Consider the following 144,179-nt stretch of genomic DNA (forward strand, 5'->3'; position numbering starts at 1 on the left):
GTGGAAGCGTTCGAAACGCCACACGCTAGTGACCCCTGCTGGTCAGAACAGTGGAAATACAACAAAAACTAAGGCCAAACATGCATAAAACAACCTTTTAGAAACCAATTGCCAACACTTTCTTGAAAGTACTTTTCAAGAAACTAACCTTAATTTTCTATGTCGCTTTATCAGCAGCTTCCACGGTAAAGCCAGAGCTCATGCAAGGTATTTGGCCGTGATAAAGGAAAAGCCTCCCCGTCGGGGAATCGAACCCCGGTCTTCCGCGTGACAGGCGGAGATACTGTCCACTATACTAACGAGGACTGGCTGTCCATATTCCTGAGTAGTACAGCACTGTATGCTCAACCATTGAGAAGTCACTTAATACTGGATATGCTTTCCATTATGGGACTTATTATTATTTAAGCCTTTTATTTTGGCCAAGGGGGGCAGGAAGAGGAGCTCACCCTGTCCTATGGAGGAATCCACCTGCAATCCAAGGAGATGAAGGGTTTGTTTATTTAGCTTCCAGGGAGTTCATAAAAATCTCGAGTTCCCTTAGAGTGGTAACTTCAACATTGCGTCAGCTATGACGCTGCGGGAACTCCTCCCTTCTCCACTTTTCTTGAAATCTTATAGGCTTACGCCAGCTTGGAACAGCTGGCAAATTAGCGAAGTATGCAGATACTGACAGGTTTGCGGGCAGTATAAAATGCATGGGTGCGACAATTGCGTCAGAATCACGACTGAACACTTGCACAGCTAAGCGGACAGCGAACACGACGGCTAAAGCAATGTATCGTTCCCGCCTCTCAGGGAACCGAGGTTACGATAGTAACCGGAGACGTTCCCTTTCAAGAGCGGTAACTTCAACATTGCATCAGCTATGGCACTGCGGGAACGGTATTAAATCCCGCCATGAGAGTAGTGAAGATAAGTCCAGAGAAAACGGGGCCAAGCTACACCAGCCACGGCAGAGAAAGACAGTCAACTAATAGCCGCGCCGCTAGGAGTGTTCACATCTGATAGGCAAAGCTAGACCAATGAAACATCAGCTCCAACCCATCAAACTTTGCATATTCAACACAATGAAAGCGAAGGCTGCACTGAAACCAGGGCAGACACAACACAATAGGCACTCAATGCATGAAAGTAAAACACAGTGTCATCAGCGGTATTGGTAACAACTGTTTTAACACTAGCAGCAGGTCCCTATGTAAGTGAAGAACAAAGTATACACAGAGCCAACAGCAAAGCGGTAACAACTGTGTCAAACACTAGAACAGTTCTAAATACATGAGTGAGGAAATCAACTCACCGAAGCACTTGAGACACCACAGATGGTACATTCAGCTTGTAAAATCTGGCGAAGGAGTTCAGAGAAGACCAACCAGCAGCAACGCATATATTCTGAAGTTTTCTTGACTTTAGAGGAACGTGTTTTAAAAGGTATAATGGGTATAACGTTCCTCAAACAGGGGTGTGATTGGAGCATTTAGGAGCGTCTCGTGGTCTGCATCCTTCAGGTCAGCTAGGGTCAACTACAGGTACCTGTTAAGGACGACCATGAAGCCCAATGGCCTGGGCGGAGTGCTTTGTAACCACGAGCGCAAAGTCTGTTGCCGTGCGCAGGTTTTTCACGAAATGCAGAGCGGATGCTGCTTCACCCACAGAAGCATAGGCTTTGTCAGCCAGATGAGCCGTGAACTTGCACAGCTTGGACTGCAGGCTGAAATCCGCGCCCAGAAGCGAAAGGATGGACACAGGTGCACGGCGACAGTCTCCTCGATGGGGGGCATGCGCACATAGCCGTGGGCTCCGCCTTGTCCACGTGGGAGATAAAGATAAAGATAAAAGATAAAATATACTTTAATGTCCCCCAGGGGGGAAATTTGTCTTGGGCTGCAGTCACTGCGACACACACTTACAACGTACCACATAAAATATACACCGAATATAAACAATATAAACATACGTCATTACACTGTCTCGTGAAAAAAAAATAAAAAATAAATAAATAAATAAATTAAATTAAATTAAATTAATAATAATAATTGCACAACACAGTGGGGATAGAAGATGGCCCTGGTGGCAGCGTGCACGCGTGTCAATTGGGGTGCAGACCGTTGTCGAAGAACGGAGTCCTCCTTCTCGAAGCAGCCAGGCGGCCCGACTGGAGATACCAGGAATCCAACTTACTCTTGGTAGGCTCGTCCGGAGCATTCCATGTCGAGTCCAGGACCGGTGGAACGTGGCGTCGGCAGAGGACGAGGGCCACCAGCGGTTTGCTGGCAGCAGTGGGCCTCGACCCCGTAATAGCATGAGCAAAAACCCTCCTGGTTCTAGAGTGCGCACCGGCAGGTCGGCGCAGTGCATGCACGTGGAGTCCAAGAAGGCCGCCTCAGTGTGGGCCAGGCCCAGGCAGGCCAAAAAAATCAAAAAAAAAAAAAAAAAAAAAGCATAGCCAATATTAAGTGAGAATTCAAAAATGCTCAGAGACACTGCAATAACAGTCAGTCCTCGTTAGTATAGTGGACAGTATCTCCGCCTGTCACGCGGAAGACCGGGGTTCGATTCCCCGACGGGGAGGCTTTTTTTTATTACGGCCAAATACCTTGCATAAGCTCAGGCTTTACAGTGGGAGCTGCTGATAAAGCGACCCAGAAAATTAAGGTTAGTTTCTTGAAAAGTACTTTCAAGAAAGTGTTGGCAATTGGTTTGTAAAAGGCTGTTTTAGGCATGTTTGGCCTTAGTTTTTGTTGCATTTCCACTGTTCTGACCAGCAGGGGTCACTAGTGTGTGGCGTTTCGAACGCTTCCACAGTGAATCATTTTGCAAAACAATCGGTTCAATTGATTCAAAGCTTTGAAAAGCTTTGTTTGCTTTGCAAAATGATTCACTGTTTCGAAGCGTTCTTAATGCCACACGCTAGTGACCCCTGCTGGTCAGAACAGTGGAAATGCAACAGAAACTTAAAAAAAAGAAGTTATAACAGTATTCTTGCCTTTTTTTTTTTTTTGAGGGATCTTCGTAAAACACACATAAAACGTGTTCTGAACACACAAAAAAAGAGTGGTCAGTGTTATCACTTAATAAATCTAATCAAATCTTTCCAAAAAAGTCCTTAGTTGAGAGCAATGCTTTTTTTTTTTTTTATACAAAATTATACATATAACCAAGGCAAATGTATTCATTCTACAGTACGTAAAAAAATCGAATGTTAGGCTCAACACAGTTTAACAAAAAAATTACTTAAAAAAGACAAAGAATATAAATAAATACATATTTGAAATCATATCTTACATCTCACTTAGGGTAAAATAAATAAAAATAAATAAATAAAAAATAAATTAAATTAAGGGGCAATATCATACCAAATCATATTAAATCAAAAGATGAAGTGAACAGGTTTAATGTCTTCATCTCTTCTGCAGGGTATTTCTGCTTTTTTTAATGACACTGAGAGCATTTTTTGGACGTCCTCCATCTGAATGTATGTGTAGAAACACTATGTTATTCTCTATATCTCTACCAAACAGAGACAGAACTTAGTGAAATATGTAAGGTCACCATGATGGAGATCAGCGGTTGCTTAAGTTGGGCTCTTGACCAGTGTCAGGGGTAATTCATTAGCCTACCAGTAACTTGAGGTATGTAATCAGATTACACTGGTGACCCCTGCTGGTCAGAACAGTGGAAATGCAACAAAAACTAAGGCCAAACATGCCTAAAACAACCTTTTACAAACCAATTGGCAAAAATTTCTTGAAAGTACTTTCCAAGAAACTAACCTTAATTTTCTGGGTCGCTTTATCAGCAGCTTCCACTGTAAAGCCTGAGCTTATGCAAGGTATTTGGCTGTGATAAAGAAAAAGCCTCCCCGTCGGGGAATCGAACCCCGGTCTTCCGCGTGACAGGCGGAGATACTGTCCACTATACTAACGAGGACTAGCTGTCTGAGCCTTTGAGCAGTACGGCACTGTATGCTCAACCGTTGAGAACTCACTTAATATTGGATATGCTTTCCATTATGGGAGTTAATATTATTTAAGCCTTTTATTTTGGCCAAGGGGGGCAGGAAGAGGAGCTCACCCTGTCCTATGGAGGAATCCACCTGCAATCCAAGGAGATGAAGGGTTTGTTCATTTAGCTTCCAGGGAGTTCATAAAAATCTCGAGTTCCCTTAGAGTGGTAACTTCAACATTGCGTCAGCTATGACGCTACAGGAACTCCTCCCTTCTCCACTTTTGTTGAAATCTTATAGGCTTACCTCAGCTTGAAACAGCTGGCCAATTGTTGCGAAGTATGCAAATACTAACAAGCTCGCGGGCAGTATAAAATGCATGGGCAAATGCAATTGCGTCAGAATCTCTTTATTCACGCTGTCATTGTTGAAGTTGCACCTGAGGACAAGTTACCTTTTCTTCCTCGCATCCGATGGCTACTCTATGCAGGATTTGTGCGGGCCCCATCGACCCACCCGACACCTATGAGTACTGCGCCGCCTGCCTGGGCCTGGCCCACACTGAGATGGCCTTCTTGGACTCCACGTGCATGCACTGCGCCGACCTGCCGGTGCGCACTCTAGAACCAGGAGGGTTATTCGCAGCAAGCCACAAAACATCCTCTGCTTTTTGTAACCCAGGTTGAAATCTGGTAATATATTATTAGTTCTGCTGCCCCTTTAAGAAGTGATCTCATGCCACCCCAGTCATGTGACTGTGCTTGGCCAATCGCGCAGTAGAGCACGAGTTTAATTAGGCTGCAGCTTCTTCCTCATTCAGAGGTGTGGGGAAGCTGATCGGCAGCTGTGGACAGGTTTGTGTTCAACAAGCAATTCACTCTTTTACTTGATTTATTCTTTTAAGTTAAACACATCATTGTAACTTTTAGAATAACTTAGTGGCTGCAGGGGATTGCCACCGTCACCAGATTGCCATATGTTTACTTAGAGGAACTGGTGAGTACTCTGAATGAATGAACTACATGCTGAAAGCTAACATATTAGCCAAATATTCACCAACTGGTTTTGATTAATTTTATGCTTTTGTGACATTTGCATTTGTGGGTTACAAATATATTTGTTTTCAGTAAGTGTGTTTATATGTAGTAAGGAAATCTGATTATAGTACTGTTGAATTTATTTGAACTTTGTGCAGCCAATACAACTTTAACATTGTACTGTTTATTGTGTTGTCATGCCCTTAATGTTTATTATTTGTAGTTTGTACATTTATTGATTCATTTTGTAATAATTTAGAATTGTGTGCACATGAAAATGATATCTGAGTGTGGAATGAGCTGATGCTTAGTTTCAACTTTGCCCTGTTATTTACTGGTCCTGTTGTTGTACTACAGGCCAGGTTTTTTCTCTCTGTCTGGAGATGAATGATGGCGAGCCGAATTTCTATTGCTGGGAGCCTACCATCCGTGTAGAATCCACTGAATAGCCATCCTACTGGTCTGGTAGGAAGGTTGTCCACAGCCTGTCCCCCACACACTTCTCCATAGACTAGTGCTTCAACCCCACATACACATCCTTCACATGATGAACAATAACTTACGGACTTATCACTACAAACTTCCATAAAACCCTTGTGGGTTGTCGCGCTGGTCTTGTATACCATCTATTGCTGGGACAGTTCTTTTTCTTTTTGGTTTTTGTGTGTGTGTATTTGCTGTAATTTATATTAGTATATACTTGAACAACAACTATCAAGTGCACTTAACTACAAACCGGTTCAACTGCAGTCTGTAAATATTTTGGGATTCTTTTCTTTTTCTTTTCTTTCATTATTTCTATTTGTAAATATTTTGTTTAATTATTTTGCAATATATGGTACCTGCACCAAATTTAAACTTATGTTTCTGTGTTGTTACTGACCACCAGCTCCTGTAGACGAATTTAGACTTCTGTTATTTTACTAGCCTAAGACATATTAATATCGGTTAACCGTCTCAAACACCCGTTACATCTTGGCGAGCCAGCCAGGAGCTGGTTTGTACAGTAATTAACATTTTTTTTAACAGAAACCGTTTATTCAGACTCACCAGTTCGTTTTTGCGATGGAAGTTTTCGAAACACTCGGGATAAAAATTCCTAATGCCGTCTTAGTGGATGGGCCGGTTGAAGAGAGTTCCTCTGAAGTTATAGATTTTCTTGATCAATATGGCGACATTAATCGCGATGACATTATTGATGATAGCGAATCCGAATTTCATCATATGCTCATTGTTGAATTTGTGTCAGGAGTGTCCGTAGCAAAACTGTCTTCACGACTGCCGTATACATTTATTTCTGATGAAAATAACGAATTCCATATTAGGAATTTATCCCAAATTTACACTTCAAAGTTGGGTGGTTCAAAGACTGACACTTATTTATCTGACTTGAAAGGAATTGCTAAAATGTCTGGAAAAGATTATTCGATGGTTCTTGGTGAAATGATGTCCCAGATACAACAAGCTATAGCACAACTTCCTCCCGCTGCTGTAAATGTCCCTAAAATTGAACAAAAGATAGCTGACCAACCAAAAAACCCTCCAGAGCCATTTGTACCTCCTTCTGTACCAAGTCGAACTTTTGGTCCAGTGTATGCTCCCTTACAAACCTCTCTCACTCCACCTGCTTCTGCTTTTAACAGTGCCGGTATGAACAGCGCCGGGGGACGACCGATTGCACCTGGTGACCTTAACCCTCCTGAGGTGCAGCGTTACGTCGTGGAGCATGTGGTTCGGAGCGGTGATACATCCATGCATGCCACCCACCGGCTGAGACCGTTCTCTGGTAAAGTGCCCAGGCCAAACCATGAAATGGACTACGACACCTGGCGGTCTGGCGTCGAATTAGTGCTGCGTGATCCAGCCATATCTGATCTCCAACGCGCCAGACTAATTCGTGACAGCCTGCTGCCCCCTGCCTGTGACATGGTGAAACATCTAAGCCATGATGCGCTGCCTGATGTGTATCTGCAGCAGCTGGAGTCAGCGTATGGCACTGTCCAGGATGGTGAAGAACTTTACGCCAAGTTCATGGACACTTACCAAAATCATGGAGAGAAGCCGTCTGAGTACCTGCAGAGACTCCAGGTGGCACTGCAACATGCTGTGAGGAGAGGAGGAGTATCTGAGAGAGATATGGATAAACGTTTATTGGCTCAATTCTGCAGAGGGTGTTGGGACAATGGACTGATTTCAGAACTCCAACTCAAACAAAGGAAATCCAGTCCACCATCTTTTGCTGAACTTTTACTACTCCTGCGAACAGAGGAGGACAGAGAAGCAGCAAAGGAGCGAAGAATGAAACAGCACCTTGGAGGAACCAAACAAAAGGTAACCACTCATGCTCAATTTGTAAACAGGCCGGATGAAGAATCAAATCTGTGCACTGCGATAACAAAGTTCACCAAGGAGCTTTCACACCAGATGACAGCCATTCAACAACAGCTTGCCGCTCTCAACGCCGGTCAAACCAACAGACATCAGCCAGCAGCTATGTATTCTGCCTCAAAGCAGTCTGAAACCGGGAAGACGGGGAGAAATGCCAAACTAGCTTCTTCCTATCCAAAACCTGGGTTTTGCTTTCGCTGTGGGGAGGATGGCCACATTAAGCCTCAGTGTGATTCTGATCCGAACCCAGCACTGGTTAGCGCCAAGCGAAAGCAGTTTCAAGACAGGCAGCAGAAGTGGCAGGGACAAAATCCATCTGCAAAGAAGCATTTAAACTAGCTTCAGTTCCTGGTGTGGGACACCCAGGGGCTGAGCAGGACCAAATTTGTCCCGCCAAGAGTAAGCTTCCTGTCAACTGTTCTGAGCTGCAGTCTACATCAAGGAGAGTACCAAAAGGACTTATAGGATCCAGATGTACTGCTGATGTCAAAGTCGCCGGTCACCAAGGTTCCTGTCTTTTGGATACCGGGTCCCAAGTTACGACCATTCCGGTTTCCTTTTACAATGAACGTCTCTCCAATCAACCAGTTCAACCCCTGCATGAGCTACTCCACGTTGAAGGAGCAGCAGGCCAAACTGTTCCATATCTTGGCTACGTTGAAACTACAGTGACTTTTCCTAAAGACTTTGTTGGAAGCATCATTACTGTTCCAACTCTTGCACTCATTGTTCCTGATGTCAGACCAGGATTTCCCACCTCAATCTTGATTGGCATGAACACTCTCGAGACGCTCTATGACAAGTTTCGGCAAAGCGACAATTCTTCCTTCCAACCAAATGCATTAGGTTACCGAGCTGTACTACAAACTCTCCAAGTGACCTACCAACAAAGCTGCAGCGACCATCTTGGAGTTGTAACTCTGCTCAGTAAATCCTCTGTGCTCGTTCCTGCTGGCCACACCGTATTGCTGAAAGGCTCCGCTAAAGTCTCTGCTCCAGCAAGTCAGTATGCTGTCGTCCAACATCCGGATTCAGGTCTACCGGGTGGTTTGTGCGTTAGCAGCTGTCTTGTCTCTATGCCAACGCGTTTTCCTCACCAAGTACCTGTCATGGTGAGAAACGAATCGGAGCAAGACATCTACATACCATCTTCGACCATCATAGCAGAGCTGGGAGTGTATGAGTGCATCGTCTCAGAGCAGCATGTGACCAGTTCCTCAGCACATGGGCCCAACGGCACTCCACTAGTTTTCAACTTTGGGGAATCGCCATTACCCCCGGAATGGAAGGAAAGAATAACCAGCAAGTTGAATGCAATGTCCAATGTCTTTTCCCAGCATGACATGGATGTTGGCTGCGCTAGTCATGTGAAACATCATATTAATCTCCATGACAACACTCCGTTCAAGCACCGAGCAAGACCAATTCATCCTCAGGATATAGAAGCTGTTCGCAAACATCTGAGAGAGCTTCTAGATGCTGGTGTTATCAGAGAATCCGAGTCACCATTCTCGTCGCCTATAGTTGTTGTCAAGAAGAAAAATGGAGATATTCGATTATGTATTGATTACCGCAAGCTCAATTTGCAGACTGTAAAGGATGCATATGCATTGCCAAACTTGGAGGAATCGTTTTCTGCACTCACTGGATCCAAGTGGTTTTCGGTGCTAGATCTCAAGTCAGGTTATTATCAAATCGAAATGAATGAAACAGATAAACCAAAAACAGCCTTTGTTACACCTCTTGGATTCTGGGAATTTAACCGTATGCCCCAGGGAGTAACCAATGCACCTTCAACCTTCCAAAGGTTAATGGAAAAGTGTATGGGAGATCTCCACTTGGAAGAGGTCCTGGTGTTTTTGGATGACCTGATCATTTTTTCCAACACGCTTGAGGAGCACGAGAGCCGTCTGCTTAGAGTGCTGAGCCGTCTACGAGAGTACGGATTGAAACTATCGCCTGAAAAGTGTAAATTCTGTCAGACATCAGTCAAATATCTAGGACACATTGTTTCTGAAAATGGTGTTGAGACCGACCCAGAGAAGGTATCTGCACTAAAATCCTGGCCAGTTCCCACTAATCTCAAGACCTTAAGATCCTTCCTGGGATTCGCAGGCTATTACCGCCGTTTTATTAAGGGGTATTCAGCCATTGCAAAGCCTCTCAACGACCTTACCCGCGGATATTCTTCCACAAGAAAGAACTTAAAACCCCTTGACTCAAAGGTCCACCAGTTCGATCCAAAGCAACCCTTCGGTTCTCGGTGGAGTCCCGACTGTCAACTTGCTTTCACTTCCTTGATTGAAAAACTTACCAGTGCACCAGTCCTGGGCTTTGCTGATCCAAAGCGCCCTTATATTCTGCATACAGATGCAAGCACCATTGGGCTGGGTGCAGCGCTCTATCAAGAGCAAGACTCCAACCTTCGACCTATTGCTTTCGCAAGCCGAGGACTCACATCAAGCGAAACTCGTTATCCGGCTCATAAACTTGAGTTTTTAGCACTAAAGTGGAGTGTGACAGAAAAATTTCAGGACTATCTGTATGGTGCCCATTTTACTGTGGTTACTGATAATAACCCTCTTACCTACATCCTGACATCAGCCAAGCTGGATGCAACGAGCCATCGGTGGTTGGCTGCACTTTCCACGTTTTCCTTTAAGTTGCAATATAGAGCTGGACGACAGAATCTGGATGCGGATGCACTTTCCCGCCGACCACAGGAGGACCCGTCCTGTTGCGAATCTGATCAAGAACTCCTCGATCAGTTCACCAGACAACATCTTTCTTATCCTGGTGACCCCTCAATTTCATCTGAGGTTGTCACTGCCATTTGTGAGAGTTGCCTCTTCCGAGCGGAAGCAGCCAGCCCTTTGATTGAGTCCCTGTCCATCAAGGCAGACGTTCTTCCTGAGAGTTATATAGAAGATCCTGGGCTGCCTGTGGTTCCGACTCTGTCCCATCTTGAGCTCCGGGACAAACAGCGGGCTGACCCAAATCTTCGGGAAGTCATTCACCAGATGGAGACAGGTGAGAAAGTTCCTCCTACTGCCAGGGAGGGGCTGCCTGAGATCTCCTTGTTGCTGAGGGAGCTCAACAAGCTCGAACTAGTCGAAGGCATTCTCTACAGAAAGCGACAAGACAATGAACAGACTTCATATCAACTTGTCCTGCCTGAAGAACTTCGTTCCCCTGTTTTGCAGAGTCTCCATAATGATATGGGTCATATGGGGATAGAGCGCACGTTAGACCTCGCTCGTACCCGCTTCTATTGGCCCAAAATGTCTGCTGACATAGAGCACAAGATAAAGACTTGTGGACGGTGCATTCGTCGCAAAGCTCTTCCTGAGAGAGCCGCTCCTCTCATCAGTATTCAAACTTTTAGACCACTTGAACTCATCTGCATGGATTTTCTCAGTCTTGAACCAGACACCAGCAACACCAAAGACATCCTTGTGTTAACAGACCACTTCACTAAATTCGCCTTAGCCTTTCCCACCCCAAATCAGAAGGCTAGGACAGTGGCCAAATGTCTGTGGGACAACTTTATAGTCTATTATGGGATACCAGAACGACTACATACAGACCAAGGGCGGGACTTTGAGTCCAAACTGATCAAGGAGTTATGTGAAGTGGCTGGAATCAAGAAGTGTCGGACGACACCATACCATCCTCGAGGGAATCCGGTAGAAAGGTTCAATCGCACTCTGCTCAACATGTTGGGGACTCTGGAAGCAAAACAGAAAATGAAATGGAAAGACTTCGTCAAACCCTTGGTACACGCTTACAATTGTACAAGGAATGAGACCACAGGATATACACCATACGAGCTGATGTTTGGACGTTCTCCCCGTCTTCCGGTCGACCTGGCTTTTGGGTTACCTCTGAGTGGGGAAAAACACCAACCTCATTCACAGTATGTCCAAAATCTGAAGTCCCGGTTGAAAGAAAGCTACGATATTGCCTCGAAGAATGCTGTTAAAGCATCTGAAAAGAACAAGGTCCGCTTTGATCAAAGAGTTATTCCTTCAAGGTTGGAGCCTGGAGATCGAGTGCTTGTCCGCAATGTTCGATTGAGAGGTAAACACAAGCTCAGTGATAAGTGGGAGCAGGACATCTACGTTGTGGTGGATCAAGCTGGAGACCTACCAGTCTATACAGTGAAGCCAGAGCGTTGTGATGGTCCTAAACGTACTCTTCACAGAGATCTTCTTTTACCATGTGGTTTCCTCCCTGCTGTTGAAGAGCCGTTCATTGAGGCCAGTTCAGTCTCAAGGCCAAGAACGCGGCAGCAGCGTGAGATCCCTCCTGACTCTGAGGTCTCTGAAGAGGAAGACTCTCCACCTGAACCAACAGTTCTTGGTCTGGACTCAAGTCCAATGAAGTTCACTGTGGAGAAGTTTTATAAAAAGGCTTCATCCCCAAGTGTTGCCAATGACTATCTTTCTCCACCAATGACACCTGCGAGTGAACCAGCTGTTGTTGATGAAGGATCAGAGAGTGAGCACTTACCTGAAGAAGAGACGTTACCTGTAACACCTGACCATTTATCTGAAGCTGAAGAATCGGTAGCACCTGTTGAAGCTGACTTACCTGAACACCTATTTGAGTCTGAAGCCGAGGAAGAAGAAGAGTCTGTCGAACTACCTGTGGAAAGAAACTCTGGAAGTGTCAGTCCCGAATTTGTTGAAATTCCACTCACTGAAGACTCTGAAGAATCTGTCGATCCTGAGACGTCAGTTTCTAGTGTCTTTGAGCCCCTAAACTTTGATTTAACTCATGATTCTGTAGAACCAGAACCCGGTCCAAGACGTTCTGTGCGTCAACGATTACCACCTAAAAGGTTGCAGTACAGTTCGCTTGGTAATCCCCTGATATCTGTGGTTCAAACCCTTTTACATAGTATATCTGAGGCATTAAATCCTGCTTCTACCACCAGTTCAGTTATTCACGTGGTTTAACATGCAACGGGACGTGCATGGGTTTAAAGGGGGAGGGTGTAACCCAGGTTGAAATCTGGTAATATATTATTAGTTCTGCTGCCCCTTTAAGAAGTGATCTCATGCCACCCCAGTCATGTGACTGTGCTTGGCCAATCGCGCAGTAGAGCACGAGTTTAATTAGGCTGCAGCTTCTTCCTCATTCAGAGGTGTGGGGAAGCTGATCGGCAGCTGTGGACAGGTTTGTGTTCAACAAACAATTCACTCTTTTACTTGATTTATTCTTTTAAGTTAAACACATCATTGTAACTTTTAGAATAACTTAGTGGCTGCAGGGGATTGCCACCGTCACCAGATTGCCATATGTTTACTTAGAGGAACTGGTGAGTACTCTGAATGAATGAACTACATGCTGAAAGCTAACATATTAGCCAAATATTCACCAACTGGTTTTGATTAATTTTATGCTTTTGTGACATTTGCATTTGTGGGTTACAAATATATTTGTTTTCAGTAAGTGTGTTTATATGTAGTAAGGAAATCTGATTATAGTACTGTTGAATTTATTTGAACTTTGTGCAGCCAATACAACTTTAACATTGTACTGTTTATTGTGTTGTCATGCCCTTAATGTTTATTATTTGTAGTTTGTACATTTATTGATTCATTTTGTAATAATTTAGAATTGTGTGCACATGAAAATGATATCTGAGTGTGGAATGAGCTGATGCTTAGTTTCAACTTTGCCCTGTTATTTACTGGTCCTGTTGTTGTACTACAGGCCAGGTTTTTTCTCTCTGTCTGGAGATGAATGATGGCGAGCCGAATTTCTATTGCTGGGAGCCTACCATCCGTGTAGAATCCACTGAATAGCCATCCTACTGGTCTGGTAGGAAGGTTGTCCACAGCCTGTCCCCCACACACTTCTCCATAGACTAGTGCTTCAACCCCACATACACATCCTTCACATGATGAACAATAACTTACGGACTTATCACTACAAACTTCCATAAAACCCTTGTGGGTTGTCGCGCTGGTCTTGTATACCATCTATTGCTGGGACAGTTCTTTTTCTTTTTGGTTTTTGTGTGTGTGTATTTGCTGTAATTTATATTAGTATATACTTGAACAACAACTATCAAGTGCACTTAACTACAAACCGGTTCAACTGCAGTCTGTAAATATTTTGGGATTCTTTTCTTTTTCTTTTCTTTCATTATTTCTATTTGTAAATATTTTGTTTAATTATTTTGCAATATATGGTACCTGCACCAAATTTAAACTTATGTTTCTGTGTTGTTACTGACCACCAGCTCCTGTAGACGAATTTAGACTTCTGTTATTTTACTAGCCTAAGACGTCTCAAACACCCGTTACATCTTGAACAAACGCATGTAGCTCTTCTGTGAGCAGAGCGTCCAAAATACCAGAAACTCACAAATGTTCCCCTCCACGGAAATCTTTAGTAAAAGGTGAAAGATTTATGCGTGGATGAAGAGAAACGTCTCCGGTTATTATCGTAACCTTGCTTTCCTGAGAGGCGGGAACGAGACATTGCATCCGCTATGAAGTCCTCCATTCTCCACTTTTGTTGAAATCTTATAGGCTAACGCCAGCTTGGAACAGCTGGCCAATTGTCGCGAAGTATGCAGATACTGACAGGTTTGCGGGCAGTATAAAATGCATGGGTGCGACAATTGCGTCAGAATCACGACTGAACACTTGCACAGCTAATCGAGAGCGGTAACTTCAACATTGCATCAGCTATGGCACTGCGGGAACGGTATTAAATCCCGCCGTGAGAGTTGTGAAGATAAGCCCTGTGGTAACAACTGTGTCAAACACTAGAACAGTTCTAAATACATGAGTGAGGAAATCAACTCACCGAAGCACTTGAGACACCACAGACGGTACATTCAGCTTGTAAAATCTGGCGAAGGTGTTCAGAGAAGACCAACCAGCAGCAACGCATATATTCTGAATAGACATACCTCTAGACCATCACGTGACTCATAGCCTTCGTGTGCTTCTGCGCCTCATAGGAACGCTCAGTAACTGACTCCACGGCATCACCATGAGGCCGGAGGGAGTGATTGGAGCATTTAGGAACGTCTCGCGGTCCACATCCTTCAGGTCAGCCAGGGTTAACTACAGGTACCTGTTAAGGATGACGATGAAGCCCATGAAGCCCAATGGCCTGGACGGAGTGCTTTGTAACCACGAGCGCAAAGTCCGTTGCCGTGCGCAGGTTTTTCACGAAATGCAGAGCGGATGCTGCTTCACCTACAGAAGCATAGGCTTTGTCAGCCAGGTGAGCCGTGAACTTGCACGGCTTGGACTTCAGGCTGAGATCCGCGCCCAGAAGCGAAAGGATGGACACAGGTGCACGGCGACAGTCTCCTCGATGGGGGGCATGCGCACATAGCCGTGGGCTCCGCCTCGTCCACGTGGGAGAAGATGGCCCTGGTGGCAGCGTGCACGCGTGTCAATTGGGGTGCAGACGAAGACTTCACCACGTGCTCGTGGACGTTGTCGAAGAACGGAGTCCTCCTTCTCGAAGCAGCCAGGCGGCCCGACTGGAGATACCAGGAATCCAACTTACTCTTGGTAGGCTCGTCCGGAGCATTCCACGTCGAGTCCAGGACCGGTGGAACGTGGCGTCGACAGAGGACGAGGGCCACCAGCGGTTTGCTGGCAGCAGTGGGCCTCGACCCCGTAATAGCATGAGCAAAAACCCTCCTGGTTCTAGAGTGCGCACCGGCAGGTCGGCGCAGTGCATGCACGTGGAGTCCAAGAAGGCCATCTCAGTGTGGGCCAGGCCCAGGCAGGCGGCGCAGTACTCATAGGTGTCGGGTGGGTCGATGGGGCCCGCACAAATCCTGCATAGAGTAGCCATCGGATGCGAGGAAGAAAAGGTAACTAGTCCTCCGATGCAACTTCAATGATGACAGCGTGAAGAAAGAGATTCTGACGCAATTGCATTTGCCCATGCATTTTATACTGCCCGCGAGCTTGTTAGTATTTGCATACTTCGCAACAATTGGCCAGCTGTTTCAAGCTGAGGTAAGCCTATAAGATTTCAACAAAAGTGGAGAAGGGAGGAGTTCCCGCAGCGTCATAGCTGACGCAATGTTGAAGTTACCACTCTAAGGGAACTCGAGATTTTTATGAACTCCCTGGAAGCTAAATAAACAAACCCTTCATCTCCTTGGATTGCAGGTGGATTCCTCCATAGGACAGGGTGAGCTCCTCTTCCTGCCCCCCTTGGCCAAAGTAAAAGGCTTAAATAATATTAAATCCCATAATGGAAAGCATCTAGTATTAAGTGACTTCTCAACGGTTGAAACATGACTTCTCAACAAAACATGCTCAGAGACACAGTACTAACAGCCAGTCCTCGTTAGTATAGTGGACAGTATCTCCGCCTGTCACGCGGAAGACCGGGGTTCGATTCCCCGACGGGGAGGCTTTTTCTTTATCACGGCCAAATACCTTGCATAAGCTCAGGCTTTACAGTGGAAGCTGCTGATAAAGCGACCCAGAAAATTAAGGTTAGTTTCTTGAAAAGTACTTTCAAGAAAGTGTTGGCAATTGGTTTCTAAAAGGTTGTTTTATGCATGTTTGGCCTTAGTTTTTGTTGCATTTCCACTGTTCTGACCAGCAGGGGTCACTAGCGTGTGGCGTTTCGAACGCTTCCACAGTGAATCATTTTGCGAAGCAATCAGTTCAATTGATTCAAAGCTTTGAAAAGCTTTGTTTGCTTTGCAAAATGATTCACTGTTTCAAAGTGTTAATTAACGTGACCCCTGCTGGTCAGAACAGTGGAAATGCAACAGAAACTCAGGCCGAACATGCATAAAACAACCTTTTACAAACCAATTCCAAACGCTTCCTTGAAAGTAAAATCTTTCAAATGCATTTAACAAATCATCTAATACCATTAAATATGAAGTGTCTGTATAAAATGTGTTGTAGCCTATTATTAAATCGTTGGGCTTGTTTAATGGAGATCTTGATAGGTCAGGTCAATAAGTGATTATTAACTAAAACTCTTCCTTTTTATTATACAAATTTGTCATTAAAAATATTTAAAAAAAATATTTTAAAACAATTACAAATAAACACCTTGGTATTAAACAAAGATCTTAAAAAGATAACATAAACTGGTAACACTTTACAATAAGGTTTAATCTGATAAAATTAATGTACTAACATTAACTAGCAATGAGCAATACATTTGTTACGGAATTTATTAATCTTTGTTAACATTACCTAGTTAATAAAAATAAAACGGTTCAACGTTTTTTCATGTTAGATCACAGTGCATTAACTAATGTTAACAAATACAACATTTGATTTGAATAATGTTAGCAAATGGTAATTAAGATTAATAAATGCTGTAGAAGTATTGTTCATTCTTAGTTCATATTAACTAATGCTAATGTTAACAAATTAAAGTGTTTCCCATAAACTAATGGTCTTTATAGCTTACCTATTTGTACTAAACTTAATAACAGATACAAATTTTAGATTTGTTGGAGAGCTGCAGAAAAAAATGGTAGCCTATTTGTTGGAAAGTTTGCGAAATTTAACTTATAGGTTGATATACAAATACTTAAATACACCTAATTTTTTAATGCTGTTATCATACTTTAAATAAACAATGAAAAAATCTGAAAGGGTTTTGTCAACTATAAATGTAGACACATCTTTCCACAGCCTTCAACCAGAAACACTGAAGAAGAGACTGTGCTATTCGTATCACATAGAAAGGAACTTATTCTTTTAGTCTTTTAAGACTTCATAGTTTTAAGACTTTACTTTAAGACTTCACAGTCTTCTTAGCTGTGTAAATCGTTTTTTTATAATAAATCTGGATCTGGAGATCAGTGCCACTGTGGTGAACAAGATTCTTCTAGATTGATGTATCCCTTTACAGTCAACAACCAATTATAGTTTTTGCTGTTAGGAATTGCTGCTATGATCATTTAATTTAGTAGTTACACTTACATATATGTAGGCCTATATGAATAGCAAAAATGTAAAAAAAAAAAAAAAAAAAAAAAGTTATAACAGTATTCTTGCTTTTTTTTTTTTTTGAGGGATCTTAGTAAAAAGAGGGGTCAGTGTTACTTAATAAATCTAATCAAATCTTTCCAAAAAAGTCCTTAGTTGAGAGCAATTCTTTTTTTTATCGAAATCAATAACTCAAAAACATTGATTCCAGGCAATGCCTCACAAGACAAATATTTACATACCTTTAAACAAATGAACAAGTCATAAAAAATAAAATAAATATTTCCTCCTTTTTCCTATTTAGACATTTAAGATTCGTAGAATTTAGTAAACATAGTGGGGACATTACAATATCAAGAATTTCTCCATGAAGTTTAACAAAATTTAATTATTTTTATTTTTAACTAACTTTAACGACTTCTTTAGCGATTCCATCTTGATTAAGATTAATGTAGGTATGCATTTTGCAAATTTTTGTTTAGGAATGTAATATTTACCATGTAAGATGTAGAAGTTCACCAGATATTTAAACATTCTGCTTCTGTGTGTGAAAGAACATATAACATCTTTTAGAGATAATTAATAATTCTAGTTGAGAGCAACTCTCCTGCCGCCTGTATCAAACATGTGACGTTATATCTGCGACTCTTCTCAGTGCGCATGCGCGGTGTCTGTCCGGCGCATGTCGATGATATTGAACCGACATGGCGGTGTTATTGGAAACAACGTTAGGAGATATCGTGATTGATTTATACACAGAAGAGAGACCGAAAGGTAATTAATAATAACATTAATTACAGGCGACGGGTGTAAACGTATTTGCACTGCAAGCAGGATTGCACTAAATGCTAGTTCTTTTAATACAATCAACAAAACGTCGTGATAAATATACGTTAAGACATCTCTATAGGAACTTTTTACTTGATAAACATGTTATTTCGTGATATTTGCTTGTATAACCAGAATTGTAGTTGTTATATTATTTAATGTTTCGCTAGAAGAGTAACTAAACCAACTAACGTTACATGATATGTAATATATCTGATAACCAGAATTGTGCTTCTAATGTTTCAGCCTCGCTGAACTTCCTGAAACTGTGCAAAATCAAATATTACAACTATTGTCTGATTCACAATGTTCAGGTAATGTATGTCTTACATTCTGTCTGCATTGAAGAGTGCATTTTGTGTGCGTTATATTGTTCAAAATGGTTTTTATCCTTAATGTCCATTTATATTTTTGTTTTATTTCCTTTGAAACCATTAACGTTATAAGAAATGGAGATTGGTTGACTGGAGATTCAAAAGGTTTTTAGTTCTGAAAGTTATGTTTTCATAGAATCACATTTATCTTATAAATTCAAGGCAAAAATTTGATTACTGTAGGATATGTAAATGAATAGTTCTACTGTACGTTAGTTATCACTGCAAATTTGAGGTGGAGTTTGACTGTTGCATGTGTTCTTGACCCGCTCCAGAGAGACTTCATCGTTCAGACGGGAGACCCCACCGGCACCGGCCGAGGAGGAGAGTCTGTGTTCTGGTAAGAATCAGGTTCATGTTATTGTGTTTTTGTGCTGACCGAATACACGTGCATTGTGTGATGGGGATGTCTGTGTGTTTGCAGTAAGCTGTATGGCGATCAGGCACGCTTTTTTGAATCCGAGAAGGTGCCCAGGATCAAGCACAGAAAGAAAGGGACGGTGTCTATGGTGAACAACGGCACCGACCAGCATGGCTCTCAGGTTAATTGTGCACATATATCTAATACACAGTGTTATGTCAACATGTGGATGTCATTGTCAGTGTTTGAGTGTGTGACTTTTTCTTTTGGCTCCCAGTTCCTGATCACCACAAATGAGAATCTGGATTATTTGGATGGTGTTCACACCGTGTTTGGAGAGGTCACAGAGGGCATGGACGTGCTCTCTAAAATCAACGAAACCTTTGTTGACACTGACTTCATCCCCTTTCAGGACATCAGGTAGGATAAAGTGTTTTTAGAGAGAGAGAGAGAGACCACATTACCAAATATTTTTGTAAGTGTATGATAACCGGTATGCAGAATCATCAATATTTAATAACTGATCCGAGTGCAGCGTACAGCTGATGAGAACAAGTAATGTTTTCCCCATGTAAAGTCAAGTGCGTTTACATGCGCCCTCATAATGCGATTATAATGGGATTTTGGCAATATTGCATTTAAACATTACCTCACGTAAACACAATACTTTGACAAATATTCAATGTGATTAAGCTCATAGTAACCATACTTGCATTAAACTATGTGGCGTACGCCAATTTTAATTTCAGTAAACGATGCTCAAAGTGCGCATGTGCTTAGATGTACACAGATGCCGTGTGTTGTTCACACAACTTCATGAACGAACTCCGTGACATTATTCTGAAGTTTTCCCTCCACTCTGAATCGCTTCTGTTGATATAACTCGCAGTCTCTGCTCCGTATCTTCATCCAGAGACTGTGAAGAAAGCAACGCAGCGTAGGCAAACCCAGTTACAGCGGCGTTGCAGTGTTCATCAAGTGTGTTTTGCTTTTGATGAAAGTGGATTAAAACAAGGACCAGTAACACACTGGGTTGTATGTGAGTTCACCATTTGTAGAAAGGCGGTAAAAATAACCACACTTCTTAGTGAATAATCAGAAAATAATGAAATAGGGATCGACCGATATGCATTTTTCAGGGCCGATGCCGATTATTACAGATCAAGTAGACCGATAATCGATATTTTGAACCGATATGTGTCTGGTGTAAAAATGAAAATTAATGTCAAAATTAAGAATAAAAAGGCCTCTGACAAAGACTCTCTTTAAATTATTTTAACATATCTTTAATTCTGAGAACTGTTCATAATATCAACATTAATATTAATAATAACAACAAACATAAAAAGTGCTGGGAGCATCCAAATAATAGTGGTGACTATTCAATTAATAGTCTAATGCACCTCAATGGATTAATTAAAAAAGCACACACATACATATACATACATACACACACACACACACACACACACATACATATATATATTATGTGTATGTACGTATGTATGTGTGTATATGTATATATGTATATGTGTGTGTGTGTATATGTATATATGTGTATGTATGTTATATTTAGCATTTTATTTGCATATGCTCGTGTCATGTTAATATCTTACTGCGATTTAGTCCTTATTAGTCCTTAAGTACCAGATTATTGGTGTACTTGTAAATGTAGTGGATGTTTTCCTGTTGGAAAATGCCAGGTTAGTGGCTTCAGATCTTTGGAAGATACTGAGTTTTGTCTGAGGCACTTAGCTGCAAGTAAACTAGTTATACTGAAAAATATCTGTGAAATAATTCAGATTCATTTGTTCCATTATTTTGGTATTATTTATTTTCTCCTCTAAATGACACAAAAAGTCAAAAACCAAAAAAATGCTGCTTGATCGCTTTTCATGCCGGTTAGCTGGTCTCTTCCAAGGTTGTTCTTGGCCAGAATACAATTAGAAAATGTGATTTTAGTCAATTTAAAGGTGGTATCATTGATTTCAGGCCCAAAAATATTTTCATCACATTCATCTAATCTTTCCTAACGATCCGCTAGCTGCCCGCCCCATAAGCATGCCGTCAAAAAAACGCGTCTCTGTAGGCAGCCTAGGCTCTGAGATCTGCACACAAGAACAAATGGTTTAGCCAAACACTCAAAACCAAAACAAATAGGGTTCCAACCAATCACCGACAGGGGGAGGGTGTTGTGAGGTTTTGAGCCAGCTTCTTCTTCAGCTCTGACTTCGCGTGCAGCCGTGCACGAGCACAAAACCTCACAACACCCTCCCCCTGTCGGTGATTGGTTGGAACCCTATTTGTTTTGGTTTTGAGTGTTTGGCTAAACCATTTGTTCTTGTGTGCAGATCTCAGAGCCTAGGCTGCCTACAGAGACGCGTTTTTTTGACGGCATGCTTATGGGGCGGGCAGCTAGCGGATCGTTAGGAAAGATTAGATGAATGTGATGAAAATATTTTTGGGCCTGAAATCAATGATACCACCTTTAATGCTGTCTAGAGGTGGGTGATATTATGTCATGATATGAGTAGTTTTACTTCAAGGGATAGTTCACCCAAAAATTCTGTCATTAATTACTCTCCCTCATGTAGTTCCAATCCCGCAAGACTTTTGTTCATCTTCACAACACAAATGAAGATCTTTTTGATGAAATCTGAGAGCTTTCTGTCCCTCCTTTGACAGTCTTCGCAACTACCACTTTGACGCTTCAAAAAGTTAATGCAATGAATCAAAGATAAAACTTACAAAACTACTACTTTTTGCTGGTACAGATCTATATAACAACATAATTTAAGTAAGAAATGCTACAGAAACTGAATAATCAAATGTAAAAAAAAACAGCATACAAAACTAGATTCTTATTGGATGTGATTCTTATTAAAACTGCAAAAAAAAAAAAAATTAGTGTCATTGAGATGCGAATTTTTGTATGAGCATATCAGTGAACACCCCTGACCACTCGGTGAGCTTCACGTCTTTGTAAACGAAAGTTTAATGCGTTTTATGAAGGATTGTTCCAGTGCACCTATACACCCATTCTAGAGGTTTTGGGGAAAGCGAAATAAACCTAAAATTCTTGGGACAGCAGCATGTCCAAATTTTAATCTTAACCGTTCTATTTAATCAGAAACGATCTGTAAACAGGGCTTTAAGTGTAAAATACCGAACTTGTCCTTTAAGTTTATTTTACACACTTTAAGGATTATCCTATCGCATATCGAATATTGCATTATTTACTGAGTTATCGCATATCAAATATTTCTTCAATATCGTGCAGCCCTACCCTCAAGCTATCCTAGCCTTTATATTGGGAGCTATACAGACATTACACAAGTTTTTATTTTTTTAACACCTCCAGATGGCACTTTTCTCACTTCAAAAAATGGAATTTAAAGGCCTCCACTCTATTTTAATGTGAAATATTGAATTTATTGGAAAATAATAATAAAATAAAACTATATATTAGTTCTAATGGAAAAAAAAGTTCATAAAATTGTATAAATATTGCATAGTATCATAAAATCCCTTCAAATTTCTAAATAATCAAAAAATATTATTGAACAAAAATATATTACATTGGTTTTCCTGGAAAAAAGGTTATATTTCAAGGCTTCGGTCACTTTTGACTGCGACGGAGCCAAGTGTGACCCCTAAATGAAGAGGACCAGAGGGGTTAGGTCCTTGAATTTGAGGGTATTGGTTCTGGAAAGTCCTTGAAAGGTCCTTGAATTTGAGGTTAAACACCAAGGTGTGGCTGCATGATGTCTCCAAACAACACGTTCCAGAATGAATCAGTGTTTTTGAACAGTTGAATGCTTCAATGACTCAAAAGGACTTGTTGCCACCAACTAAAAATCCCTTTGACTGAGCGTGTCTGGAAGGCACAAACATAGACAACTGGAGTGATGCCAACAATGAGAAGTCCCAATGTTATATCAGCTGTTATTTCAGCACTCAGTACTGTGAGCAGAGCTGGAGTCTTCATGAAGAAGAAACTCAATTATAAGACACTTTTCCCACACTTTAGATTGCCTCAGTGTGGTTCAGATTCATAGACATAAGGGCTGTAGACTAAACATCAGTGTTTGTGCCTGCTAAGTTTTGGGCTGCATTGTGGTTGCAGGATTAATCACACAGTGATTCTGGATGACCCGTTTGATGATCCCGCGGGCCTCCCGGTTCCAGACCGATCGCCTGAACCCACTAAAGAGCAGCTGGATGTGAGTGTCTTCATTCAAACTCACCACATTACAATACTGCGAGGTGGCAGATTCATGCCAACTTAGTTTGTAAAAATGTTAATGATAAACTTAGCATGAACAAATGTGTCAGCTGTAAGTAAACAATGATTTCCCAGTTCAGTTAAATTTCAATCACAAGGTTTTGATTTGATTCAGCGATGCTTGATTTCCACAGTGCGTGACGTGACTGTAACATATTCCGGGTTTAGTTTATTTTCATGTTTTTTACAATTCTAAATATTTTTGGTAATCATAGGTTAGTTGTTGGTCTACCTCCTTCCCATGAATAATGAATACAGTTTGGAAATAAATGTATGTTTTTTATTTTGGGTATGAGCCACACTAAAAGAAAAGGATAATGTGTTTCAAAATAGCTTGATGATTAATTTTTTTCCTCCCCAAAGTTTCAAAGATGAAAATGCTGATAAATAGTTATTGAACCGATTCTGAAGTGCATGAAATGAGTCAGTAATTGCAGTTTTACTTTTTCTGCTTGAACCTTCTACTTGGTAACAAATTTGCATAATGCCAGCCTGTGGTTTTCATTGGCTCCCCGTGAACAACACCATCTGACCAATCAGAGTGGAGGAGGCTCTCCGTTCTCTCTCTAAACCCCTCCTTTCTGTTTCAGACACTGGGAGAAGAAATGTGACTCTGCAGTCAGTGAACATGATGAAATTATGATGATTATGATGAAATTTTAAGTGTTTTTTGACCTTGAATGCATGTAAACATGTTGTAGGAGACAAAACAAAATTAGGAGCCTTTAAAATAACATAATAAAGACACTTTAAGTATTATAAAATAAGCAATTGGTTCAGTTCCTAGGAAATACATGAACTGATTATTTAATTATGTAATTTTACTACGTGTAAAACATTTAAAATACTAGGTTGATTATTAAACGTTGTGTTTGCATTATATATGTGTGTGTACTGTGTATAATTATTTTGTATATATTAATACATACATATGCATGTATATATTTAAGAATTTTTATTTATATATAAATTATTCATATTTATATATAATATAAATTATGTATAAATATATATACAGTATATACATGCAAATATTTCTTAAATAAATACATGCATGTGTGTGTATTTATATATAAAAAAATTATTATACACAGTACACACATATATTATGCAAACACAAACTTTTATTTTGGATGAGATTAATCGCGATTAATCTTTGCCCAGCACTAATGCTAATATAAAAATATTAATTATTATTATTGCAGCGTTAAGTGTGTGTGTGTGTGTGTGTGTGTGTGTGTGTGTGTGGGGGGGGGGGGGGTGCTATTCAAATCAGAAAGAGCAGCTGATGTGTTTTTGTTTTTTAAATGTGCTTTGTTATTGATATTAGATTGAATAATCCATGGTTGTACATGTTTTAGAGTGGTCGGATTGGAGCAGATGAGGCCATAAACGATGTTGACGGAGATGCTGAGCAGCTGGATGAACTGATAAAAGACAAGGAAGCAAAGACACAAGCCATTTTACTAGAGATGGTAAAGCTCATCGCTTCCACATGAACATGACTCACTCTAGACATCTTATACTCATCACCTCACATGAAGATGCTGTTAACTATGTGAACATGTAAATGTTTGCTTCTTGTTGAAAGGTGGGTGATCTGCCAGATGCAGAAGTTAAACCTCCAGAGAACGTGCTGTTTGTGTGTAAACTGAATCCTGTGACCACAGATGAAGATCTAGAGATCATCTTCTCACGTTTCGGCTCCATTAAATGGTGAGATAATAGAGTATTTTACTGCTGTATGAGTTCCAATGATAGTCTGACACTCGTCGTTGTGATTCAACATTGTGAGTGAAGTTTAGGGCTGGGAAACGAAAGATTAAATTTTTACCTTTACAGGACTTTTACCTTTTGTGCTCTTAAAGCACTTAACTGAGGTCTTAGCTAGTGGTGCTTTTCTTGTTTTACACATGAGTGATCTGTCATTAAAATTAAACTTTTTTCTATATATAATATAAATATTGTAAATATAAGATTGGTCACACTTTAGATTAGGGTTCAATACTCACTATTATCAACGACTTTTAACTCAATAAACTCCTAATTACTGCTTATTAATAGTAAGTAAGGTAGTTAAGTTTAGGTATTGGGTAGGATTAAGGGATGTACAGGGTGGGCCATTTATATGGATACACCGTAATAACATGGGAATGGTTGGTGATATTAAAGTCCTGTTTGTGGCACATTAGTATATGTGAGGGGGCAAACTCCTCAAGATGGGTGGTGACCATGACATATACTAATGTGTATATATCACCAACCATTCCCATGTTATTACGGTGTATCCATATAAATGGCCCACCCTGTAGAATATGGTCATGCAGAATAAGACATTAAAGGTATAGTTCACCCCAAAAATGAAAATTCTGTAAGACTTTTGTTCATCTTAGAAACACAAATGAAGATTTTTTTTTTTTTTTATGAAATCTGAGAGCTTTCTGTCACTCCTATGACAGCTACGCAACTACCACTTTGACGCTTCAAAAAGATAATTAAGAGATCATAAAACTAATCCATATGAATTAAGTGGTTTAGTCCAAATTTTCTGAAGAGACTCGATCGCTTTATATGTTGAACAGATTGAATTTAGGCTTTTATTCACATATAAACATTCATCAACTCACACAGCAGTTGTGGTAAACGGAAGCTCATGCAAGAACCAATGAGGTTCATTCTCGTGTTACGCAGCAATTTAGCTTGAAGGTGTTTCTCACAGGCTGAACATGCTCCATCCAGATTGTCCATAAGACTGTCTCTTTCCCCTCTCAAGTCAATGCCCTGAAAAGTTGTCGTTAGCACCAGTTTGCTTTTCCAGACGCTGTTTGATGAAAATATCCAGCTTGCCATCTGGGAGAGGGTTGGTTTTCATGTAGTCAAGACTGGTAAAACAGCTCTCAACTGCAGCAACAGCACTGAGGTCTGCTTTCTGTATAGTCTGGCTTAATGTGGCTATCTCCTGCAGCACATCAGCCAGGAAATGACTAAATGCAACACATGGGTTTTGAAAACCCTTTCCCCTCTGCCAGCAATGTCAGCATTGTGACTGGCAACAGCTGCATACTGCCCATCTTGGCTTAGATCATCTTTTTCTCTCAGGAAGACCTTCAGTGCGCTGTCTAAATGAGGCACCCAACATGTTCCTTTCACTGGCTTTGGTTTGTAAGACGTAGATTCTTCACAAACTATCTTAAGTTCTCTGTTGCTCTTTGGGCTGAAATGGTAGGTTTTCCAAATCAAGTGCAAGGTGTCATTTACACGATTCACTTTGCCCACCTCTTTCATAACCCCGAGTAGTGCCAGCTCCAGCCTGTGAGAACAGTGAATGTCTATCAGTTTCGGATTGTCCACTCTCAGTTTTGCAACAACATCAGCTGTTTGGCTCATGTTCACATTTGCACCATCAACACAAAATCCAACAAGCCTTTGCCCTCAGTCATCTAATCCACATTTTGACTTTGAGGATTGAATGCAGTCAGTTACACCATCAGCATGAGCATGTGGCAGTTAGACATAAGCTAAATGATTTACTGGTAACCCATCATGTGAATACCTGAAATAGATAGTCACAGAAGAATCGGTTGCATCCATCAATCATGATTGATACGTAGTCGGACTCTTTCACTGTCTCTATGTCTCTGTAAATCTGCGGCAATGTTTGAAATGAGTTCAGCGCAACGGACATCATTATCATACGTTGGGGAAATGTCCAGGCCATTTTGTTTCTGCAGCAGAATTAGTGGCTTCATCTGAATGAAACCCAATTCCTCCTTTGCGATATAATATGCTGTATTCGTTTTAACAGAAAGCTTTCATCTCTCTGCGTTGTCATTCTTTTTTATTTTCAGTTTGAAACCCTTTTGCGATCGCGGATTCCTCAGGGTCTTTGCTTAAAGCCGTCACACTATCACGACAAGCTGCATGCGCTGTAAGCTTTTGACGTTTGAAACTGCGAGACCCTGATACAACGTCCGTTTGACCTGCTAAGCTAGGTTTCCTACTGACATATCGCATCTTCCTCCTCTTCATACAAAAGCCAATCAAAGTCCGACAGCCTCTGAGTATCGAACTTTCGCTTTTCCATGACACCTTTTGATTCTTTGAGTCTTTTCCGCCATATTTGACGTGCTTGGCTGGGGTTCTCCGTCCTCTGTCTGCACATAACTGGTCTCTTTAATTAATGTTTATATGTGGATTAAATTGTTATTGTATAAAGCGATTGTGTCTCTTAAGAAAATTTGGACTAAACCGCTCAATTCATATGGATTTAGTTTTAATGAATTTTTTGAAGCATCAAAGTGGTAGTTGTTCAGGTAATGGAGGGACAGAAAGCTCTCTGATTTCATCAAAAAGATCTTCATTTGTGTTCTGAAGATGAACGAAAGTCTTATGGGTTTGGAACGACATGACGGTGACTAATTAATGACTGAATTTTAATTTTTGGGTGAACTATCCCTTTAATTTGTGCTTTATAAGTACTAATAAACAGGCAATATCCTAGTAATATCCATTATAATAAGCAGCTAGTTAATAGTGAGTATTAACTATGTGTTAGCATAACTTTGCTATTACAGATTTGAAGTGAATAAACAGTAAAAGTCTTTGTTTTATTTTGACTATGCCATGTGTTTATGTATTTCTATTGTTATAATTATTATTATTATTTTATATATTATTATATTTTTTCTTTTATTATGTATATCATTTTTCTCTTGATTGAGAGGGGGTTGAATGTTAAGCCAGCAATACATTCATCTAGGGCTATTTTAGCAGCAGGCAGTATGTATAGCACACATAGTATTTTCTGTATGCAGGGAATGCACAAATGTGCGTTATGCAACCAAGCACACTGTGTGGAATACTGTATCCCACAATGCAATGTGCTTTGTGACCTTCCATTTCAAATGTGACAGATGAACTGGATAATAATATCTGGTGTGATTTAAAATAAAATTAAATAAAAATAGGCCAACTTCTTGACAACATACTGGGTTCGTACAGTCATGAACATTTTTAAAATAGCAATTTCCAGGCCTGGAAATTGTTTGAAAATAAGAATAAACCCAGAAAGATTTAGAAGAGTCTTTGTATAATAGAATATATTGTTTAATTGATTATATTAGTTAAACAAATTACAATACTTAGCATTCAGGCATTGTCAAGTGTCATTTTGTTCTCTGCTTAGAGTAACATCTTGCAAATTGTACTAAAATTATTATTAAAAACAAATGGCATTAATAGACATTCATTTTAGTTAATACATGCTATGATAAATTTTAACATGGATTTTTATTGTTTTATTTTAGGTCATGATTATTTGCCTTAAAGTCATGGAAATTTTGTGGTAAAGATGGTTATGAACCATTACCCTGTACATAACATACTGCATAAAACAAAAGGCAGGATGCTATGCTAATTAAACATGCGATTGTGAAAACAAAATCACTAATGTAACACTCTGCTGTTTGAAGTGCTTATCTTTGCGTATTGGTTCACATAATTGTTTTATAGTCGGATGTCCTGTGTGAAATGAACAGTATGCTAGTATTCAGTTCCGACCATAGCCTGGGCCTGAATCTTAATGTAATGCTGTTCAGGGGCTTCAGTGTGTGAAAATCATAAGGGCAAATCAAAGCTCTAGTCTCGTGTGTGTAGATGCATGTACTGTATGTTATCTGATTTGATCTAACATGGTAATGTTTATTTGCAGTTGTGAGATCATCAGAGACTGGAAAACAGGAGAATCTCTGTGCTATGCATTCATCGAGTTTGACAAGGTTTGTAAAGTTTCTAATGAAATCAAGTTAGATTAAATCATGTGTACGCGATGTCTACCCTGAACATGTCAAGATCCAAACGACTTTGCTGTCTCTCTCATCGCCCCCTGTCCAGTGTAGACAGTCCCACTGATTATAATGAGTTCTCTTTGATTTTGTGTTGTCACACCGCTCACATCCGCTGTAGATTCGATATAAACATCTCAGAATTTGTGTGGTTGTTTTGACTTGAGGTTGCTTCATCAATGAATAGTCCTCCACAGCTACTGTACACTTTTAAGCAAACTTTAAAGGTCTATGTTCTGTATATCTGCCATAGCTTTGCTTTTTGAGAAGTTGAGTCTTGAATCACTCTTAAAAGGGTTTATTGTGTGTCGAATGGCCTTTTAAAATGAATTAAGTGAGTTTCTCAGGGGGGTCATCAAAATGTTCATTCAGGGCATTTACAATGCGAGCCATTTTGGAATAATCAATGCATTTGTGTGTTATTTGATAAGGAGGAGGACTGTGAAAAAGCGTACTTCAAAATGGACAACGTCCTGATAGATGACCGTCGTATTCATGTGGACTTCAGCCAGTCTGTGTCTAAGATCAAATGGAAAGGCAAAGGTAAGTCTGTCCCCGCTTATTAAACGCATACCCTGTAAAGTAATAGAAATATAATTATTAGCTATGTTTCCATTTTAAGTTGCGCAAAATTGGAATATTGCATAAAACATTTGCGAAAAAAGCAATTTCCTGGGAAATTGACACCAAAAAGTTGCTGCAATTGGGGAACAAACTTCATCATAAATGAGTTGCGTCTCAGAGCGGCAGATGAAACACAGTAAACGCTGTCATGTTCTCTTGCGTTCGGATGCTGGCGTTTGGGAACACAATCATGTGAGACGCTTCTGAGGAATTAAACCATATTCTCATGACAGACTTTGACTCAGGCATTTCAGAGCCACCAAACCAACATTTGAGATGCGATTGGTCTGCTAGATAGTCCAGTTATCCAATCACAGCCTCTGTTGAGGCAAAGTCACTTGAGTTTGTTGTTTTGAGTGATTTATTTTGTAAATCTGTTTCCATCATAGTTTAAGTCTTATCAGATAAAAAAAAAAAAAAAATTAACATGTACTGCGTTAGATTAAACTGGGAAGTAGAGCTGGGCGGTATATCGAGTTTGTACGATATATTGATATATTTTTTTGAAACGATATGGAATGAGGCAATACCGTTTATATCGATACAGTAGTTTGATACGAGCACATCTGAAAAACAGCGGAAGACGCAGTGTGAGCTGCCGCAGTGAAAGTACATAGTACAATTTGTCCTAAACATGACACAAGCTTATATTAAGGGCTTCAAAATAACTGGTAAGATATAGTTAACAAGTTTAAAGCAGCTTGCCCTGTCAGATGCTTACTGACAGATACTGTTGCTGACTGACAGATAAATACTTGCGCTGTTTGAGATGTGTTGCTTTCCTCAGTGCTTAACTTACATTTCACAGGTATATTCTCCATCTGTAAATGTTAGAAAGTCAAACAAATTTCACTGTTTCACTGTCAGGAGAGGACGAGCTTCTGCAATTGAATCTCCGCTAATATTCAAGCTTCTGTGAATGAGCGACGCCGCGCGCATGCGGGCCAAACAGACGGAGCATAATAGAATAGTAGCGCAATAATTCTGACTAAAATATACATATTGCTAAAATATTTGTTGTTGGAAACAATAAATATGCCATATGGGGAATTTTAAACCTACAAGTATATTTTTATGAAAGTGACCATTATAACGGGGTAATCAAACGCAGGCTAATAGTTTAAGTTCTTTTGTTTTTATTTTCATTTTTAGTTTAGCCTTTAGTCAATTTAAAAACAAAAGCATTATTTTTGTTAGAATGTAATGTGATTTTAACCACCTTTTTGCACATAATATATTGCATAGCCTACATTACATTCACTATATTTTTTTCCATATCCTCCAATATCAACATTGTTTGTAGGATATCATTGGGCAGGATGAAAATGGCATGTTTTTTAAATAAATACAGATTTTCTTTATCCAAATGGAAAAATGTAGAAAGTACCGAGATATATATCGTATATCGCCATTTAACCCAAAAATACCGAGATATGATTTTTTGACCATATCGCCCAGCCCTACTGAGAAGGGTCATAGCACTTGCATATTGTTGTCCTGTTAGTTTCACTGCTTCTATAGTTCTCATTTGTAAGTCGCTTTGGATAAAAGCGTCTGCTAAATTAATAAATGTAAATGTAATTTAATAAAAAATATATCCACCTCAATTGAGTGCGCATGTTTTTTTGATATGCACTTTTTTTTTTTTTTTTTTTGTGCTGCTGCTCAGTTATTGTTGTTTATCTGCAATGTTAAACTAAATTGAAGTAATATACACAGTATATCATATATTTATTGTCAGCATGTTTCATTTCTAGGTGGGAAGTACACCAAAGATGACTTTAAGGCCTATGAGAAAGACCTGGACAACAAATCCAAACTGGCTTTGAAAGACAAAGTCAAAAGCAAGCAGGAGTATCCTTCTGATAATCTCTGGACATTTAAATCATGCTTGGACAATTGTATTTGCTCTTTGGATTTTAAGTAAACTCTCCTAAACAGGTTTACAGTAGATACAGTGCAGAGATGGTTTGGCTTGAATCACGGGTTTAGTCATCAGAACATCACACTCTCTCTGACAAGTGTGAGCTCATGTTATTGATTTAACCGTTACACATTAATGACTATACAGGGCGGCTTTAATATTTTGGTTTTAACCTCTTAACCTGCTTTTCTTATAGCAGTAGCTTAAAACTGTGCTATTTTAATAAAAAATGCAACATGTAAATGCATTACAAAGACCTTTTCACTGGACTAACATGCACTTGGTTTTAAGTTATTGAAAAATAGATAGGAAATCTTCCCACAAGTAAGTAGTTCTTAACTGTTTTTTAAAGCTCCCGTTATGAGCTTCTCTTAGATGAGGAGGAGGACGACAGACGGAAGGACGACAGAGAGAAGCGAGACCGGAAACGACACTCAGACAACGAAAGGACCAAGGATAAAAAATCAAAGGTACGATGCTGTGGGTTTGAATAGTTGAGTGGTTCTCAGTTGTTTTTTCTTCAGACTCTGCCTCTATAATCTTTACTTTTTTTATACAACAAAGTCAGTACTTCTATCAGCCCAAGAGCAGACAGAGGCAGGACAAGAGAAGGAGGCAGGAGATAAAGTGATGGTAAAAATGAGCAGATTTTATTGAATAATCTTTGTTGTGTCTTCATCTGCCCTGCACAAAATCAACAACACAAAGACGAGTTCAAGACCTTGAGATGGAGACAGGCTCGTATCTGCAGCACACAACACCAGATTAAACGGCAATAGGAAAAATTATATAAAATTAAACATTTTTAAATGTGTACTATATAAACGTTAATTAGATTGCATGTGTGAAGCAGCTGATTGATGCAGGTCTGCAGTATCTTAATTGATATTACTTTGCAAAAGTAAAAAATAAAGGCACAGTTGCAAGATTTAAAAGAATATTTTCACACTGTTTAAATGTATTATGTTTTTATTATTGCACTGTTCATTTGCAGTGCTTTATTGGTGTCTGGATTCCTTTGCCTGGCCCATATTCCTTATTTATAAATATAAGTCATATATCATTGCTCTTTTTGTGGCTTGTTGCTGTTGGCAGTAATCTGTTGCACTGAACTCGTGGTCAGCACAAACCATGTTTAACCTGTATTTGTTGTAGTGGCTCTTTAGAGAATGAGGGCATGACATGCAATTTGGCAATATGCAAAAATACTGTAGACGTTGTTTGATCACTTTGTCTCAACAACAAAAGATACAGTGTTCTCTCCTATATCAAACTTGATAAGCTTATTTTAATTTGCTATTGCAATTATACATGATTATGAAGTTAGTTATGTGTGATTATTATGGGATTTTCCCTGCTGCACACCATCAGAACAAACATGTGAACCACTGTTGCTTTAACAAATTAAGGACAGGAATGTTAGTGTTCATCTCTATATTTTTTATGGACTTGAGCTGCGTCTGAAATGGCGTACTGTATTGTAGGCACTGCACACATGTGGTGTAGTACTTTGTGACCGTTAAAAAAAGTATGTTCTGTACATTATGAATGTGTGTAGTATGAATGAATATCAGAGATGCTACATCTGCCATGTTGTCATTATCATGTGACCTACCAACTTCAGTTGTGTCGCTCGCTTCACCTACATTCACAATCCTGTCCATCGGATAAGCACTTCAGAAAGTTTTATTACTGCTGTGAATTCAGACATGCTACTCGGCTAACATACTTTTTTTCCCGCCTACTATATAATAAGGAATAGGGCTGGGTATCGATTCAGATGTACAATTCGATTCAATTTCGATTCTCGATTCGATTTTCGATTCGACTCAATGAATATATATTTAATACAAATCCTATATTTATATAAAAAAAAACTGAACATAAGTTTATAAGTGGTTAATTAATAAAAAGAAATTAAGAGCTACAAACCTGTATATTAAACTCTTTTTATTTTAGATACACTTGGGTACATTAAAACAGAATCATATTTACCTGTGCCCTTCCTGTCTAACAGCTAGGCCATATGCAGAAATTGAATAAAGTTATCAAACAGTCTGCGCTGCATTAATTATAAATTATATATAGACTAATCCTTATTAAAGTTACAAAAGTTCTTTAGTCAAGAGCAGTGAGTGTTTTTCTCTGTTCACTTTGTTCTTTGATTAAGTTTAACGACAGAGATAATTAGTGGCTACTGTCCCTTTAAGAGCAGCCGCTGCTGTCAGAGACGCGGATCTCACACGCGCCTCATTCTCTCACGAGTCACAACTCTTCACGTTCATCATAAGACTACTCTTATGTTATGAAGATACTCGACAAATACATTTTGGCATAATTGTGTTATTGTTCGTTCAAGCGCGAAAGAGAGCTGTATTCTTGGGAGTCTTTCTGTGTGTCACACTCAGGACACTCGCGTCATATAATTGCGTAGGCTTGACATCGCGATTGCGATATGATTAATCGTGCAGCACTAGTTGAGGTTATTTTATGATTAAGATAAAACAAACATAAAATCTCATAGCATTAGCTATAAAATGGAGTTTGCAAGCCTATGTACAGTGGAGGAAAACTAATACTGGCTTTTGGGTAATAAATAAATAAATATGGAAAAAAAATCGATTCGTGGCGTTAGAGAATCGAATTTGAATCGACCACATTTTAAAAAACGATTAATCGAAAAATCTATTTTTTTTGCCAACCCTAATAAGGAATTAGACATATTTGGACACAACGCGTTAATCTCGGGGGGAATTGACAGTTTTTTGACTAGCTGTCGAATCAGTACTGAATGAAATCTCTCTTTGTCACTTTTTTCTCAGTATTCTCTTCCGTGCCTCATTATTTGTTTTTGTTTTTCCTCCTGTTTTCTAGGATCGCGATGAGAGTCGTAGAGAAAAAGATAAAGGCAGACAGCGGTCGCGTTCAAGAGACAGAGAGAGACCAAAGGACAAGGAAAGAGAGAAGGAAAAGCAGAGAGACCGAGGCAGAGAGCGAGACGGCGATCACAAACGCCACAGACGAGACCGCAGTCGCAGCCCTAAGAGATCCAAGTATCACAGCTGACCACCAGAACTGATACCGTTTCCGTACAACTTCCTGATCCCAGCGGAGCAAGGAGACAACTAACCACATTTTAGGATTTATTTCTCACTTGACAAGAAAAAACAGTCAACATGTTTGTACTTTTTGAAGATTGCAAATTCATGGAATGTTAGTAAAGTCAAAGTTCTAAAAATCTAAAATGTTTATGCGAATGTATGGATTTATAGGGCTGACAGATGAGCTTTCCCTTCTCAACAAAAACTTCTGATCATTTCTGGCTTTGGAGCTTTAAGGTCCTTGCACACTGAATCTGAAATTTTCGCATCCGTTTTTTCGTATCCGTCATTCTGTGGCTCTAAATTGTAAAAACACCATTCAAATGTTTGTTACGGATGCGAAAAACGCGGAAAATCGATTTTTTTTTTGACGGACGAAAGTTTCGGAGGCAGTGTGCAAGTGTGATTGACATAACGTGAGGTCGTATTTATTTTTTAACGTGCGAAAATTTCAGACTCAGTGTGCAAGGATCTTTACTCTGGCACTGTGTTTAGCAGTCAAAGCCAAAGGTCAAAAGGAAAAAATATAAAAATACACTTTGGAAATTTCTCATCAAACCCATTATTAAGCCTCATTTCCTTGTTGGAATCGTTGGTATTTGAAATCAACCCAAACAAACACACACTCCCTTGATTGCTCTGCTCCCAAAATGCAAGAGTGGATGTCTGTATCATAGCATAAGCGAAGCTAAATAAAGTGAAGATAGCGAACGAATGACAAGGAAGAACAAAAAATGACACCGTACACGAGTATATACAAGCAAAGAGTTGGTGGTTAGTCGCCAGCAGCACACACTCAAAATCAACATTACTCGTGTGTGGGGGAGAAACCGATCCACTTTCAACAGCGTTTTTCAGAAATCGCTCACCGCACCTTTAAAGAGGCGCGAGATGGTGTCAGAGTAGTTTGTGGTTTGCTTGGGCTGTCATGCAATCAAGTCATAACAAATTGACTAATTTCTGTCTTGTTGGTCAGGATGTTTCAACAGAAATATTTCAGCGGTTATTACTGAACTTCAGTGATAAGATGCTGCCACTTTACAAATCCTAGCTCATGCATATTAACTATGTAGAGCAGGGGCTCGCGTGCCAACGTCTGCCCGGGGAGGATCACCACTGGCACATGACACGAGCTAAAGAGCCGCATGTATTTACTTTAAATAGTCCCTCTAACTTGCATATGGACGTACATTTTGAGGCAATCATTCCTCATAGTTACTCAGAGCGATAACCAGAGTGGTTTTTTCAAACCTAAAACAAGGAACACACTAACTTTTGGTCTGTTTGGGGAAGTGTAGGTAATCAATACCCCATTGAAAATTTTCAATTGTGCCATAATACAGCAAATAAAAATACTCCACTTATTATTGGCTACTCAATTCTAATCATAATTTGGTTATAAAAAGCTGTTAAATGGCTTCTATGAGCAAAAATGAATTGATAATTCATTTTATATATAGTTTTATTAATTCATAGTTCACATAGAATCTATTTCTATCTGTGGATTGTTCATAAATTTTATCGTGGTTGATAAATAGGACTTGTTTTTAGCTAGTTTGAACCCATTATTTGACACCACACTCTTACTTATTGATATACGCCAATATCTGGTCAAAATAAAACTAAGAAACCATTTTTATAATTTCTAAATTATAAATTCTTTGAAAGGTAAAAAAAAAAATAACTGGAGAAATGTATAATTTTTAAAGCTATTTTTTTTAAATACCTATAAATTTCATAATGTACAGCAGTGCACTCTGGGTGATGAAACACTAAATAAAAGGATTCTTTTGCTAAAATTCGATAAAGAAACTCACAAGTACACAGTTAATAGTTATTACCTTTATTGAAAGCATCAAGCTCTTAGTACAGATATATTTAGCACATCTTGACCAACCAAGGAAATAGCAAGAGAATTGGAACAGCAAAGTTTCCCCTTCCCAACTTCCCGTGACATTCCCGCAACTGAACCCTTTCTACAGAGTTCCCTTATCAACCTACACAGGCTGGGAAGAACTGGTAAGAAAGATGAAAAAGGTCCAGAACATTTGAAAAGTTCACTCCCCACCTCAGAATAGGGCCAGAAAAAAAAGAAAAGGTAAAGTATATAAATATAAATATATACTTGGTCCGCAACATCAATGTATAATGTGTATATGTAGAAATCCCACGTATAAAGGCCAGAAAAATATTTGAAACTACCAACCGTTCACACAAAAAGTGCTAGGTGTGATATGTGATCATGCTCATGTGGGTTCTCCAAGCAGTGACACCTGTTGCGTCTGAACTACTACTGTAAACATCCAGAGACATTCATTACTAGACTGGCATTATGTAGGGAGATTTCTCTAGCTAAAGATGTTTCACAAACCGATCTGCCAGACATAACAGAAACACACACCAGCTGCACACTTCAGGTTCTCCGTCAAATTAAATACCGTACCCACTGCGCATCACACTCAGGGACCAGTAAACCAAGCTGGTTACATTGTGCGAACAGAAATTAAACTGGTTAACGTTACAAAGGGCTGAAGCAGAGACACTGCACAGTAAAGCTAGTCGCATGCACTGGCAAATAGACACACACACACACACACACACACACAAAAAAAATCTTTCCCTCGATGCACAGAGAGGGCATGAACTGGAGAGGTGGACAAACTACTGCAAAAAAAGAAGAAAATTAATAAAACTGCAGTTTCTGCAGCCGTGGGGTGTGGAATGATCCGGGTCGACCCTGACATGCTCAGATCAGTGCGCGCCTATTGTGTGCTAACCAGCTTCTGTAGAGAAAAAGAGAGAACTCATTTTGTTTGGAAAAAGGAAAATGCTTTGCTGTGCGATCGGCACACGAAAGCAAAGTGTCTGTCCAACTGTTTCAATTCACCAGCGGGCCGGACAGCCCTAGGGTCCTTCACAATGACGGACCGCTCTTTCTCCCATGGTTCCTGCTACATGATTCAGAAACATCAGTTCACATCGTCACCTTTCAGCTAACTAATGTTCTTTCTTTTACACTCAATACATTCACGAGAAAGGCCTTTTGAGGAAAGGAAGACGGCAGTTGAATTTCACCATAATGGTTATATATTGCAGATTATATGATGTTGTTATTATTATATAAGGCAACTGTTGAGTAACTCATCTTTTGAAACATTCACTTCCCCAGCACTTTGAATAACGACAAAAACCTGGAAAGCTAAGAAAATAAGCTAAGAAAATCAGATGAACTTGTGTATTTTTTTTTTTTCTTTGTATCTTCAAACAGAAATAGAAATATTAGCTACCTGTGCAAAGTTCAGCTAACGCTGCGTTTTCACTAGATGTCTTCAGCTAAAACCAGAGCAGGCTGTCGACACTGAAGGCGACGGTTAAGTTACTCAAACTTCTACAACATTCACTTCTCTAAGTACACTGAATAAACACGGCTGTCTGCAAGGTTGAAGAAAAAGAAAGTTTTTTTTTTTTTTTTTTAGGATATCTTCACAGAAAGGTTAGCTAGCTATACAGTAGTGAGTTGCGTATATTTAAAAAACGTCATGTGTATCAAACCGAAGTCGAGAGAAATGAAATGTAAATAAAACACGGTGGTGTGTATTGGTCTGAGCACGTCAGGGTCCTCGCCTAGTGAGGCCGGAAACCCTGTCTGTGGGGGATGCGAGGGGACACTTGCAGGAAGGGAAGGGAGCATTGCATGTATTGGGACGGTGTGACATGCCTCACACACACCACCAAGTTCAAGAACTCTACATGCACTTCAAGATCACAGCAAGAGTGGGCTAGAATATCTACAGGGACACGAGCAGAGCTTTCATGCACGATATCTACGTCATAGGTACAAGAATGCGTAAATGTTAAACTCAGGGAAGATCTACAGCCAGAAGACTCCACACACAGAAACCGTCTCTCCGCCACAAGACTACGCCGATCCTCGCAGCCGCACAATTTCTTCTTACGCTTCTTCATTTCAGAGGTTCAGCTCTGGTTCTGCGGCCGATTCTTGGCGTAACTGGTGAAGACGAAATTGTAGTCGTTGAAGTGGGCCAACTGGCGGTCAAGGCGGCGGAAGCCCTCAATTTTCTGAGCTGGAGAGAAAACACTGCGACATTTGGAGCTCTGTTGGGAACGAGACGAGACAAATGAGAGCGAGTTCGATCACTCAGAATCACAGCGTCAGCTGATGCCAACGGTGAAGATATTGAAGCTGCACGTCACCTCTGAATGTTCACTAACAATGGACCTTGTAAACTCCAGGCTCGACTGCAGTAACAGTGCAACGGAAAAAATACAATCAAACAGTGACCGAGTTATTTTTATTAAATGAATGTTATACCACATACACACTGATATTGCTACAACGGCATTGCACTGCGATTAGAAATCCAGAAACATTCAAAGCATCGGTCAGGCGGTTGCGTAAATATATTCACTAGTAATATAATATTTATGAATAAAATAATTGGTTCGTTTATTGCACGGTGTCCATAATGTTAAGTAACTAAATGTAATTACTAGGGTTAGTTGCATGTAATTACGCACAATTCATAGTAATTACTATAGTGACTACATGTAATGTAAGACACTGTACAATAAAGTGTTACCAAAGAATTTTCTTAGAGATGGATGAGGAAAATAAAGTTCCTGAAATCACTGTTCGGTGTGTCTGAAACAGAAGCTGGCGTCCCTCGACTGAAGGTGTATTACTACGACTAACATTCTCAGTGCGCATACATACAGCTCCGGGGCCGTGTTCACAAAACATCTCATCTTACTAAGAGTTCTCAGTAAAAGTTCTTAGTAGGGCTGCATGATATTGAAGAAATATTCGATATGCGATACGATAATCCTTTAAGTGTGTAAAATAAACTAATTATCTTTAAAATACATTTAAAATTATATAACTAACATGCGTGTTTCACATTCTTTTTGTGACATCCCTATAACTTGTGGAAGTGAACAGCAGTGTTTTACTGAAGCATCAGAAGTGTTATTTGAACATCAGTGTAAACACAGGGGTTCAGGTTATCCTACATCAGGGTTATTTAGCAACACAAACTGAATAATCAAGTGTAAAAAATAAAACACTGCTTGAATGAATGAATTATGTATGAATTACATACAGTACCAGTCAAAAGTTTGGAAACGTTAATATTTTTAATGTTTTTGAAAGAAGTCTCTTATGCTCATCAAGCCTGCAGTTAAAAAAAAAAAAAAGTAATATTATGAAATATTATTACAATTTAAATAATGGTTCTCTTTTTTAATATACTTTAAAATGTAATTTATTTTTGTGATGCAAATCTGAATTTTCATCAGCAAGTACTCCAGTCTTTGGTGTCTTATGATCCTTCAGAAATCATTCTAATATGATGATTTATGATCAATGTTGGAAACAGTTGTGCTGCTTAATATTTTTTTTATAACCTGAGATACTTTCAGGATTATTTGATGAATAAAAAGTTAAAAAGAACTGTATTTATTTAGAATAGAAATCTTTTGTAACAATAAACACTACCGTTCAAAATTTTGGGAACAATAACTTTTTTTTTTTTTAAGAAATTAGTACTTTAATTCAACAAGAATGCGTTAAATTGATAAAAGGTGATGGTAACGATTTATATTGTTAGAAATGTTTTTATTTTGAATAAATGCTGTTTTTATGAATAAATGCTGTTTTTACGTTTTACTCATCAATGAATCCTGAAAAAAGTATTCCAAAAAAATATATTAAACCGCACAACTGTTTCCATCATTGATAATAACTGAGTATCAAATCATCATATTAGAATGATTTCTGAAGGATCATAAGACACCAAAGACTGGAGTACTTGCTGATGAAAATTCAGCTTTGCATCACAAAAATAAATTACATTAAAATATTATAAAGAGAACCATTATTTTAAATTGTAATAATATTTCATAATTTTTTTTTTTTTACTGCAGGCTTGATGAGCATAAGAGACTTCTTTCAAAAACATTAAAAATAGTAATGTCTCCAAACTTTTGACTGGTACTGTATATAAACTGATTATCATTAAAGCTATAAAAGTTATTCAGCCGAGAGCAGCGAGTGATTTTCTCTTTGTCTTTTGTTCATGACTCCAGTTGCGATATTTCGATAAATTGTGCAGCCCAAGTTCTTAGGTAAGAGTTTCCTCTTAAAACCGATTCACAAAGCTGCTGAGACCAACTTTACGAAGATGTCTTGTGAATACGGCCCCTGATGTATAATCTTAATCCTAGCCGTCTAATTTTGTAACGTTTCTGATGCGTCACTGCGTTGCATAACAATGTACCTGATTGACGAAAAGCGTTGTCACAAATTTCCCTGGATTGAAGACATCCACGACCTTGCGGATAATCTCATCATAGGATGTCTGGGAGAGGTTGGTTTCAAAGCTGACATAAGAGAACTCTGGTTCAGGGGTGATGTGAATCGTCCAGTAAGTTCCCTAGAAAGAGAACCGATCTTAATCAAAACAGAGCCACTTCAGATGACGTTTCTCATGAAGAAACACAGCCTTAAATGTCTCCTTACATCCGTTTTCATTCCATTCATGGAGTATCCACAAGGGTTGAACATCGTGGCATCAATCACTGAACCTGGAATCAGGTCACGAATTCCACTCATCTGTGGAGACACCAAAGACAACATTCAGGTAGGGCTGGGCGATAAAACGAGATGTCTTTTTCCTCGATCCAAGTTTAACACAAGTTTGATATAATGTTAATGCACCAAAAGCGGAACGAAACAGCGATACTCGTTTGAAACAGAGCATTTATCAAACGGCAGCGCAGCGAGAGATCGGTCTCGATCACATGACCACTAAACAGCGATCCAGTGAGAAGCACTTATTCAGCAAGACCTCGAATGTCTCTGTGACTTAAACTAGTTCAAAGCCAGCGTTGACAAACTAGAAAGATTGTGCCATGAACGAACCAGTTAGAAGGCTTTTCAATCTACAAAATCACCATCATTTACCATGGATTTACTGTAGTAACACTCACTGGCAGGCCCACACTGTGCAGGGAAAACTCCCTGAACTGCTCAATGGTTTTGTAGAAGAAATGTGGTTTATTCGTATCAAATCTTTATTGTATTATTAACGTAGAAATGTTTTAAAGTAGTAATGGAATGGAATTAAATGAAAGTCAAGTCAGAGTATTTTACCCTATGCTGGTTTCATTTTTAATAGATGTTACTGTTTTTGTTGATCAACATAAATTTAAATCTGCATCCAAACTCAAGATACTGTCAAAATGTGCATTTCTAAGAGACGAAGCACGGAATATTAATATCACAAACTGTGCTGAAGAAACACGTCAAAGTCAGGAAACACAAACCCGATTCACGACTTTAACAAGATCACCCGTCAGCAAATGCAGAACTAAGAAATAATTTTTTCTATTGCAATATTTATTTTGATAAGAAAAAAAGATTGAAAAAACGATTTTCCTTAAGTTAACTTGTGCATATTTTGATCATTATTAATGTTTTGAATGTTCTACCCCAGATTTGCAAGATGTTCACCTGTTTAACAAGTGCTTGTCATGTTCTGATGATAAAGAGTAATTTAAAGTGAGTCTGGTTTCTAGAACTGTCACTCGGGAGCAAAAACTGCACAAATCGACATATATCCTGACAATTATTGATATCGATTGATAATTTTACTGTTTTACTTCTATAAGCACTGGGTCGTGCATCCATAAACTGTGGCATTTACATGGTACTTCGATGATGATCAAAGTTTCAACATTATGTGCTTTTTGAAACGGTCATAGTAAATGTTGATTTAACTAACGGACCAGTCGTTCGCCAATAAAAGAAAACAGTGCGGAGCAGAGGTGAACCGTACACGAGTGACATCATTAGCAGAAACACCGTCTTTCATGTAGAACTGGTCCATCACAGCTGGGTCAAGGTCACTCATCAGAACTTCTAGTGTCTGGTCTGCCTGCTTATTCTCCCAGTATTCCGGCAGCTCCAGCGTAAACAAGTACCTTCAGGACACAGAGGACCAGAACACCATGTCAAATCCAAACGGATGTCAGTTTTGTGGTTTGGTTTCAGGAACAGCCAAATACTCCACTAATCTAAACTTTCCAATGCTAAAATTTGGCCTCCTAGTTCCAGTGCGACACTGAACCTTTGGTAATAACGGTTTATCTGCAGTCGGATAAGATTGTGAAGTGTAGATGATGTAGAAGCTCACCAGCAGTCTGAGTTCAGACGCCCCATACAGTAGGCTGCTCCATCTGTGCACGGACAAGAAGAAAGATCAAGATCCATTTATTATTCAATAATACTCACTCATCACCATTTCATACACAGTTTGCTGCGTCTCATTTTCACCAAACCGTACTTGGAAAAATCTGGCTGAGAAACTCGACTTCCTCCTGGAAGTTGCGGTGAGGGAACTCTTGATGGGTGGGCTTCATAAAGTTTTTACGAGAATAGAAGAAATTCTGAAAAGGGAAAATAAAGAAATTTCATTAAGATACGTTGTACAAACACAGACGTGCTTACGGAGCCCCTAAAGCAGGGATCAGCAACTCCGGTCCTGGAGGGCCACTGTCCTGCAGAGTTTAGCTTCAGCCCTGATAAAAACTCACCTGCCTGTATCTATCTAGTAATCCTGAAAACACTGATTGCCTTGTTCAGGTGTGTTTAATTAGGGTTGGAGCTAAACTCTGCAGGACAGTGGCCCTCCAGGACCGGAGTTGCTGATCCCTGCCCTAAAGGGACATGCTGATGGAAAACACATGAGATGGGAGGAACACGCTGTGTCTGAAACACGAGTAGGTACTGAAGTAATTCACAACCACTAAAATAACAAGTTGTATATAGTATGAGTGTAATACGGACGTACAGTGGCCTCATGGGATAGTAAAGTGTCCATCGTACGCACACTTCAGAATCTCACCAGAAGTAGTAGGTCATCCAGGGACTTTTTCCCTACTCTTTTATTTTAAGTACTGTGAATTCAGACTAGGGATGGGACGATTACCGGTTTCACTATAAACTACGATAAAATGTACTGACAGTTAGTATTATCGTTTAAAATTGAATTATCATTAAAACCGTGTTTGATTATCACGATTTTAATTACTCGCTGTAAATCATGTCCAGCCAGCAACAGGCTGACGCAGGCGCAGCGTTGTTGTTTTTTTATTCGAGAAGGAATGGCAGAAGGCAGATTAATGTTTTAAATCTTACATGATCACAAAAATATTATCAAACTCAGTAAACAATAAATCAACTCTGATTTCATTTTCAATACAATCGAAAACGGAGACGCAAGACGGCAAGTTGTATTTGAACGAAACGAGAAAGCGTGAGCGCATCCGTTGTGATACGTGTGCGGTGTTATAATGTGTTATTGACAACGGTCAATTTAAGGAAGGAAATGCCACAGAATATAATCTTGCTTAAAAAAGTGCACAGAGCTGCTGTTTTATTTGTTGTTTGTTGATTTTCAAATATAAAACATATATCAGCATCAGATATTTTTGAACACTTTCATCTCGTTTTAACAAAACAGTGATAATATTGATAATCACAATAATTTGGGTCACTATTATCGTGATATGAACTTTTCATAATTCAGACACACTTCTTTTGTCACACAGTTAAAGGAGAACTCCGGTCAATTTTAACATTGAGCTCATTTTTTTGTACATTTGGAGTGCTGTCAATACAGAGAACAACGACAAAAATCGGTGTTGCCTACACCGAGTTATTCTATTTTAAAAATTTGCACCCTGTTGACTTCAATGGGGCAAGTACTAAACCTGCTTTTAGCCTCTTAACATCCTTGATGTGTCATTACAAGTGCACAGAAAATACCAGCGCAAATACCTGTTTACATCCTGTATTCGGTTGAAGTCCAAAGTAGTCGATTGCCGAGTTCACGCATGTGATCATTGGTAACTAAACCTATGCGCGTGAACTCGGCAATCGACTACTTTGGACTTCACCCGAAAACAAGATGTAAACAGGTATTTGCGCTGGCTTAATTAACATAATTTTTATACATATCTTTCACATCTACTGCAGTCAGATTCACCCGTGTTCACTCAGAAGGAATCACTCACATTTTCTGTGCACTTGTAATGACACATCAAGGATGTTAAGAGGCTAAAAGCAGGTTTAGTACTTGCCCCATTGAAGTCAACAGGGTGCAAATTTTTAAAATAGAATAACTCGGTGTAGGCAACACCGATTTTTGTCGTTGTTCTCTGTATTGACAGCACTCCAAATGTACAAAAAAATGAGCTCAATGTTAAAATTGACCGGAGTTCTCCTTTAAGTCTTAACTCAAAACCTATTTGTTTAACCAGAATTATCATTCATAACATGTTTTTCTTAAACATTCTCCAAAACTGTATTACAGTCATAATGTTTCCTTAAGTACCATTAGTCTTCTGCATCTGACCCTTCCTCAGCTGGCCACCTCCTGTCTGTAAACAGCGTTGTGTTTTTTATTTTTCCTCGCTATAGTTTGTATCCGACTGGAATGCGATATGCAATCGCTCGTGTCTTGGACTGGGCAAATGTCTACTGTCCATTTATCATGTATGAACTGACTGTTTGTTCCTTACTGTCATTGTTAAGCGTCCTTGAGTTTGGGAAAGGCGCTATATAAATGAAACATATTACACAGTTTTTCACAACTATAGAGCAGGAAGTATGCGATTTGAGCCAATGAGTTCACGTTCCCCTGAAATATTTGAGAAGTTTTGTGACAATGTTTCCTCTTATATCATTTTTTTTTATGTTTTTTTTTTAATCGCCATGTCCCTTTAGGGACATCCTGAATACTACCAATGATTAATCTTTATGACATCACATGCAAATTGACTCATTTGAAGCTCACTCTCTTCAGTGCGACTGTAATCTCACGGGAACTCATAAACCTGATGATTTGCGAGCGGAACTTCTTAAGCGTGTTATCACCTCGCATTACTGTGGTTGGAGATGGTGTGCAGTAAATTCCCTTCCCCAAACATAAACCTGTGTGTGTGTGTGTGTGTTACCTCGATGGCATCAAAGCCGCAGTACTCGCGAGCCAGCTCCAGCAGTGGCACCAGTGCCTGCAGTAAGAGGGTGGTTCCGCATGTCTTCAAAATGAAACGTCTCTTGGAGACAAACATGCTACTCTCACTGACAGAGAAGGAGAGAGTCGAGTAGGACTGGTTTACAATAATATAAACAATGTGAATATCAATGATTTGAATGCACTTACTACAACCCACAACAAAAACGCCAATAGAGTTGGGAAGTTTAATTCATTTTCAGGACTCAGTTCTCTTGAATTGTTTATTTCAGCTAACGGATTCATTCAAAACGTCAATGGAAACCACTGTGCAGCATTTTTATTGGTTATTATAACTAAACTGATGCATACAATTATGCTAATGATTAAATATTCTTCCTTTGTTATTTATTTTTTCCAGCAAAAATACATAAATGCCAATATCTAAAGCACTTTCTTTCGGACAGCTATGAATAGCTTTGAGCCGAACGCTCCCTTTGACCCTTCTGTCTCTCAGACCTAATAAATGGCTTAGCTTACGCTTAGCAGGACGCATTTACAACACTGCCTCTGAATATACACCCCATGACCTGGTGAATGTCACACAGATGCCACTCATACTGGTCTTATCTCGGAGCTGAAACACTACGGTCTGCTTATCAGCGGTGACCGAGGTCAGTGTGTATTCGCATGTATCGCGTCGAGATATAAACATTCAGTGCTTGCAGGAACACAGAGGCTTTATGCGTCTATCCTGCAACGAGCCAGTGAAAGTAAACGCCTTTACTTAAATAAAGCATTTGAAACATATTTAACTGAACAATATTCACGTAAGAAAAAGTCATTTTATCTTTATCTCAGTTTGAGCAGTAACGTCACTACAACCTATTCAGACACTGGATTTATTCCACTTCTCAGTGACGAGAAATCTTAGTTTCATGTCGATTTTAAGGTGTTGGTCAATGAAAGGAGGACAGCAGTTGTGAAACGGGCTGAAGGATTAGTGTCATCATCACAATCCTGTCCTCTGACCTCAGACACACACACACAACAATGTCAAAAGCTCACCTGAGTATATAAGCTTCCTGCTTGTCAGTCTTTGTCACACTTATAATCAAACAATGCACATTCTCCAGAAGTTTGTCCCACTCAAATCTGAAAAAGCACACAGAGAGAGAAAAAGTAAGACCTCACTTATTATTAGGAAACAATAATATTTTATTTTCTACATGAACCTGAGTAGGTAAGCTACTTTTCATATCTGAAAAATGTCACATTTCAAATATTGCAGCAATGGCAAATATTTCCAAAGTTAGACCTTTTGACATTTTGTAAAAAAAGAAAAATAAAGACGGCGCAGGATGGACATCTGAACGCAGATCGAGTGGATGTTGTGGTGTGTGGCGGAGGATACTCTGGCTTTCGGTGAACTCGTGCGCTGAGATCTCAAATTACATGTTATTTTATCGGTTCAGAGTCATAGGAGAATCGCACAGCTCTAAAGATCTCTACTAGAGATGCACCGATATTAAAATATTGGCCCGATACCGATAATTCTGTATATTTGAAAGCCGATATATTGCCCGATAAATCTAAAACCAAATTTGTATATAATTTTTGAGAGCCTGATTACAAACGCAAGGCTCACCATTAAAAGCCATGACCCAAGCACACGATTATAACGCTCTCATTATAACTTTATGAAGCTTATATGACAGACTGGCGCTGCACATGTTGCACTTTACTGTATTTCCCTCTCTTCCAATCATATTTCAAGCAATTAAAAACCATCATGGTGAACAGTGCGCATCTAAAGTGTCTCAGCTGAAATAAATAATCATTTATTTATTGGCTTTAATAAATTTTCTTATCAGGCCGATACCGATATGGTGGTCGAGAAATCGTGCATCCCTAATTAAAACTGTCCTGGAACACTTTCAATCTCAAAATATAAAAATACATAATTTGAACCGTGAATAAACTATTCTTAAATTAAAGGTTACTAATGCATAACATATTACGTGTACTTGTTGATATGAAATATGAGCCGTGATGTGAGAAGAAAACCAAGATAAAGGATTTTATCTTGATTTTCAATCAAGCTGCAATTGTCAAAACAAACAAAAACTGTGAAAATATTATTTGACCGTGTGTATTTGTGACACATAATCCAGCGCCAGCTCTGAAATGAGTCACTGGAGAAAGTGCTTCCTCATGCTGTAGGAAGAGGAGGGGCAGATCCACGTCCTCCCGACTCATCCTGGCTGTGCTCCGACACTAATGATCCTCTTTCTAGTGTCTCGGAGAGGGTTAACCAACGCCTTCCCGGAAGTAAACTAATACCCTCATCAGTCATTCACACAGCCGTAGCCAGAGAAACCGCAGAGATCAGCTTTCAGCACTTCAGAGAAACTGAAGGGACAGCTTTACGCCAGGATACGACAGACTCATCCGGGAACTGATGTCCTCATTCATAATGTACACACTTATTGTCTAAATGAGCTGAATCGTCTTATTTTAAGGTTATTGATACATTATGGCGTACTGAACCGTATAAAAAAGTACAAGAATGGTATAAATATAAAATACACTATGAAAAATAAACTATGGTTTTTGGAAACTTGTTGATTTGTTATTTTACAACGCTTTTTTGGTAGTATAATTGTATCTTTTTGCTTTTAATACGATTCATGGTATTACTACCGGATGTTTTTGTAGTAATAGATTAATCTGCCAATATTTTGAGAATATCAGTATTGGCCAATAATCATGTTCATTAACAAACAATATATTTATTTACTAGATATCTATCTATCTAGCCCTGCCAACTGTATGCACACATATTTAGTGAACGTAAAATAAATCTATACATAAAAAGTGTTTATTTTTCAGCAATTATATTTTACGCATCTTTAATAAAAACACTGTAATTTAGCCTTGTGGACATCAAGACAAATGTTCCACCATTCCTGCACGTTTCCTCGATGTTGTGTTAGTGCTGAAAGCGACGATGTTGTTGTGTGTCTGCATTAATTCAGCAGTTCACAGTCATTGATCTGCAGCTGTCGGGCTCTAATGCGCACTAGAAACCAACCAATGAGCGAGCGGAACTCTCGGCCAATCACAGCGCGGGGCGGAGCTTACGGCGTGTGACGAAGCCACGTGACTTTCACATGCAGGCTCTGCGGCGCAGGACCAACCGCCATGATAGTTCCCAAAAATAGAGCCCTTACATGCAGTCATTGACATACGCATGTGTTCACATCTCTGCGATTCAAAATGTTCAGAGAGGAGTTTCTTTTAAAAGTTATTGAAGAAATTAACATTTAATCCTTATATCTGGTGGTCGACATAATAAATCCATTCATTTAAGTGCACAGATACAGCAGATAAGACAGTGTTTGAGGAGGTGTGTTTGCTATGGCGCCATATATACTAGTATCAGCTAGCGGTAGCCAATAGCTAATCAATTGATCAACATTCACTCAAGCTAAAGCGCGTCAATAACGGATTCAGACAGAAGCAGAGCTGATCCTAAAGCTTCAGTCTAACCGAGTGACGATTCAAACGACAGCTGAAAATCGCAGAGCGATGATAATGGATATCAGATCCAGCCTAATGTTCAAGATATTGGTAAACATGTTGTTGATGTTGGAATAATTTAAGTACGCGTTGCAGAAAAAGCTCATCGGGGCTCGAGGTTCAGCTCCAGTCATGACAGCACAAATGAATGGGTGAAAAGGGGGATGGTGTGTCAAAAATGGCCAAACCTACTGATCCTCATGTCAGAGCCACATGCCACTCGCTACTCGCCACTCTCGTTCCCGCAGAACTATTAGCGATTATATTAACATTCCTAACATTATTGTCATGTTTTAGGCAGGGCTTAATGGAAAGGGTGTGAATCAGACCAGTATATCTGGCTCGGTTAAATCCAGCCTGACACGGATTCACCCACCTGGGGATAGTGCGTAGATCCCCGGTCCCTTTGGCCTCGTCCTGCCGGGAGAACCAGACCTCCAGGAGCTTCTCGGTCCCCTCGAAGAAGTGTGCACCGTTGTCCTCTTCCATCGTGAGACAAGCAGACTCCAACAACAGAAATTAAAGCGCCGGATGGAATCCCAATTTAATTAGTCCTTTATTGGTGGTTATAATTTATTAGCTTAGTTACAGTCCTTGAGCAGTCCAGATGTAGTTGCCTTGTTTTTTTTTACCGTCTTCCCTTTTGCAGAGAATACCGTGAGCGAGTGCTAGCTAATATCGCCGGCCATACTGTGTAAGCGCAGAATGGCAGTCTGCGCGGAGCTTTTATTACCTACTAGCCAACGTCATCTTCGCTGTGGCCAATCGCGGCCAAGAGGCGGTGCTCGTCTCGGCAGCGATTGGCTGTGACTGTTGTCAATCAAATGAGATGTTGCGTAAAGGTATGAATTCACGCGGCACATGCCCTTGTATAGACGAGCTCACATTTGCGTTGCTATAACGCTGCGCCAGTGCATAGACATAAAAAAGTAATTGGTGTCCGTTTATTCACTAGTTTACTGAAGGAAAAAGGGAGGTTTTCTCGTGTATTTTACACATTGTATTCATACTGCGTCACATTTTGAGAACAAGAGTCATATTGTACTCATGCTGCAATCACAGCTAATGTTTAAACATACTAACAACCAGAAAAATGCATTTTTGAAAGGGAATGGAACGACGTCCACGTCGCGATTTGCGCGTTGTAGTTTTATACACGTCCTATCGTCATTAAGTCAAACCGACGGGTTGATCTGAGAACACTACATTTCCCAGAAGGCCATCCGCGACAATAAATTGCGTCACCGAACATGTGACCATTAAGCGGAGCCGACCAAAATCCCAAACAAGGAAATGGTGGGGTAATAAAACGATCGGATCATTTAATTAATGCATGTAATAATTAATATTTTATTTTATTGTAAATTAAGAAATATCTATGGGTTAAAATGGACTACGACTTCAAAACGAAGCTCGCCGCCGAGAGGGAGAAGGTGGAAGATCTGTTTGAATATGAAGGTTGTAAAGTGGGTCGCGGCACATACGGGCATGTTTATAAAGCGAAGCGTAAAGACGGGTAAGAGACACGCGATTGATCGACGCGTTTCACTCACTGCACGCGCTTCTGCTGTCACTGTGTGTGTATGTGTGTGTGTGCGCGGGATGCTCTTGTGTATCGGGGGAATTACGCTGTAATCTCTACCCTGTGTGATTGTTTTTGTTTTCATGGACGCACTTCAACGGTCCACCCCCCAAACCAGCGTGATATGTGTTTCACGTGTTTATATTTCTGAATGCGCACTAATTCATGCGTTCATTTTTTTTTTTATATATAAGTGCAGTTTTTCGTTTGTGCAGGAGTTCACATGTTCATTTGTGCAGTTCTGAATTCACCTTGATTTGTGCAGAAGTCCACACTTTCCTAAAAGGTGGAGTTCGCGTGTTTTCATGAATTTATGTTGATATAGCGTGCAGAAGTTCTAACGTGCTAGAGTTTATACAGCATGACATGTACATTTTCGTGGGAGTTAAAATGTTCCTCCGTATATGAGTGCATCATTCATGTGTTGTTCAGTTGTGCAGAAGTCACATGACGAGTTACTGGACTCGTAGCGGGTTCAGCAAGTTCCATCTAGAACCAATAACCGGTGATTATGCCACATCAAAATGGTGTTATTGTGACGTATGTGAAAATACTCTCGTGACAGCGAGGTGGCCTCGGGTTTTTAGGAAGGCCCTGCAGTGGCTCATGTTCTCCTCCAACTGCACAAACTGCAAGCAACATGAGAAACGACTTCATGGTGGCGCATCTTAAAGTCCCCATGAAATCAAAATGTTATTTTTTTGGCTTCTAGTATGAATACGTTAGCCTTAAGGTTACCTGTAAGCTAGTGTGCTTCAAAACAATGACAACATTCACATTTAGAAGAAATAAGCATTCCAATATGGATCAGTGATTTTGATGGCATCACTCTGCACTTCAGCTTCTCATCAGATTTTCTGTCCAATCAAAAGCTCGCTTGAATCTGAAGCCCCGTCCCCAAATAGTCACTGAAGCTGTGGCTGAAATCGATCACTTGTTCACACTATTACTATTTTTTACATGGTGAATGGCATATAGTGCACTATATAGTGGATAGGGAACGATTCAGAGTGTGTGAATATGCTTTCCATCGGGGCGAATGGTTGGGAGACTGGTTTCATGTTAGTGTCACAGAACCTCCGCCGGTCCGGTCCAGAGACACGACAGCATAGAGCGAATGATCGACGCAGACCAGAAAACACATCAGACCTGTTTGAATTCTGAACAGAATGCTTTATTTTAAAGCGATATGGTGGAGATTAGGAATAGAAATGGTTAGAGATTAGGAGGAAACTGTGGCTTTAATGAGCTCAATGGCTCTGGCTGAACTGTGATATAAACTAAATGCTATTGGCTATTTTAAAAAAGGGGAGGAGCTGTTCAATATGTCCCGCCCTGTCTTCCTGTTTCAGAGGAAATTACGTCACCACAGTGAATAGTGCTGCGCATTCAGTGGGCCTTTAACTTCAATTGACTTTGAACAATCACACCGTTATGTTGTATAAAGAATATGTGATATGAATCAACCAAAATGTGTTATAAAAAGACTGATTTTGGCACAGTTTAATAACTGATATAGATTACTTGTTAATCGTAACAAACATAACATCTAAATGTGAAGGCAGCAATATTTTCAAATGCATGCATTCACTTAATCGGCAACCAAGAATGTGGTCACGCTGATTGTCTTTGTTTACTATTGTGTTTGTATGTGCGGGTGTTATCTGTATTTCTGTCTGGTGGAACTGCTCTTCAAGAAAGTTTCCACATCAACTACACTAAAAAAAAATCTTTGAATTTTCTCACACAAGTCAAGACATATTCAAGTCAAGTTAAATATAGCGCTTTATACAATACAGATTGTCTCAAAGCAACTTTACGGTGATAAACAGGAAATAACAGAATCAATTCAATTCTGCTGTAAAGCAGCTTTAAAAAAGACAATAGTGTCATAGTTCAGCTGGAAGTCTGTACAGTGATGATTCAGCTCCATTCAATAACTGTAAATCAGTTATGAAATGAGATCATTCAGCTATGAAAAGCTGTACAGAAGACTATTGTATCATTATTCACTTTGCGTCTGTTCAGTTCAATTCGAGCAATAAGTTACTGAGCACACCATTGACTTCAATCATGTATCCACCCACAACCTCTTCTTCACCACAATACTAACCACAAAACTTCAACATTAGAGAAACTCTTTTAAATGTCAAGCGTAGCTGAACATTAAACATCAGCAGGTGTTCACCCTTCACTCAGAAACACAGGGGCCGGCCCGGTTGCATAAACTGTTAAGACAAGTCATCAGTTTTCTTTAACTTTTTTAAGTCAGTTACATAGACGTACATTGGTCGAATATGACACCCAAAAGTAAGACTGATTACTCTGAACTAACTGTTAGTTGTTCATACTAGCTCTGATGTGGCTCTGATGCTCTCACCTGGCTCTGATCTGGCTCTGATGCTCTGATCTGGCTCTGATGCTCTCACCTGGCTCTGATGCTCTCACCTGGCTCTGATGCTCTCACCTGGCTCTGATGCTCTCACCTGGCTCTGATCTGGCTCTGATGCTCTCACCTGGCTCTGATGCTCTCACCTGGCTCTGATCTGGCTCTGATGCTCTCACCTGGCTCTGATGCTCTCACCTGGCTCTGATCTGGCTCTGATGCTCTGATCTGGCTCTGATGCTCTCACCTGGCTCTGATCTGGCTCTGATGCTCTCACCTGGCTCTGATGCTCTCACCTGGCTCTGATCTGGCTCTGATGCTCTCACCTGGCTCTGATCTGGCTCTGATGCTCTGATCTGGCTCTGATGCTCTCACCTGGCTCTGATCTGGCTCTGATGCTCTCACCTGGCTCTGATCTGGCTCTGATGCTCTCACCTGGCTCTGATCTGGCTCTGATGCTCTGATCTGGCTCTGATGCTCTCACCTGGCTCTGATGCTCTCACCTGGCTCTGATGCTCTCACCTGGCTCTGATCTGGCTCTGATGCTCTGATCTGGCTCTGATGCTCTCACCTGGCTCTGATCTGGCTCTGATGCTCTCACCTGGCTCTGATCTGGCTCTGATGCTCTGATCTGGCTCTGATGCTCTCACCTGGCTCTGATCTGGCTCTGATGCTCTGATCTGGCTCTGATGCTCTCACCTGGCTCTGATCTGGCTCTGATGCTCTGATCTGGCTCTGATGCTCTCACCTGGCTCTGATCTGGCTCTGATGCTCTGATCTGGCTCTGATGCTCTCACCTGGCTCTGATCTGGCTCTGATGCTCTCACCTGGCTCTGATCTGGCTCTGATCTGGCTCTGATGCTCTCACCTGGCTCTGATGCTCTCACCTGGCTCTGATCTGGCTCTGATGCTCTGATCTGGCTCTGATGCTCTCACCTGGCTCTGATCTGGCTCTGATGCTCTCACCTGGCTCTGATGCTCTCACCTGGCTCTGATCTGGCTCTGATGCTCTCACCTGGCTCTGATGCGCTCACCTGGCTCTGATCTGGCCCTGAACTGGCTCTGGTGCTCTGATCTGGCTCTGATCTGGCTTTCATCTGGCTCTGATGTGGCTCTGATCTGGCTTTCATCTGGCTCTGATGTGGCTCTGATCTGTCCCTGAACTGGCTCTGATGTGGCCCTGAACTGGTTCTGGTGCTCTGATCTGGCTCTCATCTGGCTCTGATCTGCTCTCATCTGCTCTGGCTCTCATCTGGCCCTGAACTGGCTCTGATCTGGCTCTGATCTGGCTCTGATCTGGCTCTATGCAAGGCACGCTGGCTGGGGACTAAAAATCCCTCCACTGCCCGGTTAAGTTAATGCAATTAAAATGATTCACGTAGTCCCATCCCCAATTTAGTAAACTTCATATAATAACATCAAATAACATGATACAAAAGAGTACAAAAGATTTTAACCACCAGCAATACACATTTGGTGCTGAAACCAAATGTGTATAAGTCTAATGAGCTGATGAGATAAATGTAATTGATTACACACATGAATGTGCAGTGTTGCATCAGCATTTATTCGATGGTGAACAATGATTGATTTCTTTGTAATTGGTCTGATGATTGTAGGATGACGTTGATCTCCTTTTATGATTTCTGAAGGTGTGGTCAAAAATATCTAGTGTCACTGGCGTAGTGACGTAAGCTCAGTTCACTCATTCAAAGCAAGCAGATCCGGTGCGTGGTTGTCAAATCTGCATTGGGAAATGTTTTCATCTTTACATGAAATTCTTGGCCTTTTGGATATCTTTTGAATTCACTGGATTTCATCTGCTAAAATTCAGAACAGCTTTAAATGTGAGCACACCTTAAGTTTGTTTATGGTTCTAGGGTCACGTTTTGGTACAGTTTGGTCAAAAAAACACAACTACTTCTAATTACTAACTTCGAGTAAGATTGCCTTCTTTTTGGTAACAATCACTCTAGCATGCCGCTTTAACTTCATGCATAAGAAAATGTCATAAGAAAATGTTTTTTGTTTGTTTTCTAGAAAGACTTTTGATAATAGGTGGATAAATGTACATTGGTTGGGTGGGTTAGCGAAGTAATACCAGAATAAAGTCAGACACAACAACATTGGCTCAAACATTGATGTGCATTTGAGGCAAGACTTTTTGGCTCAACAATGGCAGACGGGCAGACAAAAGCCACTATATTTGCTATTCTTCTTGGTGATGGAGTGGCTATTTGGAGTGGATATAGTCACTTTCACTATTATTAGAGACATTACTTGAGTCAGCATTGCACCTCTGAATGTTATATTTGCATGACGCACTCTTGCACATTTGAAGCGTAACATTCCCCTTGACACACTGCACTTGAACAAACACACAGTGTGCCACCCATCACTGGATACTGAGGGGGAAAAGCCGTTTAAAAATTGATCAATTTAAAGAACTCACAGCACCTAAAATAAACACACACACACACACAGTCGCCCAGGAAGGATTCGGGCACTTCAGCCACACTGGGAAATTACAAACCATCAAACCTAATATTGTTTATTTTAGAAGCATGTTGCATGTAAAATATAAAAAAAGAGAGACGTTTTGTGGTTGTGAGATGTTAGCAGGAAGTGTCAGAAGTTTATGTGTTGAACTACACTTGTGTGAAATTGAGGGGGACTTGTTCAGTTGGTTAAAAATCATTGCAAAAGCAGCACCAGTTTAGCAGAAAAGCATGAGAAATCATGTGAATTGTATGAGAAACTGCGACAAAGTTTGCTTAAGATTATATTATAAGATAAAAGTTCACAATTCATTTTGTTCATCATTCGCTTACTTTAAGAAGTTCACCACAGCTGCGATCTGATGATAGTTGAACAAACGGGATTAGTCTCGCTCGAGTTGACAAACTAACCCATCCAATCAGGCTTTGCTGACACTAATCATCAACTTTCTCTGTCAACTCAGGCTTTGGTTCTGAGCTCATGAATAACTGCGGAGCGCATGACAACCCATCACATGCCTTGAGAAACGGAAAGTGGGATTCACTCTTCGCAAGAGTGTTAGCCAGTCACATGCCTTGGAGCATATGGCGATGAACACAAATAAAACTCAAGCCATTTTCATGGTGCCTAAAACCCAAGGTTTGAGTATAACCATACCTCACTAGCCACCTAATCCGGCTTCATGGCATAAAACCCTTGATACAGAAACTGGTTGTTTCTCTGCTCAGGCGCGTAGAAGTTATGTGAAAGATGGCAAAATATTTTAAATGTCTAATGATCTTTCGTATAGCCATTGTCAAGTGTCCATCCAACGGTTTATCTCAGTTTTGAGAAGTGTATCTGTTGTTTCATGAGTTAAAACCAAAGTACGTTTTTTTGTTTGGAAAATAATTTGCTTTGCCAAAAATGAATATCTGTATTAAAAATATAGGCTGTATAGCCTTAGTTTGATTTAGGGTTTCTTATTCTTTCAAATTTCAAATTCTTATTTTACGATATGATAAATTATCGCAATATAGTTGTTTTGTGTTATTTTATCTAGTTCTTTAGATATTAGTTATTAAAAATAAGAAAAAAGAAGTGAATTACAAACAATAGGACAAATACAATATAACAAAAATATTAATTAAACTACATTTTTCAGGTGCAATAGGTTTATTTAACATGTAGTTAGAATTAGTAAAGAAATCAAATGGAAAAAAAGTTGCATAATCTGCACTGTATGAATTAAATATAAATGTATTCTTATTAAAGCAAAAAAAAAGTTATTATTTTTTCTTTTGTTTGATTCACATCAATGACACAGAGCAGCGTCAGGTTTATTAGGCTGCTGTCACTTTAAGACCAAACGCACGGATCCATCATACTGATACGCATTTACTTTCACTTGAGACATAACCGGCTGTGTTTACAGGAATACTCCACACGATGGGCATTTTGACATACAGTAATTGCGTGTGTATTTGTCCATTCAAGTGCAATAAGACGTGAAAGAGAACTGAGTTAGCGATCGTATGCTGAGAGAATCGTATTTCTGGCAGGGTGCCAGTCAGCACGAGCACCGCACGAGCTCTTTTCAGGATATATTACGCTTATATCTCTTTTTAACATCAAAGACCTCAAGCTCTTTCTTTATATTCTCATTGATGCATTTCAACACTCTGAATATTTTCATACCACAATATACACCATATAGCAAAATCCCTAACCATAGACTTTTTTTTTGACCATGGTAACAATATCTTCATACCGCCCTGCCCTAATTAGATATATTAGTTGTTATATATTGCAATAATAGTGTCACAGAACGTTGATTGTTATAAATACAACTGTCACGAAGAAGAAGATGAGTAACACTTACAAAGTCTTTAATAAATCCACGAGGAGAACACACTGAAGAACGCAGGAACATCATGACACAACCACTCTTAGATTGACAAGAACTGGAAAACTAACAGACAGAAACTCAAGGTATAAATATAGTGAAACAAGCCAAACTACACGATTAGCACCTGAACTGGACAATCAAGCAATGTGTAACCATGGAAACAGAGCAGAAGAGCACAGAACGATAAGAACCAATTAGCAATAACAATCATAGAACAGAATGAAACAAATAGCCTACTAAACATGAGAAAACTAACTAAGAATGTGACAGGTAGGCATTAAGCATATATTTAATAGTCTTCAGTGTTCAGATACTTTTGAGAACTACTCTATAAAAATGTATTTTATGACCTGATTTATATTTTCTGTGACTTTTGTTGTAAACTGTCAATGTATTTAGATGAATTTTAGCAATTTTATAAAAATATTTTTATTGCAGTAAGTAAATGAACTTTTCACATAGTTGCACATATTGCTTATTTAACACGGTATGTATTTGTTGTAAATTAACTTTAACACTTTACATTGTTACTACTTGATTAATACTTTTAATTCCATATAATTTAATAATTTAATGAGAAATATATTATTATACAAATGCCAGTATTATTGAATTAAATATTTTAATGAAATACAATAAATACTAGTTCATTAGAGTTTAATGTTGTGACACAAGTGTTGTAATGGTATTTTTACTGTATGAGCGTAGATGTCTTTCCTCACCTTTAGTAATGCTGTGTTTGTGTTTTCACAGGAAGGATGAGAAGGAGTATGCACTGAAACAGATAGAAGGCACTGGTATTTCCATGTCTGCCTGCAGGGAAATTGCTGTAAGTTATTTTTTAAGCTACTTCTCAACTGCTTTACCCCGTACAATACATTTTTTAATCACCTCTCAGTTTGCAAAAACAAACTAAGAACTATCACTTTAACTGATTTGTTGAAGCAAGACACAAGACAAGGGAGCACATGGAAAAAACAGGAAAAAACAAAACACATGTAAGACCAATAAAACCTGAGACTGGGAAACAGCCAAATGGGTGTTAGGATTAAACACACATTACCTCAAGTAAAACACACTCAACCGGTTGATACAGCTGCCAACTCATTGCATAACTACTGCTGAAATAAAATGCTTTCATTTCATGGAAACTTTAGCGTTATTTTCTAGAAGATAAAATACTGCAATTGTTTCTGGTATTATTGTTTAGTTAGGCATAGGGATGGGTATCGCTAAGGCTTTAACGGTGTTACCGACACTGCTTATCGATCCGGTACTTGTCACGGTATTCTTATCGTTAATTTTCTTTCTTTTTTTAACAATTAAGAACAATTAACATGGCTTTATATTTTGAAATGTAAAATAAACATCTATAGCAAAAGAAAAAAGTTATGCTTTAACAAGACAAATAAAACATCTGTTTGTCATGCAGCAGTGTGCAGGCTTTTTGTGTATTTTATATACATAAGATAGGACAAGATAAGCAAAAACAAAGTACAAACACATAGTCAAACAAAATTAAATAAAATAAGAATACAATAAAACAAAGATACAAATTATATACATAGTGCTTTAATTTCCGGGAGGTCTACCAACATTACTGTTCAGGTAAGTAATATGGCCTAAAAAGAAAGTAATCAAATGTAAAATAACACTGCATAGTTTATCGTAGATAGATTGATGCTTATTAAAGCTAAAGTTATTCATTCAAGAGCGTTGAGCGTGCTCGCTCATGCGTCGTGGCGCTCTCGTGAACTCGCGTCAGAGGCCCACACGGAAGAAAGTTAATAGTTAAATAAAGTCATTATTTTGGGGGATTTTTGCGGGCAAAAAGTATTCTCGTCGTATTTCTAGCTTAACGTGTCCTCTTCTATAATACTTCATAAAACTATAGTTACCTTTGACAAGAAATGCCACAAGCAAACATCAGAGTGAGTCAGTCGGTGAGTCATTTCAGCGGATTGATAACTGGCCACAAAACCAACAGAATTTAATGACAGCACTCAGACCACACACTTCCGCATATGTTGATGATAAATCATATGAGACTGGCACAGCAGCCGTTTAATGCATGTTTTTATTTTTTTTTATTTAACCTTTATTTAACCGGATGATCTCATTGAGATTTAAAGGGGTGGTTGATTATGATTTCACTTTTCTAACTTTAGTTAGTGTGTAATGTTGCTGTTTGAGCATAAACAACATCTGCAAAGTTACAACGCTCAAAGTTCAAAGCAAAGGGAGATATTTGCTTTTAAAGAAATTGCTTTTTAAGGACTACAACAAATGGCTGGTAGAGACTACATGACATTCCTCCCGGGTTGGTGACATCACTAACCCTACAATTTGCATAAACCCCGCCCCCGGGAACGCCATTTATAGATTATCATGACAGAATATGCTAATCAATGACTAGAAGATAACTACACATAAACTATCTAAAATCATCAACTAACCATTCAGAAATGTCCTGTTTCATTCTGTTGTCACTTCTTGAGTCTCTCCATCATTGTCCGACTCCGGTTTGAGCATAAAAGGCTAAAAGTTTTGGAAATTTTCAGTGCATGTCTGTGTGGGGTAAAAGGACACAAGCTGTTGAAGCTCCGCCCCCTGTGCCGGGAGCAGCAGCTCATTTGCATTTAAAGTGACAAACACAAAAACTGTGCGTTTTCGCTAACCCTCAAAAAGTGACAACTTTAACATGCTATATAAAAATATCTGTGGGGTATTTTGAGCTAAAACTTCACATACACACTCTGGGGACATCAGAGACTTATTTTACATCTTGTGAAAAGGGCATTATACCACCCCTTTAAAACCTCTTTTTCAAGAGAGACCTGGCCAAAATGGCAGCATATTAACGGTGCATAGTTACAAATATGATCCCCAAGCATAAGCACAATAACAAGGAACATTTAAACAAGATTCTCAAGATACATAAACAAACAACATCAGACTACTTAAGAGTACAATTTATTCCTACCATAGGTTTAAAACGATTTAGTTATTTTAAAAACAGTGACAACAATTTATGGCTTCTATTTCCAAAACTTTCATGATGTTGTTTAAATTCACCAAAATAAATCAGAGTTCGCAATTGCAATTCAGTCTGTAATGTGTTCCAGGTGACCGGGGCTGCATAACTAAAAGCCTTCTTACCAAGCTCTGTACAGATAACAAGTACAAGTTACCGGAGCATAAGTGATAAGAACTGATATTACGTGACATATAGGAGCAAAGATAAGAGGGAAGCATATCCAACATAGACTTATAAATAAAAATAAGCCAATGTATATGCTTCCTCACTGACAATGAGGGCCAGTTTGTCATTTTGTACAAGGTACAATGATGTATTGATGCCTTACATCCAGTCACAAATCTTAATGCATGGTAGACAGTATCCAACAAAGACAAACATCGATCAGGCGCATTTCTATAGAGCAAATCACCATAATCGAGTGCAGTGAGAAAGCTTGCAGCAACCAATCTCCTGGTTTTCCAAGAAAAACAGGCTTTGTTTCTAAAATAAAATCCTATTTGAGCTTTTGTACCAGTTTATCAATGTGCAACTTAAAAGAGAGCTGATTGTCGATTAATATACCCAAATATTTGTACAATTTGACTTGTTCGATCTGCTCACCATGTATAATAAAAATACTTGGAAGACTGTCCAAAGACTTCTTAGATTTCGAATAAAGCATAATCTTAGTTTTCTCAACATTCAAAAGTAGTTTAAGCTGATAACAGTTGTATCTGAACAAGGTTAAAAGCAGATTGTAAATAAGAAAAAGCTTGGTGTAAAAGTCTGTTCATTGTTCATAAAAATGGAAATGAGCCTGAGAAATGTCAACACCCAAGTTATTAATATAGATAGTAAATAAAATTGGACCCAAGACTGATCCTTGCGGTACACCACAAGATACACTCAGAGTTGCTCATTTGGAATTGTCAAAATAAACATACTGAGTTCTGTCTGCCAAGTAGTTAGTAAACCAATCAACAGTATGGTCAGAAAAAACAATATTACGTAGCTTTTCCAGCAAAATGCAATGATCCACTGTATCAAATGCTTTGGCTAAATCTATGAAAAGAGCTACACAGGTGTTCTTGCAGTCCATTGCCTCAATAATGTCATTAATGACCTTCATTGCAGCAGTAGTATACTGTGCTGCCTTCGAAACCCAGACTGTACGTCAGACAAAATATGATTGGAAACCAATTAGTCTTTTAACGGCACTGTTAACCCTTGCTGTAAAAAAAGGCCAAATTCTGACAATATCATACCATTTTCCATTAAAACAGTAATATACCGTAGAAAACAAAAATAGCCTACAGGAATATACTGTGAATTAACAGCGCTCAAAGTCGACACTAAGAGGCTGTTTTCACAATCCCTCATTCACTATTCCCTACATTAGTTCACTAATATAGTCCACTTGACAGAGGGAATGAAAAGAAGTGAGTGAATTGAGACACTGGTGAAACCCTGATAAGCAGAATCATTGAAGGACAGAAAAACAAGAACAGAAAAAAGAAAAACACAAGAACTACAACTGACTTTCAGCAACACTGAGTGTGAAACCAGTTTATCGTTATTTCTTTCATGCATGTAAACAAGTTCTTGTTGAGAATTAACAGAGATTTAGTTAATAATAAAGTTTGTTGTCACCATGATGGAGATCAGTATTTGCTTTAGTTGGTCACTTGTCCCTTGACTTCTTACCATTCATCTCTCTCTGGCTGCTGTAACAGTGAGTTTATAAAACACATTTGTTATGGCAAAAAAAAGTCAAGAGAAAATTCATGATCAGGTGTTTTTGGCTTTTGTGATGTCACAATCATACTGGACATTTCTGATTCCCTGATCTTTCCTGTAAATATTCTTTGAATTAATGGGTATTTCATAATTAGCATATATCTGTGAATCTACATCATGAAATCAATATTTCTGTAATCAGATCTTCTGAAGAATATTGTAATCATATTGTGCTTTAAAACATTTTAAACTCCTGCTTGACTCAGACACGCACAGACATCAACAATCAGCATATGAATCTCAACAATGGTGACAATCAAAAGTTTCATGTTGCAATGCATGCTGGGTTCCAGGATAATCTGATAATATAGAACTCCCAGCATGCACTGCTGCATGAATAAAAAAAATATATATATATTGCTACCATTGTTGAGATTCATGTGCTAAATTGTGATATCTCTGTGTTTCTAAAAGTCAGTGTAGCTCTGTTTTTTGGTTTATGCATGATGTGTTAAAAAAAAGAGTCATTGTAATTTATTGCTGTGGTTTCACAGTGGTGGTAATGTAACACTTTTGATTGAGGATTAAACTCTGAGTGAGAATGAATTCCTTAGTGAATGAACAGGCAATATGATGATTTTGTCATCATAATCATTATAACCACAGTCATTCATTAACTGTGTGTGTGCTTGTGACTTGCACAAAAGCAGCAAAAGAAACATTAATGTTTTAGCATCAGCATCCCAACTAAAGCAAGCACTGATCTCTATAATGGTAACTTCAAACCAAACATTTTCAAGTAAACATCTCAATAACAACTTCTGTAGATGTATGACAGACATAGAGTCATACTGGTTAATAATAAGTGGAATAATGTGTAATGGCTGGAAGTCAGTTGTAGTTCTTGTGGTTCTCTATTTTCTCTTTTCTTCAGTGATTCTGCTGGTTAACAGCATGTGTTCATCACTTATGCTCAACAATCACTTACATATTCACTTAATTATCTCACTGCAACACTGTCTCAATGTTACGTGTTACTCTTTATAGTAGGGGTGTAACGATTCATCAGCCACATCGATGTATCGATTTATATTCCTACGATCCAACTGCATCTGTGCTCGGCAGGTTGGCCTTCCGGACGACATATATCGATCTAACATCGTTTTAAAAGGTAATGAATCGATTGTATCGATACTAGGAAATAACGCATTGGATTTAAGCACGTTAGACTTTATATGGATGTTTTTTCTTTGCACTTTTAATGATAAAGGCGTTAAACGTTACTCGATTCAGTCTGCCTATCTGTGATGTCGTTGCCATGCGTGACGCGCCAGCAGCAGCGCAAACACAACAAGCAGCGCAAAGTCTCTCACCTCAGAAAAACGGACTTTCCTGTCCTCTCAGCCGCTATACTGCAGTAGCGCGAACTCTTCAATTGCACGCGCAAATTCGGCGGAGCGCGCTGTATCACTTCACTAAAGTGCAAAAGACATACGAGAATGCAACGTCGTAAATTAGTAAGTTAACCACATAAACTCCGCCATCCCGGTACCGGGATCGAAAATCTTTGTTATGATGTTCGTACGTTGTTTTAATAATCTTCCTTATATGGTATTAGACAATTCATGGTATCATTTGAAAGCTTAAAATCCGATCTTTACAAAGAATACCATCACTTTCGTTTTCATGATACATGTCGAATGAAATATTAGCTTAAATATGCATTGGTCCCAGGCAAAAAAATCCGCTTTATGATTGCGAATAAATATTTCTACAAATATTTATTTTTATATATTTCACAAAACAGTCAAGTCATATATCACAAGAAAGCTCTCATTCTAAGGAATTTGACGATGTAGATTATTACATTGTGAGACAATCGTAGACCGAAATATCCTCAAAAGAATCGCGCAGTGAAATAAAATCAAACAGAGATGACAGATAAAAGTATCACATTCCTGCTCCGATAGCGGCTTCAGTCAGCCGCAAACAGCCACATAATCTATATCACCTTTTAGCTTAGGATGTTCTCTTTCAAATAAGACCATTTTCACGTTTCTGTGAGCTTTTATTGGTAAGAAAAACCTTTTCGAATGAACTGAGAGAAGACGCGCTCTGAGCGAGAGACACTGGATCTCCCAGCCATCTGGACAGGCGCGAGCCTTACTCACAAAGCTACTGCTAAGGCAAGCATTTAGTATATATATCTAACCGGAACTAATCTCGCGTCGCATATCAGTGACGGACCTTTCACAAAAAGACGAGAGTTCAAGAGAGTCGGACGGATGCGCTCTCTTGATCACTTCCGGGTGAGCGCGCGAGCTCTCTTTTGAGTAAAGATATCCGCGAGTTTGCGTGTGTTATATAGTTTATGAACTGTTTTGATTTTTATAATTGCATCTAGAAAGATAAAAGCATCAATGGCATTGATAAAAGCGGTCTTTGGAAGTGCAACTGGTTTCTAAATGGACGATTTGGAGTTGCAGAATGCGCGCACTCCAGACGCACTGAGCATTTGGGTACGTATAACCTTATGGGTTTTCAGCATTTACAATGTTTATATAAATGTTTTGATTAAGTTATTGTTAGTTTGAAATGTGAAAGCACAGCAACCAATTTGATAAACTATTATTTGAAAATAAATGTCAAACGTTTTGAAAATGGAAAGTATGATTGCGCAATAGTTTACAACTTTGCATAAGTGGAATAAAATGGTAATTTCAGTAAATCTACATTTTGATATTGTGAAATGGATATTATTACAGTGCAGAAACTATGTATAAATAGTGTTTTTTCTTTGTTTCATGTTCTGTTGAAGATTGGCACTGTTGGCACAGCTGGCACAGCTGGCATCAGATCTCCAGGAGGCTGGCTGGTGATGTTGAGGTGATGCACAACACAGGTGACAAAACTGATGCCCATATAATGAATTATATAAATCTGGAGGATGAGGATCCTGTTCTAGATTGTAATAGACCACAGATTTTAGGCAAATCATTTGTAAAATGATAAGTCTTGTATCTTCTGAAAGAATAAAATGATAAAAATCATAAAGCGCCTATTTTTTTCTTTCTGTTTATTATATCACAGACACCATATACTATAATATTTATCACATCCAGCAGTGTTTTATATAATTTCAAAGTGTTTTCTGTAAAATGACACTGGAAAATTGCATATATTCCACTGTATATGGGTATGAGCAGAGTTTAGATTTGGGTAGGTGTAAATTACATAACAAAAAAGTAATATTCCTCCCTTCAGATTAATATGCACATCTTTTTCATTTTTTAGTATAGAGAAAAAATTCTTTTTTCCAGAGTTTTCTGGCATCTAGAGGAAACAGGCATAAGTGTCTTCATGTTGCTAGACCCCACAGGGCCTGAGTTACACACTTTCAAAAATGAATTTAAAATTAAAAAATCAAAAAGCGCCTATTTTTTTTTTTTTTTTTATTACAGCTCAGACAACATATACTTAAATGTTTATCACTTTTAACACTGTTTTATGAATCTGCAAAGGGTTTCCTGTAAAATGACACCAAAATTGTCTATTTTGGAAAAAATATGTGGAAATGGGAGGCTTTTCAATTTCGGTAGGAAAATCCAGGCGGAAATCCCCAAAAATGGTCTAGGAGTGTAAGAGGTTAAGAAATAAAAGTAAAATACCAATAAATAACGTTATTGGTACGTCGTGTGTTGCTATCAGGAGCAGTTTCCATGTTTCTTTACCAGTTCTTCTAAGTATTGTGTATCACCATGGTAGCCTAATTGTTGTTTGTTTCCATAACAAAATGCCACTTACTGGTTACTATATTTTTATATGACTGTGGTGGCTCATACCAAGATTGTATAACCAAAAACTAGTTTGGGGCTTATTTAATAGCTTAACCTCGAAGTGCCTACTGTTTATCAGTATTTGTCATATTCATTAAAAAAAAGTAAATGCATTTGATATTAATTGTTGTTTACTTGTTTGTTTATATCTATAATTAATTGATACCTGATTCCCTTACAAGAATTTTTGGCTAAAAAGTCACTGAATCGATTTCACACTGTTGCCAGTAGTTTACTGTAAAATCTTGTTTTTTGGGAGAAGAGTACAGCATTTTTTGCTGAAGAGTACAGCATGTGCTTTAGTCCAGGAGAACACCTAGAAACATTGATGATATAAGCATGTTGCTTTATTTAAAAGGCAGTGACTGTGTAGTTGCTGGTTCAGTGGAAATCTCGTTATTTACAAAAGTTTTGTTGTGGTTTCAAATGAAATAAGTTCACAGTAACATTTTGCACATGTTATTGATGCATTATAAAGTTTAGTTAATTTATTTAAATGGCAGTTGGTCAATTTAAGGCAGTCGGTTTCTGCAAGTGAAATTAGTTAACTCGAGTTTTAATTTAGTGCATTTTTACAGTAACATACTGTAGATTACAGTAAAGAACTGTACGGTTAACAGTAAATTACTGTTGCCAGTATTTTACTGTAAAACAACCTGGTAAGGTCTAACAGTGTGATCACCAACCAATGCTTCTAAAACCTTAGCTGAAATCGGTAATTTGGAACAGACCATGTTAAACTTGTGATTTGGGAAAAATGTAACTGTTTTGCAGAATTACAGCAAAACACAGCAATCTTAAAGCTACACTACCGTTCAAAAGTTTGGGGTCAGTAAGATTTTTATTATTTTTAATAAAATAACATAACAGTGCCTGTCACGATCATGTTCTCTAAGTTTGATTGTTGTCATGTTGTCTCTGTTGGTTATCATTCCCTATAGCTGTGTTCGGGCACTAAGTGCGCTGGAACTTCTTCGTAGTTTGCTTTCTGTTTAATAATCATTTGAAACTTAGCAAACTAGCAGCTCCAGTAGAAATGAAAGATTTATCCTGAACTCCGTCATGGAAACTATGTACAACTCTTAATTAAACAAAGTAATAATCAGTTAAAATTAATTTATACCGGTAATATTACGCTGTAGCCGCATTAGACCAGCGGTTTGGAAAATGGATGAATGATTCAGCTGCATCTTCTGACGTCACAGTTGCATTATGGGTATTCTCAAGCCATGGAGTGGACAGTGGTTGCACACTTGTTATTGCGGTGGATTATGGGATTGAATGAGTGCACTCAATAGCATCCTCTATGGTTTAGGACACAAATGGCTTGTCGGACACAAAAATGGCTGTCCCCTTAAATAGTGGCTTTTGGGGACGATTTTGGACAGAGCACATGTTTTTTTTAAAGCCCTCAGTTTTCCTCGTAAATGGTTAGCCTAATATGTACAGTGTTTCATGTTCTTGGTGTTCATTATAAGTATCTTTCATTGTTCATTCTGCGTCATGCATCCTCTTTGTGGATTATACTACACACAATGCCTCTGTGAACAATTTTATTTAATTTTTTTACTATATGCCCAAAGCCTTTTCTTAGCATTTTTTGGTCACACTTTAGATAAGGGTCCAATTCTCACTAAAAAAAGTTTGCCTCAATAAACTCCTAATTACTGTGTATTAGTAGTTGGGTTACGCTTTATTTTAAGGTGTCATTGTTACAGTGTAATTATATATTTATATGTATGTACTTACTATAGGGTTAGGGTAGGATTAGGATTTGGTTGAGGGTTAGTTGCATGTAATTATGCAGAATTTACTGTTATTACTATGGTAAGTACATGTAACGATATGTAACAAGGACACTGTAAAATAAAGTGTTACCGGTAGTTGTTACGTTTAGGTATTGGGTAGGATTAGAATTGTAGAATAAGGCATTAATATCTGCTTTATAAGTACAAATAAACAGGATATGTCCTAGTAATATGTGTGCTTATAAGCAACTTTAATAGTGAGTATTGGACCCTAAACTAAAGTGTTACCCATTTTTTTCTTGCAGCCTGTTTATTATTTAGAATTTGTATGATTTATTAATGAAATGTTCAATGCTAACTGCATTGTTTGGGGTGGAACTAATGTAACACAGTTTAATACTGCTATATCTTCAGTCACAGATTTGTACATTATCTGAAGAAAATGTGAAGTGTACTAGGCCAGGCTTCGGTGTTTGGTGGCCAGATTTCAGAGTTAGCTGTGCAGTTGCTAGAGGCTGTTATAGATGGTTAATTTATGGCCCAAATGGCATAGCACACATGGCAATGGCATAGATGTTTAATAATTAAGTCCTTAGCAATAGTAGCAATAGTAATAGTATTTTTTCCCCCAGTTGGCATTAATATCCAAATAAATACATGCTATTTCTAAACCTCATAAAAAGAGAACTTCATAAACAAACAAACAAACAAACAAACAGTGTTTATTCACTTGACTACGACTCTGCATGCCAAGTTGTCCAAAGTACCTAAACACAGAGTGGATTCAGTAGCAGCCTAATCTGCCCAGGTCTTTCCTGAGATTGAAAACAACTGCATAACAACATTGTTGTTGGGTTTAAATGTCATGGGTGTAGATGTCTCAAAAGGCCACATTATGCGTCACGCAATCACTGAGCATTGTTGTTGTTCTGATTGCACACCATTTGTATATTAAGTCATGTTTAAATTGTTTAAATGGGAGTGATTATTTGTCGTGTTGCTGACATAGTTCACATAATGTCTAAATACCTGATTGGACTTATGTTACCATCAAACTAATAAGATCAAACTCTCTCTCTCTCTCTCTCTCTCTCTCTCTCTCTCTCTCTCTCTCTCTCATTTTCCGACCTCTTTTTTTTTACATTGTTGGAAAGGCAGAAGATATTGTTCCAGGGCTGGGTGAAAGGAGACAGGTGTTGAAGTTAGGTTGGCAATCGTTATTTGTACTTTGGCTCATTGATTTGAGGTCTTTTTATAGCTAAATATTTAATGCTGTTGATTATTTTTTTTCTAGTTTCATTTAGTTAAAAAAAAACCCTCTAAATAAATTAAACCATATAGCTATCAGATGATATTGTTTATATTTAAATATATAAATGCCCCATTAGCTCCCATGTAAAAAAGGCTTGATGTCAGAGGTTTAGCAGTTGCTTGTAACGTGTATATTCTGTTATGTTCAGTTTTAGTCTTGTTTGCTTTGTTTCTGTTTCCTGCCTGGGTTAGTCTCCTCGATGAGTCATTCTGTTCAGCTGTTTCCTAATTAGTTCGCTTTGTTTGTTTCACACATTTAAGCCCTGAGTTCTCCTTAGTTCTTTGTCCGTTCTTGTTTGTGTTATGTTGGCTGTTTCTCTGTTCTCCTGAGCATTTTGTCATTAAAGACTGTTTATCTGATTCTCCTTCATTTGTGCGATTTATATACGGCAACCAACCGTTACAGTAGATGCATACTTTCAAATTGAACAAATTCTTACCAAAAGGAACACTAAGCACAGAGGTTTTTTTTTCATATTTTCCGTCTCTGCGTTCTCTCCGTATTTACCTTTAGCCGCTACCTAAACCGAAAATATCTCACTAATGCTAAACGTTTTCTCTTTGAATCCTTGCACCCAAGAACAATACAAGTCGACACCATTATGAGTAAAAGTTTGCTAAGAAGTATGTCTTACTCAAGCAAGGCGGTATTTGACTCTGGTAAACGTATCCAGAGCAGATTGTTGAGAGTGGCCTTGGACTGCAACATGCCCAGTGCATTATTGTCACGGCAGGTCAAAAAAGTGAAGCGAGGATTCAAGTGCAGATAAGGAAGGATATTTAATAAGTAATCAAAAGTAAAACAAAACTAAAAAAAAAAAAAAAAAAAAACCCCGTAGGGGAAAACAAGACTGGAAACATAAAACAACAAACCAGCACAGGACTGCAAACACAGGGAGACTAAATAGGAAGCAAACAAAAGAAGGTAACGAACAAGGCAGGTGGGGCAAATGAATCAATAATCAGGTAACAAGATGGGAGGGGCCAGACAATTGACAGGAGAGCACATGTACTCACAAGCCATGTGCTCACAACAATGTCATGATCTGGGTTCCTTCTTCCTCTGTCTCCCTCTTGTGGCCACATCTCACTTTTTCACTACACCATCACCCTGGTCTCATCAGTACCAGCTGTTCCCATTTATCCTTAATCTCCGCTCATTCATCTCACCTGTTTCCCCTTTCCCCCTGATGTTTCCTGCTATTTCTAACTCTCTCTTTCTCTGCCTCTTTGTCAGTTTATTCCGATCTATCTAATGCTGAAGACGCTTCTCTTACCTTTCTTGTCAACGTATCGAGTCCTGTCCTGTCCTGTCGTGTCAAGTCCTGTGTGGTTCGTGAGGAGGCTTGTCCTCGAGACAGTTATCTCTTCCTTTCTCTTGCTGGCTCACTGTACTCTGCCCTGCCAATTCAGACGCTGAGTTCCTGATCTAGACGCGGTATCCAGCCTACGGTAGCCTACCATCTCTCTCGGCGGACTTCGCCTCTCACTACAGTCTACTCGGTGCTCTACTTCGCCTGACGCCTCGCTGCGCATCCTGAGTTCCAGTAATTTCTGCCACCAGCGGTTTATGTTGATTTCTACAAAGCGAAGTTTTCCGTTGACTGTTTCCTGAGAATCCTGAGAAGATTTATGTTCTTTACTGTTTCAGTGATTCGCTTCTCATTTCCATTAAAGACTGTATAATTGTCAATCTCGCTTTTTGGTCCTCTATCTCTCATTATAACAGAATAAACTGACCAATTATGGACCAAGCGAGCAGCCATCCCTTTCAAGCGGCAGTCAAGCTTCAAGGTGCCATGTTGGGGAAACACGAGCAGGAGATATCCACCGCTCGCCAGGCTGTAGACTCCCTCGCTAGCCAGATGGCTGACCTCACACAGCGGGTTCATCAGATTCGGCACGAGCCGCCCGCCTCTGAGATCCGTGAAGTTTCCGAACCTCGTGTCAATAATCCTCCTGTGTACTCCGGTGAGCCTACTCAGTGCCGTTCCTTCCTTACCCAGTGTGAGGTGGTTTTCTCGTTACAGCCTGCCACTTACGCTCGGGACCGAGCCAAGGTCGCCTACATAATCTCCCTCCTCGCAGGACGAGCTCGGGAATGGGGTACGGCTCACTGGGAGGCAGAAGGTGAATGCGTCTTCGACTTCACAGTCTTCAAACAAGAGATGATCCGTGTCTTTGACCGGTCAGCCCACGGTGAGGAGGCTTCACGACTCCTTTCGTCTCTTCGCCAGGGAAGGCGTACTGTTACTGACTTTTCTATAGAGTTCCGCACCCTTTCCACTTCCTGCGGGTGGAACGAGCCGGCGCTGGTTGCGCGCTTTCTAGAGGCGTTGAATCCTGATCTCAAGGACGAGATTTTCATGCGCGAGGTGCCTGCTCGACTCGATGCCCTCATCGATCTGGCGATCCGAATTGAAATGCGGTTTGACCTGCGTCACAGAGCACGTCGGACCGAGGTCTCTCGCTTTCCCACTTCTTCCTCTGCCATTTCTCCTCATGCTTCTGACACGGACTCTGAGCCCATGCAACTTGGTGGTCTTCGAATTTCTCCCAAGGAACGCGAGCGACGCATCACTAACCGCCTCTGCATGTACTGCGCCTCTGCAAACCACTTTGTCACTCATTGTCCGGTAAAAGCCAGAGCTCGTCAGTAGGCGGAGGGTTACTGGCGAGCGCGGTGTCAAGGAACTCTCCATCCAGGTCCTGTACTACCCTTCCTGCACTTCTTCGGTGGCCCGTCTCATCTGTCTCCTGCATGGCTCTGGTTGACTCGGGGGCGGAGGGGAATTTCCTCGATGAGTTGTGGGCTCGGAAGCAAGGTATTCCCCTCATAGACTTAAAAGACTCCACCCCTCTATATGCCCTTGATGGTAGCGTCCTTCCTAGAATAAAGCAGAAGACTGTACCTCTGACGCTTACCGTCTCGGGAAATCATAAAGAGACAATTTCTTTTTTTATTTTTCATTCCCCCTTTACCCCTGTGGTACTCGGTCATCCTTGGCTAGTACTACACAATCCCCAGATTAACTGGTCTGATGGCTCTATTTTGTCGTGGAAATTGTCTTGTCATGTTGAGTGTTTAACCTCTGCTGTTCCACCTGTTTCCTCTGTATCTGTTTTTCAGGAAGAACCCGGTGATTTGTCTGGAGTCCCGGAGGTTTATCACGATCTGCGGGAGGTCTTTAGTCGAGCCCGGGCCACTTCTCTCCCCCCCCATCGTCCTTATGATTGTAGTATCAACCTTCTCCCGGGGACCACGCCCCCGCGCGGCAGATTATATTCTCTATCGTCTCCTGAACGGGAGGCGCTGGAGAATTATCTGTCAGATTCTCTCAACGCCGGTACCATTGTGCCCTCCTCGTCACCTGCCGGTGCAGGGGTTTTTTTTTGTCAAAAAGAAAGACGGTTCGTTACGTCCCTGTATCGATTACCGAGGGCTGAACGAGATTACTGTCAAGAACCGTTATCCCTTGCCTTTAATGTCGTCAGCCTTTGAGATCCTACAGGGAGCTAAAGTCTTTACCAAACTCGATCTTCGTAACGCCTATCATTTAGTCCGCATCAAAGAGGGTGACGAATGGAAAACCGCCTTTAACACGCCCCTCGGTCACTTTGAATATAGGGTCCTCCCCTTCGGGCTGGTCAACGCCCCCGCCGTGTTCCAAGCTCTTATCAATGATGTCTTACGAGATATGCTAAATATTTTTGTCTTTGTCTATCTCGATGACATTCTCATTTTCTCTCCCTCACTCCAAGTCCATGTCCAACACGTTCGTCATGTTCTCCAACGTCTGTTAGAAAATCGACTCTTTGTCAAAGCTGAGAAATGTTCGTTTCATGTTCCGTCGGTCACGTTTTTGGGCTCAGTCATCTCTGCAGAAGGAGTTAGTATGGACCCGGCTAAAGTCAGGGCGGTCACCGATTGGCCCATTCCTGATTCTCGTGTTGCGCTTCAACGCTTTCTTGGCTTTGCCAACTTTTATCGTCGCTTCATACGAAATTTTAGCCAAGTTGCCGCCCCCCTCACTGCACTGACATCTGTCAAGTTCCACTTTAGATGGTCAGAGACAGCTCAAGCTGCTTTTGATCAGCTAAAGACTCTTTTCACTTCCGCTCCTATCTTACTTTCTCCTGACGTCTCGAAACAATTTATTGTCGAAGTCGATGCCTCGGAGGTCGGGGTCGGGGCCGTACTTTCTCAACGCTCTTCTTCAGACGGGAAGGTACATCCCTGCGCCTTTTACTCTCACCGTCTCGCGCCCGCCGAACGAAATTACGATGTAGGCAATCGTGAACTGCTCGCCATCCGGTTGGCGCTCGGCGAATGGAGACATTGGTTAGAAGGCGCTTCCGTTCCTTTTATCGTATGGACGGATCATCGAAATTTAGAATACATACGTTCGGCTAAAAGACTCAACGCCCGCCAAGCCCGTTGGGCTCTGTTTTTTACACGTTTTGATTTTTCCATCTCTTTTCGCCCCGGTTCTAAAAATGTAAAGCCTGATGCTCTCTCTCGCCTCTTCGACTCCCCCACCACAGCCATAACCCCTGAGGTTATTTTTCCTCCCGGTCGTGTTGTGGGAGCTACCGTGTGGGGAATCGAGAGGTTGGTCAGACGTGCATTATCTCAGGTTTCTGTGCCACGTAACTGCCCTAAGAGTCTCCTTTTTGTGCCCACGTCCGTTCGCCGCGCTGTCCTCCAGTGGGGACACTCGTCCAAATTGTCTGCCCATCCCGGCGTGCGGGGCTCTCTTGCTTTCATTCGTCAACGTTTCTGGTGGCCCACTATTGAACGCGATACGCGTCGCTTTATCGCCTCGTGTGTTACTTGCGCACAAAGCAAGACCGGCAACTCCCCTCCGGCTGGGTTACTTCGACCATTGCCTGTGCCAGCTCGCCCCTGGTCTCATATCGCGCTTGATTTTATTACCGGGCTTCCTTCGTCGGCTGGCAATACGGTCATTCTAACAGTCGTCGATCGTTTTTCTAAATCTGCTCGATTCATTTCCTCTCGCTAAACTTCCTTCTGCCAAGGAGACCGCCCAAATTATGGTAGATCATGTTTTTAAGATACATGGTCTTCCCACTGACGTGGTTTCTGATAGAGGTCCGCAATTCTCCGCCTTTTTTTGGAAAGAGTTTTGCCGTCTAATTGGAGCTACCGCCAGTCTCTCGTCGGGTTTTCACCCTCAAACCAACGGGCAAGCCGAGCGTGCCAATCAAATTGTCGCCCGCATTCTTCGCTGCCTTGCTCACCGTTGTCCCGCTTCATGGTCTGAGCAACTGGCCTGGGCAGAGTATGCACACAATTCCCTCCCATCCTCTGCTACAGGTCTTTCGCCTTTCCACTGCTGTCTCGGCTATCAACCTCCTTTGTTTTCGTCTCAGGAGGCTGTATCTAATTCACCGTCAGTTCAAGCCTATATTAACCGCTGTAAGCGCACTTGGAGGAGAGTGAGAATTGCACTTCGCCGCTCGAACACTCGCATGAGCATCACTGCCAATAAGCGTCGAGTCAAGAGTCCGCGCTACCTTCGTGGGCAGCGCGTTTGGCTTTCCACCGCAAATTTACCCTTACATTCCGATTCCCGCAAGTTGGCACCTCGCTTTATCGGGCCATTTCGTATTATTAAGGTCATTAATCCTGTCGCGGTACGCCTTCGCCTCCCATCCTATCTTCGTCGAGTCCATCCAGTTTTCCATGTTTCGCATATTAAGCCCGTTGTGCGTGCGCCTTCTCGTCCTGTCTGTCCGCCGGTTCGTATTGATAATTCTCCTGTCTACAGGGTTCGTCGTATCCTTGACATGCGCCGCCGGGGTCGTGGTCACCAATACTTAGTCGATTGGGAGGGGTATGGGCCGGAGGAGAGAAGCTGGATTCCCTCCCGGGACGTCCTGGACCCCTCGCTCATTGATGATTTCCTCCGCTCTCGCCAGCTCTCCTCCTCGGGAGCGCCAGGGGGCGCTCGTTGAGGGGGGGGGGGTACTGTCATGATCTGGGTTCCTTCTTCCTCTGTCTCCCTCTTGTGGCCACATCTCACTTTTTCACTACACCATCACCCTGGTCTCATCAGTACCAGCTGTTCCCATTTATCCTTAATCTCCGCTCATTCATCTCACCTGTTTCCCCTTTCCCCCTGATGTTTCCTGCTATTTCTAACTCTCTCTTTCTCTGCCTCTTTGTCAGTTTATTCCGATCTATCTAATGCTGAAGACGCTTCTCTTACCTTTCTTGTCAACGTATCGAGTCCTGTCCTGTCCTGTCGTGTCAAGTCCTGTGTGGTTCGTGAGGAGGCTTGTCCTCGAGACAGTTATCTCTTCCTTTCTCTTGCTGGCTCACTGTACTCTGCCCTGCCAATTCAGACGCTGAGTTCCTGATCTAGACGCGGTATCCAGCCTACGGTAGCCTACCATCTCTCTCGGCGGACTTCGCCTCTCACTACAGTCTACTCGGTGCTCTACTTCGCCTGACGCCTCACTGCGCATCCTGAGTTCCAGTAATTTCTGCCACCAGCGGTTTATGTTGATTTCTACAAAGCGAAGTTTTCCGTTGACTGTTTCCTGAGAATCCTGAGAAGATTTATGTTCTTTACTGTTTCAGTGATTCGCTTCTCATTTCCATTAAAGACTGTATAATTGTCAATCTCGCTTTTTGGTCCTCTATCTCTCATTATAACAAACAAACCAGACTAACACAAACGCATGACAAACCGGGAATGTCAGAGCTCTGTCACCAAACTAGATATAAACCAAACAGAGGTGACAGAACCCTGACAATTATGGGTGTTGAAGTGTTGATGCCTCTTTGGCAAAAGAAGACAACAGCCTTTTTTCCTGTTTTCTCTAGGTAGGTAGCGCCTTTCTACTGCATAGGCATCCAAGTTTTATTGAAAGTCCATTTTGCCAGCGGTGAAGTATCCCTTTTAATGACCTATTAACAGTAGTTATTATTTATTATCAGACCGTTTCATCGTAGCGACTTACAGCAGGGCCTACAGGTCTTAGACAAAACATTTTCATATGACGTGTTTTAAATCACTCACCATGTTTTAATAGGCTTACATTTAGGACTTGGCTTGGTCACTTGAATATTTTGGCAATTAGATACTCTACTAATAATGACTCAGATTGTTTTCTTTTTTAAATGTTCTACTGTCAACTCTTGGTGTATATTTACAAGGCATATGCTTCAGTCAAGGTTTTTACTTTTCTTACACATTTCTGGGAATCTGGTGAGATTAGGGTGTATTGCTGGAACCCTCATTTTCATAGTTTTTTATTTTATTTCCCCAGTATTACTGTAACTGTAGCAATTGTTTACTACTGTACTCTTCTGTTAATTTACTGCTTTGAATTGAATAACAATTGCTTGGCAACATTTTTTTGGGAGTTTTAGATTATACATATAACCGTTCCACTGTACCCAGATAGCAACATTGTTTCGGCCCAGATCCGGCCCACATCTGGCACTTGTGGAATGCGGATCTGGCCCACATGCAGCGTGGAATGACGGCACTTGAGCGGCTCACTCCTGTTTGCCAGATCTGGGCCACAAGCAGGCCATAGCAATGCCACATGTCAGCCAAGAGCAAAGAAATAAACCAGAACTGGACCTTATCTGAGCCACAAAATATGTGTATATTAAATATGGAGTCATCTCAGCCTTAATAAGCCTGTTAACAAGCAGAATCACTGAAGGAAAGAAGAGAACAGAAAAAGAGACGAGTAGAAACTCAAGAACTACAACTGACTTCAGCCACAGTCTTAGATGAAATCAACTGAAGAGAAAAGAAGACATTAAATCTCTGAAGATCTCAGCAGAGGAGGATTAAACACCTCCACAAACAGCATTACCAGCTTCACTTATTACTAACCAGACTGACTTTATTTCTGTCAGACGTCTACAAAAGTTTTTATAGAGAATTAACAGCGGTTTAAATCTAATGTGTTTCATTTGAAGTCACCATAACAGTGATCAGTGTTTCCATTAGTTGGGCTCTTAACTCTTATTATATCTTTTGTTTTGTTTTTGGCTGCTATGACAGTGTGTTTCTCAAACACATTTGCAGCAGCAAATAAAGCTAAAGTGAAATGAAATCAGGTGATCATGGTTAGCTGTTGATGGATTTATAATGATCATGAAATAACCTGTTTCACTGATGTCTTAGGAATATAACAATTGTGTTGATCCATTAATATGTTCACATCACAAACCCTGTGTCACTGCAGCATGAGATCCAGCAATAATAAGATCTGGCAAACAGGAGCGGTCCGCCCAAGTGCCGTCATTCCACGCTGCATGTGGGCCAGATCCGCATTCCACAAGTGCCAGATGTGGGCCGGATCTGGGCCGAAACAATGTTGCTATCTGGGTACTGTATTGGACTGTATTGGAATTGTATTGTATCAGACTTTGTGTCTGACTTGCATTTCGACAAAATAAACAAAAACACGGAGTGATTTTGCTAAACTAACAGTTTAAACTAAACTAATACAAGATGAAGGCATCAGCTACCACAACATTAAAAAAGTTACCATAGTATAAACACCTATAATATTAAATTAATACATATAAAAACACAAACCACATTCTCACCTATGAAAGATTATCCCATCTCTTCAAGAATTTAAATATCGGCGGATTCACAACCAGAAGCTGCGCAGTGTTGTGGCATCATTAATTCTTACTGTGAGTGACAACACCCACGTGTCTGAAGCAGTCGAATGTGGCATCTAGGTATACATATCTATGGTTCAGTGTTTGTTCTGCATTATCTGATGTAAATGCCCTGTACAAAATACATGTATTTGTATCAAAGGTGGGTAACACTTTATTTTACAGTGTCCCTGCTACTAACCTTACATGTACTATAAGTTAAAAATAGTAAGTAAAGTAAAAGTATGTATAAGTAAAAATGTATAAGTAAATTATGCATAATTCCAAGCAACTAACCCTAAACCAAACCCTAACCCTAATTATGTAGTAAGTACAAGTTGCTAATTAATAATACTCAGTAATTAAACGTATAATTGCACTGTAACAAGGACACCTTAAAATAAAGTGTTAGCCAAAGATGTTTGGAGAATAAACAGGTGAATAAACGACTATGTTTTTTCTCTGTCTGCAGTTACTGAGAGAGCTGAAGCATCCAAATGTCATCGCCCTGCAGAAAGTTTTTCTTTCTCACAGTGACCGCAAGGTCTGGCTCCTGTTTGACTATGCTGAGCATGACCTGTGGGTGAGTATATACTGTATACAAATGTTTTGTATTTTAATACTTTTTTACCATGTACATTATTAGGTTCAGCAATGCTTTAATAGTTACACTTTAGTTTTTATCTTATGCACCAATTTCTATTTCTTTTCCCCCCCCCCATTTCATTTTGGGTTCAGTTTTGTATGACTTTCTTTCTTTTCTTCTTTCTTCTAAACACAACAGCAGATGTTTAGCAGAATGTCTGAGATGTGCTCTTCCATGCAATGTAAGTGGATTGGGACTGGGGTTCAAAAAGCATCACAAAACAAGTCCATACTTGTAAATTATATTCAAGGTCATCTAAATTCATACGATAGCTTTGCGTGAAATTGACTGAAACTTAAGTTATTTCAGGTATTCACACAACATTTCCCATTGAAAAGGTAGCTTAATAGCCACTTTCATTTTTAGGAAGAGAGCAACTTGGACATTCTGCTATAACAAACTCTTTTTGTGCTCCACAGAAGAAAGAAAGTCAAATGAGTTTCAAAAGACATGAGATTGAGTAAATGATGAGTAAATTAAGTTGTCATTTTTGGTTTAAATAATCCTTTGAGAAATTAGCTGAGGAAGCTACTGAACAATTTACTAGTTATTTATATCTAAAATATTCAAAATCTTTGAGAAAACAAGTCACAAAAGCTTTCATAGCAACACAACGTTTTAGTTACACCTTCAGTATAGTTTGTGTACCGTATCTTAGCGCCAGTCCACACAGAAAGCATTTTTGTGATCCACTGCTGTGCTGTGTCATTGTTTTTCTATGTAAACATGAGCTAGACGACCTCTGCGCATTATGTGTCACTCTGTCAAGTTAAGAGAAGTTCAACTTTGTCAGAGCTGATATCCTCATGAACAGTTCTTCGACATGTAGCGCAGTTGCGCAGTGCTTTCTGTGTCTGAGCTTCTGGTCCTTTCCCGATCATGTCTCCTGTCTTCCACTTTTCGTACAGTCCAGCTTCAATAAAGGCAAAAATAACACAGACACACACACACACACACACACACACACAAAAAGAAAAATCAGAAAAAAAGTTATTCTTTTAAAAACATATCTCTGGCTTCTTTTTTATTTATCATCATTGCGCCTCTGCAGTTTTGTTGTTTGGATCTTAAAGGTTTTAAGTGTGTATATATATATGCATATTTATATATATATATATATATATATATATATATATATATATATATATATATATATATATATATATATATATATATATATATATATATATTTTTTTTTTTTTGTGGGTGTGTGTGCAAATATCATGAATTATTTATTCATAAATATCATTTCAATAGTATTTGTTAAACTGATTTTTATGTAAACTGGTAGAATTATCTGTTATTTTAAGAGAACTTTGACCTTGACACTCAGTCATTACACATGCAAGTGATCCTCGCTCTGTGATAGCATTGTATCTGCATATTGATTGAACTGATGGTTGTCACCTGATCAGTGAAAAAGGTTGCAAAGTCATCCGTAATGAGAGAGAGGTGAGGTGGAGGAGGACAGGAGAACAGTTCGCAGGTGTTACTGGTAAACATCACTGATCTTGAATTGGTGGTGTGTGACCTTGGCAGCAGAAACACAAGAGGAAAAAGATTTCTTGTGATCATATAAGAGCTCATGCCTATTCACAACTGTCACAAACTCAGTTTTTACCCATTCTTATGTTGCAGCACATCATAAAATTTCATCGAGCATCAAAGGCCAACAAGAAGCCCATGCAACTACCGAGGGGGATGGTGAAGTCACTGCTTTACCAAATCTTAGACGGCATCCATTACCTGCATGCCAACTGGGTCCTGCACAGGGACCTGGTGAGTACTAAACACAAGGTCGTTGGTCACAGAGGCTGATGCACAGATCCGATCTTTCAACACGTATCTGATTTATTTTGTAAATTTTCCCTTGGAATTGGTTGACAGTGTGAATGCTTTATCGTTTATTAGAATGCCGTCACCATTGTTGAGGTTTGTATAATAAGTGCTAAAGTGTCTCAATGTCCATTTAAACAGTTTAACAACAAAAGATGTAGTCTTTGAAAGATTATCAGTGTTTATGTTGTCACAATGTTAATGCATTAATTATCTTTTTCACAAAAGCTGTATTTAACATAATTCTATTAAGTCCCACATCTTCTTACATTCATTTGAATGTTACAAATGCATACAACTTTAATTGATCTGCTTTATCTTAAATCGCTATCTTTGCCAATGCATAAGTGTTGTCTGATAACACTACTGCATTTGCTGAAAGAGAATATATTTACTTAAAGTGCCCCTATTATGGATTTTTGAAAATGACCTTTCATGTAGTGTGTAACAGCTTTTCACAAAATGATGAAAACATCTACATAATCTACATACTATACGTCTACATGTATTGAAGGTGTTTTGGCTTATTTAAAACATTGCCCATTTTCCAACCATCTATGCAAATTGTTTTACATAAGAAAATATTTTACAGTCTAAGTAAGAAGAAAGTAAAGTTGTATTTTGACTGTATTAGGCTATTTTTTTCTGGTTTTGTTGCAGTGATAGACACTGAAACAGAATTTGACTTACTCAGTCCATCCCTGGATCTTCCAATCTTAACTAAACTAAAATGTGTGTGTAATGTTCAGCTGCTGTTAATGGTGACTGATATGGATTGAATCCAATGGAAAGTTGTCGCTGTCTGATTGTCTCTCCGCTGTTGTGTAATCCCATCAATCCATGGTGTGTGTGGATCAATAGCATGCTCTGTGTCATTAACCCAGTTGTATATAAGAGAAATAGACTTTGTTAGACTGCTCAACAACTGACTTAGAGTCAACATGAATTATAAATGTGATCTGTCAGCAGGATATTCAATGCTTTTGTTTTTTAGAAGCATGTTTCTTTTTTTACTGTCCTCAGACACAATTCGTGCAGTTTACAGTGTTAATGGAATAGTTCACCCAAAAAAAGGGAAAATTATTTCATTATTTACTTTCATTCCAAACCCATATGCTTTTTCAGACAACAATATTGCATATAAACACACACACACACACACATATACATATATATACACACATATACACACACATACATATACTGTGTATATATATATATATATATATGACATGATGTTGTTAATGTGATGTTAAGCATATGGATTACATGAAGGTGAGTAAATAATGATAGAATATTTATAGATAATTCTATTTTGGGTGAACTATTCTTTTAACGGAGGCATCGAACGTATTTGTGAAATTAGTAGAAACTTCAAACTTGCATAAGATTAATTATATACAAAACTCCAGTGATGTCTGTCATCATTTTACTCAACCTCATGTCATTCCTGTCACGAATAGGTGGCTGTAATCAACTGTCAGACGACAGAGACGATAAAGAAGACTTTAATCCAAGGATTCTCATGAAAACATACAACCATATCACATAGAACTCTAAATATTACACAACAAGAAACAGAGGGTTTAAATACATAGCAAACAAGAGGAACTAACGAGACTAATTAACACAACACACCTGAAACGAGGAACCTAATTAATTAGCAACCAAGGAGACAAACAGGTAGGGAACAGAGGAGAACTGATAAACAGACTAGAAGAACAACACAACACACCTGAAATGAGGAACCTAATTAATTAATTTAGACTAGAAGTTTAACAAACTCAGAAATGAACAGGGAAACATAACAAACATAACCCCCCCACCCAATTGCAGAAACCGTATGGTTGCTGTTCCCATAGCAACATACCCTCATTAAGACTCATAGAAACTCAAGAGTCTTGGAATAATTAGAAGACACTGACCATTACTGATGCAACAATCAGTCACCCACAACCACATGCAGTAAATCTAATGTCTCTGTGTCTTTCTGTCCGTACGTTTTTATTTGATTATATTTAAAGGTAAAGTATATCATTTCTGTGTTAGTGGCACCAAACATACAGAAACCAGTGTCATGAAATAATTTGTGATCTCTTGAAAACATGACAGAAAAATAATTTTGTGCCATTTGGAAATGTAATTATTTTTGCAGTTCTGTTTGGTGTTGCTAGTACTAATCCTACTAAATAATATATAAAAAATTGAATATGAGAATCTATGAAATATAGTATGCAGTTTTCTCCGGCATAGAAGTATATTCACTTCAACATGGCCTGCAGAATTAAGGCTCAGTATCAGCAGTGAAATGAATATTTTGACTTAAATATTATAATAAAGATGACTTCTCCCACAGGTGTTTCATTTAGAAGAGCAATAGCTCAGCACCTGCCTCTACACGCTTCAGCTTCCCTTTGAGACACAACATTTCCATAAACAAAATAGATGTCATGGCTGTGTGGCTCACGCAGGTGTGACCAGATATACAGCCGCTAAGAGGTCATGAGGCAAAAATATGAATTACCGATCGATTTAATAATTAGCTCATCCATTTGATGAGGGTGTTTTTGCCGTAGCACCACAAGTTCACATGACATTCTCAGAGAAACAGATATATAATTTGTGGTAATTTATGCCTTTTTTCTTTTTCAGAAACCTGCCAATATCCTGGTAATGGGGGAGGGTCCAGAGCGAGGAAGAGTCAAAATTGGTAAAAAGCTGCACTGGCTACATATAATCGCAATATAATTATCAGGACTATATTAGGCTGTCTTAGTGAAAAAATGTGGGGAAAAGGGGATATATTATGTAATTCTGCTGAACCTTTTCTTTTTTGGCCAACTTTACTTTCTTTTTAGGTGATATCGTCAAGCTTTAGAGAGCTTAGGCGGGCTATAGGTTCAGTCTGGGTAAATGTGAAGCCATTGTCTTACATAAGGCACTATTCTGGGTGGTGACTATTGAAGACTGTGGCCGCTATTTTTATCACTAGTGGAATTTGTTTTTGTGTTTGGTTACTCTGTGGCTTTCAATGTTTGCTTGAGCATTGGAGCCACTTTACTTAAGCAGCACAACTTATAATTTAATCTCTCACACAATTGTATATCCCATTAAATTTTGAAAATGGCAACTTTTTATATTAATCAAATGATCCCTAGAATGTTTTCAATGTAAATTTACTATTTTAATAATTCAGTTATGACACCACATTATCACTAGCCCTGAAACCACCTGTCAAGAGACCATAACACAGTCATTTACCTTGATTAAAATGCATACAACAACTGGTCATTATTAGCAGATAATCTTCTCTTCCTCTATAAATGGAAAGCTAAATGCAAAGCTGAGTACCTGTGATCAGAGTGGGGATATTTATTATGTTAATGTGTTTGTGTGTCATAGCTGATATGGGTTTTGCTCGACTATTTAACTCTCCACTGAAGCCTTTGGCTGATCTGGACCCAGTGGTCGTCACATTCTGGTACCGAGCACCCGAACTACTGCTCGGGGCAAGACACTACACCAAAGCAATTGGTAAGTTTTGCACTGTGTGTATTTCAGGCTGCGCTATTCGTATCTAATCCGTATTTAATATTCTGTTTCATTTTAGATATTTGGGCAATAGGCTGTATCTTTGCAGAGCTGTTGACGTCAGAACCAATCTTCCATTGTCGACAAGAGGACATAAAAACCAGCAATCCTTTCCATCATGACCAGTTAGATCGCATATTCAGCGTCATGGGCTTCCCAGCAGGTGACTGACCCTTAACTTATCGCACACCCACCTTTTCTCACTACATTATTTAAGTCTCTGTGAATTCACTGGATTTCATTCTAATTAAATGAAAACACTTTTTCATCACCACTTTAATCTAAACTGATCAGTTTAATATATCTAAATTGGAATAATTAGGCCATGGCAGTTTCTGGCCAATAAGCAGACAGTGAGTTTGAGAGCTGCAATACCCACAGAAAAGTGTTAGAAAATGCATGATAGTCAAATTACAACATGTTGGTGTCTGAGCAGAGATTTATATTTCTTTAGGTTAGGAATTTTCTACGGGAAAAAAAAAAAAAAAAAATATATATATATATATATATATATATGTGTGTGTGTGTCTGTGTCTGCTTTTCTTTCCTTGAAGCCTAAATTAGTTTGTTTGTTTGTTTGTTTGTTTGAGGGCTTGCGTGTGAACCCTCTTCTCACATGTATTTGAGTTTCAACAAGTTTCATATATAACTTGCATAAATTAATAGTTCAGCCATGGTCCTGATTGGTTCTTTCAATGAAACTTCCACAGCCAGTTGATTTCACGTATCAATTACTACTTCCCCTTACACCCACAACACATCCAAACAAATACACTAACTGTCAAACACCTAAACGGCACAACGTTTCCCAGCATTCCTACTGATTCCCACCTGCACTCAATCAGCCATCACCTGATCACCTGCACGTCAACATCTCTGTGTATTTAAGATCTTCAACGGTTTCCATTGAATTTATGTTCTGAGCATTTCAGCAGCGTAGCGGATCTAGTCTTTTATTGTTGATTTTTAAGCAAAATCCGTGATTATTAAATTACTCATACCACAATATACGTTTTTAACATCTAAGTGCACTCCAAATTATGGGGACTGTGCAGGGAAGGCCGTGTGAAAGAATCTTTAAACATTTTGATTTAGACAATTATAGGCTGTTATTGGCACAAGTACAACATAAACACATTTCTGTTTCTCTGTTGATTTGTTCTGAATGATTCATGACTCATAAGCAATGTTCTTTGTGTATTATCTTATTAAATTTTAGCATGTAATAGATTTTTTAATGCTTAGAAATATGTTAGGTCGAGCTTTTGGAATACAGTTAGGGTTATGGGTTAAAAGTGTAATTACAGTTCCAGGTCCTTTAAATGTAAGTACAATGTAACAAATGCTTATTTTGACTCTTAGCCTTGTTAAATGTCACTGCGTGCTATTATATAATGTTTGTTTGTAATTCCTAGATAAAGACTGGGAGGATATCCGGAAAATGCCAGAATATCCTACTTTACAGAAAGATTTCAGAAGAACCACGTGAGTACTGTGCTCTGTTCCAGAGAAACACCAAATGTATTTTCAACAGCAAAAACAAAATGAGTGTTGATTATCATGATTTATATTCATTTATGTGAGTGTTTAACTTTAAACAAGTCTATCAATTCAGTGCTGTACTGTTTGAACACAGTTAACTTAGTGTATATACTGTATATATTTCATGTAATGATGTAAAAGGCTAGACTTAGAATTTTCAAACAAAATGAAATAGTATGTGCACATCCCAAAAAAAATTGAGCAGGTGCGTGACCAAAAGCTTTTAAGACGGCCTTCAAATAAGATCTAAATGACAGCACAATCCTCTCAAACATTCTATACTAGACAAAACATATTTTTTTGTTTTGCTACCACGTTTTGATGGGTAGTCGAAAAGATTACAACTTAAAAGTCTTAAAATACTTTATATCTTTGTAAAACAAAAATGTTTGATATTACCCACTTTTCTTTGTATATTAAAATACGGTAAAGAGGGCAAATTCTGTTTCACGAGATTAAAATGGATGGCAATGTGATACTTTTCATCATTCAAAGGGTTGAAATGTTAATTCTCTACCATTATAACTGAGTCTGAGATCATTGTGGCAGTGTGCTGCCCTTTTGTCCTTTTGTGTATACCTAGATTTTTTACCACTGAGTGTGCATGAGCATTATATAGTGATTCTTCAGATGTGTTTTACAGATATGCCAACAGCAGTCTCATCAAATACATGGAGAAACATAAAGTCAAACCAGACAGCAAAGTGTTTCTATTGGTGAGTCTGTTGTACACTTACACTTGTCTCAACTTTTACTTTTATGTACAACATTATATGCTTCACAAAGACATTTACAGTGAGGAAAATAAGTATTTGAACACCCTGCTATTTTGCAAGTTCTCCCACTTAGAAATCATGGAGGGGTCTGAAATTGTCATCGTAGGTGCATGTCCACTGTGAGAGACATAATCTAAAAAAAAAAAATCCAGAAATCACAATGTATGATTTTTTAACTATTTATTTGTATGATACAGCTGCAAATAAGTATTTGAACACCTGAGAAAATCAATGTTAATATTTGGTACAGTAGCCTTTGTTTGCAATTACAGAGGTCGACCGTTTCCTGTAGTTTTTCACCAGGTTTGCACACACTGCAGGAGGGGTTTTGGCCCACTCCTCCACACAGATCTTCTCTAGATCAGTCAGGTTTCTGGGCTGTCGCTGAGAAACACGGAGTTTGAGCTCCCTCCAAATATTCTCTATTGGGTTTAGGTCTGGAGACTGGCTAGGCCACACCAGAACCTTGATATGCTTCTTACAGAGCCACTCCTTGGTTATCCTGGCTGTGTGCTTCGGGTCATTGTCATGTTGGAAGACCCAGCCTCGACCCATCTTCAATGCTCTAACTGAGGGAAGGAGGTTGTTCCCCAAAATCTCGCAATACATGGCCCCGTTCATCCTCTCCTTAATACTGTGCAGTCGCCCTGTCCCATGTGCAGAAAAACACCCCCAAAGCATGATGCTACCACCCCCATGCTTCACAGTAGGGATGGTGTTCTTGGGATGGTACTCATCATTCTTCTTCCTCCAAACACGTTTAATGGAATTATGACCAAAAAGTTCTATTTTGGTCTCATCTGACCACATGACTTTCTCCCATGACTCCTCTGGATCATCCAAATGGTCATTGGCAAACTTAAGACGGGCCTTGACATGTGCTGGTTTAAGCAGGGGAACCTTCCGTGCCATGCATGATTTCAAACCATGACGTCTTTGTGTATTACCAACAGTAACCTTGGAAACGGTGGTCCCAGCTCTTTTCAGGTCATTGACCAGCTCCTCCCGTGTAGTCCTGGGCTGATTTCTCACCTTTCTTAGGATCATTGAGACCCCACGAGGTGAGATCTTGCATAGAGCCCCAGTCCGAGGGAGATTGACAGTCATGTTTAGCTTCTTCCATTTTCTAATAATTGCTCCAACAGTGGACCTTTTTTCACCAAGCTGCTTGGCAATTTCCCCGTAGCCCTTTCCAGCCTTGTGGAGGTGTACAATTTTGTCTCTAGTGTCTTTGGACAGCTCTTTGGTCTTGGCCATGTTAGTAGTTGGATTCTTACTGATTGTATGGGGTGGACAGGTGTCTTTATGCAGCTAACGACCTCAAACAGGTGCATCTAATTTAGGATAATAAATGGAGTGGAGGTGGACATTTTAAAGGCAGACTAACAGGTCTTTGAGGGTCAGAATTCTAGCTGATAGACAGGTGTTCAAATACTTATTTGCAGCTGTATCATACAAATAAATAGTTAAAAAATCATATATTGTGATTTCTGGATTTTTTTTTTTGATTATGTCTCTCACAGTGGACATGCACCTACGATGACAATTTCAGACCCCTCCATGATTTCCAAGTGGGAGAACTTGCAAAATAGCAGGGTGTTCAAATACTTATTTTCCTCACTGTATTTTAAGATGGTTACTTACTGTATATCCTTAGTTCCAGTTGCAAATTTCAATAATCCAGTAAGATTTTTGTGAAAGACTCCTACAACTGATACTGGTATTGTCCAAACAGAGATCTGGCTTACATAGACTTACACTATAAAGGGCTTTCTGAACACCAACTGGTTATCTAATCATTCAGAAAATCCCACCAACTCGATTATGCGAATTTGGTTTTGCACATCCTTAGAAATTGTCACGGCTGGGCAGAGGATGAAGACGAGGCAGCGAAGCGGATCAATAAGCAGTGTACTTTACTGAATAAAATGAAGAGTAATTCAAACAAGTGGTAGGGCAACGTAACAGTGTGTGTAGGGAAGACAACACCTGACTGAACTAAAGAAACTGAGGACATTTTATACACAGAGAACTAATCATCAAATTAGGAATAGGTGTGAGTAAATCAATGAATATCCATGGCGACGGAAGAAAAAAAGACACAGGAAATGACAATAAACAAACTTAAAGTTCTTGAAACCGGAACAGAAAACACAGATTGTGACAGTAGTCGTAATGAATATTAATCTAATCTAGCTCCAGAAATTGCTGACGATGGACCCCACCAAAAGAATCACTTCTGAGCAGGCACTGCAGGACCCTTATTTCCTGGAGGACCCCTTACCTACATCTGAGTAAGACTCATCCCACACGCACACACATTTAAATGCATGCTGAGTGATCTCAAAGGATTTATGACCTGAAGTACTGTATGTGGACAGTGGACACCCGAACTCCACACCCATAAGTGTTTGAGCATGCACTTTTCAAAACCATTAGCATTAATAGGGGATAGGGATCTTTCCTAAAGGCTTCCACTTGATGTAGAAACAAGGCTTTGGGGATGTGCTTCCGCTCAGGACTCTCAGTGAGCTCAGCCACTGCCACTGGGCGATGGTTCTGGCTTGCTTTCAATGTTTATCTAATTCATGTTCAGTGGGTCTCAGGTTTGGACTTTGTGCTGGCCAGTCTAGTTGTTTCACACCAGACTCGGACATCAGATCATTTTTTTATGGATCTCACTCTGTTAGAAGAGAAGAGGACCCAATTCTCTAGAGTGTCATTCTGTGTTTTTTTGCAGTAAGATTTGCCTTTATGAACTTAGCCAAACTCTTTAATTAGAAGGGGGTGTCAGCTTGTTTTAGGCCATGTAGTGTAGCATACCACAAATATTCCTGTTTTTCCTTTCAAACTGTTTTTATAGCAGCTGAAACATGAACTCTAGTCATTCACCTGTTTTTAGTTGTCCATATTTATATGAGAAACAGTTTCTTTGTGTGTGTTTTTAGTGTATTTGCAGGATGTCAGATTCCTTACCCCAAACGAGAGTTCCTAAGTGAGGATGAACCAGAGGAGAAAACAGAGAAGGTAACAATGCCTGATTAAGAAACTTCAGTTTTTCTCACACTGCATCCAGTTCTGAATTGTGTGAGTAGACTGGAAATTTTGCCCATGTTTTTAGTATCTCATTTATGATCAGTTTTATGAGATCTCATTGTGATGCTTTGTCAGACAACACCGTTGTCATGTGTATGCCGTACAAGAACCATTCTCATTTAATACACAGTCAAATGATCGGACTTCGGACACAGCTTCATTAAAGCTGAATGATGATAAAGCTACTTGAAATCAGAGCTTTGAGTCTTAAATAATCGTTTTTCTGTGTGGTGTTATATATGCTGCCTAAATACAATGAAGATTTTATCAGGAGTTTTCAGACTTTTGTCATATATTGTTCCAAGCCCTTGATTTTATTGCACCTAGAGTTGTGTTTTCAACCATTAACAGATTATTCATTCAGGTTGGTGGGTTGTGATCAAATCCCTCCTCAGATACATTCAAAATGTTTATAAAATATTTTGGGGAAAGTTTAAAATGGGATTAATATAAGCAAACAAATTCCTTCTTACTATTCCACGTGAACACTCATAGCTCAAAGGTGAATATGTCTATGTTGTGAAAAAGAATTGACGCATAAAACTAAGGGCCCCATTATACACTTGGTGCAAGTGTTTTTTGCTGGTTTCAGCCCGACGCAGTTTTCATTTTCACATCCTGCGCCGCATTGTTTAAATAGCAAATGCATTTGCGCCCATCTGTTCGTTGGTCTATAAACGAGGAGTGTTCAGGCGCATTGTTGGCGCGTTGCTGTTTTGAGGATCTGAAATAGACTGAGACATTGAACAACTGAAACCTGTTCTTAAGTCAATGGTGCAGTATTTTTATTTTATTTAAAGGGCGCATTAGTAATATGAGCCTATAGGTGGGTCCACAACGCACATACACTCTGCTTATTACACACATAGGAATGCACAGCAGCACACAAACATGCCAAATATTAAAAATAAAAGAATTACAATGTAAAAGATTATTATTGTGTACATAAAGATATGGTGGAATCCGGTTTGTCCTGTAGATGGTCTGCTTGCGTGCTTTAATTAACCTCGCCCACGAGAAGATCTGTTTGTGCTCTGGAGAAACTTTCAGTTTTTCAGCTTGCAAATTCCGTCATGTAAATAGCGAATCCGCCATGGCACTTTTAAAGGGAATAGGAGATGAGACTCTGATTGATTTATTGCTGAATAGGTTTATTACCTATTCCTGTTACGCCAAAACACACCCATTTCTCATTAAGAGAATAGGGACAACCCTTTTAGACCATGATGCACTGGGAGCGCCGACCATTATTCCCGTCGTTGAACTAGCAAAAGTGGATTTGGACACGCACAAAGTGCGCTTGTGCCCTGCGCTTTAGACCATGCGCTTAGATCGGCCCTAAAGACTCCAGTACTGTTACTTCTTTTAAAGGTCAATTAAAATGTTTTTTCTTTTCTTTTTTCTTTGGCATTTAATTTATGCAACAAAAACAGTTAGTGTAGGTATAAGCAGTTTTGACGCTTTCTTTAGAAAAGTTGTTGATGTCGACCCTGCACAGGACATTGTGACCATGAGCAGGGCACTTTGGTCCTTCAGGGAGATTGTCCCTGTAAAAAGTGTACCGTAAACTACTTTAGATAAAAGCTTCTGCTGAAATGACTCCTTTCCTACCGTTTCTACAGCTAATTTCTAATGTTACTCATTCCAGTGGAACCAAGAGGGAAGCTGAGTGTAAGAAATGAGGGAGCAGCAGAGCAAGCTGCTCAGATAGCAGTGTTGTTAAGCTGTGCACTCGGGCAATGAAGGATGAAAGGTATCCAGGCAAAAGGCAAACAAATGCAAACAAACAAACACGCGCAGCATAAAGCAACCGTCTCACTTCTCCCATGCTTGATTGAGCCAATATTTACTCTTACATTTAGTGACTTTAGCCAACTCATATAATGTTCATGTTTTTCTGTGTAGTACAATATCTGGATGGCTGTGGGTGTGTTTGACGAAATGAACTTTGCAAACACACGCAAACACACATCCATCATTACACTCAGAGAGCTACAGAACTGGATTGGGTTCCTACCACTCAAAGTCCCTTATTTACCAAAGGTTTGCAAAAATCATGCACACATGAAAGCACACGTAATGGTAGGCTACTTAAGGCTGCGTCTTTCATTCTATTGTGTCATTTTCTATGTGTTTCCCCCACAAAACACAAGGCATTGTCATCGCATACCCAGTGCATTCCTGTCGGTATTCAATAATTTCCTGTGTTTTGTTCAGAAGTATATTTATATTTTAAGATAAAATCATAACTACGCTTTGACAGCCTCAAACCACGGCAGCGCAGCATGTCAATAAATGAAATGTTATGATATTTTCTATATATAATCCTACATAGCCTACATGTGGCTTGCTTGTGTCCACTGAGTAAGCAAATGGTCATTGATCTTACAGATTCAGTTGACTGATCACAGATCTGCATATCTTGGCTATTTTATAGCAACTCAACCAATTAGATTTTAGAGCAAGACATGTATGTTTTTAATTAGTGCGTGACTCATATCGATTTTTTTGCCTGTATCTTCTTGGTTTGGCTCTTTTAAAATGAACTATATGTGAAAACACCCTTATAGAGCGGGATGGTGGATAGACGACATAAATGATATCACACTATTTAATTTAAAGGTTGTAATTATCACATAAATAACAACTTCATCAATGAAATGTATATTTATTTTACATAATATTTAATAAATGAAATATTTTCAAAATCAACTTGATTAAAAATAAATCTGTACAGTAAACAGATATATACTTTATAACAACTTCTTGATTCTGTAATCTTAGTATAGTGTTTTCCACAAATAAAGAAATTGTTAAAAACCTATATGGGTATATATATATGGGTATGTACAGTATATATATATGTTTCATATGGGTGTATATAAAATATTTTTCAAGTCGCCAAAAAAAAAAAAAAGTCCACAGCAAACATGAAAAATGTAATGATTTGCACAGTTGTATTTGTTGCAATTATGTAGATTTATAAAAAAAAATTATTCTATTTCTATTGTCACTAATAATATTTAATAATATTATCTGCATGTTTTAATCTAAATAAAATGGGAGGGTCCTCTTTTTAGTTGTTGCAAGCATGTTTTCTTTCTAATGACTTCTCCGTTATGCATTTCTGTATTACTTGTTTTTTTTGTTTTTTTTGACGTAGCCTTCCCTGGCACAAGAACTTTTCACATCTATATATTACTATATATAAATGCTAAATTAATCCTGATAGTTTTTAAGAGATCCTGAGATAATTCACTTAAACCATTCATTTCTCTCTTCATGTATTCTGACACAGGACAATCAATGGTTGCAAAACTTGACAGTATCTAATGGGAAAGGGCAAAAAAAAAAGTTTTAAATTTTTTGAGTTTATTGTCCACCCTGAAATAAAACTGTGAATACTGAACTGTGATCTTCTTGTTTAATGTGGTCATAGAAAAGTTTTGGTTTTTGATATTATGAAATAATAAAAAAGAATAATGAAAAGAATAATGTCCAGCTTTCAATGCTAAAAGAAAAATCATAGATATCCTTCAAACCACAGTGAAATTGTGTGTGTCCTCTAGAACCAGACGCAGCAGCACCAGCAGACGGCAGCGCAGACGCAGACGCAGACACAGACACAGCAGGCTCCAACCCAGCAGAGCTCAGCGCAGACCAACGGCACATCAGGCACTGCAGGGGCCAACACGGGCTCCTCCCTACAGCACGGCCAGGACCAGGGGCCACCAAACAAAAAACCTCGCACCTCAGGAACCAGTGTTCTTCAAACAGACTACCAGGTAAGAGAAAGAAACGTCAGAGGTAGCAGAGGCTGTCATTTTCACGTCCTGCGCCATGTTTAAATAGCAAATGCATTCGCGCCCATGAGCGTGCTGGTCTGAAAACGAGGTGTGTTCTGGCGCACTGTTGGCGCGTTGCTATTTTGAGGAACGGAAACAGACTGAGCCACTGACCGACTGAAACCTGGTCTAAAGTCAATGGCGCAATATTTATTTTGTTATTTAAAGAGCGCATTAGTAATGTGCGCCTATAGGTGGGTCAACAATGTGCGGACACTCTGCTTATTACACACACAGGGACTCCCAGCAGCACACAAACATGGCAAATATTAAAAATAAAAGGATTACAATGTAAAAGATTATTATTGTGTACATGAAGATATGGTGGAATCCGGCTTGTCCCCGTAGATGATCTTTAACCTCGCGCACAAGCAGATCCGTTTGCGCTCTGGAGTTCAGTCTTTCCGCTATCAACTTCCGCCATGTAAATAGCAATCCGCCACGGCGCAAGCACATCTGGCTTTTAAAGGGAATGGGAGATGAGACTCTGATTGCACGTTACACCTAAAACACACCCATTACTCATTAAGAGAATAGAGACGACCCTTTTAGACCATGATGCGCTGGGCGCGCCGACCATTTCTCGTCTTTAAACTAGCAAAAGTGGATTCAGACGTGCATTAAGTGCACTTGCGCCCTGTGCTTTAGATTATGTGCTTAGATCGTTAAAAAAGGGCCCTTAGACTGCCATACCAATATATAATTGCCAATGTTAACAAACTTTAACTTGGACAGTCTCCACAGATAGAACAGGCATTCTTGGCCCTTTTTACAAACCATCTCCACACTGAAATTAAAATTCAACTTATTATCAATCACACAGCCCAAATACTTTCCACAACCTCAACATCATGCACTTTGATAGTTGTTCTTCTTTAAAGTGATTTGAATACACCTGAAATCAATAAGCATGTCCTTCATTTTAAACACATTTATCTACAGGAATCACACCACTGGACAAAATCATCTACAACAGGGCCATGGTCATTTTTGTCGGCACAGAGGAGGCTGGCAATAGCTGAAACATCTGCTAATTTTAAGATGAATCTTTTATCATGCCTGGCAATCATCATTATATAAAATATACAGGAGTGGAGAAAGGACACATCCCTGTGAATGAGGACAATACCTCAGACAAACAACCACTCAACCTTACTCTCTTAATTTGATCAGTTGAAAAGTCAAGGATCCAACCAACAATGCTAAAATCAAGACCAAAGCTCAATATGAGGTCGAATCTTATTAAAAGTAGATGAGAAATCAACAAATAAAATCTAGCATGGGTCATGCTTGGTTCCTTCCAAATGCTTAAGTACCGAATTAAACAAAGTGGCCGTGGCATCCTCTACAGTGTAAAAAACAAAAACAGCAGCTGTGGTTGCCACTATTTTACCGTAAAAAATATGGTAGTAACCTATTACGTTTTACGGTACTAAAACCCTCACTTGGCCCTGTATGCAAACTGAAGAGGATCGAAGGAATCTTCTACCTTTATAAGAAGCTCTTTTTTCAGCAATCTCTCAAAACTCTTCATTACTAAGGAAGTCAAGGCAACTGGCCTGAAATCATTTAGCACTACTGGGTGATTATTTTTAGACACTGGAATGACTGTGGAGGTTTTCCATAATCTCTGCACCTTCTGTTTGAATGAGGAACAGTTGAAAGATATGATAAAAAATAGATCCCAATTGCTAGGCAGAGGAAATGAGCAGCCGATCCTCTTTATTATCAGGGCCCGGGTTTTTCCTGGCTTTAGAATGTTTAAACATATTAATTACATCCTGTTCGGTCTATTGCCAGATAAACTCATTTTCTGCTCACAAATAATATTCCTAAAATCATGTGCATCAAACCTCACATAAAATTCATTAATCGCTTGTGCAAGCTAATAATCATCTCTGTACTCTTTCATTGACACTTTAGAATCTCTTTTAGGCTTTGTACCAATAATGGTTTTCAGGTCATCCCAGACTAAGCCCAAATTACTGTTTTGTTTTTTTAAACTCCCATTCCATCTTTTCTTTGTAGCGCAGCATTGCCTTAGTTATTTCCAAATTTCTTTTTTAATCAATCAAAAAAAAAAAATAGATTTCATGCTGAAATACATGCTGTCATTTTTTAACAGTACCTTGAGTGATTTAGTTATCCATGGGTTGATGTTTGGATATACCTTTACAGACTTTTCAGGAGCATTGTTGTCAACAAAGACAAGACGCATAGTAGCTAGCTAACAACATCAGAGATCATCAATGTCAGCACAGGACTCTTTAAAAATGTCCCAGTCTTTACATTCATAACACCCTTGTGGGATTGAGAATCTTCAGGCCAGTTCTTAAACTCTCTGGTTAAACTTTTCCCCTCCCTAGGGCTGTACGATACAGTGGGATAAGCTGGATACAGTTATGATCAGCCCCATCTAATTGGGGAAAAGGGAGAGTACATTTTGTCGGACCGATCAATGTAAAATCAAGCTTATGATCAGAGACAGGAAATAGCCAGACCACAAATGGAAATATTATTCAAACCAGATCAGTGCTTAATTTCAGCCGGATCCTACCTGATCCTTTTCCGGAAAATGTCATATTTGGGATTTTTGAACCGCGGTATTGGTTTTTAAACAATCCAGCATTAGCAAGTGGATTATATGGTGACAGTATGAGACAGAGCGAGCAGAGGTTTATGCAGATGTATTTGGTATTTTCTATTGGCCCTGAACATAAATATTTTTGACCAATCAGCTTTCTTAAGCTCAAAATCACTCTCATTGGTTGGTGCTTACTGCTTATTGTTTTGCGTGCAGTGAGCAGCGGAAAGTTTGTCCTGACGAATACCCGACAAATTATTTTAGTAAAAATATGTTAATATCGGCAAAATGTTAAAAAGACAGTCAAGCATATTTTCATTATTCATATCCGATGATGGAGTTACTGATAAAAAGAGATCCCAAGAAAACTGAACTGCACCCCTGGACAACTCTAATACTAATCAGGATAGCAGGAGACACAAGCAACGGGAGTTAGATCTGAAATCAATGTAAAGAAAGAGGCAACGACGTCATCGGTGAGAGAATATCGCTGATCAACTGAATGATATTTGGCCATTCACAAATATCTTTACAAACAGAATAGCCTTAAATAATGCAGTTCCTCAATCTTTCCACACAGGCACTCAACTCTCTCAGACACACTGCTGAAAGCACTGCACATGTGCCCTAGCACAGCCTAGCGTCCAACCAGTCATAATAACAGTATAATCATTTTAAACAGATACCATTCTGGTGTGAACATTATAAAATTGTGAATTTAGAAATGATGTTTGACAGGCATGTAGCCGCACACATCTGGCACTCGTAATCCGCCATTACAGTAGTCTATGCTGAACAACAGACAAACTCTTGCTCTCTTAAAGGGGTTATATATTTTAAAAGTTCATTATTTTGATTATTGGGTGTAATAGAATGAGTTAACATGCTTTATTTAAAACACATTATTTTTCACATACTGTACATTATTGGAGCTCCTCTATTCCCAGCTAATTTCTGCAAAGTCCCTCCTTCTGTTCAGGAACAACTTTATAAATAAATCTTAACCTCTGAAAGCAAAAGCGGTTTTGCTTTCGCATCAAAACACAGTGTCCCTACTAAATTACGACAACTCTACAATTCACTAAAGCCTCATATTCTTTACGTATGCCTTTGGGTAGGAATTATACCAATATTTCACATTGTGATGTAGATGTTCGAGGAAGTAATATCTGGACTTCGATCAAGGCATTTTAGGCAGGTTTGGATCAATGTTCTCTGATAGATATAATAAATCACTTTGTGGGAGACTATGAGCTTTGTAACTTTGCAGATCACAAATAGATACATTACACACTAAAGGAAAAGGAAAACATTAAAAAGCATCATATGACCCCTTTAAGAGAGTGAATCCAGCAACAAGAGAATGCATTAAAGGGTTAGTTCACCCAAAAAATGAAAATTCTGTCAGTAATTACTCACCCTCATGTTGTTCCAACCCCGTAAGACTTTCGTTCATCTTCAGAACACAAATTAAGATATTTTTGATGAAATCTGAGAGCTGGCTCACTCCTTCATAGGCTGCAAGGTAATTTCATTCTGCCGGTTCAGAAAAGTTAGTAAAAACATTGTTAAAATAGTCCAAGTGACTACAGTGGCTCAACCTTAAGTTTATCAAGTGACGAGAATACTTTTTGTGTGCAATAAAAACCCCAAAATAACGACTTTATTCAACTATTAACTTTCTTCCGTGTGGGCCTCTGACGTGAGTTCACGACGAGCGCCACAACGCATGCGCGAGAACTGGGAAGATGACACAGATGGGTCTCGATGTAGTGTTTAAAATGGTTCTAAAGTGTGCATTTCCCGGATGTCTGAATCATTACCAATGGCACAAAATGAATGGCTTACCTTTCACTCTTTCCCATCAAATGATCGTGAGCGTCATCTTCTCAGTTCACGCGCATGCGTCATGTTGCTCTCGTGAACTCACGTCAGAGGCCCACACTGAAGAAAATTAATAGTTGAATAAAGTCGTTATTTTTGTTTTGTTTTTGCGCACAAAAAGTATTCTCGTCACTTGATAAACTTAAGGTTGAGCCACTGTAGACACTTGGACTATTTTAACAATGTTTTTACTAACTTTTCTGAACCGGCAGAATGAAATTACCTTGCAGCCTATGAAGGAGTGAGCCATCTCTCAGATTTCATCAAAAATATCATAAATATCATGATACAACAAAGTTGAGCCAAGTTCAACTTATGGCAAATGAACTGTAGCGTTGTGCATCAACCACTAAAGAAATGCGCATATGCTGTGCTGAAATACACTTCTGATGTTTATTACACTGTAAATTGTAACAAGTTGAATTATTACAACAGGAAACCAACAGTAATGTTCTTCATCATTTTTGAGTTGCTAAAGCTTAATACAACTTTGTATTGTGTTTGTATAGGAAACTAGAAAATGTGAGTTATGGTAACTCAATTTGACAAGTTGAAATTAGCTCAGCCATCTTAGAGATGTAAGTGTGATTCACAAAATCAAGTTAAAAAGAAGACGCGGTTGCCAAAAACATTTGAGTGACCTTGTTATGTTCCACCCAGTCTAGGATAGGGGAAGCAACATTAAAGTTAATGCTAACTACAATATTAACAAAACAAATATTTGGCTCCAAAAGTTACACACCAAATACAACAGAAATGTGTTACAACAAGGTTTATTGGTGTAACACAAGTATAGGACGTTTTAAGACTTCAGGAGTGGGAAAAGCCAAAAAATAAATAAAAAAACACATAAACAAAATACCTCTAATTATAGGGACCCAATCTACACTTACCTTAACCCCCTGAGGTCGGCTATCGCGCCGGCGCGATAGGCTCGTTTTTTTCCGTATGAGTGCAAAAAAATAATAAAATAAAAATATTAATTTTTATCTTATATGCTTGTGTTATACATCAATCTATCCTGTTAAGTGTGTATTATTTTTGTGTACACTCACAATTAAAACAAAATGTTGTGCTTTTTGCCAAATAAAGAAAAATAATCACGAAGCGAGTTCTGCCTTCTCTCTGTCCGTGTAGTCCATTCTGAAACGCGTCCGAAAATGAATCATAACTCAGCGAATACTTCTCACACAGGCACGTGAGATATGTCTTTATGAAGCTTGAAATCTCCTCTTTTAAATGAAGTAATTTATATAAAAAACAAATGTTTTCAACTCATGTAATCCGTTTGAAAGCAAGGAGAGGTACCGTTTTTCCTTCTGCCTCATTATCTCTATAATCAGCTGCGGCCGCCCCGCCCCCGGCGCGATTCACATGTAAATAGTTAGATGATCTAGTATGCAGCGCACCCGCCCCCCGATCAATGCCATAAAAAGTTTCTTCATCAGACTTACTGATAGTTCATCGCGTTTTGAGTATGACACGCTTCTCTGGTAATAAAGACGCCCTTCAGATGATTCTGGACGGCGAGGAAGAATGCACCTTTTCCTCAGAGGAAGATTGTAACTCAGACGACGAACGGCAGCATTTTGAAGAGCGAATTCCGCAGAGAAAACAATTTCGGAGTAAGTTTTACTTAAAAGTCTTTTGTCTTTTATTTTTCGTGTTCGCATTTATGAGGAAAAAACAATATTACGTGACAGTTCTCCATTATGGACGCGAGCGCTCTAAAAAAATCACTAAAAGACTTTCAAACTTTCACAGAGACCTCAAAACAGAAAGTACAAATCCTTTCTTTAAAACGAATTTCGTTTTGTATCAATTGTATCTTACTTTTAATAATTTTTTCATTAACAAATTTCCTGGATTTAAACTGCAAATTAACATTTATATTTCTTATAATAAAAATGAAAGACCTATGTTACAGACATATGAAAGACAACATTTCGTTGATTAGTTTTGGATAGATTATACATTTTTAATGTAAAATATCTGCCACCTCAAATAAGCTTTTGTTTGCCAATATTTGCTTATGTTAAATATAATATGTTTTGTCAAAAATAAAGTTATCAAATAATCAATCAAATCCTTAACTTTGAAATATGTATGATAAAATGTATACTTTAGTTTTTACAAAGAAAGATTACACTTGAATTGTTGTTGTAATTGTAACCTTTTTAATAAAAAAATATATTTACAAGGTAGATGTAAACAAACTATTAAAAGGTAAATATAAGCCTTTTCTTTAAATAACTTTTATTGTGTTTTATTATTGACAAATTTGGGGAGAGCATAAATATTCCAAAACTGAAAATACAGTATGAGAATTAACTGCACAATTACTAGACATGTTTTCCTTGGATATTATAGGCCAAATTGCAAGCACAATATGAGGAAAAATAAAAAAGAATTGAGATGCTTCCAACTGTTGCTCTTGCATTCTTGTGGCTCAGTGACTCACCTGAATGAATGGCTAATTAAGTATGCAGGCCCCATTGTCTCCTCAGGTATGAACCACTATATATGCATGACCGTTGACGCCCACTCCGCATATGGCCTTTCCAAACAGAAAGTGCTTTGCAAAATTCAAATCAATGTATTGTGTTATGTGAATGATAAGGCAGGGTGAATTTTACTTCATTTTGAAGAAAAAACACTAGGCGATGACATCTTTTAGACAAAAGTCTTATTGGCACATATTTAGAATGTGTTTTATGGCCTTATTTCAGAAACTTTAGTTTTTAGTTTTTTCAATAACCACGCATAAACATTATTCTCTCAGAAATGCAGACATGTACATTCTTGTTGCTCACATTTCATGGTAGCCCTGTTTGTGCTAAATAGTGTGTAATTTTTTTTTTGCCATTAATATGTTTATAAGCAACTGAAAAAAGCAAAAATGTCAGGGCATGTCAGAACATCTCAAGGACCCCAAAAACACCTTAGACCCCAGAGGGTTAAGGAAAGAAACAATAAAATGGTTCCCTGACTCCCTCTCTACTTTAAACAGGAGAAAAGCATTACAAAAATAAAACTCCCTAGAACTCCCAAGTTTGGTCTATATACAACATTTACAAGAGAAACATCTTATTAAGCAGTTTATCAGTTGGGTTCAGCAACAAAAAGTGTCTTCATCTACGTAACACTATTTATAACAATATTACGTACACTTTTAACAACAAAAAGAAATAAAATGGGTAAGTTTTGAAATAAATCACAACTGAACAGCAGCAGCAATGTACAGAAACAACAAAGAAATCCAACCAACAGAAAAACAAGCCTTCCTTCAGTGGAGATCAGTGAGGCTTTATACTCTTGTTTTCCTTGAAGACCAATCCCAACCGAGCAGTCATCAGCAGAGGTGCGCACCCTCACCTGGCTTTACCTGCACAGAAGAAGGCAGAGAAACGACCACTACTGCCACCTAGTGGCTTGGCACGCATAACATACAAAATTATAAAATAAAATTACACCACAGGACGTAACAGATCTTTTCTAATTATTCTGAGCCACAAGTTCTCTGCTGTCTCCCAGAGTGCATTGCGGCAGTAATAAATTATGAATTCGCTTTGTTTGACTTTTTTCTGGCTTTTATTTGCCACTTTATCATCTTGGGCTTTCTGAGTACAGGAACCAAATAATAATATTTTTTATTTATTTAATAGCTTCTTTTCAACAACCAAGGTTGCTTTACGAAGATAGGTTAAGGAACAGAAGCAAATAAACATCGAAGCACAATACACACACCAAGGGCAGAAAGTAATATACAGAGGTCGATTGCAAAAAGATATTTATTTGTAAAGATACAAATAAAGAGGAATTCAAACAAATAACATATCCATAACAAGGTACAATTTACAGGCCGAGAGCTGAAGTGTAATATTCACACTTTTAAAGAGGTTTTTGAAGGAGAGAAGGGTGGATGCTTGACGAATGTCTTGAGGAAGATGTCCTTAATGTCATTCCAGAAATAGTACAGATTGTTAGTTTTTTTTATACAACAAATTGCTGTATATGTAGTCAGCAATTTTGTTTTAATTAGGACATTAATTAGGTTTTACAGTGTACATAAAAATATGCAATGGGGTGTAACAATATATCATGTCACAATATATCGCTATACAAAAATACATCAATATGTATTGTGGATAGTGACAGTATGTATTGTGTATAATTTAAGTTTACAGAGTTTTAGTGTCAGTACTACATTAAACTATTATATATAATGTTGAATATAATGTATAGTAAGGCAATGGGGGGATATTTGTGAGTCCTGATAAGGCCAAATGTCTGATGTTACCAGTAAAAGTGGCCTACATTATTTTAAATATATCTAGTCAGTGAAAGAGTGCAAACATATTCATCTAAAATAATTCTGTATTTTCAGCTTGGCATCTCCATTTCTTTTACACCCCCAATGTAATACCAAATTTAGCATTTTAATCAGCAGTAAATTTTTTGTTAACCTTTTATCATATGTCTTGGAGTATCGCAATAATATGATACCGTGAGGTCAGTATAGTGAGATGTATCGAATCGTGACATTAGGGGATCGTTACACCCCTAATATGCAATAAATAAACAAGACCCATAAGATTACAGTTCGCTTTCAGCTCAAACTACAGACAACAGTTAAATAATGCTGAATGCTTAATTTTTTATAATAATTTCACTTTTTTCTCACTTTCTTTCATTACAGCACTCCAGTTCTCGGCTTGGTTACCAGAGCAATGTCCAAGGCTCCACCCAGTCGCAAAGCACTATGGGATATTCGTCCTCATCTCAGCACTCTCATCAGTCTCATCGATACTGAGACTCAAAACCATACATAAGCACTTCAAAGAAACATTAACCACGAGCATAAAACCAGGCAAGTCTGTGTTGTCGAAGAAAAGTCGGGGTTTGTCCCAATATAAACATAAAACCCAATTTTTTTCCAAATCAAAGCCGCCTGCCATCCTACAATTCTCAACAAATGCCACTCCAATCAAAGCCCAACTTAGCAATCCCTTCCCCTCAAACACCTCTGAAGAACCAGATCCATAATCAACAATCAACATTGAACATTTGCCTCAATATCTCAACAGTATTTCAATACATTTAAAAAGTTTACCAGCTCCAACACCAACTATACCATCATCTGCTGACTGTTTAGCATTTTCACACTCTCAGAATGATCAGCCAAATGCTATTCAGGTCGTAGTTACAGAAAGAAGTGACACAAGGCTTGTTACAATGGCTTTTTAATGGTGGTGTCCCACTGGCAGACTCTCAAGGGTGTCACATCTACCAAATCTCAGCCTCTTCTGGTGTTCCAGTGAAAAGTAATATGTCCATCCTCACTGAATGTGAAACTTCTGCATGACATGACAGAGATATTTCATGTTTGATGTAGAGTTATGATTTTGGACCAGTAAGTGTGTTGGACTACCCATCGCAACGTCCTGTCACGGTTGTGCTGGTTAGGACAAAATCTCAGATTAACTTGGATCAGACAGGAAGTAAATTACATCTGAGGTTGCGGCATGGTGTTAGGATACAATTCCTGGGATTATTTTCCCCTGTAAATGTATGTGATGGTGTATCTGTCCCTTTGGGACTGATATGTGTGCTTGCAACGGAAAATTGGCTCGTGGGTTGATTCTACCACCCATTAGTGTTGATTTATCATCTCAAGCCTTTCTGAGACGCCCCCATATGACACACCTGAAACTAATCAAATAGAGACATTTACGGTATATAAGCAATTGTACATAGGAACTGAAATCCCCGTTTATCTTTCTCCTTCTCCTGTGTCCTAGTAAATCGAGCTGCCTGCATGTACAGACAGTAGAGCAGAGACTGGATTTGTGTAAAATATGTGTATATTATAAAGACTGAAGAAGAAAGAGCACTTATTGAAAGAAATGAAACCCAGCATGACTCTGTGTGAGTGGAGAACATCTCTCAGCTACCGTGCACCATTGCATTACTACACATCCTCTTTTGTTGTGTAAGAGAGTTTTTTTTTTTTTTTAATACACTATAAAAATAACATCAGCTATCAAAGAACAAGGACATGGTGTACTTTTTCTCTTTTTTTGCAGAAGAACATGTTTTATGATTTTGGTCAGGACTAAAATCCCTAAATCTGTGTGCGTTAATTTGCACGTGATTGACTTGCATGTGTGTCTCATCTGGGGCAGCTAGCAGTTGAACTGCTTCTGTGACTTATTTTGTCTCCTGTTTGTTTAGTGTTTTATATGCTTTTATAATCTGATTATTGTTGGTTTTTGTTTTTTGAAGTGCAGTTATTCTTTTGTGTTATTTGAGCTCAGTATGTGGACTGGAAGAGTTTTTTTTTGTTTTTTGTTTTTTCATTAAGAAGAAGTTCATTAAAAGTTGGATGTCTCATCAGGCAAAGATGAGGCTTCAGCTGTATATCTTACAGGTCCTTCCAAGCTGTCTTTGAAACACTGAAATTTTGTGGTGTGTTAGACAAGCTGCAAGTCATTTCTGTTGCACAATTAAGCGGCAACATGGGGAAAAATACGAGCTCAAACGGGATTCTAAGGAAATCTTGAAACCGAGTCTTTAGACTATCTCTTGTTTTAAGCTTTCTGAAAGTGAGTCAGTTTAAAAGACCCTGAAGGATAATGTTACCCAAGTGTATTGTAGTCACCCAGCACAAATTGTTGAGACTGACAATTGATTTCAATCAAACTGTTCGTAGAAGAATGTAGCTAATGGTCAGTTGCTGCCATCATACTCATGAGTCTCTCTTCTGTCCCATTTTAATTTTTGTGCATTTTTTTTTTTTTTGTAATATACTTTGTATTTCTTGTGAAAGTGATCAAAATCAAATGCCCCCCCACCACTATTTTCCACCCTCTCTTCTGGGTTTCTTCATACATCAAAGTGAAGTGTACATAGGGTACTTTTCTTTATGAGGATTTGACATACAAAGTATACATATTTCTAATTTTCTGCACTCTTCTGACTGTATGTGTTCATCACATTTTCTGATATTTATAAGTCTCAAACTAGGAAACACAGAGGGTGGATTTTTTATGTCCAGCCACCATTGTCTGAAATAATGATGGAATAACATTCGTTTCATATGATGTTTTTTATTTCATCAAAGATTTTCATCATAAGATGATCTATTGTACAGTATAGTTGGTGCATATCATATTTGGTGTCATATCTTCAGTTTAATGTTTCAGCTTTGTTCCTGGACATTTCCTTTGTTTTATTACAGTTTCCCCATATTTTGAGCAAAATAAATAATGACAAACATATTGTTTCTGTAGACTGTGACATTTACATGTGAAATTACAGTAAATAACATTTAATTTTTTCAATGGGAAACCTTTGGCATCATAAGACTGTCATAAAGGTCATGAGAATTTATGTTGGGTCATAATTTTGTCATGTTATGTTGAAATATGATTTTCAGTTTTATCAGCCACAACATTTTTAGTTACATCACACTATTAAGTATATATTTTGAACACCTAGCCCGAACCCTAGTTCTAAACTTAACCATTTATCAATATACTACAATGTAAAAACATTATAAAACATGTAACAGGCACAAAGTACAATTAATTAACAAATTACAAATACTCCAACAAAGTCTTCCAACCCCAAAGTTTTGTATGAGGAAAATACCCAAATTCGATCATCTTCTCCATCCAATTTAATGCTCAAACCCTGCATGCATGCAAAAATGACACTAAATGCGAAATGAGAATGAGTTGAACGTGGGCAACAGAAAATGGACATTTACAGTGACAGCAAAACACCTTTTCTTTGTCATATGGGCGTCTCTCTAGCTCACCTAGCTAGCTATCTTGGGTCTATCCTGGATAAATCGGGATGCCTGGAAAGGGCCCATGCACTATGCATGGGAAACAAACTTTCATACATGCCCCTGCTATAAAAACACGCTTCAACCAGCCTAATCTGATTTTCTGGTATTAGCTGCTGTTAGACAGTCTCCCAGCCTGGCTAAACTGGCTGATTTATGATGTTTTTCAGCAGGGGGTTCTATGCAAAAAAAAGAAAAAAAAAGAAAAGAAAATCTTACAGAAATGACCAACATTTTCACAAAACTTCACAATTTATTTTATATCCTACAATTGTACTATTGAATCACTGAAGGTAATCATATGTTATACAGTCATTTGGGTAGATGTTTACCCAATGTACCCATATGTAACTCAATATATGACAAATTAGCATTGTCACTAAATGTCCTCATTCTTTCCTGCTGTAAAAGACTGCACTGTGGGAATATACAGTGTGTGTGTGTGTGTGTGTGTGTGTGTGTGTGTGTGTGTGTGTGTGTGTGTGTGTGTGTGTGTGTGTATATATACAAACAGTGCAGTCTTTTACACACAGTGTAGTCCAGAATGCAACAGTGTTGATTGGCTGATATTTTCCATGCATGCTTACAGTTTTTAGGCCAAACTCATAGTCTGATTCAGTTTTGGGTGACTATTGGCACTAAGTTTAAAAACCTAAAGTAATCGGAATAGGTTTCCCTACATATATTGATTTGTCTATTTAAAAAAATAAAAAATAAAAATCCATGTAGCATGTTGTATTGGTTAAAGCATTCAGGTTGTGCTTCAGGATGCATATTTTACAGTAGACATCAAATATGGAAAATGCCCTTATTTTACGATATGGTTAGTTGTATCTGCCATTGTTTTTTCCCCTGCTGTTCCACAACTCTGTCATAAGAGACCCATTTGTGGGTCATGACTTGAGAACACACTGGTTTAGAGATTTGGCTCTAGCATCTGGTGAGCCAGTTCTTTGCACTTTCTACCGGTCAAGTCTCTGTTTGAGCAGCCCAGTAGTTCACGGCAGCCTGTTGAGTGTCTTCTACATCTAATTACAAGTTGCTTACATTTTGTATATTATGGTGTTTTAGATATAAGGGTGTTTATCTATCTCTCCTTGTAACCTTTATACTGAAAAATCTCAGCTCATGGATTTTTTCCCCTTTCTTTTTCAATTAATTTTTATTGTCTTCTGCAGAATGTCTTTCTGTCTTTTTAATACTGTTTTTGGTAACCATGGTGTTATTTTCAATACAACTGTTTTGTGATTGGATTTATGATTGGTATACAAGGCAGAAATCAGCTTGATTCTCTACAGTCATGATCTGACTAGCTTGAAGGAGATGCCCATATATTATTGTCCTATTTATAATTCTTACTAATGATTATGCTTTCTGAAACGGGCTTCAATGAATGTTTTTAAAATGAGTTTTATATGTACAGCATTTAAAATAATTGCCATGTTATGATATGTTGCACTGTAATTACGGAATTATTTAGTGGTCAATGTAAAGTATTCCCGTTTGGTTTTTATTGTTGTATTTTTTAGACACTATAACATATGGCTTTAATGATATAGTAATAAGCAAGAAAATACACTTATATATGTATTTACATGATAGAGACCTCTATGTTTAGACATTTGTCCTCTGATGGAACATTTGCATGTGTTTATTAATATTTTTATTCCAAAGCTTAAACTATTTAATTTTTCCACATATTCATCCTGTTGGCTTGCTTTTCACAATGCCTCCCCATGAATTCTTGCTCCCTTTGCAGGTATTTTTTGAAAGATTGGATTGGAGCAGTCACTGAAATATACCTGTAATATATTATAGATGTTTCCTTCTAAAATATTTAGATGCAGTAGCACTTTATTACCAGTTACATTACACAGTCATTACGCATGCATTCTGATTATGAGAGAGACAGGGGAGGGCATTTTATTGACAGTGTGAATGCAGAGAAATTTTAATAACTTTATAAAGTCCCATAAAACAAGGCCCATAGAATCAACAACATCTGATTATGTGGAATTTTTAGCCAACAGGTCACTCACTCTCTCTCTCTCTCACTCTCTCTCTCTCTCTCTCTCTCTCTCTCTCTCTCTCTCTCTCTCTCTCTCTCTCTCTCTCTCTCTCTCTCTCTCTCTCTCTCTCTCTCTCTCTCTCTCTCTCTCTCTCTCTCTCTCTCTCTCTCTCTCTCTCTCTCTCTCTCTCTCTCCATCTATCCATCTATCTTATCCACCCGTTTTACAGGCACTATTATATTATGTCCTGTCAGACAGTCATCTGTCCCTGGTGTTACAGGCTGACTAATTACAATAGTTGACAGTGTAAATCAAATACTTGCAAATTACATAACATGGCCTTTTTAGACATAGGAGACTATCTCACATTGACTCCCTTGTATGCGTAAGTGCAAAAATCCAGACAACACATTCTTACTCTCTGTTTTTTCAAGTTATTTCTTCATTATTTCAGTGTACAAATGACTGTTATATGAGAAAATATGCATATTTATTTTATATTCTATATTGTAATAAAATCCCTTTGCTTCATGTAAGTTTTCTGGTTTATTCACAACTTTATAAGTTTATTTTACACAAATATATGATGTGCTGTGTGTATGAAATTGTCAGGTTCACACTCAGCTGGTCATCAAAGAATCATGTTTTTACAGTAGCCTATAATACTTTCCAAAATGCATTGCAATTTATAGTATTTTGGAAAAGAATACATATAAATCACTATTAAAATTGGCCTGTCTTTGTTTTTCCTTCAGCCAGATAATATCCTTGTTTTGCTTTGCATACATGATTGATAGGGCACATTACAACAATGTAGTATGTTACAATTCCAAATGTTTATAAAAAAATAAAATAAAAAAAAATGCTTCCTTCATTAAAAGCCTAATAAAATGAGCTGACGAGTGACAAAATAGCTACAAACTTGATGTGGTTAAAGCAATCCTATGACCAAGGTGAGAAAACCAGAAAACTATTGGTGTGGAGAATAAAAAGATACAAACTATCAGAACTTTCAACTCTGTTTAGCTAAATAATGGACAAACCTTGACTAATCCAATGGAAATTATACTATGAAAATGTATATCCTTCTGAATGCTTGGATGCTTCAGCTTCAGAAGATACAAAACAGCATAAGTATTGAAGAATTGATGGAAGTGGTACAAAGTATAAACAGTGGATAAGCTCCTGGGCCTGATGGCTTGCTGGTTCTGATGGTTTGTATCTTTTTATCCTCCACACCAATAGTTTTCTGTTTTTCTCACCTTGGTCGTAGGATTGCTTTAACCACATCAAGTTTGTAGCTATTTTGTCAGGTCCTTCTATATTAGGCTTTAAATGGAGGAACCATTTTTGTTGTTGTCATTTCTCTGTTATGTACAATAAACATTTGGAATTGTAACATACTACATAGAGATTTATAAAACATTTTCTAAGACATTGCTGCCTCATCTTCTGGAAAAATTTAATGAATCTTATGAATAATATGAAAAAATACTGACCTTTTAAGTATATTTACTTAAGCTAAACCCGGGCAAATCCCCGATGGACAGGGCATCTTCCCACATAGCAAGCGATCTTGGCCCGAATGTGTCCTCATGCTGGCACTGCTGGCCTCCTGTCGGCAATGGCATGCATCCTGTCAGCCGGAGCTGGGCCATGTGTGGCAATGATGGCACAGCATGGATCACGGCAAACATCATGAGGGTAGATTGCTGGTGGGAGGAGTGTGGCCCAGATCAATCCAGCACTGAAAAAAGGTTTTCATTCATACAATTAAAAATTTTACACTGAAAAAATATTTTCATTCATCCAATAAAATATAAAAAATAGGGTAATGGTTCACATCTATATTTTATAACTTGAGCCAATGAAAAATAGAAAATATTTTCTCTGTCTGTGAAAACTATTTTATAAAACCTGGCTCAAAGTATATTTTTCTTGTTGAATAAAGTCAATTAATTTAAATTCTATTTTTGACCTAAACAAAAAAATATAAATTTAATCAAAACAAAAAATATAATTCAAGAAATAATATGCATTAGAAATTATTTGTTTTCTCCAATCAAATAGATATAGATTTAATTATCTATATGTTTTAAACAAACAAAAATATATGAATTTAATAAAACATGTTTCCCATTAAGAAACATTACTTTATATTTAATCTCATCCAGAATCTAATTTAAAAAAAGACATCAATATTTTTCATTACATTGATATTTATTAACTTATTATACATTACTTCCACATATCTACAATTTCAGTACTCAAGTGTCAGATTTTTAACTTCTTAGAGCTGGCAAACATTGACCTTAGAAAACAACCCAGATAGCAAGCCACCATCGAAACAATGTTGAGTCAATGTGTCAATGTTAACTGCACTGAATCAACATAAATCTTTTTTTTTTTTTTTTTTTTTTTTTATCTATCCAAAAATCAAAAGTAATGGAATTGAATCAATGTTACAATGTGATGTTGGTTGTGTCTGAAATCAACTGCAAGTTTAGATGTTGATGTTTTATTGAAAATGTTTGATCACCATTATGGTGATTGGTGTTTTTGGTGGCTTTTAATGTGAGTTGGTGGTCTTTGTAACAGTGTTTACCAAACCACATAATTTGTTGCGAAGAAAGACAGAATTTTTTAGCATCATAAAATAGAAGAAAGGACTAATCTTATCCCTGATCAAAAGTTGTTATTCATAGATTATATTCACCAACAATTCTTTCTTGTCACAGATGAGACATTCTTAATTTTAAATACAGTGTAGGAATATATAAATATTTCTATATTATTATTATTATTTATTTTTTTTTGCACACAAACAGACATCAATAATCAATGAATCTCAACAATGGTGACGTTTCAAGCTGCAATGCATGCTGGGAGCCACCATAGTTTAAAACTCATTGCTCCCAGCATGCATTGCGCATAAAGCATGTCACCATTGTTTAGATTCATATGCTGATTCTTGATGTTGGTGTGTGCCTAAAAACAAATTACACGTCATGCCTTTTTCAAAATCAAAACTCAGAACATCTGATCTGTGCAAGTGTTCTGAAAGCAGTGTTGATGAATATTATTCTATTAATATTGCTTCATTTGCAACTAATTATGTGTTTTGGTAAACACTGTTAAAAAGACCACAAACTCAAGAGTCAAAATGCACAATTAAATTAAACACAAATCCTCTCATGAAATAGTTTTCATAGACAGAGAAAATATTACTTAGGGAAAGTTCTATATTTTTTTATTGGCTCAAGTTATAAAATATATAACGATATATTGTGAATCATTACCCTAACAATTTTTAATTGGATGAATGAACAATTATTTTTCAGTGAGTCATCATCTGGTCCAAATCAGGATTGTGACATTGACAAGTGCACTTTAATGCTGTTGACTTGACTGATTTACAATTTACTTCATTTTAAATGATAAAATTTCATTCTGTTATGACTTGACTTTTCAAAGATACATTTTAAACAGTACTACAGTTTAAAATATTTAATTCATTCAAATTTCTGTGATCATTTAACCATTATCATGCAATATTTCATTAGTTTTGTTTATTATGGGGCATAATTTTATTAATATGCTGTCATAAAATGCACTATATTGTATTCCTGTGTTGTAATCCAAATCTTCAAGATGTGATGCTTTGTGTGAAGAACTGTAGTAAAGTGAGATTTAAAAGTTGTATGTGAATATTTATGACAGTCAAATGCAGTTGAACTTAGCTTAAAAAGCAGCTAAGAAGAAGCTGTTGTTTGTGGATCCACCTGTGATACACTTGATTGAACTGCTTGCTGTTGAACTCAGTAAATGATCAATCTTTAATTCTCAGACGTTTCTCTCTCAAGTTATTACAGGAAGAGATCCAAATTCAAACTTTTATTCAGGGATATTTATCTCCTTCCTCACTACTGATCATAAAAAAATAGTCATATGACTGACAGCAACGGCTGCAAACGTAAAATTAAAGTAAAATATCCTAATTAAAATAAAGTGCAAAAAACTTTGACAGAACATTTCCTTAAATGTTTTATAGAAAAACACTGACATTTTACAGGTATTTCCTGAATTAATTCAAAAGACTGGCAGCAACAGAACATTAAACACTAACAGATCTCTCAAGATGACAGCGCCTTCAATTACAATCCAGTTTGACTTTATTTCTCTCATACTAAAGTTCTTTTTGAGGTTTAGATGCTGATGTCTTATTAAAAAAATATATAATAATTTGATATTACCATTATGGTGATCCGTGTTTGCTTTAGTTGGGTTCTTGAGCATTGAATATTTCACATTAGTTCTCTTTTGAAAGAGATCACGCACTGCGTCAATGATGCTTTGGGGAATGTTCTCCATGTGAACCAGTGTCTGAAAGCTTATCCAATCTTGGCAGTTGTTATTGACTGATGACAGCCTATGATGTCTACTACTAGTGCGACCCAGAAGTATAAAAGGGGTGCCTAGTAGAGCCCTGCACGGGCCAAAAACTCCAGCCCTAACCCGGCCCTGTCCCGTGGTGTTCAAGCCCTATCCGGCCCCAGCCCGACAATGGCTGCAATTTTTCAGCCCGAACCCGACCTGACCCGAGACCAACATCAATATCACTTTAAGCTCTCTCTGCTGCGTGCTCTTTGATGCGCGCTGTCTCTGCTACACACAAGCACGTCAGACGCTACTAAAAGGTAAACTTTTATTATAGGCCTGAAACATCATGCCCAATCATGCCCACAAATATTGAACAGACTGTCCATTAGAGAGAAGCATAAACATGCAGTAGAGACTATAGCGCTACGGGATCCAACCGCAAAAATAAGTAAATAAATGTTCTACCTTTCTTTGCTTTTAAGTAACTGAAGAAGAATGTTCAAAACAATGTTCAAAAATGAAGAACTTTTTGCCAACTGGCTAATGTAAAAAAAAAAAAAAAATCCAACTTCTCCCTGATCCTCTGCATGGTCAACTGTCACCTGTTAATGCACGTGAGTGACGCGTGCGTATTGCGTTTCTGTTGCTTAGGCGATGTATAATATTTATATTCTAATAAATATAACAATATTTCATACACACTATGTGACGTGTGCTCTGCACGTATATTATGGGCAAAATGAAAGGAGAGAAGCTAAATAAGCCCAAGTCCGACCTGAGCCCATGTCATCCTCTTTTCACCTTCAGGGACTGTTTTTGTGTACGCTTCAACCTGAAACTTCAAAAGGTAATCATGGCTTGTGAAAAACGCTTCAGGAAGTGTGTGGATCTGTGTCTAAGATATTGACACTTTATGACATTGACACTTTATCCCTCTTCTCAAGGGAAGAGGGACAGACATCTGTGCCAGGCGATTCAGGTCCCGCTCGCACTGAGGCAGAGCAGAGACTAGAATCGTGGGGTTTCAGAGGGAGCTTACCGAGGAGTTTGAGAGAGGTGTTAATCTCTCACTCCCCTCGGAGGCTCGCGAGATTGAGCTACTGGATGAGGATGTGTTGTCAAACTAAAAAAAGAAAGAAAAAACTAACATCCTCTGATCTGGCAGTGTGTGCTCTGCTTGCAGCCCAAGAAAGCAGAAGATGGCTGATGAAGGTAAAGAGGATATACAACCTGAACCCTCACAGCCACCCTGCCCCACGTATGTTGAGTTGTTGAGTGTTACGGAACGCACTTCAGCGTGGCTTTGCTACCGTAGGAGCGTGTGAGGGAATAGACCGCTCATGGCAGACTGTACGAACGGTTTCTTTCCAGCCATAACGCTCCAGCTCCCATAAGCCATTATCTATACAATGAGATCGAAAAGGCATGGAAGAACCTGTGTTCAGCACACATCCATCCATGAATGCACCAATTGTCGAGAGGTTGGCGAACTATCTCGCGGCTGGAGAGGCACCGACACTAAGTGCTCCGACCCTGCCTATTAAACCACTAAAGAAATAACATTGCACTTAAATGCCAGGGCATACGCGATGGATGGTCTGGCTGGTGCTGCCTTGCACACAATGGCTGTGTTGCAAGCATACCAGGCTGGTCTGCTGAAAGATTTGGACCAAGGACAGGGTCTTTCCCCTGACGCAGTGGAAATGAGCTGCGCCGCACTACATATTTAGCTCTCTGGGCCACTAAACAAACAGCTGCCTCGATTGGATGAACTCGATGGAGGCGATGGTGGCCAGGGAGAGGCATCTGTGGTTGAACTTGGATGACATTGGGGAGAAAGAAAAGTTTTTCTTCTTGATGCACCAGTGTCGCCTTCTGAACTTTTTGCCTCTGTCAAGGCAGTGATGGGAAAGTTCAGAGAGGTGAAGGCATGCTTGGCTGCATTTAAATCTTGCATAACACTGCGGTTTGAATCTGTGCACTTCCTCACTCCAGGCACTTCTTGCATCAGCCCTGAGGCTGGACCCATGATGAGTGATTTTTTTTTAAAAAATCAAGTCAATTTAAAACCCTTCTGTAGGACTGGTGTACGCCAGTGTGCTTTGGTTGTAAGTGCGCTCTTTTGAGCTCTTAATGGTGATAGGCCCCCATTTTGTTAATGACATTTAGGCCATCGCAGGTTGTGCTCTGTAGTGCATCGCAGGTTGTGCTCTCCTCCCTTTGCGAGAGTTTTTAGTAAGGTTGAACAGTAGACCTCGGTTCCCTGTTATAAAGTCTTACGGGGTGTGTTAGGTGGTGTTTTTATAGGATAGGTAAAAATATGGCTAAGAAAGTCCCATATATATGTAGGCTATGCATTCCCTTCCCATAGGCATTAGGCATTCCTTTCCCAGAGTCGTCAGGCTTATGTAGTGGGTAGTGCCAATCTGTGGTAGTGAACAGGTTTTATTATATGGAAAATTTCTAGTGAGGCCACCGTTAATCCGAGCATCAAACAGACATTTCTGTGTGAGATGGCTTCCTCCCTTTCGGGAGTTATTCTACGGAGGCCCTTGTCGGGCTACCTTGATAGCCACCTTATACTAGAGCAGCAGTTCTCCACTCACTTTCCTCACATCGGTCCTCACGAGGCTGCCTTGATATCTGGCTTAGATTTAGTATCTAGGAATTTTTGGTGACGGTCTGCTAAGCATTCTCCGCTAGAGCCTCTCAGAATCTGAGTGTAGGTTCCTTAGATAATCAGGAGATTTTATTCCTGTAAATCTAGTTTTTCCTAGTACAGGCCTCCTCTTACTACAAAAGTTGTCTAGCCAAGGCCCGCCTTTTGCATTAGGTGTAAAATGCTAGTGGTGTTACAGGGTAGATAGCAGCATAGGTAACAGGCTATCTTTTAAAAGCCTCCCATGCAGATATCTCATGGGCATTGTCAGGTATTTCTCTCTAGAAAGTAAGAAGCAGAATGCTCAGGTCTCCGCCTTTTAAAGCATCAAGTATAGTAGCTTGTAAATATCCAGCACGCCGTTAAGTTGAAAGGGATTTTTCCTCTGAGCCCAATGAATAAAATAATTCAAGTCATAAGGTTCAATGCCGTGGCAACTTACTGAGGTTCACTCACATTCTGGCTTGACACAAGCTCACCCTGTCCTATGGAGGAATCCACCTGCAATCCAAGGAGATGAAGGGTTTGTTCATTTAGCTTCCAGGGAGTTCATAAAAATTTCATGCGAATACTACCACTGGTCTTCAACATACTATCGGCTTCAGTGACATCCTCTTGGACAGGGTTTGCGGTCATCTGGTGATGGGGCAGATTCTTATTACATCTGCTCCTTCCTCTAATGGAAATGGCTGTATTATTGTTTTTTGTTTTCTTTAAAGAAATAAACCTGGGTGGGAGGAGCCTGCACCAGACATTACCCTTGCTGAGCATGGTGGCATGTGCGTCGGAGCACATTGACCCAACGTCTCATGGGTATAGCTCGAGTTTCTCTTCATTCACGCATAAATCTTTCGCCTTTTACTAAAGATTTCCGTGGAGGAGAACATTTGCGAGTTTCTGGTATTTTTGGACGCTCTGCTCACAGCAGAGCTACCTAGTTTGTTCAAAAACAGAGGACTTTTTGTGGCTTGCTCAGAAGAACCGCCGCAGGTTGGTCGAGCGTGGCAGAAAGTGTTGGCCATTTTGTCCATGTCTGGAGCTGGGTGGTCGTCAAACCATCGCCACTTTCCCAGTTCACAACTTCAAGTCTTGGGTCAGCTGCGTGATTGCAAGGTTTACCGAGCACAAAAGGGTAGTGATGGGAGAAACAAAGCTTTTCAAAGCTTTGAACCGATTGCTTCACAAAACGATTCAATGTTTCGAAGCGTTCGGAACGCCACACGCTGGTGACCCCTGCTGGTCAGATTGGAAATGCAACAGTGGAAATGCAACAAAAACTCAGGCCAAACATGCATAAAACAACCTTTTACAAAGCCATTGCAACCGCTTCCTTGAGAGTAAAATCTTTCAAATGCAGTTAGCTTACCATCATCAGGTGAGTCTTGAACGGCGGGTTGGCTTTATCAGCAGCTTCCACGGTAAAGCCTGAGCTTATGCAAGGTGTTTGGCCGTGATAAAGAAGAAGCCTCCCCGTCGGGGAATCGAACCCCGGTCTTCCGCGTGACAGGCGGAGATACTGTCCACTATACTAACGAGGACTGGTCATTACAGTTGTGTCCCTGAGTGGTACGGCACTGTATGCTCAACCGTTACTGGATATGCTTTCCATTATGGGAGTTATTATTATTTAAGCCTTTTACTTTGGCCAAGGGGGGCAGGAAGAGGAGCTCATCCTGTCCTATGGAGGAATCCACCTGCAATCCAAGGAGATGAAGGGTTTGTTCATTTAGCTTCCAGGGAGTTCATAAAAATCTCATGCGAATACTACCACTGGTCTTCAACATACTATCGGCTTCAGTGACATCCTCTTGGACAGGGTTTGCGGTCATCTGGTGATGGGGCAGATTCTTATTACATCTGCTCCTTCCTCTAATGGAAATGGCTGTATTATTGTTTTTTGTTTTCTTTAAAGAAAAAAACCTGGGTGGGAGGAGCCTGCACCAGACATTACCCTTGCTGAGCATGGTGGCATGTGCGTGGGAGCACATTGACCCAACGTCTCATGGGTATAGCTCGAGTTTCTCTTCATTCACGCATAAATCTTTCGCCTTTTACTAAAGATTTCCGTGGAGGGGAACATTTGCGAATTTCTGGTATTTTTGGATGCTCTGCTCACAGCAGAGCTACCTAGTTTGTTCAAAAACAGAGGACTTTTTGCGGCTTGCTCAGAAGAACCGCCGCCCAGCGTTCGAGCGTGGCAGAAAGAGTTGGCCATTTTGTCCATGTCTGGAGCTGGGTGGTCGTCAAACCATCGCCACTTTCCCAGTTCACAACTTCAAGTCTTGGGTCAGCTGCGTGATTGCAAGGTTTACCGAGCACAAAAGGGAAGTGATGGGAGAAACAAAGCTTTTCAAAGCTTTGAACCGATTCAATGTTTCGAAGCGTTCGGAACGCCACACGCTGGTGACCCCTGCTGGTCAGATTGGAAATGCAACAGTGGAAATGCAACAAAAACTCAGGCCAAACATGCATAAAACAACCTTTTACAAAGCCATTGCAACCGCTTCCTTGAGAGTAAAATCTTTCAAATGCAGTTAGCTTACCATCATCAGGTGAGTCTTGAACGGCGGGTTGGCTTTATCAGCAGCTTCCACGGTAAAGCCTGAGCTTATGCAAGGTGTTTGGCCGTGATAAAGAAGAAGCCTCCCCGTCGGGGAATCGAACCCCGGTCTTCCGCGTGACAGGCGGAGATACTGTCCACTATACTAACGAGGACTGGTCATTACAGTTGTGTCCCTGAGCGGTACAGCACTGTATGCTCAACCGTTACTGGATATGCTTTCCATTATGGGAGTTATTATTATTTAAGCCTTTTACTTTGGCCAAGAGGGGCAGGAAGAGGAGCTCATCCTGTCCTATGGAGGAATCCACCTGCAATCCAAGGAGATGAAGGGTTTGTTCATTTAGCTTCCAGGGAGTTCATAAAAATCTCATGCGAATACTACCACTGGTCTTCAACATACTATCGGCTTCAGTGACATCCTCTTGGACAGGGTTTGCGGTCATCTGGTGATGGGGCAGATTCTTATTACATCTGCTCCTTCCTCTAATGGAAATGGCTGTATTATTGTTTTTTGTTTTCTTTAAAGAAAAAAACCTGGGTGGGAGGAGCCTGCACCAGACATTACCCTTGCTGAGCATGGTGGCATGTGCGTGGGAGCACATTGACCCAACGTCTCATGGGTATAGCTCGAGTTTCTCTTCATTCACGCATAAATCTTTCGCCTTTTACTAAAGATTTCCGTGGAGGGGAACATTTGCGAGTTTCTGGTATTTTTGGATGCTCTGCTCACAGCAGAGCTACCTAGTTTGTTCAAAAACAAAGGACTTTTTGCGGCTTGCTCAGAAGAACCGCCGCAGGTTGGGCCAGCGTTCGAGCGTGGCAGAAAGAGTTGGCCATTTTGTCCATGTCTGGAGCTGGGTGGTCGTCAAACCATCGCCACTTTCCCAGTTCACAACTTCAAGTCTTGGGTCAGCTGCGTGATTGCAAGGTTTACCGAGCACAAAAGGGTAGTGATGGGAGAAACAAAGCTTTTCAAAGCTTTGAACCGATTCAATGTTTCGAAGCGTTCGGAACGCCACACGCTGGTGACCCCTGCTGGTCAGATTGGAAATGCAACAGTGGAAATGCAACAAAAACTCAGGCCAAACATGCATAAAACAACCTTTTACAAAGCCATTGCAACCGCTTCCTTGAGAGTAAAATCTTTCAAATGCAGTTAGCTTACCATCATCAGGTGAGTCTTGAACGGCGGGTTGGCTTTATCAGCAGCTTCCACGGTAAAGCCTGAGCTTATGCAAGGTGTTTGGCCGTGATAAAGAAGAAGCCTCCCCGTCGGGGAATCGAACCCCGGTCTTCCGCGTGACAGGCGGAGATACTGTCCACTATACTAACGAGGACTGGTCATTACAGTTGTGTCCCTGAGCGGTACGGCACTGTATGCTCAACCGTTACTGGATATGCTTTCCATTATGGGAGTTATTATTATTTAAGCCTTTTACTTTGGCCAAGGGGGGCAGGAAGAGGAGCTCATCCTGTCCTATGGAGGAATCCACCTGCAATCCAAGGAGATGAAGGGTTTGTTCATTTAGCTTCCAGGGAGTTCATAAAAATCTCATGCGAATACTACCACTGGTCTTCAACATACTATCGGCTTCAGTGACATCCTCTTGGACAGGGTTTGCGGTCATCTGGTGATGGGGCAGATTCTTATTACATCTGCTCCTTCCTCTAATGGAAATGGCTGTATTATTGTTTTTTGTTTTCTTTAAAGAAAAAAACCTGGGTGGGAGGAGCCTGCACCAGACATTACCCTTGCTGAGCATGGTGGCATGTGCGTGGGAGCACATTGACCCAACGTCTCATGGGTATAGCTCGAGTTTCTCTTCATTCACGCATAAATCTTTCGCCTTTTACTAAAGATTTCCGTGGAGGGGAACATTTGCGAGTTTCTGGTATTTTTGGATGCTCTGCTCACAGCAGAGCTACCTAGTTTGTTCAAAAACAGAGGACTTTTTGCGGCTTGCTCAGAAGAACCGCCGCAGGTTGGGCCAGCGTTCGAGCGTGGCAGAAAGAGTTGGCCATTTTGTCCATGTCTGGAGCTGGGTGGTCGTCAAACCATCGCCACTTTCCCAGTTCACAACTTCAAGTCTTGGGTCAGCTGCGTGATTGCAAGGTTTACCGAGCACAAAAGGGTAGTGACAGGGGCGGACTTTACCATTAGGCAAAGGTCGGCAATTGCCTTGGGCCCCAAGCTACCTAGGGGCCCCCAAAATGCCCCATTAATTTATGCTTAAGTTTTTTTTTTTTTTTTTTTTTTCGCAAATTATATATTTCTAAATCTCCATTTGCGAAAAATGGCATCAAATCATTAGTCGCAGAAAGGAGGGGGCCCCCCACCTCACTACATTGGACTATTCCATTATCTCACGCATCTGCGAAAGTGACAAGGGTGTATTGCGACAAAAAACTGACAGAGAAAAAGAAGTGATTGACAGAGTGTACAGAGTAGTAGAGTAAAAATGAAGCGAAGCTACACAAGCGGTGCTGAAAAAAGGAGGAAAAATTGCAGAATAAGGTAACAAACTTTTTTGTGATGCCCGCTGACAATGACAACAACGATACAGGAAATACACAAACAGAGCAAGATGAGTCTAAACGTGAAAATTAAAAGTTTCGAAGTTATCCAAGCGTCTCAAATAAAAGAAAAAAAAGACTCAGATACTGTAAGTAGGCTATTTGGGAAAGCTGCCAAAGATGACAAACTTTTTTATGGCTAGGAACAACAAACGTCCAACGCACAGAAAGATCGTGAAGCAAAGAGGACATGGAGACCGACAGACAAAACAGAGCAGTTTAAATTACTTATGATATGAAAAATCTCAGGTCTCAGATTCTGTCAATTCTATTACGAAATAATAAATACCGTTTGGAGCTTGTAATGTGACGTGACCGATCCCTAGAGGCACGTGAACTGATCATCTTCGGTAATAACTTACCAAAATGTATTCCTTATTCATAATATCGACCAATCAGTGTTTTTCAACCGCGGAAAGAGGTAAAACAGCTGGAGAACAATCGTCACATAACATTTAGCCTAACGTTCCTCAGGAAAGCCATTTAGTTACCATAATATAGGCTATAGCATGTTAGTTGACTAGAAAAATAAGATATAAAGAGTATTTAGCTAAATAGGGCCTATGTGTAGGCCTACTATATTATTTATTTAGTATATTGTTTACTTATAATTTAATTATAATAAAAAAGCATTGTTTAATTTTAGTTATTTTTAACCTTAAATAATACCAGCTGATATGGCTCTCTGTATGTTCACAGCATTATGTGAGTTTTTTTTTCTTGAGAAAAATTAACGCCTATCTTGTGTACCTAATATGTATCCAAATGAGTCAATATTGAATCAAATCACAAGAATTGAATCGAAATGGTGAAATTTGTCAAGCAAAAAAAAAAAAAAAAAAAAAAAAAAAAACAGAGCTTACCAGAAATTGTACCATGTAAACATTGTAACGTTTCTGTTTAGGAGTGAATAAGTGTATGCAAGGTTTAAAGGGGAAGTTTTATTTCTCCTCTCCAACCTTTACCTGCCTATTCACCATTCAGTCTGTAAAAAAAAGATTTCGCTCTCTTTTAAAGGTGCAGTGTGTGATTTTTAGACGTCACAATAAGTCGTTCTTCATAGAAGGGGGTTCCCGCGGTTATGTAGATATAAATGACTCATTCTAAGGTAATAAGAACATAACGGTTCATTAAGTAAGGTCTTTATACACCACTGAAAACATAGTTATGGATCTTATATTGCATTTCTGTCAATAGATCCTCAGAAATATGACACATTGCACCTTTAAAGATCGGATGGGGGGCCCATACATACCTTCGCCTTGGGCCCCCAATTTGCTAAATCCGCCACTGGGTAGTGATGGGAGAAACAAAGCTTTTCAAAGCTTTGAACCGATTCAATGTTTCGAAGCGTTCGGAACGCCACACGCTGGTGACCCCTGCTGGTCAGATTGGAAATGCAACAGTGGAAATGCAACAAAAACTCAGGCCAAACATGCATAAAACAACCTTTTACAAAGCCATTGCAACCGCTTCCTTGAGAGTAAAATCTTTCAAATGCAGTTAGCTTACCATCATCAGGTGAGTCTTGAACGGCGGGTTGGCTTTATCAGCAGCTTCCACGGTAAAGCCTGAGCTTATGCAAGGTGTTTGGCCGTGATAAAGAAGAAGCCTCCCCGTCGGGGAATCGAACCCCGGTCTTCCGCGTGACAGGCGGAGATACTGTCCACTATACTAACGAGGACTGGTCATTACAGTTGTGTCCCTGAGCGGTACGGCACTGTATGCTCAACCGTTACTGGATATGCTTTCCATTATGGGAGTTATTATTATTTAAGCCTTTTACTTTGGCCAAGGGGGGCAGGAAGAGGAGCTCATCCTGTCCTATGGAGGAATCCACCTGCAATCCAAGGAGATGAAGGGTTTGTTCATTTAGCTTCCAGGGAGTTCATAAAAATCTCATGCGAATACTACCACTGGTCTTCAACATACTATCGGCTTCAGTGACATCCTCTTGGACAGGGTTTGCGGTCATCTGGTGATGGGGCAGATTCTTATTACATCTGCTCCTTCCTCTAATGGAAATGGCTGTATTATTGTTTTTTGTTTTCTTTAAAGAAAAAAACCTGGGTGGGAGGAGCCTGCACCAGACATTACCCTTGCTGAGCATGGTGGCATGTGCGTGGGAGAACATTGACCCAACGTCTCATGGGTATAGCTCGAGTTTCTCTTCATTCACGCATAAATCTTTCGCCTTTTACTAAAGATTTCCGTGGAGGGGAACATTTGCGAGTTTCTGGTATTTTTGGATGCTCTGCTCACAGCAGAGCTACCTAGTTTGTTCAAAAACAGAGGACTTTTTGCGGCTTGCTCAGAAGAACCGCCGCCCAGCGTTCGAGCGTGGCAGAAAGAGTTGGCCATTTTGTCCATGTCTGGAGCTGGGTGGTCGTCAAACCATCGCCACTTTCCCAGTTCACAACTTCAAGTCTTGGGTCAGCTGCGTGATTGCAAGGTTTACCGAGCACAAAAGGGAAGTGATGGGAGAAACAAAGCTTTTCAAAGCTTTGAACCGATTCAATGTTTCGAAGCGTTCGGAACGCCACACGCTGGTGACCCCTGCTGGTCAGATTGGAAATGCAACAGTGGAAATGCAACAAAAACTCAGGCCAAACATGCATAAAACAACCTTTTACAAAGCCATTGCAACCGCTTCCTTGAGAGTAAAATCTTTCAAATGCAGTTAGCTTACCATCATCAGGTGAGTCTTGAACGGCGGGTTGGCTTTATCAGCAGCTTCCACGGTAAAGCCTGAGCTTATGCAAGGTGTTTGGCCGTGATAAAGAAGAAGCCTCCCCGTCGGGGAATCGAACCCCGGTCTTCCGCGTGACAGGCGGAGATACTGTCCACTATACTAACGAGGACTGGTCATTACAGTTGTGTCCCTGAGCGGTACAGCACTGTATGCTCAACCGTTACTGGATATGCTTTCCATTATGGGAGTTATTATTATTTAAGCCTTTTACTTTGGCCAAGGGGGGCAGGAAGAGGAGCTCATCCTGTCCTATGGAGGAATCCACCTGCAATCCAAGGAGATGAAGGGTTTGTTCATTTAGCTTCCAGGGAGTTCATAAAAATCTCATGCGAATACTACCACTGGTCTTCAACATACTATCGGCTTCAGTGACATCCTCTTGGACAGGGTTTGCGGTCATCTGGTGATGGGGCAGATTCTTATTACATCTGCTCCTTCCTCTAATGGAAATGGCTGTATTATTGTTTTTTGTTTTCTTTAAAGAAAAAAACCTGGGTGGGAGGAGCCTGCACCAGACATTACCCTTGCTGAGCATGGTGGCATGTGCGTGGGAGCACATTGACCCAACGTCTCATGGGTATAGCTCGAGTTTCTCTTCATTTACGCATAAATCTTTCGCCTTTTACTAAAGATTTCCGTGGAGGGGAACATTTGCGAGTTTCTGGTATTTTTGGATGCTCTGCTCACAGCAGAGCTACCTAGTTTGTTCAAAAACAGAGGACTTTTTGCGGCTTGCTCAGAAGAACCGCCGCAGGTTGGGCCAGCGTTCGAGCGTGGCAGAAAGAGTTGGCCATTTTGTCCATGTCTGGAGCTGGGTGGTCGTCAAACCATCGCCACTTTCCCAGTTCACAACTTCAAGTCTTGGGTCAGCTGCGTGATTGCAAGGTTTACCGAGCACAAAAGGGTAGTGACAGGGGCGGACTTTACCATTAGGCAAAGGTCGGCAATTGCCTTGGGCCCCAAGCTACCTAGGGGCCCCCAAAATGCCCCATTAATTTATGCTTAAGTTTTTTTTTTTTTTTTTTTTCTTCGCAAATTATATATTTCTAAATCTCCATTTGCGAAAAATGGCATCAAATCATTAGTCGCAGAAAGGAGGGGGCCCCCCACCTCACTACATTGGACTATTCCATTATCTCACGCATCTGCGAAAGTGACAAGGGTGTATTGCGACAAAAAACTGACAGAGAAAAAGAAGTGATTGACAGAGTGTACAGAGTAGTAGAGTAAAAATGAAGCGAAGCTACACAAGCGGTGCTGAAAAAAGGAGGAAAAATTGCAGAATAAGGTAACAAACTTTTTTGTGATGCCCGCTGACAATGACAACAACGATACAGGAAATACACAAACAGAGCAAGATGAGTCTAAACGTGAAAATTAAAAGTTTCGAAGTTATCCAAGCGTCTCAAATAAAAGAAAAAAAAAGACTCAGATACTGTAAGTAGGCTATTTGGGAAAGCTGCCAAAGATGACAAACTTTTTTATGGCTAGGAACAACAAACGTCCAACGCACAGAAAGATCGTGAAGCAAAGAGGACATGGAGACCGACAGACAAAACAGAGCAGTTTAAATTACTTATGATATGAAAAATCTCAGGTCTCAGATTCTGTCAATTCTATTACGAAATAATAAATACCGTTTGGAGCTTGTAATGTGACGTGACCGATCCCTAGAGGCACGTGAACTGATCATCTTCGGTAATAACTTACCAAAATGTATTCCTTATTCATAATATCGACCAATCAGTGTTTTTCAACCGCGGAAAGAGGTAAAACAGCTGGAGAACAATCGTCACATAACATTTAGCCTAACGTTCCTCAGGAAAGCCATTTAGTTACCATAATATAGGCTATAGCATGTTAGTTGACTAGAAAAATAAGATATAAAGAGTATTTAGCTAAATAGGGCCTATGTGTAGGCCTACTATATTATTTATTTAGTATATTGTTTACTTATAATTTAATTATAATAAAAAAGCATTGTTTAATTTTAGTTATTTTTAACCTTAAATAATACCAGCTGATATGGCTCTCTGTATGTTCACAGCATTATGTGAGTTTTTTTTTCTTGAGAAAAATTAACGCCTATCTTGTGTACCTAATATGTATCCAAATGAGTCAATATTGAATCAAATCACAAGAATTGAATCGAAATGGTGAAATTTGTCAAGCAAAAAAAAAAAAAAAAAAAAAAAAAAACAGAGCTTACCAGAAATTGTACCATGTAAACATTGTAACGTTTCTGTTTAGGAGTGAATAAGTGTATGCAAGGTTTAAAGGGGAAGTTTTATTTCTCCTCTCCAACCTTTACCTGCCTATTCACCATTCAGTCAGTAAAAAAAAGATTTCGCTCTCTTTTAAAGGTGCAGTGTGTGATTTTTAGACGTCACAATAAGTCGTTCTTCATAGAAGGGGGTTCCCGCGGTTATGTAGATATAAATGACTCATTCTAAGGTAATAAGAACATAACGGTTCATTAAGTAAGGTCTTTATACACCACTGAAAACATAGTTATGGATCTTATATTGCATTTCTGTCAATAGATCCTCAGAAATATGACACATTGCACCTTTAAAGATCGGATGGGGGGCCCATACATACCTTCGCCTTGGGCCCCCAATTTGCTAAATCCGCCACTGGGTAGTGATGGGAGAAACAAAGCTTTTCAAAGCTTTGAACCGATTCAATGTTTCGAAGCGTTCGGAACGCCACACGCTGGTGACCCCTGCTGGTCAGATTGGAAATGCAACAGTGGAAATGCAACAAAAACTCAGGCCAAACATGCATAAAACAACCTTTTACAAAGCCATTGCAACCGCTTCCTTGAGAGTAAAATCTTTCAAATGCAGTTAGCTTACCATCATCAGGTGAGTCTTGAACGGCGGGTTGGCTTTATCAGCAGCTTCCACGGTAAAGCCTGAGCTTATGCAAGGTGTTTGGCCGTGATAAAGAAGAAGCCTCCCCGTCGGGGAATCGAACCCCCGTCTTCCGCGTGACAGGCGGAGATACTGTCCACTATACTAACGAGGACTGGTCATTACAGTTGTGTCCCTGAGCGGTACGGCACTGTATGCTCAACCGTTACTGGATATGCTTTCCATTATGGGAGTTATTATTATTTAAGCCTTTTACTTTGGCCAAGGGGGGCAGGAAGAGGAGCTCATCCTGTCCTATGGAGGAATCCACCTGCAATCCAAGGAGATGAAGGGTTTGTTCATTTAGCTTCCAGGGAGTTCATAAAAATCTCATGCGAATACTACCACTGGTCTTCAACATACTATCGGCTTCAGTGACATCCTCTTGGACAGGGTTTGCGGTCATCTGGTGATGGGGCAGATTCTTATTACATCTGCTCCTTCCTCTAATGGAAATGGCTGTATTATTGTTTTTTGTTTTCTTTAAAGAAAAAAACCTGGGTGGGAGGAGCCTGCACCAGACATTACCCTTGCTGAGCATGGTGGCATGTGCGTGGGAGCACATTGACCCAACGTCTCATGGGTATAGCTCGAGTTTCTCTTCATTCACGCATAAATCTTTCGCCTTTTACTAAAGATTTCCGTGGAGGGGAACATTTGCGAGTTTCTGGTATTTTTGGATGCTCTGCTCACAGCAGAGCTACCTAGTTTGTTCAAAAACAGAGGACTTTTTGCGGCTTGCTCAGAAGAACCGCCGCCCAGCGTTCGAGCGTGGCAGAAAGAGTTGGCCATTTTGTCCATGTCTGGAGCTGGGTGGTCGTCAAACCATCGCCACTTTCCCAGTTCACAACTTCAAGTCTTGGGTCAGCTGCGTGATTGCAAGGTTTACCGAGCACAAAAGGGAAGTGATGGGAGAAACAAAGCTTTTCAAAGCTTTGAACCGATTCAATGTTTCGAAGCGTTCGGAACGCCACACGCTGGTGACCCCTGCTGGTCAGATTGGAAATGCAACAGTGGAAATGCAACAAAAACTCAGGCCAAACATGCATAAAACAACCTTTTACAAAGCCATTGCAACCGCTTCCTTGAGAGTAAAATCTTTCAAATGCAGTTAGCTTACCATCATCAGGTGAGTCTTGAACGGCGGGTTGGCTTTATCAGCAGCTTCCACGGTAAAGCCTGAGCTTATGCAAGGTGTTTGGCCGTGATAAAGAAGAAGCCTCCCCGTCGGGGAATCGAACCCCGGTCTTCCGCGTGACAGGCGGAGATACTGTCCACTATACTAACGAGGACTGGTCATTACAGTTGTGTCCCTGAGCGGTACAGCACTGTATGCTCAACTGTTACTGGATATGCTTTCCATTATGGGAGTTATTATTATTTAAGCCTTTTACTTTGGCCAAGGGGGGCAGGAAGAGGAGCTCATCCTGTCCTATGGAGGAATCCACCTGCAATCCAAGGAGATGAAGGGTTTGTTCATTTAGCTTCCAGGGAGTTCATAAAAATCTCATGCGAATACTACCACTGGTCTTCAACATACTATCGGCTTCAGTGACATCCTCTTGGACAGGGTTTGCGGTCATCTGGTGATGGGGCAGATTCTTATTACATCTGCTCCTTCCTCTAATGGAAATGGCTGTATTATTGTTTTTTGTTTTCTTTAAAGAAAAAAACCTGGGTGGGAGGAGCCTGCACCAGACATTACCCTTGCTGAGCATGGTGGCATGTGCGTGGGAGCACATTGACCCAACGTCTCATGGGTATAGCTCGAGTTTCTCTTCATTCACTCATAAATCTTTCGCCTTTTACTAAAGATTTCCGTGGAGGGGAACATTTGCGAGTTTCTGGTATTTTTGGATGCTCTGCTCACAGCAGAGCTACCTAGTTTGTTCAAAAACAAAGGACTTTTTGCGGCTTGCTCAGAAGAACCGCCGCAGGTTGGGCCAGCGTTCGAGCGTGGCAGAAAGAGTTGGCCATTTTGTCCATGTCTGGAGCTGGGTGGTCGTCAAACCATCGCCACTTTCCCAGTTCACAACTTCAAGTCTTGGGTCAGCTGCGTGATTGCAAGGTTTACCGAGCACAAAAGGGTAGTGATGGGAGAAACAAAGCTTTTCAAAGCTTTGAACCGATTCAATGTTTCGAAGCGTTCGGAACGCCACACGCTGGTGACCCCTGCTGGTCAGATTGGAAATGCAACAGTGGAAATGCAACAAAAACTCAGGCCAAACATGCATAAAACAACCTTTTACAAAGCCATTGCAACCGCTTCCTTGAGAGTAAAATCTTTCAAATGCAGTTAGCTTACCATCATCAGGTGAGTCTTGAACGGCGGGTTGGCTTTATCAGCAGCTTCCACGGTAAAGCCTGAGCTTATGCAAGGTGTTTGGCCGTGATAAAGAAGAAGCCTCCCCGTCGGGGAATCGAACCCCGGTCTTCCGCGTGACAGGCGGAGATACTGTCCACTATACTAACGAGGACTGGTCATTACAGTTGTGTCCCTGAGCGGTACAGCACTGTATGCTCAACCGTTACTGGATATGCTTTCCATTATGGGAGTTATTATTATTTAAGCCTTTTACTTTGGCCAAGGGGGGCAGGAAGAGGAGCTCATCCTGTCCTATGGAGGAATCCACCTGCAATCCAAGGAGATGAAGGGTTTGTTCATTTAGCTTCCAGGGAGTTCATAAAAATCTCATGCGAATACTACCACTGGTCTTCAACATACTATCGGCTTCAGTGACATCCTCTTGGACAGGGTTTGCGGTCATCTGGTGATGGGGCAGATTCTTATTACATCTGCTCCTTCCTCTAATGGAAATGGCTGTATTATTGTTTTTTGTTTTCTTTAAAGAAAAAAACCTGGGTGGGAGGAGCCTGCACCAGACATTACCCTTGCTGAGCATGGTGGCATGTGCGTGGGAGCACATTGACCCAACGTCTCATGGGTATAGCTCGAGTTTCTCCTCATTCACGCATAAATCTTTCGCCTTTTACTAAAGATTTCCGTGGAGGGGAACATTTGCGAGTTTCTGGTATTTTTGGATGCTCTGCTCACAGCAGAGCTACCTAGTTTGTTCAAAAACAGAGGACTTTTTGCGGCTTGCTCAGAAGAACCGCCGCAGGTTGGGCCAGCGTTCGAGCGTGGCAGAAAGAGTTGGCCATTTTGTCCATGTCTGGAGCTGGGTGGTCGTCAAACCATCGCCACTTTCCCAGTTCACAACTTCAAGTCTTGGGTCAGCTGCGTGATTGCAAGGTTTACCGAGCACAAAAGGGTAGTGATGACAGAAACAAAGCATTTCAAAGCTTTGAACCGATTCAATGTTTCGAAGCGTTCGGAACGCCACACGCTGGTGACCCCTGCTGGTCAGATTGGAAATGCAACAGTGGAAATGCAACAAAAACTCAGGCCAAACATGCATAAAACAACCTTTTACAAAGCCATTGCAACCGCTTCCTTGAGAGTAAAATCTTTCAAATGCAGTTAGCTTACCATCATCAGGTGAGTCTTGAACGGCGGGTTGGCTTTATCAGCAGCTTCCACGGTAAAGCCTGAGCTTATGCAAGGTGTTTGGCCGTGATAAAGAAGAAGCCTCCCCGCCGGGGAATCGAACCCCGGTCTTCCGCGTGACAGGCGGAGATACTGTCCACTATACTAACGAGGACTGGTCATTACAGTTGTGTCCCTGAGCGGTACGGCACTGTATGCTCAACCGTTACTGGATATGCTTTCCATTATGGGAGTTATTATTATTTAAGCCTTTTACTTTGGCCAAGGGGGGCAGGAAGAGGAGCTCATCCTGTCCTATGGAGGAATCCACCTGCAATCCAAGGAGATGAAGGGTTTGTTCATTTAGCTTCCAGGGAGTTCATAAAAATCTCATGCGAATACTACCACTGGTCTTCAACATACTATCGGCTTCAGTGACATCCTCTTGGACAGGGTTTGCGGTCATCTGGTGATGGGGCAGATTCTTATTACATCTGCTCCTTCCTCTAATGGAAATGGCTGTATTATTGTTTTTTGTTTTCTTTAAAGAAAAAAAACCTGGGTGGGAGGAGCCTGCACCAGACATTACCCTTGCTGAGCATGGTGGCATGTGCGTGGGAGCACATTGACCCAACGTCTCATGGGTATAGCTCGAGTTTCTCTTCATTCACGCATAAAGCTTTCGCCTTTTACTAAAGATTTCCGTGGAGGGGAACATTTGCGAGTTTCTGGTATTTTTGGATGCTCTGCTCACAGCAGAGCTACCTAGTTTGTTCAAAAACAGAGGACTTTTTGCGGCTTGCTCAGAAGAACCGCCGCAGGTTGGGCCAGCGTTCGAGCGTGGCAGAAAGAGTTGGCCATTTTGTCCATGTCTGGAGCTGGGTGGTCGTCAAACCATCGCCACTTTCCCAGTTCACAACTTCAAGTCTTGGGTCAGCTGCGTGATTGCAAGGTTTACCGAGCACAAAAGGGTAGTGATGGGAGAAACAAAGCTTTTCAAAGCTTTGAACCGATTCAATGTTTCGAAGCGTTCGGAACGCCACACGCTGGTGACCCCTGCTGGTCAGATTGGAAATGCAACAGTGGAAATGCAACAAAAACTCAGGCCAAACATGCATAAAACAACCTTTTACAAAGCCATTGCAACCGCTTCCTTGAGAGTAAAATCTTTCAAATGCAGTTAGCTTACCATCATCAGGTGAGTCTTGAACGGCGGGTTGGCTTTATCAGCAGCTTCCACGGTAAAGCCTGAGCTTATGCAAGGTGTTTGGCCGTGATAAAGAAGAAGCCTCCCCGTCGGGGAATCGAACCCCGGTCTTCCGCGTGACAGACGGAGATACTGTCCACTATACTAACGAGGACTGGTCATTACAGTTGTGTCCCTGAGCGGTACGGCACTGTATGCTCAACCGTTACTGGATATGCTTTCCATTATGGGAGTTATTATTATTTAAGCCTTTTACTTTGGCCAAGGGGGGCAGGAAGAGGAGCTCATCCTGTCCTATGGAGGAATCCACCTGCAATCCAAGGAGATGAAGGGTTTGTTCATTTAGCTTCCAGGGAGTTCATAAAAATCTCATGCGAATACTACCACTGGTCTTCAACATACTATCGGCTTCAGTGACATCCTCTTGGACAGGGTTTGCGGTCATCTGGTGATGGGGCAGATTCTTATTACATCTGCTCCTTCCTCTAATGGAAATGGCTGTATTATTGTTTTTTGTTTTCTTTAAAGAAAAAAACCTGGGTGGGAGGAGCCTGCACCAGACATTACCCTTGCTGAGCATGGTGGCATGTGCGTGGGAGCACATTGACCCAACGTCTCATGGGTATAGCTCGAGTTTCTCTTCATTCACGCATAAATCTTTCGCCTTTTACTAAAGATTTCCGTGGAGGGGAACATTTGCGAGTTTCTGGTATTTTTGGATGCTCTGCTCACAGCAGAGCTACCTAGTTTGTTCAAAAACAGAGGACTTTTTGCGGCTTGCTCAGAAGAACCGCCGCAGGTTGGGCCAGCGTTCGAGCGTGGCAGAAAGAGTTGGCCATTTTGTCCATGTCTGGAGCTGGGTGGTCGTCAAACCATCGCCACTTTCCCAGTTCACAACTTCAAGTCTTGGGTCAGCTGCGTGATTGCAAGGTTTACCGAGCACAAAAGGGTAGTGATGACAGAAACAAAGCATTTCAAAGCTTTGAACCGATTCAATGTTTCGAAGCGTTCGGAACGCCACACGCTGGTGACCCCTGCTGGTCAGATTGGAAATGCAACAGTGGAAATGCAACAAAAACTCAGGCCAAACATGCATAAAACAACCTTTTACAAAGCCATTGCAACCGCTTCCTTGAGAGTAAAATCTTTCAAATGCAGTTAGCTTACCATCATCAGGTGAGTCTTGAACGGCGGGTTGGCTTTATCAGCAGCTTCCACGGTAAAGCCTGAGCTTATGCAAGGTGTTTGGCCGTGATAAAGAAGAAGCCTCCCCGTCGGGGAATCGAACCCCGGTCTTCCGCGTGACAGGCGGAGATACTGTCCACTATACTAACGAGGACTGGTCATTACAGTTGTGTCCCTGAGCGGTACGGCACTGTATGCTCAACCGTTACTGGATATGCTTTCCATTATGGGAGTTATTATTATTTAAGCCTTTTACTTTGGCCAAGGGGGGCAGGAAGAGGAGCTCATCCTGTCCTATGGAGGAATCCACCTGCAATCCAAGGAGATGAAGGGTTTGTTCATTTAGCTTCCAGGGAGTTCATAAAAATCTCATGCGAATACTACCACTGGTCTTCAACATACTATCGGCTTCAGTGACATCCTCTTGGACAGGGTTTGCGGTCATCTGGTGATGGGGCAGATTCTTATTACATCTGCTCCTCCCTCTAATGGAAATGGCTGTATTATTGTTTTTTGTTTTCTTTAAAGAAAAAAACCTGGGTGGGAGGAGCCTGCACCAGACATTACCCTTGCTGAGCATGGTGGCATGTGCGTGGGAGCACATTGACCCAACGTCTCATGGGTATAGCTCGAGTTTCTCTTCATTCACGCATAAATCTTTCGCCTTTTACTAAAGATTTCCGTGGAGAGGAACATTTGCGAGTTTCTGGTATTTTTGGATGCTCTGCTCACAGCAGAGCTACCTAGTTTGTTCAAAAACAGAGGACTTTTTGCGGCTTGCTCAGAAGAACCGCCGCAGGTTGGGCCAGCGTTCGAGCGTGGCAGAAAGAGTTGGCCATTTTGTCCATGTCTGGAGCTGGGTGGTCGTCAAACCATCGCCACTTTCCCAGTTCACAACTTCAAGTCTTGGGTCAGCTGCGTGATTGCAAGGTTTACCGAGCACAAAAGGGTAGTGATGACAGAAACAAAGCATTTCAAAGCTTTGAACCAATTCAATGTTTCGAAGCGTTCGGAACGCCACACGCTGGTGACCCCTGCTGGTCAGATTGGAAATGCAACAGTGGAAATGCAACAAAAACTCAGGCCAAACATGCATAAAACAACCTTTTACAAAGCCATTGCAACCGCTTCCTTGAGAGTAAAATCTTTCAAATGCAGTTAGCTTACCATCATCAGGTGAGTCTTGAACGGCGGGTTGGCTTTATCAGCAGCTTCCACGGTAAAGCCTGAGCTTATGCAAGATCTAAAAATCTAAAATCTAAAAATCTCATGCGAATACTACCACTGGTCTTCAACATACTATCGGCTTCAGTGACATCCTCTTGGACAGGGTTTGCGGTCATCTGGTGATGGGGCAGATTCTTATTACATCTGCTCCTTCCTCTAATGGAAATGGCTGTATTATTGTTTTTTGTTTTCTTTAAAGAAAAAAACCTGGGTGGGAGGAGCCTGCACCAGACATTACCCTTGCTGAGCATGGTGGCATGTGCGTGGGAGCACATTGACCCAACGTCTTATGGGTATAGCTCGAGTTTCTCTTCATTCACGCATAAATCTTTCGCCTTTTACTAAAGATTTCCGTGGAGGGGAACATTTGCGAGTTTCTGGTATTTTTGGATGCTCTGCTCACAGCAGAGCTACCTAGTTTGTTCAAAAACAGAGGACTTTTTGCGGCTTGCTCAGAAGAACCGCCGCAGGTTGGGCCAGCGTTCGAGCGTGGCAGAAAGAGTTGGCCATTTTGTCCATGTCTGGAGCTGGGTGGTCGTCAAACCATCGCCACTTTCCCAGTTCACAACTTCAAGTCTTGGGTCAGCTGCGTGATTGCAAGGTTTACCGAGCACAAAAGGGTAGTGATGGGAGAAACAAAGCTTTTCAAAGCTTTGAACCGATTCAATGTTTCGAAGCGTTCGGAACGCCACACGCTGGTGACCCCTGCTGGTCAGATTGGAAATGCAACAGTGGAAATGCAACAAAAACTCAGGCCAAACATGCATAAAACAACCTTTTACAAAGCCATTGCAACCGCTTCCTTGAGAGTAAAATCTTTCAAATGCAGTTAGCTAACCATCATCAGGTGAGTCTTGAACGGCGGGTTGGCTTTATCAGCAGCTTCCACGGTAAAGCCTGAGCTTATGCAAGATCTAAAAATCTAAAATCTAAAAATCTCATGCGAATACTACCACTGGTCTTCAACATACTATCGGCTTCAGTGACATCCTCTTGGACAGGGTTTGCGGTCATCTGGTGATGGGGCAGATTCTTATTACATCTGCTCCTTCCTCTAATGGAAATGGCTGTATTATTGTTTTTTGTTTTCTTTAAAGAAAAAAAACCTGGGTGGGAGGAGCCTGCACCAGACATTACCCTTGCTGAACATGGTGGCATGTGCGTGGGAGCACATTGACCCAACGTCTCATGGGTATAGCTCGAGTTTCTCTTCATTCACGCATAAATCTTTCGCCTTTTACTAAAGATTTCCGTGGAGGGGAACATTTTCGAGTTTCTGGTATGTTTGGATGCTCTGCTCACACCAGAGCTACCTAGTTTGTTCAAAAACAGAGGACTTTTTGCGGCTTGCTCAGAAGAACCGCCGCAGGTTGGGCCAGCGTTCGAGCGTGGCAGAAAGAGTTGGCCATTTTGTCCATGTCTGGAGCTGGGTGGTCGTCAAACCATCGCCACTTTCCCAGTTCACAACTTCAAGTCTTGGGTCAGCTGCGTGATTGCAAGGTTTACCGAGCACAAAAGGGTAGTGATGACAGAAGAAAAGCATTTCAAAGCTTTGAACCGATTCAATGTTTCGAAGCGTTCGGAACGCCACACGCTGGTGACCCCTGCTGGTCAGATTGGAAATGCAACAGTGGAAATGCAACAAAAACTCAGGCCAAACATGCATAAAACAACCTTTTACAAAGCCATTGCAACCGCTTCCTTGAGAGTAAAATCTTTCAAATGCAGTTAGCTTTCCATCATCAGGTGAGTCTTGAACGGCGTGTTGGCTTTATCAGCAGCTTCCACGGTAAAGCCTGAGCTTATGCAAGATCTAAAAATCTAAAATCTAAAAATCTCATGCGAATACTACCACTGGTCTTCAACATACTATCGGCTTCAGTGACATCCTCTTGTACAGGGTTTGCGGTCATCTGGTGATGGGGCAGATTCTTATTACATCTGCTCCTTCCTCTAATGGAAATGGCTGTATTATTGTTTTTTGTTTTCTTTAAAGAAAAAAACCTGGGTGGGAGGAGCCTGCACCAGACATTACCCTTGCTGAGCATGGTGGCATGTGCGTGGGAGCACATTGACCCAACGTCTCATGGGTATAGCTCGAGTTTCTCTTCATTCACGCATAAATCTTTCGCCTTTTACTAAAGATTTCCGTGGAGGGGAACATTTGCGAGTTTCTGGTATTTTTGGATGCTCTGCTCACAGCAGAGCTACCTAGTTTGTTCAAAAACAGAGGACTTTTTGCGGCTTGCTCAGAAGAACCGCCGCAGGTTGGGCCAGCGTTCGAGCGTGGCAGAAAGAGTTGGCCATTTTGTCCATGTCTGGAGCTGGGTGGTCGTCAAACCATCGCCACTTTCCCAGTTCACAACTTCAAGTCTTGGGTCAGCTGCGTGATTGCAAGGTTTACCGAGCACAAAAGGGTAGTGATGACAGAAGAAAAGCATTTCAAAGCTTTGAACCGATTCAATGTTTCGAAGCGTTCGGAACGCCACACGCTGGTGACCCCTGCTGGTCAGATTGGAAATGCAACAGTGGAAATGCAACAAAAACTCAGGCCAAACATGCATAAAACAACCTTTTACAAAGCCATTGCAACCGCTTCCTTGAGAGTAAAATCTTTCTAATGCAGTTAGCTTACCATCATCAGGTGAGTCTTGAACGGCGTGTTGGCTTTATCAGCAGCTTCCACGGTAAAGCCTGAGCTTATGCAAGATCTAAAAATCTAAAATCTAAAAATCTCATGCGAATACTACCACTGGTCTTCAACATACTATCGGCTTCAGTGACATCCTCTTGTACAGGGTTTGCGGTCATCTGGTGATGGGGCAGATTCTTATTACATCTGCTCCTTCCTCTAATGGAAATGGCTGTATTATTGTTTTTTGTTTTCTTTAAAGAAAAAAACCTGGGTGGGAGGAGCCTGCACCAGACATTACCCTTGCTGAGCATGGTGGCATGTGCGTGGGAGCACATTGACCCAACGTCTCAAGGGTATAGCTCGAGTTTCTCTTCATTCACGCATAAATCTTTCGCCTTTTACTAAAGATTTCCGTGGAGGGGAACATTTGCGAGTTTCTGGTATTTTTGGATGCTCTGCTCACAGCAGAGCTACCTAGTTTGTTCAAAAACAGAGGACTTTTTGCGGCTTGCTCAGAAGAACCGCAGCAGGTTGGGCCAGCGTTCGAGCGTGGCAGAAAGAGTTGGCCATTTTGTCCATTTTTGGAGCTGGGTGGTTGTCAAACCATCGCCACTTTCCCAGTTCACAACTTCAAGTCTTGGGTCAGCTGCTTGATTGCAAGGTTTACCGAGCACAAAAGGGTAGTGATGGGAGAAACAAAGCTTTTCAAAGCTTTGAACCGATTCAATGTTTCGAAGCGTTCGGAACGCCACACGCTGGTGACCCCTGCTGGTCAGATTGGAAATGCAACAGTGGAAATGCAACAAAAACTCAGGCCAAACATGCATAAAACAACCTTTTACAAAGCCATTGCAACCGCTTCCTTGAGAGTAAAATCTTTCAAATGCAGTTAGCTTACCATCATCAGGTGAGTCTTGAACGGCGTGTTGGCTTTATCAGCAGCTTCCACGGTAAAGCCTGAGCTTATGCAAGATCTAAAAATCTAAAAATCTCATGCGAATACTACCACTGGTCTTCAACATACTATCGGCTTCAGTGACATCCTCTTGTACAGGGTTTGCGGTCATCTGGTGATGGGGCAGATTCTTATTACATCTGCTCCTTCCTCTAATGGAAATGGCTGTATTATTGTTTTTTGTTTTCTTTAAAGAAAAAAACCTGGGTGGGAGGAGCCTGCACCAGACATTACCCTTGCTGAGCATGGTGGCATGTGCGTGGGAGCACATTGACCCAACGTCTCATGGGTATAGCTCGAGTTTCTCTTCACTCACGCATAAATCTTTCGCCTTTTACTAAAGATTTCCGTGGAGGGGAACATTTGCGAGTTTCTGGTATTTTTGGATGCTCTGCTCACAGCAGAGCTACCTAGTTTGTTCAAAAACAGAGGACTTTTTGCGGCTTGCTCAGAAGAACCGCCGCAGGTTGGGCCAGCGTTCGAGCGTGGCAGAAAGAGTTGGCCATTTTTGGAGCTGGGTGGTTGTCAAACCATCGCCACTTTCCCAGTTCACAACTTCAAGTCTTGGGTCAGCTGCGTGATTGCAAGGTTTACCGAGCACAAAAGGGTAGTGATGGGAGAAACAAAGCTTTTCAAAGCTTTGAACCGATTCAATGTTTCGAAGCGTTCGGAACGCCACACGCTGGTGACCCCTGCTGGTCAGATTGGAAATGCAACAGTGGAAATGCAACAAAAACTCAGGCCAAACATGCATAAAACAACCTTTTACAAAGCCATTGCAACCGCTTCCTTGAGAGTAAAATCTTTCAAATGCAGTTAGCTTACCATCATCAGGTCAGTCTTGAATGGCGGGTTGGCTTTATCAGCAGCTTCCACGGTAAAGCCTGAGCTTATGCAAGATCTAAAAATCTAAAATCTAAAAATCTCATGCGAATACTACCACTGGTCTTCAACATACTATCGGCTTCAGTGACATCCTCTTGGACAGGGTTTGCGGTCATCTGGTGATGGGGCAGATTCTTATTACATCTGCTCCTCCCTCTAATGGAAATGGCTGTATTATTGTTTTTTGTTTTCTTTAAAGAAAAAAACCTGGGTGGGAGGAGCCTGCACCAGACATTACCCTTGCTGAGCATGGTGGCATGTGCGTGGGAGCACATTGACCCAACGTCTCATGGGTATAGCTCGAGTTTCTCTTCATTCACGCATAAATCTTTCGCCTTTTACTAAAGATTTCCGTGGAGAGGAACATTTGCGAGTTTCTGGTATTTTTGGATGCTCTGCTCACAGCAGAGCTACCTAGTTTGTTCAAAAACAGAGGACTTTTTGCGGCTTGCTCAGAAGAACCGCCGCAGGTTGGGCCAGCGTTCGAGCGTGGCAGAAAGAGTTGGCCATTTTGTCCATGTCTGGAGCTGGGTGGTCGTCAAACCATCGCCACTTTCCCAGTTCACAACTTCAAGTCTTGGGTCAGCTGCGTGATTGCAAGGTTTACCGAGCACAAAAGGGTAGTGATGACAGAAACAAAGCATTTCAAAGCTTTGAACCAATTCAATGTTTCGAAGCGTTCGGAACGCCACACGCTGGTGACCCCTGCTGGTCAGATTGGAAATGCAACAGTGGAAATGCAACAAAAACTCAGGCCAAACATGCATAAAACAACCTTTTACAAAGCCATTGCAACCGCTTCCTTGAGAGTAAAATCTTTCAAATGCAGTTAGCTTACCATCATCAGGTGAGTCTTGAACGGCGGGTTGGCTTTATCAGCAGCTTCCACGGTAAAGCCTGAGCTTATGCAAGATCTAAAAATCTAAAATCTAAAAATCTCATGCGAATACTACCACTGGTCTTCAACATACTATCGGCTTCAGTGACATCCTCTTGGACAGGGTTTGCGGTCATCTGGTGATGGGGCAGATTCTTATTACATCTGCTCCTTCCTCTAATGGAAATGGCTGTATTATTGTTTTTTGTTTTCTTTAAAGAAAAAAACCTGGGTGGGAGGAGCCTGCACCAGACATTACCCTTGCTGAGCATGGTGGCATGTGCGTGGGAGCACATTGACCCAACGTCTTATGGGTATAGCTCGAGTTTCTCTTCATTCACGCATAAATCTTTCGCCTTTTACTAAAGATTTCCGTGGAGGGGAACATTTGCGAGTTTCTGGTATTTTTGGATGCTCTGCTCACAGCAGAGCTACCTAGTTTGTTCAAAAACAGAGGACTTTTTGCGGCTTGCTCAGAAGAACCGCCGCAGGTTGGGCCAGCGTTCGAGCGTGGCAGAAAGAGTTGGCCATTTTGTCCATGTCTGGAGCTGGGTGGTCGTCAAACCATCGCCACTTTCCCAGTTCACAACTTCAAGTCTTGGGTCAGCTGCGTGATTGCAAGGTTTACCGAGCACAAAAGGGTAGTGATGGGAGAAACAAAGCTTTTCAAAGCTTTGAACCGATTCAATGTTTCGAAGCGTTCGGAACGCCACACGCTGGTGACCCCTGCTGGTCAGATTGGAAATGCAACAGTGGAAATGCAACAAAAACTCAGGCCAAACATGCATAAAACAACCTTTTACAAAGCCATTGCAACCGCTTCCTTGAGAGTAAAATCTTTCAAATGCAGTTAGCTAACCATCATCAGGTGAGTCTTGAACGGCGGGTTGGCTTTATCAGCAGCTTCCACGGTAAAGCCTGAGCTTATGCAAGATCTAAAAATCTAAAATCTAAAAATCTCATGCGAATACTACCACTGGTCTTCAACATACTATCGGCTTCAGTGACATCCTCTTGGACAGGGTTTGCGGTCATCTGGTGATGGGGCAGATTCTTATTACATCTGCTCCTTCCTCTAATGGAAATGGCTGTATTATTGTTTTTTGTTTTCTTTAAAGAAAAAAAACCTGGGTGGGAGGAGCCTGCACCAGACATTACCCTTGCTGAACATGGTGGCATGTGCGTGGGAGCACATTGACCCAACGTCTCATGGGTATAGCTCGAGTTTCTCTTCATTCACGCATAAATCTTTCGCCTTTTACTAAAGATTTCCGTGGAGGGGAACATTTTCGAGTTTCTGGTATGTTTGGATGCTCTGCTCACACCAGAGCTACCTAGTTTGTTCAAAAACAGAGGACTTTTTGCGGCTTGCTCAGAAGAACCGCCGCAGGTTGGGCCAGCGTTCGAGCGTGGCAGAAAGAGTTGGCCATTTTGTCCATGTCTGGAGCTGGGTGGTCGTCAAACCATCGCCACTTTCCCAGTTCACAACTTCAAGTCTTGGGTCAGCTGCGTGATTGCAAGGTTTACCGAGCACAAAAGGGTAGTGATGACAGAAGAAAAGCATTTCAAAGCTTTGAACCGATTCAATGTTTCGAAGCGTTCGGAACGCCACACGCTGGTGACCCCTGCTGGTCAGATTGGAAATGCAACAGTGGAAATGCAACAAAAACTCAGGCCAAACATGCATAAAACAACCTTTTACAAAGCCATTGCAACCGCTTCCTTGAGAGTAAAATCTTTCAAATGCAGTTAGCTTTCCATCATCAGGTGAGTCTTGAACGGCGTGTTGGCTTTATCAGCAGCTTCCACGGTAAAGCCTGAGCTTATGCAAGATCTAAAAATCTAAAATCTAAAAATCTCATGCGAATACTACCACTGGTCTTCAACATACTATCGGCTTCAGTGACATCCTCTTGTACAGGGTTTGCGGTCATCTGGTGATGGGGCAGATTCTTATTACATCTGCTCCTTCCTCTAATGGAAATGGCTGTATTATTGTTTTTTGTTTTCTTTAAAGAAAAAAACCTGGGTGGGAGGAGCCTGCACCAGACATTACCCTTGCTGAGCATGGTGGCATGTGCGTGGGAGCACATTGACCCAACGTCTCATGGGTATAGCTCGAGTTTCTCTTCATTCACGCATAAATCTTTCGCCTTTTACTAAAGATTTCCGTGGAGGGGAACATTTGCGAGTTTCTGGTATTTTTGGATGCTCTGCTCACAGCAGAGCTACCTAGTTTGTTCAAAAACAGAGGACTTTTTGCGGCTTGCTCAGAAGAACCGCCGCAGGTTGGGCCAGCGTTCGAGCGTGGCAGAAAGAGTTGGCCATTTTGTCCATGTCTGGAGCTGGGTGGTCGTCAAACCATCGCCACTTTCCCAGTTCACAACTTCAAGTCTTGGGTCAGCTGCGTGATTGCAAGGTTTACCGAGCACAAAAGGGTAGTGATGACAGAAGAAAAGCATTTCAAAGCTTTGAACCGATTCAATGTTTCGAAGCGTTCGGAACGCCACACGCTGGTGACCCCTGCTGGTCAGATTGGAAATGCAACAGTGGAAATGCAACAAAAACTCAGGCCAAACATGCATAAAACAACCTTTTACAAAGCCATTGCAACCGCTTCCTTGAGAGTAAAATCTTTCTAATGCAGTTAGCTTACCATCATCAGGTGAGTCTTGAACGGCGTGTTGGCTTTATCAGCAGCTTCCACGGTAAAGCCTGAGCTTATGCAAGATCTAAAAATCTAAAATCTAAAAATCTCATGCGAATACTACCACTGGTCTTCAACATACTATCGGCTTCAGTGACATCCTCTTGTACAGGGTTTGCGGTCATCTGGTGATGGGGCAGATTCTTATTACATCTGCTCCTTCCTCTAATGGAAATGGCTGTATTATTGTTTTTTGTTTTCTTTAAAGAAAAAAACCTGGGTGGGAGGAGCCTGCACCAGACATTACCCTTGCTGAGCATGGTGGCATGTGCGTGGGAGCACATTGACCCAACGTCTCAAGGGTATAGCTCGAGTTTCTCTTCATTCACGCATAAATCTTTCGCCTTTTACTAAAGATTTCCGTGGAGGGGAACATTTGCGAGTTTCTGGTATTTTTGGATGCTCTGCTCACAGCAGAGCTACCTAGTTTGTTCAAAAACAGAGGACTTTTTGCGGCTTGCTCAGAAGAACCGCAGCAGGTTGGGCCAGCGTTCGAGCGTGGCAGAAAGAGTTGGCCATTTTGTCCATTTTTGGAGCTGGGTGGTTGTCAAACCATCGCCACTTTCCCAGTTCACAACTTCAAGTCTTGGGTCAGCTGCTTGATTGCAAGGTTTACCGAGCACAAAAGGGTAGTGATGGGAGAAACAAAGCTTTTCAAAGCTTTGAACCGATTCAATGTTTCGAAGCGTTCGGAACGCCACACGCTGGTGACCCCTGCTGGTCAGATTGGAAATGCAACAGTGGAAATGCAACAAAAACTCAGGCCAAACATGCATAAAACAACCTTTTACAAAGCCATTGCAACCGCTTCCTTGAGAGTAAAATCTTTCAAATGCAGTTAGCTTACCATCATCAGGTGAGTCTTGAACGGCGTGTTGGCTTTATCAGCAGCTTCCACGGTAAAGCCTGAGCTTATGCAAGATCTAAAAATCTAAAAATCTCATGCGAATACTACCACTGGTCTTCAACATACTATCGGCTTCAGTGACATCCTCTTGTACAGGGTTTGCGGTCATCTGGTGATGGGGCAGATTCTTATTACATCTGCTCCTTCCTCTAATGGAAATGGCTGTATTATTGTTTTTTGTTTTCTTTAAAGAAAAAAACCTGGGTGGGAGGAGCCTGCACCAGACATTACCCTTGCTGAGCATGGTGGCATGTGCGTGGGAGCACATTGACCCAACGTCTCATGGGTATAGCTCGAGTTTCTCTTCACTCACGCATAAATCTTTCGCCTTTTACTAAAGATTTCCGTGGAGGGGAACATTTGCGAGTTTCTGGTATTTTTGGATGCTCTGCTCACAGCAGAGCTACCTAGTTTGTTCAAAAACAGAGGACTTTTTGCGGCTTGCTCAGAAGAACCGCCGCAGGTTGGGCCAGCGTTCGAGCGTGGCAGAAAGAGTTGGCCATTTTTGGAGCTGGGTGGTTGTCAAACCATCGCCACTTTCCCAGTTCACAACTTCAAGTCTTGGGTCAGCTGCGTGATTGCAAGGTTTACCGAGCACAAAAGGGTAGTGATGGGAGAAACAAAGCTTTTCAAAGCTTTGAACCGATTCAATGTTTCGAAGCGTTCGGAACGCCACACGCTGGTGACCCCTGCTGGTCAGATTGGAAATGCAACTGTGGAAATGCAACAAAAACTCAGGCCAAACATGCATAAAACAACCTTTTACAAAGCCATTGCAACCGCTTCCTTGAGAGTAAAATCTTTCAAATGCAGTTAGCTTACCATCATCAGGTCAGTCTTGAACGGCGGGTTGGCTTTATCAGCAGCTTCCACGGTAAAGCCTGAGCTTATGCAAGATCTAAAAATCTAAAATCTAAAAATCTCATGCAAATACTACCACTGGTCTTCAACATACTATCGGCTTCAGTGACATCCTCTTGGACAGGGTTTGCGGTCATCTGGTGATGGGGCAGATTCTTATTACATCTGCTCCTTCCTCTAATGGAAATGGCTGTATTATTGTTTTTTTGTTTTCTTTAAAGAAAAAAACCTGGGTGGGAGGAGCCTGCACCAGACATTACCCTTGCTGAGCATGGTGGCATGTGCGTGGGAGCACATTGACCCAACGTCTCATGGGTATAGCTCGAGTTTCTCTTCATTCACGCATAAATCTTTCGCCTTTTACTAAAGATTTCCGTGGAGGGGAACATTTGCGAGTTTCTGGTATTTTTGGATGCTCTGCTCACAGCAGAGCTACCTAGTTTGTTCAAAAACAGTGGACTTTTTGCAGCTTGCTCAGAAGAACCGCCGCAGGTTGGGCCAGCGTTCGAGCGTGGCAGAAAGAGTTGGCCATTTTGTCCATTTTTGGAGCTGGGTGGTTGTCAAACCATCGCCACTTTCCCAGTTCACAACTTCAAGTCTTGGGTCAGCTGCGTGATTGCAAGGTTTACCGAGCACAAAAGGGTAGTGATGACAGAAGAAAAGCATTTCAAAGCTTTGAACCGATTCAATGTTTCGAAGCGTTCGGAACGCCACACGCTGGTGACCCCTGCTGGTCAGATTGGAAATGCAAAAGTGGAAATGCAACAAAAACTCAGGCCAAACATGCATAAAACAACCTTTTACAAAGCCAATGCAACCGCTTCCTTGAGAGTAAAATCTTTCAAATGCAGTTAGCTTACCATCATCAGGTGAGTCTTGAACGGCGTGTTGGCTTTATCAGCAGCTTCCACGGTAAAGCCTGAGCTTATGCAAGGTGTTTGGCCGTGATAAAGAAGAAGCCTCCCCGTCGGGGAATCGAACCCCGGTCTTCCACGTGACAGGCAGAGATACTGTCCACTATACTAACAAGGACTGGTCATTACAGTTGTGTCCCTGAGCGGTACGGCACTGTATGCTCAACCGTTACTGGATATGCTTTCCATTATGGGAGTTATTATTATTTAAGCCTTTTACTTTGGCCAAGGGGGGCAGGAAGAGGAGCTCATCCTGTCCTATGGAGGAATCCACCTGCAATCCAAGGAGATGAAGGGTTTGTTCATTTAGCTTCCAGGGAGTTCATAAAAATCTCATGCGAATACTACCACTGGTCTTCAACATACTATCGGCTTCAGTGACATCCTCTTGGACAGGGTTTGCGGTCATCTGGTGATGGGGCAGATTCTTATTACATCTGCTCCTTCCTCTAATGGAAATGGCTGTATTATTGTTTTTTGTTTTCTTTAAAGAAAAAAAACCTGGGTGGGAGGAGCCTGCACCAGACATTACCCTTGCTGAGCATGGTGGCATGTGCGTGGGAGCACATTGACCCAACATCTCATGGGTATAGCTCGAGTTTCTCTTCATTCACGCATAAAGCTTTCGCCTTTTACTAAAGATTTCCGTGGAGGGGAACATTTGCGAGTTTCTGGTATTTTTGGATGCTCTGCTCACAGCAGAGCTACCTAGTTTGTTCAAAAACAGAGGACTTTTTGCGGCTTGCTCAGAAGAACCGCCGCAGGTTGGGCCAGCGTTCGAGCGTGGCAGAAAGAGTTGGCCATTTTGTCCATGTCTGGAGCTGGGTGGTCGTCAAACCATCGCCACTTTCCCAGTTCACAACTTCAAGTCTTGG

General features: G+C 40.2%; 4 protein-coding genes across 8 annotated transcripts; 3 read left to right on the forward strand and 1 right to left on the reverse strand.

Moving 5' to 3' along the window:
- Positions 1–4,764: 4,764 nt before the first annotated feature.
- On the forward strand, positions 4,765–7,983 carry LOC308698077 (paraneoplastic antigen Ma1 homolog). Its single transcript, XM_081377916.1, has 4 exons — positions 4,765–4,800; positions 4,876–4,942; positions 5,341–5,448; positions 6,627–7,983. Exon 4 carries the CDS (start codon positions 6,634–6,636, stop codon positions 7,708–7,710), a length of 1,077 nt encoding a protein of 358 aa, XP_081234042.1. The 5' UTR covers positions 4,765–4,800; positions 4,876–4,942; positions 5,341–5,448; positions 6,627–6,633; the 3' UTR covers positions 7,711–7,983.
- A 9,950-nt stretch (positions 7,984–17,933) lies between these two features.
- Positions 17,934–36,461, forward strand: ppil4 (peptidylprolyl isomerase (cyclophilin)-like 4). Of its 4 annotated transcripts, XM_081378266.1 has the most exons (15): positions 17,981–18,101; positions 18,402–18,469; positions 18,805–18,869; positions 18,954–19,071; positions 19,168–19,310; positions 23,017–23,113; positions 24,537–24,650; positions 24,767–24,891; positions 28,886–28,952; positions 29,450–29,561; positions 31,400–31,496; positions 31,919–32,036; positions 32,131–32,199; positions 34,441–34,481; positions 34,599–34,807. In XM_081378266.1, the coding sequence occupies exons 1-15, from the start codon at positions 18,032–18,034 to the stop codon at positions 34,630–34,632; spliced, it is 1,338 nt and encodes a 445-aa protein (XP_081234392.1). In that variant the 5' UTR covers positions 17,981–18,031; the 3' UTR covers positions 34,633–34,807. The 4 variants fall into 4 exon arrangements, with proteins under 4 accessions (XP_081234390.1, XP_081234392.1, XP_081234393.1 ...); XM_081378264.1 differs by having other exon boundaries at positions 17,934–18,101; positions 34,441–36,461; XM_081378267.1 differs by lacking the exon at positions 32,131–32,199.
- A 35-nt stretch (positions 36,462–36,496) lies between these two features.
- Positions 36,497–50,004, reverse strand: amd1 (adenosylmethionine decarboxylase 1). The gene is made up of 9 exons (XM_081378268.1): positions 49,662–50,004; positions 46,772–46,858; positions 45,705–45,831; positions 43,031–43,133; positions 42,881–42,923; positions 42,524–42,668; positions 41,206–41,298; positions 40,964–41,119; positions 36,497–38,783 (listed from the first exon to the last, which is right to left on the reverse strand). Exons 1-9 carry the CDS (start codon positions 49,772–49,774, stop codon positions 38,643–38,645), a joined length of 1,008 nt encoding a protein of 335 aa, XP_081234394.1. The 5' UTR covers positions 49,775–50,004; the 3' UTR covers positions 36,497–38,642.
- A 524-nt stretch (positions 50,005–50,528) lies between these two features.
- On the forward strand, positions 50,529–105,790 carry cdk19 (cyclin dependent kinase 19). 2 transcript variants are annotated; one of them, XM_081378270.1, is made up of 13 exons: positions 50,529–50,801; positions 58,394–58,469; positions 78,426–78,536; positions 80,238–80,378; positions 83,088–83,145; positions 83,838–83,969; positions 84,046–84,189; positions 85,442–85,511; positions 86,212–86,284; positions 88,541–88,638; positions 89,293–89,371; positions 93,010–93,225; positions 102,453–105,790. In XM_081378270.1, the coding sequence occupies exons 1-13, from the start codon at positions 50,674–50,676 to the stop codon at positions 102,564–102,566; spliced, it is 1,440 nt and encodes a 479-aa protein (XP_081234396.1). In that variant the 5' UTR covers positions 50,529–50,673; the 3' UTR covers positions 102,567–105,790. The 2 variants fall into 2 exon arrangements, with proteins under 2 accessions (XP_081234396.1, XP_081234395.1); XM_081378269.1 differs by lacking the exon at positions 102,453–105,790 and adding an exon at positions 94,228–95,358.
- The last annotated feature ends 38,389 nt before the right edge of the window (positions 105,791–144,179 follow it).

Source organism: Scardinius erythrophthalmus (genome assembly GCF_964197995.2).
Source record: "Scardinius erythrophthalmus genome assembly, chromosome: 11".
In the NCBI taxonomy this organism is placed as follows: Eukaryota; Metazoa; Chordata; class Actinopteri; order Cypriniformes; family Leuciscidae; genus Scardinius; species Scardinius erythrophthalmus.

What these genes read in the sequence shown, in the direction of transcription:
- LOC308698077 (XM_081377916.1), top strand. Translation starts at nt 6,634, where the DNA reads ATGAACAGCGCCGGGGGACGACCGATTGCACCTGGTGACCTTAACCCT.
- ppil4 (XM_081378264.1), top strand. Translation starts at nt 18,032, where the DNA reads ATGGCGGTGTTATTGGAAACAACGTTAGGAGATATCGTGATTGATTTA. An exon ending in CGTTTCGGCTCCATTAAATG is followed by an intron (nt 24,892 to 28,885) that starts GTGAGATAATAG and finishes GTTTATTTGCAG; the next exon opens with TTGTGAGATCATCAGAGACT. An exon ending in CCAAGGATAAAAAATCAAAG is followed by an intron (nt 32,037 to 32,130) that starts GTACGATGCTGT and finishes TATACAACAAAG; the next exon opens with TCAGTACTTCTATCAGCCCA.
- amd1 (XM_081378268.1), bottom strand. Translation starts at nt 49,774, where the DNA reads ATGGAAGAGGACAACGGTGCACACTTCTTCGAGGGGACCGAGAAGCTC. An exon ending in GATCTACGCACTATCCCCAG is followed by an intron (nt 46,859 to 49,661) that starts GTGGGTGAATCC and finishes GTGCTTTTTCAG; the next exon opens with ATTTGAGTGGGACAAACTTC. An exon ending in TGAATGGAATGAAAACGGAT is followed by an intron (nt 41,120 to 41,205) that starts GTAAGGAGACAT and finishes TTCTCTTTCTAG; the next exon opens with GGAACTTACTGGACGATTCA.
- cdk19 (XM_081378269.1), top strand. Translation starts at nt 50,674, where the DNA reads ATGGACTACGACTTCAAAACGAAGCTCGCCGCCGAGAGGGAGAAGGTG. An exon ending in CGTCATGGGCTTCCCAGCAG is followed by an intron (nt 84,190 to 85,441) that starts GTGACTGACCCT and finishes TGTAATTCCTAG; the next exon opens with ATAAAGACTGGGAGGATATC. An exon ending in GACCCCTTACCTACATCTGA is followed by an intron (nt 88,639 to 89,292) that starts GTAAGACTCATC and finishes GTGTGTTTTTAG; the next exon opens with TGTATTTGCAGGATGTCAGA.